General features: G+C 37.0%; 1 protein-coding gene and 1 long non-coding RNA gene across 3 annotated transcripts; one reads left to right on the forward strand and one right to left on the reverse strand.

Moving 5' to 3' along the window:
• Positions 1–2974: 2974 nt before the first annotated feature.
• Positions 2975–5417, reverse strand: LOC127865315 (uncharacterized). Its single transcript, XR_008042583.1, has 3 exons — positions 5374–5417; positions 3859–4019; positions 2975–3210 (listed from the first exon to the last, which is right to left on the reverse strand). It is a non-coding gene; the product is annotated as an uncharacterized LOC127865315 (long non-coding RNA).
• A 2346-nt stretch (positions 5418–7763) lies between these two features.
• Positions 7764–121194, forward strand: LOC127870946 (cytoskeleton-associated protein 5-like). 2 transcript variants are annotated; one of them, XM_052413546.1, is made up of 42 exons: positions 7764–7906; positions 16237–16311; positions 16577–16770; positions 18399–18605; positions 19517–19688; positions 24317–24464; positions 25253–25338; positions 25595–25708; positions 31771–31875; positions 34188–34277; positions 34792–34956; positions 35916–36044; positions 36343–36492; positions 37594–37638; positions 38253–38375; positions 40190–40393; positions 41451–41728; positions 46196–46253; positions 46725–46850; positions 48033–48178; positions 49135–49309; positions 49823–50065; positions 50431–50628; positions 52196–52462; positions 53048–53152; positions 55747–55896; positions 59643–59846; positions 60458–60593; positions 61297–61490; positions 68331–68485; positions 78813–78992; positions 79326–79449; positions 83309–83488; positions 90165–90352; positions 91637–91712; positions 92278–92466; positions 95036–95173; positions 95977–96205; positions 97982–98097; positions 98999–99106; positions 114204–114275; positions 119937–121194. In XM_052413546.1, the coding sequence occupies exons 2-42, from the start codon at positions 16255–16257 to the stop codon at positions 120084–120086; spliced, it is 6174 nt and encodes a 2057-aa protein (XP_052269506.1). In that variant the 5' UTR covers positions 7764–7906; positions 16237–16254; the 3' UTR covers positions 120087–121194. The 2 variants fall into 2 exon arrangements, with proteins under 2 accessions (XP_052269506.1, XP_052269513.1); XM_052413553.1 differs by having other exon boundaries at positions 7786–7893.
• Positions 121195–125746: the final 4552 nt, after the last annotated feature.

Raw genomic sequence — 125746 nt, forward strand, 5'->3', positions numbered from 1 at the left:
CTTCCCTGGTTCAATAAAAGATCTACACAGGATGACAAAGCGCAAAGCAAGACTTCACAAGAAAGCCAAGATAACCAACAATTGGGACACCTACAAGCGCTACCAAAAACACTGCAAGAAGGATTTTAAAAAGGCTGAAATTGATTACATAAACAACACCATACAAAGCGGACTAGACGAAAACAACACAAAGCCATTCTGGAGATATGTTAAGTCACGCCGCAAAGACAACACAGGCGTAGCACCGCTTAAAAAAATTGGGTCAACTTATGAATGATAGCAAAACAAAGGCACAGATACTATTAGACCAATTCAGCTCGTTTTCAACAAAGAAGATAAAGATGGGGTGTTACCCAACCTTAACAAGAAGACAAGATCAATACCCCCACTACACATAACAGAGGAAGGCGTAAAGAAATTACTTGCTGATTTGAACATTTCCAAAGCTAGAGGCCCAGACAGTATCCCAACCATTGTTCTCAAGAACTGTGCAGCTGAACTAGCCCCAGCCATGCAATATATCTTCCAGAAATCACTGGACCAAGGGACGCTACCAAGTGACTGGCGGAATGCAAACATCGCCCCTGTCTTCAAAAAAGGAGATGTTCACTTGGCAGAGAATTATCGACCTGTATCTCTAACTTCAATATCATGCAAACTTCTCGAACACATAATCTGCAAACATATACTTAACCATCTAGAACAGAACAAAATACTTACTTCACTCAACCACGGCTTTAGATCTGGCTATTCCTGCGAAACGCAACTTATTACAACCATCCATGACCTCCTACCCAGCAAACATTTTAAATCGGTCCGATGTCGGCCCGATATTTATTTCAATATCGGCCCGACATCGGTAATTACATCGGCCCGACAACGGGAGTGCAACACGGCGCAATGTTGGCCCGACATCGGTATGTATATCGGCCCGACATCGGTAATTACATCGGCCCGAGATCGGGAGTGCAACACGGCTCGATGTTGGCCCGACATTGGTATGTATATCGGCCCGAGATCGGGAGTGCAACACGGCTCGATGTTGGCCCGACATTGGTATGTATATCGGCGATACCTTCTTGAGCCAGCATGGTGCCGACATACTTTTAACCATTCCTCAGTCCCTGTCTAGCCTCAATTGTTTTTAATTGTTGTTGGTAGTGTTAAGGGCCTAAAACAGTTTCTTAAATAAATGAAAGAACATTTTCTTCAGACAACATTTTATTTTTACATTCTTTTCAACCAAACTGGAATACAGTATTTGCTAATTATACTACTGTCTTGAAACTGAAAATATTAAACTGATTTATTACTAATTCCAACATTTTTATTCTAATGGGGTAAAATTAATTAATATATACATTGACTAACAACAAATGTAAAAGAAATTATTTAAACAGACTCTATAATTCTACAGGTACAGAAACTGAAAAAGTAACACATTGAAACAAAATGTTAAATGACCAAATGACTTGAGTTTTGTATTTTGGTAATAGAATATTCAGCAAATGAAAATAAAATAAGAGAATTATGAAGAAAACCAACGTATCCAACATGCATATTGTATACATGGAAAATTACCAAACATGCATGTATAAATGGTTCATATCACCCATATTATCAAAACTGGTCTATATACCCTGGCAATTAATAAAATAACCCTTTCTTTAAAATGGATAGCGTATGATACCCATAAAATAGTAACAATTAAGACTAGTTAGCAAAATACAACATAGTAGTCATAAGATACACACAAAATAAGAACAAATAAGACTAGTCAGCAAAATACAACAAAGTAGTCATACCTTACACAAAAAATAGTAACAAGTAAGACTAGTCAGCAAAGTACAACATAGTAGTCATACGATACACAAAACATAGTAACAAATAAGACTAGTCATCAAAATACAACATAGTAGTCATACGATACACAATAAATAGTAACAAGTAAGACTAGTCAGCAAAATACAACAATGTAGTCATATGATACACAAAAAATAGTAACAAGACTAGTCAGCAAAATACAACATAGCAGTCATACGATACACAAAAATTGTAACAAGTAAATTCAGGAAATTGCTATCCAGCAAAAAAAAACAAAACATAGTAATGGCACAAAATGTAAATGTACAAGTGACTAGAAATCTCACTTTAAGGTAATGGGCCATGTTGTCAATGGCAGAACACATTTTTTCCCCCTAAATCAAGTCAAGCAATTCCTCATTGTTGAATAGTCTTAAATGGTAAATACTAGCTGTGAAATGTGGAATAAGACTTGTAGTTAATCAGTTGTACTTTTTCTGAACTGCAGGTAAATATATATATTGACACAACATTTCCCAATTTCATGGAATGGGATCACATCCCCAAAATACTGAAAAAAAAGCCATTAAGTCAGACCATTCCTTTAAAGAGAACTAATAATGATATGCAGTATAAAGCAGCCAGTATTTGTTAACGAATACATTGCAGTAGGACAGAGCAATATATTGCTGAATGATATATAATTGAGTAGTTTACTGGGACTTATTTACATATGGTTATAAATACCTTAAACTAACATATATTAAAATTATTTGTTGTTTTCACCAGGAAATGATCACTTGAAAATAAAAATAATTGAGTTCTGTCACTTATCAAATTCAAAATGAATTGAGGTAATTGATTTTTATAATTGAGTATTTTCAGAAATAAACACCTTGTATGTCCCCTGAACTTAGACATAAATTATGGGCATTTCTAGAAAGTTTTGAATAAAAAATATTACAAGAAAATTGTCTTCAATATTAATACAAACTACATGAAACTTGTTTTCTTCAAAAATGACAAATGAAAACAATTAGAACAAGAATATATTGAAAAGTTACGTTTACCTAAGTAACACACAGAGTTACAGCTATTTAGGTAATAAAGGCAAAAAAAAAAACAACAAAATATACACTGCTTCCATCAGTATACATATTAAAAAAAAAGTTGTGTAAAATCATTAATTTCAAGTTCAAAGAGACCTTTACATCATAACAAATTGCAGCAGGAGACTAAATTAAAAGTTAAAACACACACGAGTTAAAATTCATTGGGACTGTTCATCACTTATTTTGGCTGTCCTCTTTTTTCTTCCACCGTCACGGTCAGAGGCTGTTCTAAACCATTCCCTGCACTCATGTTCAACTTCTGCAGCTGTGCATTTCAAGGACCGCATGACAGCTTCTGAAAATGGTAATGACATGTAGGCTCATATTATTCTATATCCATTATATGTTCAAACAGTGTTGCAAGAATTAACGATACTGGGCAGTTTATAAACCAATATTATTTCTTAACCCTTTTTAAATTACAATATGAAGACTACTTTTGAAAAAGGAAAACAGCCGGATGTAATTCTGTATGTATATATATATTCACACATATGGCCAGTTACGGGGTCTCTGATTAAGAAATAGGTCATGGGGTTCCCACTTTAAATACATGTATCTCCATACCCTTTTTTACCCGATATTAACACGAATTAAGGTGTATAGGGGTACCTTATATAGTATTATATATAAATACGTCATTTATTTTACGTCTCATACAAGGAAATATATAGCGACATTAATTGCTAGGTTCATGAAATTTCAATTTCAGACGTGATTGTGGTTTTCGATATAAGACCTTATTGCGACATTTGATTGCATTACCTCCCCTACACCCCCCTCATAGTAATTAAAGGTGCCTAGAACGCGTGGTTGTATACAGACCCGGTTTTTTATATTGACCCCTTAGGTATAGTCTGAAAACTACCAAGACCGCGTAACTGGCACTATGAATTAGTTCTAACTGTGACCTTATCTTTTTACACATTCTATGACAACTTACTCTGCACAGCATCAGCCAATAGAAAGTTTTCCAAATACTGCCTTTTTCTTCCTCCCATGCCAGCTGTACTGGTTGGCCACCTCATTTGACATGCAATGCTTCAGAATGCGCCGGCACACATCAGCGCGGTTTCGGCCACCCAATACAGACAAATGGCTCACCTGAAAAGAAACACAAAGCATCTGTACACAGTTCTCAGTTCATTAATTTATGTTGTATACTAAAAGAACAATAAGTAATTACCTAAGAAATAGCTGCCAAATGGCCTGTTGCATTGGGTGTACTGGAACATGATTCCCTTAGCATTGTAAACATGATTTAAGTGAAACATTTTTTTTTACCTGTCTGTACGAGTGCCAGTATGTTTTATCCCTTGATTTTGACATTGCTAATATAATACACTGAGTGTTCTCAGTTTCACCAAAATTTATTAGAAAGAATTTTATGAAACAACCAGGGCTCCAGATAAGGTTTTGTGAAATTCTTAAATTACTACCAGATTTTCAAAAAGAATTCTGAACTCTGAAATTTTATTCTTAACGTTACTACTAAGTTTTGGAAAATAATTCTTATTTTTTATAAATGACCTAGAAATAAATAATAATGGTTATTTTTATGCAAAAAAAATTCAAAATAAACATACTAGCAACTTTATTTATACAAGTTCAACTGTGTTTTTCAGTATTATACAATTTTATTTTTCAAATACCTTCATATGCCCAAACTGTGCTAAGATTGCATGCCTTAGATGAATTTTTACATATTTCACAATTAAAACAGGTCTCCCCTTCAATCTTTTCAACGATTAGCCACGGGACTTGTCCCTTCCACTCGTTCAATGTTTTTTTTGTGTTTAAATTTGGACCCGTCGTGTCGCGTTTTTGTTTAGCTTTTCCGACTGTGTCGGAAACTGAACATACAACATCGTATAAGATCATTTCTATAATGTCGTTCTAAACATTTAACTTTGGCTCACTTTGCGTACAATATGTTAAAAGCGTGTTTTTGGACGCTTTGCAGTTTTTTAAGACGCTCTCTGGGTGCCGCCATTGTTTTTTGACAGATAGACTGTATACGCCGCTTTTATTGCAAAAAATGCGCTTTGTTAAACAAACCCGATAACCGTTGTACATAAGCACCGCAAAGATCTTTAATACGCGAAAAGAACCCAATAAAAATCGATACGAACAGATGTAAAAATAATATTCGTATCTTGATTTTGTAATTCTTAATGGTACGACAAGATTTTCAAATAAATACGTAACGGACTTGAAAATAATTCGTAATTACGAAAATACGACCCTTATCTGGAGCTCTGAAACAACTTATAGCTGACTAGCTATTCATTCATGAAATTAAACAAACATTGAACAGTCGCGAAAACATGTGACATTTGATGACAGATAGCAATTTCAGAAAAAAAGCACTCTAAAAATGGTCTGATCTTGTGAATAAAGAAATAAAATTGTTTCCGAACAAAAATAAATAAAAAAGTCCAGGACAGAATAGTTCTACCTTGATAATTTCGAAATTGAGTCAATGCAGCTTTGTCGCGCGCCGTATGATCATACAGGACTGAATATATTTTAAAGTCAAATATTTCAAACGCATATTTACATAAAAAGTAATATGACAAATATATTTATTAAATGAAAGGTATTTTATAACATTATGTGATATAAATTTAGTTGACATACTTTATTTTGTTTACTTCCAAAGCCTGGGCAGATTCACTGCACAAGAGCCAAGGGAAGCAACCTGTGTATTTCCTTTTAACAACGGTTACTCTTCCTGGACATGATAATGTTGATTTTATATCAAGTATCTTACACGGTTTTTAAAAGAGACATAATAATTAAATTTAATAACAAGAAATTAAAAAGAAAATAATCAAAGTTACCTTTTCTCTTGAGTGTTAATTATGATATCGGGCCTATGTTGGGCCGATATCATACTTTGAACTGTTGAGTTATAAGTATTTTTATAACAACGGGCCGACATCGGGCCGACATTGTCCTATAAATATAAGTTGTATAATATGCGACCTATCTTTCACGGTTTTTAAAAGAGACATAGACAATTAAATTTAACGCAACAAGAAATTAAAAAGAAAATAATCAAAGTTACCTTTTCTCTTGAGTGTTAATTATGATATCGGGCCTATGTTGGGCCGATATCATACTTTGAACTGTGGAGTTATAAGTATTTTATATAACAACGGGCCGACATCGGGCCGACATTGTCCTATAAATATAAATTGAATAATATGCGACCTAATTAAACGTTATTAAACAAGATGGATTCACTAAAATGGAAAATTGCAAAAAGTTCTCATCTCTTAACAAAATATTTTTTGTTTAACATAAATGTCGGTCCGATGTCGGCCCAACATCGGCAAATCTCTGCCGATATTCCATCATTTAGCCGATATCGGGCCGATATGGGCATGTTTGCTGGGTAATTAACTACGACAAAGGAAGCCAAATAGACATGGCCATACTCGATTTCTCGAAAGCGTTTGACACCGTCCCACACGAGAAGCTCCTGAATAAACTTTCCGGTTATGGCATCGATGGCCCACTGAATACATGGCTAAGAGATTTCCTCACCAATCGCAACATGCAAGTTGTCCTAGAAGGGGAGAAATCCACAACCGCCCATGTTGACTCAGGAGTACCCCAAGGAACCGTCCTCGGCCCCCTCTTGTTTTTGTGCCACATAAATGACCTCCCTGACACAGTTAAGTCACAAGTACGACTGTTCGCAGACGGTTGCCTCTTGTACAGGCCCATACGATCCATACAAGACCACATAGCCCTCCAAGACGACCTGAAAGCGTTGGAAATCTGGGCATCTTCATGGGGAATGCATTTCAATGCCAAAAAATGTTACATCCTGAGCATTAACAACAGATCATCTCACTTCTATGAATTAAATAAACACATCCTCCAACAGGTCGAAGAAAATCCATACCTAGGCGTCACAATATCCTCCAACTTAAACTGGGACACCCACATCAATAAAATAATCAAGAAAGCTAACTGTACCCTAGGATTCATACGTAGAAACCTCAAACACTGTCCGATCACCTGTAGAAAAACAGCTTACTTAGCGTTAGTCAGATCAACACTTGAGTACAGCTCTGTGGTATGGGACCCACATCTAGCAAAGCATATTGACAAGATCGAGCGCATCCAAAGACAAGCGGCTAGATTCATCACAGGGGATTACCGCTCGCGGGACGAAGGCTGTGTTTCTTCAATGTTGAAAACACTGGAACTTCAAAGCCTACAGGACAGACGAAAGACCAATCGACTCACCCTCCTGTACAAAGTTGTCGGGGGGGGGGGGGGAAGGTGCCAGCCTTACCTTGTCATGACATACTAACACCAGCAAGAAATAAAAGAAACGTTAAACCTAAATTATTTAATGACTATCAAGCTACAAACATTCTAGAAAACCAAGTGACAAATAATACAAAGTGCTTTAAAACTTTTGTGTGCAAAACCGAACAATTTAAAAACTCCTTCTTTCCCAGAACTGTATTAGACTGGAACAAACTTAGTGACAGTGTTGTGTACGCGGCTTCCGTCAATAGTTTCAGGACTGCGCTGCTTAATCCACAATTGGACTAGTCTCTCTCCCGTTGCGACCTACGCCCTACAAGGCCCTGCAACGTATCGATTCAGATTCAGAGAGTTATCGTTCGTGCCTCAACATACATGTGAATGTAATGAACCGCAGTGTCATTCTCCTAGCAGAGTTGTCGTTCGTTCCTCACCATACACGCAATGAACCGCAGTGTAAGTGTGCCGCAGTGTAAGAGAGTGGTTCTGTGCATAAATACCCCAATGTCCCTGTTATTGTTAGTGCAAGTTAGCCTGGATCACGTGATGAGGCGCTAAATCAAATCTGCCCAATAAAATACTTCGTTACAAAATTGTTTCAAAACTTGTAATGATTAATTCCGAAACGTTAAAATCGGTTCAATAATTGTTTGTTTTGATGTTACTTATGAAGACAACGATACATCTTGTTAGTGATAATTGTATGTAATTACTGAGTTGTCAAATTAATTGATTTGCAATGCTTTATACGAAGTTGGCTGTTGCATTTATGCTAGAAACAGTGGATGGGGAAAGAATAAATACACTCCAAAACATGTTCACATTTATTATTTTTCATTATTGTCATCAGGATACATGATTTTTTTTTAACCGCAGTGTGTTGACCTTTTATTGTAAACGATGCATTATAATTCACAAAGTTCTTCATTTGTTTTAAATAACTGATGTAAACACTGTTGTACAGATAGTAGGGTAGGTTTTTGTTTAGTTGTGGGTTCTTGTTTAGTGGTGGTTAAAGATATCGCATGAAATTGAATAATAGAACGTTGGCATGGGCTGCAGTTTGTCATGTTAAAAGTTTGAAATAGTAAACACTGTTGTACAGATAGTTAGGGTAGGTTTTTGTTTAGTTGTGGGTTCTTGTTTAGTGGTGGTTAAAGATATCGCATGAAATTGAAGAATAGACCAGTTCACGCGTGACGTCACACTCACCTGCGTGTTTACATCCGGGCTATATTGGTAGTCAAAAGAAAGATACAATCAATGGGGAGAAATAGAGCGTGATCGGTTATATTTAAACGATTATATTTAGATTTTATTTTTCAACATGCCAACAAGTTGTTCTACGTTACTGAAACAAATAAGATTGAACACAATGAATAAATAGATCAATTCCAAATAAAAAACATTAACAAATTAACCATAATGGTATTTTTCTGGGCAGGGACCTATACCCTGGTCCGGGAAAACTAACGTGTTGACACATTAAATAAACATTTAATTAAATAAAATGCAATAGTTTTCATTTGATTGTTTGCATCAATCTTAAAATCATTTAAGCCATTGTATTCCGGTGTTTAATTGCCCCTTTGTTCTGCCTAATCCGATTATCTCGTTTTGATTAGATATTGTCCAGACCTAACTAACAACATGGTGTCATAAATCACACTAGGTGGCAGATGACAGTCTGGTCATTAAACGCAATTGATGATGCCACCATGTCGTTCTGGTAGTATTAAGTAACTAGGCATTTGGTTGAATAAATTTACCGCCGACATACTTAACAGTTGCTTAAATTAGATATGTTACGGTACCTATTGTACAAATTTGAAGTCTATAGATTATCGGAAATTGAACAAGATACAAGCCCGTTTCATTTATAAAAAAATAAAGTATTTATGAATTAAACAATGTAAATAAAAAATATTTAACGTATTTAGCGGGCATCGGTTAATTATAAATACGTCATTCCGTATGAAGATGTAATGTTACGGCAATGCACGAAATACATCATAAAAACAAGAAATTACGTTTTACATCAATGGGGGTAATTAATAATGAAACAATATGTATATATTATATTATATATGTATATATATTATGTTGTGTGTGTTTGTGTGTGTTAAATGTTAGATAGTTGTCACTCATACTCGATCACTAGTAACGAGTTTACAAAATACATGAATACACAGTTCAAGTTGCATCATGTGAGGTTGTGTTTTTCAGTTGAATGTTAATATTCCTCACGTCTTTCTCTAACAACACCCATCCAAATTAAAATTACATGTAAATACCGTCATGAACTTCGCTTTTAATAGGGCTTTGTAGTACGTTTATTTCAATGAAACACTGACACATTCTAGCTATCACTATTTTTTTATTACTCTAGTTTACGCATGCAATTGATAATTATAATTTTACAATTAGATGTATCATTATTTTTATTGAAGCTTTTCTGCAAATAATTATACGGCTAATGCATAGAGCTCTTTGTTGTGTCGAATTGTCTGTCGTTCAGTCTTCAGACAATCTTAATTACTTTGATGCTAATGACGCGTTCTTTTAAAATGCAAATAAATGTGTTAATGCATTCTTTTGGCACTAAATATTATATTTGTTAAATATTATTTAGGTGTTGCTTTTTTAGTTTCTTTCCGATTTATTGACTAAACAAGTCTCGTTATCCATATGCTTTGCGCACGGACTCTAGTCAATATACACTCCATGGCTTTGCGTTAGGTGTAAGCAATGCTTTTGACTACCAGTGCATTGCGCATGCGCGAAAATCAGGAATCAAAACAATAACAATGAACTGGCCTTTAGAACGTTGGCATGGGCTGCAGTTTGTCATGTTCAAAGTTTGAAATAATTTTACAAATAGAAAATGCGACAAAAACAGGTAAATATTGCAATTTGCCATAACCCGATGTATCCTTTAATATCAAACACAAAAACAATTTCTACCCATATATTGTCTCTTAGTATTCGTAACGGCATTATCCCCTCTTTTGGTCGGCAGACCAAAATATCTTTGATGCTTCTTTGGTAACTAGTTTTGATTTTTCTCTAGTGTAAGAATATAATATTTTCTCTGTCCTATTTGTTTGCGTATGAATACAGTATTATAATTATTACGATAGTATAGTCTGTTTCATTATTTTCTTCAGAAATGCAGTTTATTCCATAAGTGAACATATTTTGAGAAAAAAGTTGTATTCTTAAATACTCCGTCCTTTTGTCCGGGCAAAATGAAACTATTAGCATTTCATTGTATATTTAATAATCAGATCAAATAATCTGATTATATTATAGAAGTGCAGAACTTTTTGTTCAGGACCAAAAAAAATAACGGGAGTATATATATATAGCGAGCGCGATGCTTTTACATCCAACATTTATTCATCATGCAAGGAGAGGATCTTTCCAGAAAGAGGGTTTCTTTGGGGGGTCATATTTTTAAAACTGGGGCTTGTTTTTTTTGGGGTGTTACTGTGTAAAAGATTTTAAAATAAAATTATTAACATGTTTAAGTATTTTGAATGAGCGGACCAAATAACGTGAGTATATATAGAGGCGCAGAACTCTTTTGGTCCAGACCAAATAACAGGAGTATATATATAGCGAGCGCGATGCTTTTACATACAACATTTATTCATCATGCAAGGAGAGGATCTTTCCAGAAAGAGGGTTTCTTTGGGGGGTCATATTTTTAAAACTGGGGCTTGTTTTTTTGGGGGGGTTAGTGTGTAAAAGATTTTAAAATAAAATTATTAACATGTTTAAGTATTTTGAATGAGCGGACCAAATAACGTGAGTATATATAGAGGCGCAGAACTCTTTTGGTCCAGACCAAATAACAGGAGTATATATATAGCGAGCGCGATGCTTTTACATACAACATTTATTCATCATGCAAGGAGAGGATCTTTCCGGAAAGAGGGTTTCTTTGGGGGGTGGGGGTCATATTTTTAAATTTGGGGCTTGGTATTTTTGGGGGTTAGTGTGTTAAAGATTTTAAAATAAAAATATTAACATTTTCAAGTATTTTGAAGGAGCAGACCAAAAACGGGAGTATATATAGAGGCGCAAAACTCTTTTGGTCCGGACCAAACAACGGGAGTATATAAATAGTGAGCGCGATGCTTTTACATCCAACATTTATTCATCATGCAAGGAGAGAAACTTTCCAGAAAGAGGGTTTCTTTGGGGGGTCATATTTAAAAAAATGGGGCTTGGTATTTTTGGGGGCAGTGTCTTAAAGATTTTAAAATGAAATTATGAACATTTTCAAGTATTATGAATGGGCAGACCAATTAACGGGAGTATATATAGAGGCACAGAACTCTTTTGGTCCGCTTGCTGCAGAATTACCATAGCACAAGGCCTTTTTCTGTCTATTTTGGGAAAAAGTATGTAGCAAAATTGGGATTTTGCGAGTCGCAAATCTTCCAAAATGGGAAGAATTTTCATCGACAAAAGCATTATTTGGGCAGGGGGTTTTCCAGTCATTTACGATAAAAATCATATAAATTATGGTTATATATTTTGTAAGTTGTTTAAAAAATTAAATTGAGATATAGAGTCTAATAATCATATAATCATAAGTAATAAGACACTTCTTTCTAAATAAAAAAAAAAGTTAAATTGGGATTTTTTTGTGAGAATTGGGAAAAAATATGCATATTTGGCATCGGGAATGGGTCCGACTATCACACCCGTGAGATAGGCAGAAAAAGGCCTGAGCGCGGACCAAATAATCTCAGGCTTTCATGGCTAATGAGCTTCGACGGAGCATGCAGTAAATACACCACACTGCGCAATGGGTGTAAACCGCAGTTCACAGTTTAAATGTTTTCGGTCAAGGTTAAATGGGGTTTCATGTGTAGATAAGATCATATTATTTTCACTGACATGCAGTTGTATTTGAGATTGACACACGACAACATCGGCGGCAGGTTTATAGACAATGGATGCTTTTATAGGAATTAATTGGAAAGGCAAATAAAGTAACTTTATTTCAAATAATGACGGAATAAACTGTAGTATTTTTAGAAACAGACTATAGATCATGTCTACTTTTCCTAGTTGCAGAAACAGACGGAATAAGCCGAAGTTGATATTTATTTACATCCGGACTACTTTCTGCAATTATTTTTTTTGGGCTGCGAAGGACCGGGCCTAATGCAAATAATAATATAATTATATATATATATATAATTTCAATACTATATACATGTAGCTCTGTTCCTATACAAAATTATACATGTCTGTGGACTAAAAGAGGGGATAATGCCTTCGTAACCCAAAATCCCTTATTCATGAGCATTTTCCATGTTACAGGGTCTGTTAACATTTTTCACAAATGACAGTGTGCTGGTACAGCATTTGCTGTAAATACGCTAACATTTTCCACGGAGTGTATATTGACAGGAGTTGAATCGAGTATTTGACCCTTGCTGTAGTAAATTCAATTTTATGCAGAAACTAATCATCCGATTTTATTGGTTTATACGTTATCTCGTTGCTTATTAATTCCTCTTTCAAAAGAATATAACTTTTAGTATATTTCCGTTTTTCTTAATGAATTTATAGCGAGTTAAACACGAGAAATAAACATTTTATATTTAACCCCTATATACGATAGGGATCACCACAGCAGGTTGCTTATACATAGTTCTGGCTACCATAACTTTAAATGTCGCTTTTTATGATTTTTGACTGGCGCGACTTTATAGTTATGGACCAACCCCAATAGGAAAGTCAACCAGAAATTCCCGAAAAGTTGACAGTTAACAAAGACCTGCCCAAAACAGCTTTTAAATGCAGTTATTGGCCCATATCAACAACTTGATCGGAAAGATTAACATTTTACACATTTAACTGATATATTCTTTCACTAAACATTTAAAATTTCTATTTTCTGCTCTAACATATCGAGAAAAACAGCGATGTGACAGACTTTCTTGAAATGCGAATCTCCCGAGATTTCACGGTCATATGACATTATTCATATTTTAAGTAACATACCATGTGCTCAAGTGTTTTCAAATTCAGAATGACATTTCCTGGTATTTTAGATTATTCTGGCTCGTTTAGTAAACAAATTGTAGTGTAAATACAAATGCAAAGTAAATATTATTTAAAACTACCTGGTTCACACTGAAATCAGTCTTATAATCCACCAGACGTAAGATGTTAATCACTAATAATAGATTTCAGAAAACGAAAGTAATGTTTACAATTTTAGCATAAAATGTCAAGGTCGATCCGAAAGTATCCAAATAAAAACTCGTCACGTGACAAAGCAACAATGGCGTCAAATTTGTGAATTTCAGACTGATGATAGTTATTTTCATCTATTGTAAGATGCATTTGAAACATTTAAGGTAGTTATTTTCATCTATTGTAAGATGCATTTGAAACATTTGAACCTTAAAATATTCCCCGATGCAGTAATTTATATTCATTCACCAATATATGTAGAAATGTATCCAAGAAAATGAGCTTTCTTTGATTTATAACGTGACATAAATATGTTACGACTCTGGTTGACTTTTGATACGGGGTTGGCTTCAGCATACAGGTCTGTCAAAACTATATAAACTGTACGCTAAAGTTTCTTTAGCTAGCTAATACACAGTGTATTCATTCGGGTCTGCTGGCATTATAGATGTCATTTTTATCAGTTTATAATTATGTGTAATTTAGTTCGCATCTCTTCGCTTAACTCAATGTTCAATGGCACGCGCACTTAACAAAATTATAAAACATAACGCGTATCATTATATTTCTTTTTATAAATTACGTAGATGAAGAGGGGGTATTTTGCTTTGCACATGTCTATCGGTCGGTCCGTCCACCAAGTGGTTTCTGGATGATAACTCAAGAACGCTTGGGCCTAGGATCATGAAACTTCATAGGTACATTGATCATGACTCGCAGATGACCCCTATTGATTTTGAGGTCACTATGTCAAAGGTCAAGGTCACGGTGACCCGAAATAGTAAAATGGTTTCCGGATGATAACTCAAGAATGCTTAGGCCTAGGATCATGAAACTTGATAGGTAGATTGATCCTGACTAGCAGATGACCCCTATTGACTTTCAGGTCACTAGGTCAAAGGTCGAGGTCACAGTGACCCGAAATAGTAAAATGGTTTCCGGATGATAACTCAAGAACGCTTAGGCCTAGGATCATGAAACTTGATAGGAAGATTGATCATGACTCGCAGATGACCCCTATTGATTTTCAGGTCACTAGGTCAAAGGTCAAGGTCACAGTGACCCAAAATAGTAAAATGGTTTCCGGATGATAACTCAAGAACGCTTATGCCTAGGATCATGAAACTTCGTAGGTAGATTGATAATTGCTGGCAGATGACCCCTATTGATTTTCAGGTCACTAGGTAAAAGGTCAAGGTCACGGGGACCTGAAATAGTAAAATGGTTTCCGGATGATAACTCAAGAACGCTTATGCCTAGGATCATGAAACTTCATAGGTACATTGATCATGACTCGCAGATGACCCCTATTGATTTTTAGGTCACTAGGTCAAAGGTCAAGGTCATGGTGACCCGAAATAGTAAAATGGTTTCCGGATGATAACTCAAGAGCGCTTATGCCTAGGATCATGAAACTTGATAGGTAGATTGATCATGACTTGCAGTTGAACCCTATTGATTTTCAGGTCACTATATCAAAGGTCAAGGTCACGGTGACCTGAAATAGTAAAATGGTTTCGGATGATAACTCAAGAACGCTAATGGCTACGATCATGAAACTTCATAGGTACATTGATCATGACTTGCAGATGACCCCTATTGATTTTGAGGTCACTAGGTCAAAGGTCAAGGTCATGGTGACCGAAATAGTAAAATGGTTTCCGAATGATAACTCAAGAACGCTTATGCTGAGGATCATGAAACTTCAAAGGTACATTGATCATGACTCGCAGATGACCGCTATCGATTTTGAGGTCACTAGGTCAAAGGTCAAGTTCACGGTGACCTGAAATAGTAAAATGGTTTCCGGATGATGACTGAAGAACGCTTATTCCTAGGATCATGAAACTTGATAGGTACATTGATCATGACTGGCAGATGACCCCTATTTATTTTCAGGTCACTAGGTCAAAGGTCAAGGTCATGGTGACCCGAAATAGTAAAATTGTTTCCGGATGATAACTCAAGAACGCTTATGCCTAGGATCATGAAACTTGATAGGTAGATTAATCATGACTTGCAGTTGAACCCTATTGATTTTCAGGTCACTATATCAAAGGTCAAGGTCACGGTGACCTGAAATAGTAAAATGGTTTCCGGATGATAACTCAAGAACGCTAATGGCTACGATCATGAAACTTCATAGGTACATTGATCATGACTTGCAGATGACCCCTATTGATTTTGAGGTCACTAGGTCAAAGGTCAAGGTCATGGTGACCGAAATAGTAAAATGGTTTCCGAATGATAACTCAAGAACGCTTATGCTGAGGATCATGAAACTTCAAAGGTACATTGATCATGACTCGCAGATGACCCCTATCGATTTTGAGGTCACTAGGTCAAAGGTCAAGTTCACGGTGACCTGAAATAGTAAAATGGTTTCCGTGGTGCTAAAACCTTAACATTGGCTGTAAAGTCAAAGTGCTTCCACCTACACTTTGAAACTTAATATGTAGATGCACCTTGATGAGTTCTACATGCCACACTCATTTTTGGGTCTCTAGGTCAAAGGTCAAGGTCACTGACCTCTAGAAAAAAATTATTTTGACAAGCTTTCATTTACTCTCAAAACATTTCATTTACTATTAAATGCTTTTCTGACTAGATTCAAGTTTTAAAGGCTTCATTTGGCGACCCTTAGATACTGATGAGCAGCAAAAAGCATAAAACCTGAACAGACTGAGTTACTCGCAGGCTGTTCTGGTTTTATGCTGTTTTCACATTGCCATTTACACTTTGCTACTGAATTGCAAAAGGATAATTTAGCGGCTAAATGCTTGATGGTCTTTTCTTCTATATGTTTCAGGCATACAACTGAATAGGTATGGGTGATGACAGTGAATGGAATAAGCTGCCAACAGATGAAAAAGTACAGCACAAGGTTTGTGACTTAGTTTCAGATACAAATATTCTTTCAAAATTGTCCATTTATTGCTTTGAAGGTTATGTTAAAAAATTTATGTTAATAAATTACATCAGGGTTTCCCCTAGGTCAATATTGCGTATCACGGCCATCAATCTTTCTCAATCAGGGATTGTCTTACCTTTTATTGCTGCAACTTTTCTAAATAAGTATGTCATAGGACAAGCTCATCATTTGTAATAAGTTAGGGATAACACAGCATAAAAATATGCTCCAATTTCAGGTGTGGAAAGCCAGGTTAGCTGGCTACGAAGAGTCACTCAAGCTCTTCCAGACGATTGACGATGATAAAAGCCCAGAATTCTCAAAATTTGCACCTTTAATCAGAAAATACGTGGTAGACAGCAATGCCGTTGCACAGGAGAAAGCGTTGGAAGCTGTCATCGCGTTTGTAGAGAATGCAGCTGTTGCAGCCAAGTAAGAGCACAATTTTACTTAGATGTTATAAAATTTTAGTTGTTTTGAGAGAAATTAGAGACTTATAGATAAGTAATAACTGATTCGTTTAGGCCCACTTTATTAGGGGCCATAAATATTTGTACTTGTCAATCCGTCTGATTGTCCATCAGTCCTATTTTTGCATCTTGAAGAAAGTATCAGTGCTATGTAGTTAAAACTTTGCAAACATATTTACCAGCTTTGGAACATGGATACTTCCATATTTTGGTTCAGGTATGCTTGCAGTGTTTTTATGCTCCCCCCCAAAAAATTTGGGGGGAGCATATAGTCGCCGCTTCGTCTGTCCGTGCACAATTTTTGTCTGGGCTATTTCTCATCAACTAATGACCGGAATTCAATTAAACTTTATGGGAAGCTTCACTACCAAGTGCAATTCTTGTCCGGGCTATTTCTCAGCAACTAATGACCGGAATTCAATGAAACTTTATGGGAAGCTTCACTACCAAGAGGAGATGTGCATATTATCAGCCAGTTCTGGTCGGATGATTTTTCACAGAGTTATGGCCCTTTGAAATTTTCTATAAACTGTACATATAGTGCAATTCTTGTCCCCCCAACTACTAGTCTTTTCCTCTTATCTGAATATAGAGTGCAATATTGTGACAATATATGGCCCCATTTTCAATTGGAAAAAGTATGCATTTTTCCCAATTGGGAACTACACATTTCCAATATGAGGTATAAAAAAAAGTACTTTTTTAATCTCAGCATTTTGTTCATCTCCCATACAGCTCTATAAGTTGAAATATAATCTTGTTAAGAGGTTTATTCTCAATTTTGAAGCATTTATCAGCAAAATGGTGAAAAAAATACCGGCTAGCTTACTAATAAGAATTAATTGTAACTTAACAGGGCTCAACATTAACCTAAAAACCAACTTGCTCTGCCAGGCAAGTACTTAGAAAATCTACTTGCCCTGAACGTAAAGCCATTTGCCCAAACATGAAATATCACATTAACTGTTAACCTCATATTTTTAATATAAAGATCAAAATGATACACCACAAAACCTTTTTTATTTTTGCACATTAAACAAAATGATTACAGCAATTAAAGTCTAATAAAAGTCTAAATTAAATGCTTTGTTCGTTTTTGCACTTGCCCGGGCTGACAACTAGATTATAAAGTAACTTGCCCCGACCCAACTTTTACTTGCCAGGGGCAATAGGACAACCGTTAATGTTGAGCCCTGCTTAACCCATCCATAAATTTGCATGGCTTTTTAATGCAAATATTTATCTTTCCATCACACTTTTCAACATTATATTCTCGAAAGTAATGATTTTAGAACTTGATGGTTTGCTAGGCCAATTTTAGACCTGGTTAAGAAAACTGCTTCTTACTTAAAGGTTTTCCTTTTTCAGATTTGTAATCAATATCTTGCTCAAAAGTGATGTTAAATGAATTCAGACTTGCTGGGGAATACTGGCCAAACAATATTATTGTCTTGAAAGTGATTCCATATAATTTCAGAAACATGTGCTAGGCCTAACTGGCAAACAATATAATCTCTGCATTAACAATGATACATGAATAATGGCTAGAGTTTTGTGACTGCACTGCACATTTTGTTTTCCACCACCCAGAATTGCCCATGAGGTGATCACTGGCGTGGTTCAGAAGTGCCTGAGCTCACCGAAGACAAAGACACGTGACTATGGGAAAGAGATCATCATGCTGTACATAGAGGCAGAAAAACAGGACGTAGTGTCGGAGGATGTGATAGAGGGTTGGGCAAACAAGAACCCCAAGGTCGTGTCAGCCTGCGTACAGGTGATGAGGGAGGCTCTCAGGTGAGCAAGTGTTAAGTTTGACTCCCATTTCAGGGCCATTTTAAACCCTGGGGATTGGACCCTTTGCCCTCATTGAGGGTACTGTTATGGTATAATCATTGTAAAGCAAAGGTTTTTCTTTTCTTATTGCATTGCTTTCCACTGGATTTTTTTTAGAAGCCCCACGGCCCTTAAGGGTGGGTTTGGGATGGCAATTCAGTTATTCATAACAACATTGTTATGCCCCCGGATTGAATGATCTGGGGTATATTGTTTTTGGCCTGTCTGTCCCAAAACTTTAATCTTGGTCATAACTTTTGCAATGTTGAAGATATATTGATATTTGGCATGCATGTGTATCTCATCGAGCTGCACATTTTGAGTGGTGAAAGGTCAAGGTAATCCTTCATGGTCATAGGTCAAATATATGGCGTCAAAACTTAAACTTTGGTTAAACTTATGCAATAACTTTTGCAATAACTTTTGCAATATTGAAGATTGCAACTTGATATTTTGCATGCATGTGTATCTCATGGAGCTGCACATTTTGAGTGGTGAAAGGTCAAGGTCATCCTTCAAGGTCAAATATAAGGAGTCGAATAAATGTGAACATATTATGCATGAAATTCACCATTTCCACCAGGATTACACCTGTTTACATCAGTCTCTTAAATAACTTGCTAAGATTTCATGTTTGAGGTATACACTGTAGGTGCCGATGAGTGTGGTAGAAAACAAAGACAACACATTTTTTGTCACAAAATCAAACACTTTTGGCAATTACATCACTCGTCATCTGCACGATTTTTATTAAAAACATGCGCTCTCATTGGCCAATATCGATTTTCCATTACATGGACGCTCCGCCTTTAGTTAGCTGAATTTATAACTAAGAAGCATAACTGCCTCAACAAGCTGTTATATGCTTGCAGGGACTTTGGAAACAAAATTATAGGCATCAAACCCATGGTGAAATTCCTACCCAAGCTTCTGGAAGACCGTGATAAGGCAGTGCGTGATGAAGCCAAGCTTCTGGTGATAGAGATGTACAGATGGGTGGGGGCAGCAATCAAGCCAAAACTGGTGGATTTCAAACCTGTCCAGGTGTGTTATCAATGATTGTATGTGACAAAGCTATAACAAAATCCGTCTGTATGCTTTACAATCATGCATACCTAAATGAATATAGAGATTACAGAAACTACAGATTCAATGATGCATTTAGATTGTGATCAAACTCATATTTTCACAGTATTCTGTATAGAAGTTAAGTTTTTGTTGTCGCTGTTTTTAAATGAATACATTTTCAGTCAGAATTTGTAGAAGTGGAGGCTAAATAATCTTTCCCTGATTAGACTTTAAGTATAAATTCTTTCATTTTCTCATGAAGTTTATTTTCATTGGCTTTGACAAAAAAGAAAAATATTCATCTCCTTTAAAAATTACTTGTTTTCCTTTTCCATTTTGTTTTAAATTTTTCAGTTGCATTGCTAATGAACATTTCTTTTCTTTCTTTTTTTCCTTTCATCATTGCATTTACTCATTATACCCACATTACCATTGGTAATGGGGGCTATATAGGAGTCACTTTGTCGGTCGGTTGGTCTGTCTGTCCCGAAAATTTAATCCGATCTTCACCAAACTTGGTCAGAAGTTGTATCTAGATGATGTCTAGGTCAAGTTTGAAAATGGGTTATGCTGGGTCAAAATCTAGGTCATGGGATCACTAAGTGCGTTTCAAACCCAATGTTTGTCTGGTCCATAACTATGTCATTTATAGTTAGATTTTAAAATGACTTGGTACATTTTTAGCTCGACTATTATATATGAAATATATATAGTGGAGCTATCCTACTCACCCCGGCGTTTGCGTTGGCGTGCAAATGTTAAAGTTTGCGTACTACCCCAAATATTTTCAATGTCCCTTGACATATTACTTTCATATTTTGCATACCTGTTAACCAACATGACCCCAACCTATACACAAGAGCAGACAACTCTATCAAGCATTTTGTAATAATTATGGCCCCCTTTCCACTTAGAATGTGCAGCAAATGTTAAAGTTTGCGTACTACCCCAAATATTTCCTATGTCCCTTGACATATTGCTTTCATATTTTGCATACTTGTTTACCAACATGACCCCAACCTATAAACAAGAGCAGACAACTGTATCAAGCATTTTGACAGAATTATTGCCCCTTTTATACTTAGAATATGCATAGTATTGATAATTCTATGTTAAAGTTTGTGTACTACCCCAAATATTTCCTATGTCCTTTGACATATTGCTTTTATATTTTGCATTCTTCTTTACCAACATCACCCCAATCTATAAAGAAGAGCAGACAACTATATCAAGTATTTTGACAGAATTATGGCCCCTTTTATAAGATAATTGAACATTTTGCTTAAATTGCCATAACTTCTTTATTTATGATCAGATTTTATTAATACTTTGACAAAACAACACTGACCTGAATACCACAATGGATTCCACCCAAACAATACCCCACGCCCCACCCAAGATTCCCTGCCCCCCACCTCCCACCCACCCCTCAATTTTTTTTCCCTTTTTTTATTATACCCTCATTACCATTGGTAATGGGGGCTATATAGCAGTCACTTTGTCGGTCTGTCTGTCTGTCCCGAAATTTCATCCGATCTTCACCAAACTTGGTCACAAGTTGTATCTAGATGATGTATAGGTCAAGTTTAATTATGGGTCATGCCGTGTTAAAAACTAGGTCACAGGGTCACTTAGTGTGTTTTAAACCAAAAGTTTGTCCGGACCATAACTATGTCATTTATCTTTAGATTTTAACATAACTTGGTACATTTGTTCACCATCATGGGACGGTGAATCATGTGAAAAAAGTACATCAACATCTCAAAGGTCAAGGTCATACTTGGAGTTCAAAGGTCAAATGCATGTCCGGGCCATAACTTTATCATTTATTGTAAAATTTAAAAATCATTTTGGCAAATTTGTTCACCATCATTGAACGGTGTGTTCCGCGAAAGAATTTCGTCGATATCTTTAAGGTCAAGGTCACACTTTGAGTTCAAAGAAAGGTCAAATGCATGTCCGGGCATAACTTTATCATTTATTGTGAGATTTTAAAATCATTTGGAAAATTTGTTCACCATCATTGGACAGTATGTCACGCGAAAGAATTATGTTAATATCTCCAAGGTCACACTTTGAGTTCAAAGATCAAAAATGGTCATAAATGAGCTTGTCCGGGCAATAACTATGTCATTCATTGTGAGATTTTAAAATCATTTGGCACATTTGCTCACCATCATTGGACAGTGTGTCGCGCGAAAGAATTACGTTGATATCTCCAAGGTCACACTTTAAGTTCAAAGGTCAAAAATGGCCATGAATGAGCTTGTCCGGGCCATAACTATGTTGTTCATTGTGAGATTTTAAATTCATTTGGCACATTTGTTCAGCATCATTGGCCGGTGTGTCGCGCTAAAGAATTACGTTGATATCTCCAAGGTTATGGTCAAACTTTGAGTTCAAAGGTCAAAAATGGCCATTAATGAGCTTGTCCGGGCCATAACTATGTCATTCATTGTGAGATTTTAAAATCATTTGGCACATTTGTTTATCATTATTGGATGGTGTGTCGCGCGAAAGAATTACGTCGATATCTCCAAGGTCAAGGTCACACTGTGAGTTCAAAGTCAAAAATGGCCGTAAATGATCTTTTCCGGGCCATAACTATGTCATTCATTGTGAGATTTTAAAATTACTTGGTTCATTTGTTCACAATCATTGGACAAAGTGTCATGCGAAAGAATTACATCGATATCTTCAAGGTCAAGGTCGCACTTGGAGTTCAAAAGTGAAAAATGGCCATAAATGAGCTTGTCCGGGCCATAACTATGTCATTCATTGTGAGATTTTAAAATGACTCTGTACATTAATTTTGTTCACAGTCATTGGACAGCGTTTCATGCGAGAGAATTCAAAAGTTCAAAGGTCAAAATGGCATAATAGTTATTAAAAAATCACCATTTAGATTCTCTTGTTTTGTGAAGACAGCTTGCAAAATAGTCTGTGTCAATACGGCATGTGGGGGTATACGTCACTTCTGTGACAAAGCTCTAGTTTTTGAGAGATCATCTAATAAATGACCACACCCCACATTGGTACCCCCCTGTCAACCCAAATATTTTTTTTTAATTTTTTTTATTTTTGAAACATCATCTAATAAATGACCACACCCCACATTATACCCCCCTCTCAACCCCCCCCCCCCCCCCCCGCAATTTTTTTTGTATATTTTTTCATTTATGAAAGATCGTCTAATAAATTATTGAATATGATCAATTTCCCCATGATGGCTTACGTTATACTGTCAAGCACTCGAATAGTCGAGCGCGCTGTCCTCTGACAGCTCTTGTTTCACCAACATGCGAAAGAAGTAAGTTGATTTCTCCAAGGTCAGGGTCCCACTTGGAGTTGCCCATAAATGATCTTGTACAGGCCATTACTTTGTCATTAATTGTGAGACTTAAAATTATTTGGCACATTTGTTCACCATCATTGGACGGTGTTTCATGCAAAAGAATTACGTTAATATCTCCAAGGTCAAGGTCACTTTTTTGAGTTCAAGGTCAAAAATAGCCATAAATGAGCTTGTCGAGGCCATAACTAGGTCTTTCATTGTGATATTTGAAAATCATTTGGCACATTAGTTCACCATCATTGGGCGGTGTGTCATACTAAAGAATTATGTCGATATCTGCAACGTCAAGGTCACACTTTGAGTTCAAAGGTCTGAAATGGCCTTAAATGATCTTTTCAGGGCCATAACTATATAATTTATTGTGATTTACATTACTCTGTACATTTGTTCACAATCATTGGACGGTGTGTAATGCTAAAGAAGTACGTTGATATCTCCAAGGTCAAGGTAACACTTTGATTTCAAAGGCCAAAAATGGCCATAAATGATCTTGTCGGGGCCATTACGATGTCATTTATTATGAGATTTTAAAATTACTCAGTACATTTGTTCATAATCATTGGAGGGTATGTCAAAGGAAAGAATTACGTCAATATCTCCAAGGTCACACTTGGAGTTTAAAAGTAAAAAATGGTCACAAATGAGCTTGTCCGGGCCATAACTATGTCATTCATTGTGAGCTTTTCAAAAGACTCTGTACATTAATTTTGTTCACAGTCATGCGAAAGAATTCAAGAGTTCAAAGGTCAAATTGGCCATAAATGATAATGGCATAATAATTCTTAAAAATCGCCATAAATTGACTTCTCTTGTTTTGTGAAGACAGCATGCAAAATAATCTGTGTCAATGCAGCATGAGGTGGTATTTGTCACGTCTGTGACAAAGCTCTAGTTATCCCCCGCCATAGGCGGAGGGATATTGTTTTGGCGTTGTCCGTCCGTCTTTCTGTCCGTCTGGAGCCATATCTTGGAAGTGCTTTGGCAGATTTCATTGAAACTTGGTATGAGTATATATATGGATCAGGGGATGATGCATGCCAACTGGCATTGTACACCATCTGTTAATAACAGAGTTATGTCCCTTTGTATCTTGAAAAAATGCTTTTTTGAGTGTCAAATATAACACTTTTGTGTCCAGAAGCATATGGGGGGGGGGGGGATATCAATTCAACGGTTTTGCTTGTTCCCTGTTGCATTTACTTGTTTTTACCTTGAACGGTTGCATAAACGTCGCACCCCTGTGTGACAGGTTGCTGAGCTGGAGGCAGAGTTTGAGAAGCTGCAGGGTGAGAAGGCCCAGCAGGTACGCTTCCTGCGCTCACAGCAGGACCTCAAGGCCAAAATGGAGGAGAAGGCTGCCATGGCTGAGGCTGGGGAGGAACCCGAGGAGGAGCAAGGTAGACTATTATGGAAATCAAATTTTCGATGAACACCTGAGACCAAATTTTCAATAACTTTTTTATGTCCAATGTCTTAGATTAGGCATCAATTGAAAATCCTCTGAATATTGCCATTTTAAACTTATCACCAAAATTTATATCACAAAATTTATTTCAGTGGATTTAAAAACATTTTATTATTTGCAAAATTTGCTTGTCATTTAGATTTTTGCCTTTTGGAAATTTGTTGGTCAGAATTGGGAAATATAAGCATATTGAGCATTGAAGACTGGTCTGAATATAGGACTTGTGAAAGCTGTATTGTATTTATTAACTAATTTTGACCTTGATTAGATATAATGAGTGTTTATAAGACCTTCACAGAATGTTTTTGAATGATTAAATGGGTACAATTCTTTAGACACTGTTTTACCATGCCCTGGTTTTTCAACATTTTGTTTGATGCTTGTCAAACTAATCCCTAAATGTTGAAAGCTCACACTAATTATCCACCGCCATAGGCGGAGGGATATTGTTTTGGCGTTGTCCATCCGGAGCCATATTTTGGAAGTGCTTAGGCGGATTTCATTGAAACTTGGTATGAGTATATATAGTTATATATATAGAGAGATAAAGAGGATAATGCACGCCAAATGGTATTGTACACCATCTGTTTAAAACGGAGTTATGGCCCTTTGTATCTTGAAAAAATGCTTTTTTGAGTGTCAAATTTAACACTTTTGTGTCCAGAAGCATAATGGCGGGGATTTCAATTCAATGAATTTGCTTGTTCATTTTATGAACAGAAGCGGGTGAAGACGTAGACCCATATGACCTTCTGGAACCTGTCAACGTTCTGGCTGCTCTGCCAAAGGATTACTATGACAAAATTGTAAGTCAGCAGTACTATTCAATATTAAAAGCAACATTATGTGGTCATTTTTTCGTATGATGTGATTTTTTTTGTCTGTGGAGATTTTTTGTCTTTTGTTTTCAAAACTGATGCAGAGTAGATAGTTTAGAGTTTAGCATGAAATCAGCCATGCAAAGACTTGAAAAATTAGATTAGTTGGACAAGTAAGCATAAGTCAGGGGGCAAATTAAGTCACATGTGCACACATTGTACCCATTCTGTCTACATGTTACAGGAGGCTAAGAAATGGCAGGAGAGAAAGGAGGTGTTGGAGGCAGTCAACAAGCTCTGTGAGAGCCCCAAAATAGAGCCAGGAGACCACGGTGCCCTGGTCAAGACCCTTATGAAGGTCTGCTCATTTTTATTAGCTGGGCGTTTTCGCAGAAAACCTGAGGTACAGTACGCGGCCCGCAATTTTTGCCTAAATCACCGATCACCGCGTTTGGGCCAACGTGGCAAATCGGGGTGATTCGCCGCAAATCGCAGTGATTCACCGTGATAACACTCTACGGGTGATTCGCGGTGATTCCGCAGTGATTTCACTGCGACCATCTCGCGATAAAGATCAGCTGTTGAATCATCGCAAAACACCGCGAATCGCCGTGATTGGCGTTGACTACTATATTTAAATTTCAACTTATTTACTAATGTCATTATTATTGACGATTACAATATAACGCGGATGACGGGGTCCATGCCACACAACAGCGTTATAAACGGACAGCGTTATAAGTTTTGAGCTTATTTATTTAAGGGGCTATAAAAACAAGTAAAGTATAGCCTATAATATAGGTGTGTGTATCGTCATGCTGTGTTGTCATCCGCAAATACATGCATGTAAACCCGAATCGAACGATAACAGTATAACTACCGTTTTCTAATGTGCACATTTATCCGATAATCCAATATGATTACATCACTTACGAAAAAATAATGTTTAACATTTATGACAAGAAATATGTTTACGAACTTCGTAAACAAATTCATATGCCTACGCCATTTTTCAGAAAAAATAGTACAGTGCATTATGGGACACAGCTTTCATTGGACAAGCGAATTTAAATTTAGATTGAATGCAATACAATACATGTACAAAGAAATGTTTATTTAAGTGCATCTCTGTTTCGTACTGAAACATTAAACACACGCAAAGATATTTTTATTTATCAAGCATGTGTAGCATATAATAAACGATAACACACTTGCACAGCCATAGTTTATACAATGAAATACAATACACGATAAATACAAAACATAAACAGGTAATCGTTTCAAATAACTTTAATTTGATAATTATTCTGCTTGCACTTGCCTTATTGAAATTAGCGCATCGAACCGCTCTGATAGGGAATACAGGTAATAAACACCGACTTGCGAGTTTTCACACCTTTATTGACATTACACAACAGATTAACACCAATTAGCTGTCGATTGTTGTTTAATCTCTAATCGATTAAAATCAGTTTAACGGACAAATAAAGCAATCAAGCTGTGATCGCCGGCTTCTATGAATTTATGAAATTACATGAAGTTGCATAACATGGATTTGATTCAGAAATGGAAGGTTGGAGAAAAAACGGGATCCAAGGACCCCCCGCGTTATATTGGACACAGCGTTATAACGGACTGCACTATATTGGAGTTACAGTGTATATCGCGAAAATGTATTCCAATATGAAAGTAAACACCGTACTTGCTGAATGTCGAATCCTGATTTCCAAACAATATCTTTATTTGTTGAAATAACAATTGTACAGTACGGCTCACGCAAAACCAACAAAGTTCGCGGCTACAAATTGAAGACTTTGTTCTCGAAGTTTCTCCGCAGCCACAACGAGTATTCACTCCGAATCATGCCGAGGCACTCGGCGATAATTCACGGATATAAGAAACAGGTACAGATAATAACCTGATATTTTTACTTCTACGCGATTGTTTTAACATTTCGTCAGCTTCTCTGCATACTTCATACAATTACCATCGATGTCATCTGTCAATGATTTTGTAGGTCAGTAACCATATCGAAGAAATTTACATAGTTTAATCTCGGAAACGAGACTTGCTTTAAACGTTGAAATAAACGATATATATTTGCATAAAACTTGCTAAAATACACAGACGACACAAATATAAAAAATGTCGACCATTTGAATAAAATCAAATGGTTTATTTGTAAAATGAATACATTCACTTTGTCCCGATTTTCAGAAAATGACTTTTACATGTGCATCTAAATTTAAATTAACACATTGCTTCAGATGATGTACGCGTCTCCAATCCTGATTGGGCTGCTAGATCTATTTAATAAAATAGTAGCGTGTAAAATTCATTTGATGGAACAATCGTAAACGTTTGTCTTTACTATTTCTCGAGCAATGTTGAACGGCATATACTTTTGAAAATGGAAGCCGTGATCATTCGGAATTATCATTATTTTAAATGTTTCAAACATAGTTTGTTACACTTAAAATTATGCGGTGAATTGTTTGATTTGGTGGCTTTCTGTTCCATTTCGGACCTCGTGCAATTTTTCAGATCATAATCTCTGTGCTTTATTACTGGAACTTGTTAGTTTCTGACCACCCGTGCTACTGAAAGTAATCATCGGGCTGTTTATGGTCCGTGAAAGTTGCTAGGATCCGTGTTGATGATCCCTTAATGTTAGATAAGCATGTGCACTATCGATTAAGTTGGTAAGTACAAAAGTTCTACTGAAAACCGCCGACTGCGTCTTTGTTTTATTATCTAATCAAGCCCCGAACATCCAATATCCTGTGTATTACCAGAAACAAACTTTAGATAAGCACATGTTGTCTGTCAAAACAATGATTGTATAGCTGTTAACATATTGAAGTAGCTCACACAGTTAATTCCCATATATGCTCTCGGAAACAGACATGCATAAAACATTTAAAATAAAGATAGTTATTTCCATAAGAATTGCTTATATATATTAGTTTGACAATTTCAATAAACAGATATTGGTTTATTTTCACAATATTAACTCCCTTTCTTGATTCCCAGAAAATGACGTGTACATGTTGCATTCAATCTAAACTTAAATTAATTTGTTTATTGGTCGTTGAAGAATATTATGAACTGTACACGACATTTGTGTGTAGTCAGAATACAATGCAATAATTGTTTCAATAACGAAGGAACTGAAACAGCGTAACGGTTACAATGCAGCGTGTTTTAATTATATTTTATTTAGAGGAAATGTCAATTCCAAGTATTTCGCGGGGTACCCCGGTAATTTGGTTGAAATTCACAACGAAACTTTTAATGGAAATTAAAATTAATGATATCAATGTTTTACCCACTATGAAATGTTTATTTACAAATAAATACACACACGCCAATTTTCGCGCGCTTTTTATCAGAACAATGAAATTAATTTTATTAATTTGCACTATATATTAATGGCTTGAATTTGTAACCGAAAATAGATGTACACGACGCGTGCAAACCGTGTCAGGAGATTTACGCATGTACAATACAACTGATCTGATTGGGCGCTTCTTTCATCAAATCTTTAAATAGAAACATATGCCGAAATTCATTTAATAATTTCGAACGTTTGTGTATGACATTCTTTGGGACTCTTATTGTCAATATTAACCAGAATTCGCTTTAAAAATGGAAATCGGGCATATGCGGGATTATCGAGTAATGAATAAAGACGGAAAAAGTTGCATGTATGTGATTGAGACAGTTGAAACGTATGTATCGGGGAATCGAGAGACTCGGAAAAATACGACAATTACATTACAATCAGTTATGAGTTCTCCATGGCTTCCAACTGTTAATTGCATAATCAAAAACGCAATTATCACTCCTTCAGGTGCGGTTATCATACAGCTAGGTGCGAACACTGTTTTGTTTTATACGCAGCATTTAAAAAGACAAAAAAAAACCTGTCAGGGACATGGGTGTGAAATACATGTTGACATTTTTAAAGGATACTCAATAATATCTGCCACCAATGCTAATAATCCGATATTGCTATAATCTCTGTGAAGATTATATATGTACATGTAACGTAGGAAAATTGTTCTTCACCACGTTGACCGGGAACACGGTGAATCGCGGTGAATCACCGCTGAGATTATTTTTATCGCATTCGCGGTGGATCATGCTCAACCTAGCTGATGAAATGCGCGAGATTGCAGTGATTTTTCACCCAAAATAAATAATGACCACCGGGTGTCGGTGATTAAGACAAAAATCGCGGGCCGCGTAGTGTATTGTCATAGCCTGCTCGCCGTCCGCTGCGTGCTTAAACCTTTACAATGGCTCTAAAATCAAAGTGCTTCCACCTACAACTTTGAAACTCCATATTTAGATGCACCTTGATGAGTTCTACACGCCACACCCATTTTGGGGTCACTAGGTCAAGGTCACTGTGACCTCTTAAAAAAAGAAAAAGAAATTCTGACGAGCTTTCATTTATTCAAAACTGCACCCGTAGCCGAGCGTGGCACCTGTTATGCGGTGCTCTTGTTGTATGAGTGCTGCGTTCTGTGACAACTTGGCTAAATGCACATGCATGAAGTGTTGTCTCATATTTGCAGTCAGGGAGGTCACGTTCCGCTTTAATGGTATTTTTGTTTTTAAAGGGAATCTTTTCTTAGCAAAAATTAATTGTAGGCGAAAAGTGTCGACCCTGGTTAGCCTATGCGGACTATTCAGTCTAATCTTGGACAACTCTTTAAGCACATGCATTAAGCCCAGTTTTCACAGAACAAGGCTATGGCATTTCATGAGTTTTATAATTGGGTACATTCTTTATTAATCGTAAGGACCTTCTGTTTATGATGGGGAAGGTGTTCTGTTAGGTATAAACACTTCGGTAAGGAAATCCGAAATCATAGAAGGCATTTGCCATATCAGAAGGGGTAATCATGTTGTAGTCAAGATGGTAACAATCATGCAGAAGCAGGTATTTTTCAGTGTTTAATACTTGGTTTAGTTTTATGCTCCCCAAAATTTATTTTGGGGGGAGCATATAGTCGCCGCTTCGTCTGTCCGTCCGTGCACAATTTTTGTCCGGGCTATTTCTCAGCAACTAATGACCGGAATTCAATGAAACTTTATGGGAAGCTTCACTACCAAGAGGAGATGTGCATATTATCAGTGGGTTCTGGTCGGATGATTTTTCACAGAGTTATGGCCCTTTATAATTTTCTATAAAAAAATGCTTGTCCCCCCCAACTACTGTGGCCTCAAGATGTTTCCTTTTATCTGAATATATATAGTGCAATATTGTGACCAAAAAACCTTTGGGGAGCATCACCCATCTCCGACGGTTTCTTGTTTGTATAAATTTGTCAAATGCTGCTCACTTTCCAGCCATATCAGGCCATCAGCAAGAAAGTTACTGGCATTTATTTTGTGTGATGTTTGCTCTATATTTTCACTTTTTACTAACCGGAAAATTTCTTAGTGGGATGACCTAACTACACCTTCACTAAGAAAATTTGCAGGGAGTAAAGTCCAGATATATTAAATACGAAATAAACTCTAATCACCTTTTTTACTGGTATGGCTGGACAGTTGTTGCTTTTAATATTAAACACAAGTAATCAAGTGTTTTACATGACGAAAAATAACTGTCTCAGCATGGACATCACCATCTTTACTATCACATGGAACTCCCTTTGAATATGCATACCTAAAAAAACTTGTTATTGAATTTACTAATGAAATAAATTGATTTCCTAAAAGAGTTCGGGCATTTTCTTGTATTTGAAGAATAAGAGAATCAGATGAAAGAGTCTCCTCTGTCATTGTTCCTTACCGGTTTCACCGGAGGGGACTTATGGTTTGCGCTCTGTCCGTCTGTCAGTCAGTCACACTTTTCTGGATCCTGCGATAACTTTTAAAGTTCTTCATATTTTTTCATGAAACTTGAAACATGGATAGATGGCAATATGGACATTATGCACGTCATTTCATTTTGTTCCTACGTCAAAAAATCTGGTTGCTATGGAAACAAATAGACTAGAAATACTGCTGAAAATGGTGGTTTTCTGGATCCTGCGATAACTTTAAAAGTTCTGAATATTTTTTCATGAAACTTGAAACATGGATAGATGGCAATATGGACATTATGCACATCATTTCATTTTGTTCCTAAGTCTAAAAATTCTGGTTGCTATGGAAACAAATATATATATAAAAAATCGGACAATGGTGGAAATTTCTGACAATGGTGGAGCCGGTAGGGGACAATATTGCTTGGCAATAGTCTTGCTATCTTCTATTTTCTGAATTCTGATAAAAAGGAATACAGAGAAAGTAAGAAAACAAGGACCCTGTTTGTGAAGTGTTTTTAGCCAATTTTGTTGGTACAATCCTGTGTATGTTTATGTCATAGGTATATATACATTCATGCTCTGGCATCTTTAGGTGGTTGCAAAGGATACAAATGTGATGCTGGTAGCCCTGGGGGCAAAGTGTCTGGCAGGATTGGCCATGGGACTGAGGAACAAGTTCAACACATACGCTGCACAGGTACGTAAAATAGACTTTAGCCATTATTTATAGTAGGAAAGTTTATTGACAAAAATGACTTCCAAGCTTCTTTTGATCCCACGCCAAAGGTGAAGGCATATAGAATAGGGCTTGCCCGTCCGTCTGTCACAAAAAATTTTAGGGCTATATCTCAGAAACTATATAAGTAATCAATATAAAACTTCATAGATGTATAGCTATCAATGAGAATGAAACCAACAATCATTGTATGTATTATTTTATATTCTTTCTTTATTTAAATGAATCTTTGCTGGAAATTGAAGACATGTGCAATATTCATTGGGACTATTTTTAACCAGGTTTTCCGAAGGAAAAAACTGGTTATTAGATTGGCGAATGCGGGCGGGCTGGCTGGCGGGCTGGCTGGCTGGCGGGCTGGCGGAATAAGCTTGTCCGGGCCATAACTATGTCGTTCATTGTCAGATTTTAAAATCATTTGGCACATTTGTTCACCATCATTGGACGGTGTGTCGCGCGAAATAATTACGTCGATATCTCCAAGGTCAAGGTCACACTTTGAGTTCAAAGGTCAAAAATGGCCATAAATGAGCTTGTCCGAGCCATAACTATGTCGTTCATCGTCAGATTTTAAAATCATTTGGCACATTTGTTCACCATCATTGGACGGTGTTTCGCGTGAAATAATTACGTCGATATCTCCAAGGTCAAGGTCACACTTTGAGTTCAAAGGTCAAAAATGGCCATAAATGAGCTTGTCCTGGCCATAACTATGTCATTCATTGTGAGATTTTAAAATCATTTGGCACATTTGTTCACCATCATGGGACGGTGTGTCCCACGAAAGAATCACGTCAATATCTCCAATGTCAAGGTCGCCACGACTAAAAATAGATTTAAAAAAAAAAAAACTTACAAAGGGGGTTAATTTTTTTTGGTCATTTCAAAAGTTCAGTTTGAGTTTTCTCCCTTTATCAGATTTTTTTTTCACAATGAAAACCTGGTTTTGTGACAATTTTGTCCCTTGTTATCCTTTTGGACTCCTACTTTTTCCAAGTTAGGAGTCCAACCCTCACTTAATGATTATACTGTTACGTGTATATCAAGGGATTTGCACCAATCCATAAACAAAGTTTATTTGGCTGGGTATATCAATTCAACAAATTCGCTTGTTTCTTAAGTATGGACAATTAAAAGCTGAAATTTTATTAATAGCAGTGTTCTGCTGAGATGTCAACAGGGGTGGTTAAATGTCTCACAGGTCATGAAAACTTGGGGACATTTTCCATATTTTTGAGACACAAACTAATTAACTTAAATGTATATTTATCAACCCCAAGAAATGTTACTCTTTTTATTTAAAAGAAATAAGAAACGGCAAACCTCTCTTATATTTAACAATCATAATCGAGCCAAATGAACTCCTCTGGCTAAAAATTGGAATAAGAATTTTGGATATTCTTGTTCGGTTTTGTTTTTCGTGATTTTTTGTGACACTGTCATTTTTAAAATTTCTGTGTAGCAACTTACTCAAACTTCACCTATCTTATTGATATGGCTTCAGACAGCATTTTAAGGATTCATTTTTATCATAACCAAGGCGCTTTTAAGTTTTGTTCTCAGGAGTGTGATTTTCTCCTCCTTTCACCTGATTTCCTCCTTGTATTGTCATACTTAATTTACAAATGGTAATGAACTTTACTGGAAATGTACAAAAAATAGCTTTGCTGAACCCTGTAATGGGTTTTTAAACGTTTTCTCCCCTGAGGTGGTTCTCAAATCAAAGCGCTGGTTCTTTTGCATGATTGATTACCGTATATTTGCAATCCAATTTGAACATTTGCTTGTTGAAGAAAACGCTATCTTCAAATACTTTTCAATACAGAAAAATATCTTCGATGCTCTATTTTATCTATTGGCTTATATTGAATTGTCATATTTTATTCAACGAATTGGAAAACAGATGTACAACAAAAGTTTGATTCATACTCTGTGAACTTGAGAGAGCATTTTGATATTTGTCCTCAATATTTTTTTTGCATTAATGATGATGCATCTTGCCCGTTTTGTGCAGGGTATCAATCATCACCACCAGATTGTTTGCGACCTTTGTGAGAATTTTGCAATTAAACCACACTTTTGCGGCTTCTGCAAAACACTGATATGCATAGTAGATGAACAAAAAATGTTTGAGATTGTGATTTTACACAATTCCAAGGATTTTATTTGAAGTGTAGTCAGGACTTAATATTTATGAACACTAGTTGTCGTACAATATTTAATTTCAGAGTATCATTCATTCTGAAGCATTTAAGTTTTGTCTTGTGTTTTAGTGTATACAAGTGTACATCGAAAAGTTCAAAGAGAAGAAACCAATGGTTGTGACAGCTCTAAGGGAGGCTATTGATGCTGCTTACCTCTCAGTGAGTTATGCCCCTTGATTTCACACATTGTCATATATTTAATCATTATTTTTGGGGAGCATTGAAGCAGAATTCAATATCATTGGCTTCATGTTTACATCTTTTCTGTCAGTAAATATTATATTCCAATATTGGCTTATATGTTTATTGAATGTGAGTATTTGATACAGTATTATTGAAACCAAAAAGCAGGCAAGGCCTGGTATTTTACAAAATATACATTTTGTTTAACAATTATATGATATCTTGTTGTTTTTAAAGCAATCATGTTCATGTATGAAATCAGCAAATTCTATATGCTTTTGTTATTCCATATACCAAATTGTTAAACATTTTTCAAAATATGCAGAAAAACCTCAATGATGACATCTAATTGCAAAGAATTACACAAATTAACTAAGAATTCTTGTACTTTTTTATTCCACATTATTGTTAAATTTCAGTATTTCTAGCCAACTTCAACAAACATAACCAACTTAAGCTTTGAACTTTCACATATATACTGTACATGTAGATAAGTTTGGAACCACTAATAGAAGACATCACGGCTGCACTCGATAACAAGAACCCCCAGATCAAGGCAGAGACTGCGCTATTCCTGGCGCGGGCGTTTGCCAGGCTCACAATAACAACCCTGCCCAAGAAGCAGCTGAAGGTGTTCTGTGGAGGGCTGCTCAAGGTATCCTCCCAGGGTTTTACATTCATGTCAAATTTTAGGTGTCCCTAGGACTGTAGTTAATAATGGTCCCAATAAATATGCTGGCTGTGTCAAAGTCAATTAATTAAAAGTGTAGTAATCGATTATTTACGTTAACAATAGCCGAGATTTAACGCACACCTATACAATTAAAGATTGTATTTATTTTCATAGTTTAATCTTGCTTGCCAGATAATTAGCTATTGTAACCTCAGTAAGCTTTTCTTTCATAGCGACATACATAGCTCACATTTACGCAATGTAATCACAATTAGGGACTTTGCACCTAGCAACATCGGATGCGCGATAACACGCTTAGTTGATGCGAGACAACTCGTACATCCTTCTAGAAAATGACGAACTAAAGTTGTCTTTCAGAGTTTCCTGTTGATATTACGAGTACCAATATGTCAAAATGTGACGCAAATTAACAAATATTACGGGTCCTGACTGGCATTTTATGTTTATTTAACGCAGAATATCATGTCATGTAAAATCCTGTTTCCTCCCATGGAACTGGGTACATGACAGAAAATGAAACCGCACAGTTATGGATCGCATTCAATGCATTACAGCTGTGGCAAAACAGATGCTTCTTATACAACATTCCAACATGCATGTATTATTATTGTTTATATAAAAAGTACATATCCAGTTATTATGGTCCATAAAAAACTGTAATCGGCAGCCCCTTTTTCTACGAAGAATATTGAAGGATTATTTCATCCTGCTGCACAATGAGACATTCAAAACATTGGTTTTTGTCACTTTAGAAAACTCTGGTGAATGACTAAAGACTGAAGTACCATAACTGAAGCTTTTATCTAAAGATTTGATAACTAAAGGGGTCTTAGAACGCAGAGACCATTTGAAAACTCTTTAGTTAACTTTGATTCAAAGTCATTACCAGTTTATCATCATGATGTATGCCCATGTTTCAGACTGTGAATGACACAGTCTTAGAAGTGCGTGAGGCGTCCTTCGAGGCTCTAGGTATGGCCATGAAAGTGGTCACAGAGAAAAATATTATGGCCTACATGGTTGATGTGGATGCCATAAAAATGGCAAAGGTAAGTAACAAAATAGTTTAACAACAGGACCAAGCACCGAAAACTGTAGTCCTCCATCCACGATGTCTTGAAATAATAACTTTGAATTACCTTTACACTCTGTTAATCATTGGAGCCAAAACTAGGTTTTTGCAATTAAACAATTTGAATTACTTTTTCCCCTGAACAACTATGTGGTATTTGATAAAATTTTGAGAAGCTGACTGATGACTAATAGATTTTTTATGTGAATGTACTACTTTGCACATCGTCCAAATAAACATTTCTAATAGAAATGTTTTCCACTTTATTCTTTTAGATCAAGGAGTGTTGTGAGAAAGCTGTGTTGCTGAATGCCAAAGGTGAGCCTCGTTCAGGTGGGGGTGGCGCCACCAAAACTGCTGCCCCCGCTGCCAAGGGCGGCTCTAACGAACCAAAACCTGTCAAGCGACCTGGTGCACCTCCCTCCGTAAGTTGGTTCCAGTTCCTGTTGTCGATCTTGCAACAAGTTTTGAGTTATTATGGTGACGTATTATTAATTTAAATCAGTGTGATCTCCTTATGATCAAATTTTATGTTTGATTTCAATCAGTTTCATTCCTTATTGCTGAACAGGAGAAATCTACTAAGGAAAATTAAATTTAAAAAAAAATCATAGCTTATAGGGACTCTTCCTTCATCATGCATTGAACCATTGATTATAACTTGCTACAAATGTTCACCCTTTTGTCACTACCAGCTGCATGTGACTGTAGGGTAATGTTGAAAGAAAAAGATCATTCTCTGAGTGCTGCTGCATAATTAAGTAAGGCTCTAGTCTGTTTTTCTGCATGATATGTACTTTTATAGGACACAAGCATGGAAAAAGTACATTTGAATCAAAGAGTAATAACTGCAAAATCAACAGTATTCATGGGACATAAATTTTCTTTGAAATTGTGGGTCGTGCGATCCACCAGTGTAAGACATCAACAAAAGCATTCCTTATCATTTCTCTCTTTTAAAACAAGTGACCATAAAAAGGAAGACATCATACCGAACTTTATCTACACACACATGTGTACATTGCCAGGGTTTTTTTTCCTTTTTTGTGACCCGCCAATCATCGGCCCTTTCCCCTCCGATTTTTGTTCCCCTCAGCTGGTAAATTTTCCCCTAGATTTCATTTTCCCCTCCAAAAAAAAAAAAAAAAATTTTTTTTTTTTTTTTTTTAAACCTTTAAATATATAAGTTAACCTGATCCAGTGTAGAAAAAAGAAAAATATTGCATGATTAAATTTTCTGTTTCCTTGAATTTGTTTTAAAAACAGTAAAATATGCTTAATTGATTATTTAAGACTTTTCTTATTTTCCCCAAAATCCGGCGTTTCGAGTGATTTTTTTCCCCCAAAATCTGGCGTTTTGCTCGATTTTTTTCCCCTCAAAAAGGCCAGGCCCTTTCCCCAAAATCAGATAAAAACCCCTGTTTGCTGACACTTTATTTTTCTTGTAAAATGCAAATACAGTAAAGTACAATTGTTATTTAAAAAACAACAACATGAAATTTCATTCTTAGGAATTTTTTTTTCAGGGATCTGACCGACCAAAGACTGCTCCTGCAAAATCAAGTGATGGAGTAAGAAAAATGTTTGGATGTTTATAAGCTTTCCTGCAAAACTATTCTTCACCTTTTGTCTTCTCTCTGTTGTAGTATGATTGTAATTTATTTCCAGGGAATTGTGTCTACAATTTTGTATTTCTTTTATTAAAACCAAACCTATGTTCTGTGTTGTAAAATGCAAATGTTAAATCCTTTCTGTGTTTAACTGTATAACAATTTAAAGTTCAAGTGTACTCTGGCTGACGTTGTAAGTGTTTAAATCGCTTGTTATGCCCCCGATGTGCTGCATATAGTTTTTTAACTGTCCGTCAGTCTCTCCGTCCCTCCGGAAACTTTAACATCGCCCATAACTTTTGTTATATTGAAAATAGCAACTTTATATTTGCCATGCATGTGTAGCTCGTGGAGCTGCACATTTTTAGTGGTGAAAGGTCAAGGTCATCCTTCAAGGTCAAAGGTCAAATATATGGCTTCAAAGCGCGCAGTAGGGGGCATTTTGTTTCTGACAAACACATCTCTTGTTTTTTATACAACTCCATTTATGAACCTCTTGATATCTCTAGTCTACTTTGTATCACTTTTTGAAGTGTTGTTGTTTTCTGTTGTACTCGTGGCTTTATCTGTTGTAGCCCCCCAAAACTTCCCGCCCAGCCACAGCAAAAGCTGGTGGCCCCCCTAAAACAGCCAAGAAAGGGGCAGCCAAAAAGGGTTCAGCCCCTCAGGCAGAGGAAAGGACTGAAAAGGTTTTGTCGGTGAGTTGGTTCCCTGGATATTGTTGTTTCCATGTCTTAGTGTTTTCATTTTAACTCTGTCTCTAATCCCATAAATGAAGAACACCACTAGCTTATCCTGGTTGACAACACATTCTAAAGTAGCTGAAGTATAACTATTTAACTCGACCATCAGTTATTGAAAACCTGTATTCACTCAATCAAAGCTTCTTGTCCTTGCAAAATCATTAATGTTTCAATAGCTTATTTATTTAATCACAAGAATCAATAACTTAAAGACCTTCGCGGGCTCTTATTCGGTGCAATATTGAAAATTGCATTTACATGTGGGTGCACAGGGCAACAGATAAGATTGATTGTCACTTAGTTTTCACTACAATCTGTTAGCATCAATTTGTTTTTTTTTCGCTCAAAACTATTTGTCAAATAGTTTTTATACGCCCGTCTATGACGGGACGTATTATGGTATACCCCGCGTCCGTCTGTCCGTCCGTCCGTCCGTCTGTTAATGTCGTACGCTACGTCAAATATCCTTTGACAGATTTTCTTCAAATTTTAACACAATCTTAATATTGATAAACCCTGATCCCCTTTCGTTTTTGACGGAATTCTGAATTGTCGTTCCAGAGTTATGGGACTTTGTTCGTCAAAATTTCGTGATTTCATTGAATGTCCTACTGTAGCTCAAATATCCTTCGATGGATTTTTTTCAAATTTCAACACAATCTTAATATTGATAAACCCTGATCCCCTTTCGTTTTTGACGGAATTCTGAATTGTCGTTCCAGAGTTATGGGACTTTGTTCGTCAAAATTTCGTGATTTCATTGAATGTCCTACTGTAGCTCAAATATCCTTCGATGGATTTTTTTCAAATTTCAACACAATCTTAATATTGATAAACCCTGATCCCCTTTCGTTTTTGACGGAATTCTGAATTGTCGTTCCAGAGTTATGGGACTTTGTTCGTCAAAATTTCGTGATTTCATTGAATGTCCTACTGTAGCTCAAATATCCTTCGATGGATTTTTTTTTTTTTTTTTTTAGTATCCCTGAAAAATTGAACAAGGTGAGCTTTTTTCTATTCCGATTGTACACTACCACTTACCCATCTACATTTCTCTTTTATTATTGGTCAAAATATCTATAACAGGTTTACTTCAACTCCATATCCTCTAAAGAAATGCATACATATACTCAAAAAAAGATATGGTATGAATGTCAAGGAGACGGCGCTCCATGCTCATGTACTTATAAAATAAACCATGTATTCAAATACAAATAAACTGAAGTAAAAAAATGATTCAAAGGGTTATTTATTACCTTACTACTTCATTGGCGAACGACGGGCGTATCATGCGCTCATGGCGCAGCTGTTTATTGACAATGTCATAAAAAAAATTACCTATATTTATTGAAAAGATTAGCATTTCAGGCATAACTTATTCTCAGAATTCTTATTCCAATTAATGAAGTCTTTAAAAATTCACATTGTCAATGATTGTTTGTAACTTTAGTAAATTGTCTAATGACTTATCATGGAAGAGTTATTTTGTTTCCAACCAAATTCATCAACTGCAAGCCAGTGGAAATAATTTTTCCACGATTTTTGGTTTTTAAGACACAGATTAGCTGGGTTGTTTTCAGTCGAATATTTTCAGAAGCTGTTCCCAGTACGCTTTTTAATCCAAGAATTTACTCCTCACAACGTCTTTTCAACGTCTACAGTATCTATCATCAAATTAAGTCCTTCAAAAACTTGTTAAAGAGTAAGTGCTGCAATTTTGCCATCTCATTTGTCAAATTTTTATGTTGCGGTTATGATTGTTTCCTCAGGACGAGATCGTCAAAGAGAAAGCCACAGAGTTGCTGGGTGCTGACATCTTGGCCCAACTAGAAAATGCCAATTGGAAGGAGCGCTTGGCAGGCATTGAAACCATGACGACCAACATCAAACGCATGACAAAAGACATGATCCCGTGTCAAGTGTGTGTGAGGATTCTTATGCAGAAGCCTGGTCTTAAGGACAACAACTTCCAGGTACTCTATAATATTCTGATAAGCTTTTTTGCTGAGAAAACGTTTTGTATTTCAGACAATTTTTCTTTGTCTGTACCATTCATGTCATCTGTTATATTAATTATTGTCTGGATATTTTTTATACCCCCACAAACGAAGTTTAGGGGGGGTATATAGGAGTGAGCTTGTCTGTCCGTCGGTCAGTCTGCCGTTCTGTCGGTCCGTATTAAGTGTCGGCTCTCTAATTAAATTTTTTATCCCCCGCCATAGGCGAAGGGATATTGTTTTGGCATTGTCCGTCTGTCCGGAGCAATATCTTGGAAGTGCTTTGGCGGATTTCATTGAAACTTGGTATGAGTATATACATGGATAATAGGATGATGCACGCCAAATGACATTGTACACCATTTGATAATAACGGAGTTATGGCCCTTTGTATCTTGAAAAAATGCTTTTTGTGTGTCCAGAGCCATATCTTGGAAGTGCTTTGGCGGATTTCATTGAAACTTGGTATGAGTGTCCAGAAGCATATTGGCGGGGGATATCAATTAAACGAATTTGCTTCTTTTTATCCAATCTTCACCAAACTTGGTCAGATGTTGTATCTAGATGATGTCTAGATGTTGGATCTAGATGATGTCTAGGTCAAGTTCGAATATGGGTCATGCCGGGTCAAAAACTAGGGCATGGGGGTCACTTAGTGCGTTTAAACATTTAGCATGATGTCAGCTCTGTAATTCAAGTAGTTTTCATCATAACTTCACCAAACTTGGTCAGAAGTTGTATCTAGATGATGTGTAGGTCAAGTTCAAACATGGGCCATGCCGGGTCAAAAAACTAGATCACGGGGACACTTAGTGCGTTTTAAACATTGAGCATGGTGTCAGCTGTTTTTTGTGAAGACAACATGCAAAATATTCTGTGTCAATACGGCATGTGGGGATTCGTCTCGTCTGTGGCAAAGCTGTAGTTTTGTACTGTAGTGGCATGTTATTTCAGAGTGGTAGTTTTGGAGACTGATTCCTTTAATTATTTTGAAGTGTCAGCTTAAGCCCCTCATCATTCCCAATGGTTTCAGGTATTGAAAGTAAAACTGGATCTTCTTGCGCACCTTGCCCTGAACGCAGACTTCACTAAAACCTCCGCTGAGTATTGCCTCCCTGACCTTGTTGAGAAAGTTGGTGACGTAAAGAACGGCGCAGGCGCCCAAGAGGCCCTCAGCGCCATAGCAGAGGCCACGTCACTTGACTTTGTGGCAGGAACTGTGATGAACCTTGCCTTTGCGCAGAAGAATCCCAAGAACCAATCAGAGGCTTTGAACTGGCTGACAAAGGGTGTCACAGAATTCGGGCTGAAGTGAGTGAAGACTAGGCAACATTTTAAAAAACTCTGATTTTCGTGTTTCTGAGTTTCATTTTTTTTATGCTTAGTGTTTCTAAATAAATTATTTGGAGCTTGATTAAATCAATTAAAGTTTAAATCCTCATAAAATTAATTTATTTTCGCTCGTGACTCTCTTTAGTTATTCATCTTAAAATCATGACAATAAAGTATTTAAAGCCCATAAACACTCAAAATCAACAAAAATTTCGTACAATATTTCGAAAAATAAAGTTAATACAAAAAAAATCAATTTTCTTTATAGCAATGGCAAAAATGCTGTTTTGTTATTTGTGGGACAATATGTTCAACACATGTTCATTTACCATTTTAGTGTTTGTGTGTCGTATGAATAAATATATTTTTGCAGGAAATTGAAATGGAATATTTTGTGCCACATGAAATTAATACAAGCATTTTGTTTCTCGTTAAATCTATGTTATCATACCACATCTGGCGTGGCTATTGCAACAAGGAAGATTTATTTTTTATGGGTTTAACTTATTTAAAGAATTATTTTCGAAATACTCGTTGAATTTGAGTATTTATGTTACTTTAAATGCTAGATTTCATCATGCTAACTGGTCAGCACATCAGAAACCACTTTTTGTCTCCTACTGGTTTCACTCTAGGGGACTTATGGTTTGCGCTCTGTGTCTGTCTGTCAGTCCATCACACTTTTCTGGATCCTGCAATAACTTTAAAAGTTCTTCATATTTTTTCATGAAACTTGAAACATGGATAGATTGCAATATGGACATTATGCACATCATTTCATTTTGTTCCTACGTCAAAAATTCTGGTTGCTATGGCAACAAATATATATATTAAAACAAGATGCGTTTGTGAAACACAATGTCCCCCTATACGACGTTTGACCTTGAAGGACGACCTTGACCTTGACCCTTCACCACTCAAAATGTGCAGCTCCATGAGATACACATGCATTTCAAATATAAAATTGCTAGCTTCAATATTGCAGAAGTGACATTACATGAGCAATTTTGACCCATATATTTGACCTTGAAGGATGACCTTGACCTTGAATTTCACCGCTCAAAATGTGCAGCTCCATGAGATACACATGCATGCCAAATATCAAGTTGCAATCTTCAATATTGCAAAAGTATTCATAAAATAAGCGATTTGGGCCACATATATTTTACCTCTGACCTTGCAGAATGACCTTGAGCTTTCACCACTCAAAATGTGCAGCTCCATGAGATACACATGCATGCCAAATATCAAGTTGCTATCTTCAATATTGCTAAAGTACTCATAAAATGAGCGATTTTGGCCACATATATTTGACCTCTGACCTTGAAGGATGACCTTGACCTTTCACCACTCAAAATGTGCAGCTCCATGAGATACACATGGATGCCAAATATCAAGGTGCTATCTTGAATATTGAAATACTGCAAAAGTGTACATTAAATTAGCGATTTTGACCCATATATTTGACCTTTGACCTTGAAGGATGACCTTGACCTTGAGCTTTCACCACTCAAAATGTGCAGCTCCTGAGATACATATGCATGCCAAATATCAAGTTGCTATCTTCAATATTGCAAAAGTTATTGCAAATGTTAAAGTTGGCGCAAACAGACCAACAGACAGATCAACCAACCAACCAACCAACAGACAGGGCAAAAACAGTATGTCCCCCACTACTATAGTGGGGGACATAAAAAAAATAAAAAATCTGACAATGGTGGAGCCAGTAGGGGACATATATTGCTTGGCAATATTTTTGTTCAAATAAAATTTTATAATCAGGGCCCTCTCTTGCCGCTAGGGGAAGCCACCCACTGCCCTCATGAGGGGGAATTTCGCGTCGTTTTGGGCGAAAAGGGGAATTTTAGAAGATTTTTTCACCAACCATTCAACACCTAAAATTGCTATATTTTAATGTGTTTTAGGCGAAAAGGGGAATTTTAGAAGATTTTTTCACCAACCATTCAACACCTAAAATTGCTATATTTTAATGTGATTTACATAAATCTACATTTAATCAAAGGTTAGTAGCCCCATACCAGCTGGCAATAAAAGTAAAAAAAAAGAAAAAGAAAAAAAAAAAATTGGGAGGGGGAATTTTTTGCTGAAAAAGGGGGAAAAGTATACTTTTTTCATGGGGGAAGCTGCTGATAATTGGCGGTAAAAACGGCCAAAACGAGGGCCCTGCATAATTAACAATAAAATCAATTTATCAGATGAATAAGATGCTTATGTAAAAAGCATTTGATTATTTTGCGTCTGGATATTTGTTCACTTTGCATGCAACACAAATGAACAAAATGTGCTCATTACAAACCCAAATCATTTCAATCTAAATAATTTGTTATTCTTGCATAGAGATAGATCTGAGGCATTTGTAAAGATCAGTTTAAATGTCTAAAAACTTTTGCCATGTCATGTAAAGCTATTGCCTGTTGAATAATTCATCTGCTTTTACTGGAGTCTACTGATGTGAACTAACATATATAGGCCGTGCCCTGTGAAAACGGGGTTTAAAAGCATGAGTGTAAAGTGTCATCTCAGATTAGCCTGTGCAGACAGGAAGGAGACTCTCCGCCTAAACTAAATTTTTGCTAAGGAGAGACTTTCTTTAAACAGAAAATACCTTAAAAGTGGAAAGTGTCGTCCCTGATGAGCCTGTGCAGACTGCACTGGCTAATCTGGGACAACATTTTACACATGTTCATTCAGCCCTTTTTGTCCCCTACCGGTGAAACCGGAGGGGACTTATGGTTTGCGCTCCGTGTGTCAGTCAGTCTGTCAGTCCGTCACTCTTTTCTGGATCCTGCGATAACTTTAAAAGTTCTTCATATTTTTTCATGAAACTTGAAACATGGATAGATGGCAATATGGAGAGTATGCACGTTATTTCATTTCGTTCCTATGTCAATAATTCTGGTTGCTATGGCAACAAATATTTAAAAAAATAATTTTTTACTGACAATGGTGGAGTTTCACCGGTAGGGGACATATATTGCTTGGCAATCTCTTGTTATACCAAACGAAGTTTAGGGGTGTATATAGGAGTGAGCTTGTCTGTCGGTCTGTCGGTCAGTCCGTATTAAGTGTTCGCTCTCTAATTCAAGTAGTTTTCATCCGATCTTCACCAAACTTGGTCAGAAGTTGTATCTACATGATGTCTAGGCCAAGTTCGAACATGAGTCTTGTCGGGTCAAAAACTAGATCACGGGGTCACTTCGTGCGTTTTAAACATTCATCATGTTGTCTGCTCTCTAATTCAAGTAGTTTTCATCCGATCTTTACCAAACTTGGTCAGAAGTTGTATCTACATGATCTTAAGGCCAAGTTCGAACATAGGCCTTGCCGGGTCAAAAACTAGGTCACGGGTCACTTAGTGCGTTTTTTAACATTCAGCATTTTGTCCGCTCTCTAATTCAAGTAGTTTTCATCCGATCTTCACCAAACTTGGTCAGAAGTTGTATCTATCTAAGGCCAAGTTCGAACATGGGCCTTGCCGGGTCAAAAACTAGGTCACCGGGTCACTTAGTACGTTTTACACATTGAGCATGGTGTCTGCTCTCTATTTCAAGTAGTTTAAATCCGATCTTCGCCACACTTGGTCAGAAGTTGTAACTAGATAATATGTAGGTCAAGTTCGAACATGGGCTATGCCGGGTTAAAAACTAGGTCACGGGGTCACTTAGTGTGTTTTAAACCTCGCCATGTTGTCCGCTCTCTGATTCAAGTAGTTTTTATCCAATCTTCACCAAACTTGGTCAGAAGTTGTATCTAGATGATGTCTAGTTCAAGTTTGAATATGGGTCATGCCGGGTCAAAAACTAGGTCACGGGGTCACTTAGGGCCTTTTAAGCATCACAATGTTGTCCGCTCTCTAATTCAAGTAGTTTTCATCCAATCTTCACCAAACTTGGTCAGAAGTTGTATCTAGATGATGTCTAGATCAAGTTTGAATATGGGTCATGCCGGGTCAAAAACTAGGTCACAGGGTATCTTAGTGCATTTTAAACCTCACCATGTTGTCCGCTCTCTAATTCAAGTAGTTTTCATCCAATCCTCACCAATCTTGGTCACAAGTTTTATCTAAATGATCTCTAGGACAAGTTTGAACATGGGCCATTCCGGGCCTAAAACTAGGTCACGGGGTCACTTAGTGCGTTTTTTAACATTCATCATAGTGTCAGCTCTCTAATTCAAGTAGTTTACATCCGATCTTCATGAAACTTGGTCAGAAGTTTCATGGAGATGATCTTAAGGCCAAGTTAGAACATGGGGTCAAAAACTAGGTCAAGGGGTCACTTAGTGCGTTTTAAAAATTGAGCATGGTGTCCGCTGTTTTTTGTGAAGACGACATGCAAAATATTATGTGTCAATGTGGTAGTGAGGGTATTCGTCACGTCTGTGACAAAGCTGTAGTTTCACTTGTTTTAACATTTGTCTTTGCAGGATTCAGATCAAGCCTCATCTGGAAAACATCAAAAAAGCGTTTGCAGCAACCAATCCTGTTAGTTGTTCTTTATAGGAGGTTATAGGATTAGGAGATACTATCTTAGTGCCAAGATTTTTAAAGGCCAGCCAGTCGTGCTTTGCACTCGTGATTCAGTTTATTATCAATATACTTGTGATTGGATTATTCCACATATAATTACAAACTTTGATTAAAGCTTGTATTTCTTATAGGGAGTTAATGCATTTTGTATGTCAGCACTTTATGATTTCAATTGTAAGCTAGTGCATGAACACTTTCAAGGAATTTTGAGTAAAGTAAATGAAAGTTTCATATTCTGGTACCATTATTCAAATATAAAGCAGTCGCCAAGGCAATTTTAAAATTATTAAGTTTAAAAATTGTACAAATGATTAAGCTATTGAATTGTTGTGATAATTTCATTGAAAATGGTAAAGCTTAGCCATTTTTTTAATAATGAAAATATTGCTGTTTAAAGTTTATTATTTTTGTTGTGACTGGTTTCAGGCAGTGCGCCAGTCTGCCCTAAGCCTTCTACCTGTATTGTACATGTACATGGGGCCCCAGCTACGCATGTTCTTTGAGGACGAAAAACCTGCCTTGCTGCAGCAGATTGATGCAGAGTTTGAAAAGGTATGTGGGGTTTGGGCTTAATATAATTGAGCAACGATCTACGAAAACATGTTTAAATGCATGGGCTTTATGTGTCGTCACAGCTTTTGTTTAAAAGATTCTTCTCTTTAACAAAAAAATCCATAAAAGGAAAGTGTTGTCCCTGATTAGCCAGAGCAGACTGCACAGGCCAAATAGGCCGACACTTTACACACATGATTTAATGCTATAATGCTTAGCACCAGCTTGTTACATCATTTCATATACATTGTACCTTTGTGATGTCATATTGCTTGTTTTAGTTTTACTCGCTTGAACTGTCATTTTGCACACAACCCATACTATTTTATTTACTTTTCTAACCACTAACAGTGTTTTAGCATGGGTTTGGACTGTTTGGGGCAGCAGCCCTTTGTTCTTAGAAGTAGAGACAAAGTATAATGATATAGGGGATACAGAATTAAGACAGAATTAAAAGTGTTCAAATGTGAAATGTTTACTTATGGTGTTTAACTGTTTATGCCATTTGGTATGTTTGGTAATTTTGCGAAGTCTGATTGAATGCAGTGATATCATCCTACCTACAAAATTGTGTCTTATTCAGGTAAACATTCATATAAGACAATCTGACATCACAGCCAAATAATTCAATTGTTCAAAGTTTCACTTACAAACAAATTTAATTGTTCAAAGTTACGCTTGCAAACGATTCAAATATCTATTTGAATTTATCATAAGAGATTTCAAAGGGATAAGTTTGCCTGTGGACCTACTCACAAAATAAAATCATTTTTGTACAATGTAGATTAGCCGCATCCACAACTAAACAATGCATTATGATCTGTATTATTATCCCCCCCCCATAGGCAGAGGGATATTGTTTTGGCGCTGTCTTTCCGTCCGTCCGGAGCCATATCTTGGAAGTGCTTTGGCAGATTTCATTGAAACTTGGTATGAGTATGTATATGGATAAGAGGGTGATGCATGCCACATGGCATTGTACACCATCTGTTGATAACGGAGTTCTGGCCCTTTGTATCTTGAAAAATGCTTTTTCGAGTGTAAAATACAATGCTTTTGTGTCCAGAAGCATATTGGCAGGGGATATCAATTCAACGAATTTGCTTGTTGGTACCTTGTTTTTAAACATTGACACAACTTAAAAGGGGTACTGTTGCATATTTGTGTGTTGTAATTCAAAAGGTGAAAGGTCAGAAGCCCCCTGCTCCTATACGGGGACTCAAGGCTGCCGATGGTGGCGAGGAGGCTGAAGATGATGATGGCAATGAAGGTGGTGGCGGTGAGGATGAGGACGGTGTTGCTGACTTGGTGCCAAGAAATGATGTAGGGTGAGTGTGGGCAAGATGCTGTGCTAGTGTAATTTTGTAATCCATGCTGTCTACTCCAAGAAAAAATGTATTGTAATATGATGGTCACCTAACTCAGTAGAGCGTTGGACTGTCAATTTGAGATTTGAAATCTCGGCTTGCAAACCCTGATTCAAATAGCATATGTCTGTTTCTTGCTTAAGTAGGTCAACTTAATACTGTTAAACAACTTGGATTGGCTCAACTTGCTCAGAAAAACTGTTGACCTGTTACCTTACAGGGCTTTTTTCCTGCTTTTGTAAATCTGCCTTTTTGTCCCTGACTTTGCGATAAAAAAGAGTAGCCATCTGTTAAAAAATGAGTCGCCAGCTTGTTGAAATTGTGAAAATCTGTTGGTAGTGCCTTTCCCAGGCCCTTATCTTGCTAAGCGTATCTTGTGACAGTTTGGCACTCTTGTTTGAAATGTCTCTGTCCAAAATGTGAAATGGACATCCACGGCCATTCACTAAGAAGGGAAAAAAGCCCTGTACAGTATGAATCTTAACATGACTGATACAAATGATTGGCCGTACTGTGAAAAAGGGGTTTAATATTTGTGCGTCAAGTGTTGTCCCAGATTTGCCTTATCAGGGACGACACTTTCCGCCTTTATGATATTTTTCTTTTCAAGAAAGTCTCTTTAGCAAAATTTCAAGTTTTGGGCAAAAGTTGCGTCGCTGCTTAGCCTGTTTGGACTGCACAAGATAACCTGGGAGGACTCTTTACGCACATGGATTAAACCCCCTTTTCACAGAACATGGCTCATTTCCATATGAGATACAAGAGTTTACACTTAAACATTGGAAAAAAACATACTCATATTTATGTTCAATAAAATGTTCCTCTATACTTTTGTATAAAATATTTGTACAAATATTTAAAATATTTATTTAACATTTCCTGGTTAGTTTATGTTTCCTTTTTTTGTTGATTTTAAGTGAGAAGTTTTCCCAGGATTTGATTGAGTCATTGTCCGATAAGAACTGGAAGGTGCGAGGTGAGGGCCTTCAGAAGATAACGTCCATCTTGAATGAGGCCAAGTTCATCACTGGAAACCTTGGGCCCCTTCCTGAGGCCATCAAAGCAAGGCTGGGGGACAATAACAAAATTCTTGTAAGTTACATCTTGTACATCTTAGGGTTTTACGGGCTTGATTTATAGAAATCAGTAAACAAAAGAATTAGGTTTGTGCTAAATACATTGTGTTTTACTGAGCTATGGTCTTGATGTTTTATAAATACAAGCTATTGTGGCAAACTTGACCATTACAACTGCGTGCTGAATCTGTCACTTTTCAGTTATATGTTTAAATATCTTGTTACAAAAAAAATATTGGCACTGTTTTATATTCTACAAGTATCCAAAAATCCCTTCTTGAAATATTGATATGTTTAAAATAAAAGCGCCCCCCCCCCCCAAAAAAAAAAAATATGCAGGAAAAGAGCTGTGTTTTTATTTGGTTTTCTGTATTATATTGAGACATCACTTTAAATAACATTTAAGACATGTGTTGTGAACTTCATCATGAAAATAGAGCAACAGGCCTTTAATGATGGTGCATAAAATGCCACTAAGTAACAATATCAGAAATTGAAATCCAGCTTATGTCAATGCATATTTATCCAGGTGACGACAACTATCACCATTTGTGCTACTCTGGCCACGAACATGGGCCCGCACTGCAAGGCCCACATAAAGACCATCGGTCCAGCCCTCGTAAGTTGCCTAGGCGACAGTAAGCCTGCACTACGCTCAGCCGCGTTGGGGGCACTTAACGCATGGGTTGACAACACAACCCTGACCCCACTGGTTGAATGCGAGGCATTCAGTGACGCGCTCAAGTTGGATAATCCAAATCTGAGGCAAGAGGTATCAAACATTCTTGATATATTAAATAAATTGGGTGTGCTGGCATTTGCTATTTTGATTTAAAAAATAGTCATAAAATTATTAGCCAATGTTAAAGTAAAATTACTGCAATTAAAAATGAAGCGTCGGATTGCAGTTTGTTTGCTATGAGTTTAGTATTTGGCAGAAGAACGCCAATGCCCTAAGGTCAGAGAAATTCACTCTATCAGTCTATGGTTCAAGGAAACGTATGGAATTTTTCATAAGAATTTCTTTCAACACCCTTAAATTAAAAAAAATAAAATAAAACGACCATTAGCATATGCTTATGTAATACCTATCGGCCCATGTAAAACTAAGAAGGTGCATTATGTTGCCTCGGTCAGCTGCTGGGTTGGCTGATAGAGCGCCTGCCGGCTCACAAGCCCCTGCCCCGGGACGAGATACGTCTGTGCATCCCGCATGTGCTCACATGCCTCGAGGACCGCAATGGCGATGTGAGGAAGAAGGCGCAGGAGGCCCTTGTTCCCTTCATGATCCACACTGGATATGAGGCTGTCTATAAGGCTACCAGCAAACTTAAGGTAAGGAAAGCATATGAGTATTGCTTCTGTAAAATGGGGATTAATGCAATTGTGTAGTGTTGTCCCAGATGAGCATGTGCTTTTGCAAAACCTGATGGCTCGAATTCCGGATGGCTCGAACTTTTGTTGACGGTCCCAACAAGTTCAGGCCATCAGGTTTTTACTGTATGTCATTTTTGAGAAACCTATATTACTTAGGCATATTTAGAGAATCTTGTACCTACTTATATATATATATATATATTGTTTTATAAGATAGTCATCTGCAAAAACAACTTGGGCCTTTATCTGAAACAATTCCCTTAAGTTTAAGTGTTAATTTCAGGAGAATAAGAATGTTACAAGACTTCTGCTATTTCATTTTTCGAAAGCTTATCATGGAGTCCTTTTTAGAAATACCTTACTTTGCAATCTGGTAAGGTTATGATCACCAGAAAACTGTATGATCACTAGCAAAATAAATATATTGATATTATGCACATGTCTTATTATCCCCCGCCATCGGCGGAGGGATATTGTTTTGGCGTTGTCCGTCTTTCCGTCCGTCCGGAGCCATATCTTGGAAGTGCTTTGACGGATTTCATTGAAACTTGGTATGAGTATATATATGGATTCTAGGATGATGGACACCAAATGGCATTGTAAACCATCTGTTAATAACGGAGTTATGGCCCTTTGTAACTTGAAAAAATGCTTTTTTGAGTGTCAAATATAACACTTTTGTGCCCTGAAGCATATTGGTTGGGGATATCAATTCAACGAATTTGCTTGTTTATTTAAAAAGTCAACTGTTCTACACTGTAGAGTTTATATAAGCAGCAGGAAATATTAGAAACAAAGGATTAATAATTTCAGTTTATTTTGTATTTCAGTATTAATATATAAATATAATTATATACCAAATAGGACATGATTTATGAATTTATGTTTTGTTTACCATTTAAAATGTGATTTTCCAAAAGGATTTAATTCTCAAGGAATATAAAAAATCTACATGAGAAACACAATTTGGATGATTCAGATGGTTGGAAGTAGCGTCATCAGGGACCAAAAACAATCTGCAATCAACATCTAGTCATCTTGCAGTAATTATTGCATGATTTGTTAATAGTGTAACACCCCATTGCACACAGGCATGAATTCCATTGAAATACATGATCAAAGTGTCACAAGACAAGTGAAAACAGGGACAAAGTCTGTAGAAAAGCATGGTAAAATATACTGTCCGAAAATTATGAGACATTAATTATGGACGAAAACACGTATGTCCGAAAATTTAGAGTCACGAAAAATAATGATTTTTGCTAAAAAGGAGGGTGTTAGAAAACTTAGAGTTTAGAAAACTTAGATTAATTACCGTATTTATAAATTTATTGGTTCTTATGCTGAATAGTCAATAATAAAAATGCATACATGTGCATTTGACCTGCTACATAACAGCTTACAATATCCCTATGAGCTCGATTGTGCAGAATAATATAATATTTGTCAATATGTCTGTTATGAAACGAGCAATCTTTCATGATGATACATGTTTTCAAGTTTATAATAATGTCTTTTTTTCCAGCCAGCCTCTAAAGACCAAATAATGCAGATCATAGAGAAAGCCAAAGAGAACCTCCCAGCCAAGCAGCCTGCAAAGAAAGCTGCCCCGCCCCCGTCTACTAAGTCTGCCCCGCCCCCGTCTACCAAGTCTGCCCCACCCCCTGTGGCAGACGACGATGATGATGAGCCTCCACCCAAGCCAAAGGCAGCTCCCAAGGAAAAATCTCCAACTGCAGGGGCACCAGAAAAAGCAGCAACCAAGGGCCCTGGGAAAACAAAGGCTACACCTGTAAGTTGTTTTGCAGCACCTTTTGTAGGGGAGACTGAAACAATAGTTTATTGTTTACTGGTGTTACGTAAAGGGGATTTTAAAACTTTTGTTAAGTCAATATTTGGGTTTAAAAAATGGGGGAAAAAATACAAATTTTGCTTGGGAATGAAGTGTTGTTTCAGTCCTTTGCAAAATTCCCAATTTGAACATCGGTTTTTGGCAGTGCTTCAGGGCTCTCGCTGAGTTAAAATTTTGGCTAGATTGCACTTTACCGGTTCGCAGTTGTTTACCACTATCGACAAAGCAGGGGTTTAGGGGCGGTAGCCCCCGATACTAAGGAAATATATAGGATAAAAAGGATTATTAGGCGTGTTGTGTTAGGTTTTAGGTTTTACGTACCGGTAAAGTGCAATTGCCCCAAAATTTCTTTCGATGGGAATGGTAGCGGAAGCCTTGGTGCTTGTTGGTGAAGACATTTTACTTAGAATGAAAGCTTTCGATCCCTGTGACGTAGGTACAAACATGGGTGTCATGATGGTAGCAGTCTGTCAGGGGGTTCCAATGTATGCTATCTCTTGTTAATGTGCCACTTGTGTATTGCAGCTGGCTGCCCCGAGCAAAAAGAAGAAAGTAGAGGAGGACCTAGGACCACCCATCACCCTCACAGAGAGCAAGGAAAAGAGGTTCAAAGATGAGAAAAACATGAAGGTATTGAACCATAATATTCTCTTGTCCTTAAGATCTTGAACAGGTTTGTATAAACGTGCTTAAAGCCACTCGCAAGGGGCTACCTGTTGTCAAATTGAGATTGCCTTTACCTACTTTGTGATCCTCCAAAGATTTAGCTGCTGTAATAATCCTCGATAGTTATATTGCTACAAGACATATTTTATATCAATAAAGTTTAAAATCAAACTGTTCTGACTTTGTGGAAAAGTAAGCAGTAAATACTTCCCTCTGTTTGGAATAGTTTAAAAAATAAAAAAAAATAAGATATTGCTGGGAAACAAATTTTATGTTACAATTCTGTGGTTCTTACCTTTGCCTACGGTGGAACTTTATTAACCTAAATATTCAAGTTTACACAAAATTGTGTAATATGTTTTTATACCCCCATAGCACATGGGATCATTATTTTCCTCATCTTTTGTGATGGAATTTTGTCTGTTGTGTGACATCAACATTTGCCCTGTTTACACACTAGAGACCATATTTCTTGTCCCTTCTTCATGAAACTTGGCCAAAAGATTTATCCCAATGATATCTTGGACGAGTTCAAAATGGTTCTGGTTGGTTATGGCCACCAGGGGGCGGGTCGTTTTTTCAAGTATGGCTATAGTTAAACCATGTTAACACTAGAGCCCCATTTATGGTCCAATATTTATGAATCTTGGTCAGTGAATTAGTTCTTATGATATCTTGGATGAGTTTGAAAATGGTTCTGGTTGGTTGAAAAACATGGCTGCTTGGGGGTGCGGGCCTTTTTTCTTTACATGGCTTTTGTTATGTCCCCAACTATAGTAGTGGGGGACATATTGTTTTTGCCCTGTCTGTTGGTTAGTCTGTTGGTTGGTTGGTTTGCGCCAACTTTAAAATTTTGCAATAACTTTGCTATATTGAATATAGCAACTTCATATTTGGCATGCATGTGTATCTCATAGAGCTGCACATTTTGAGTGGTGAAAGGTCAAGGTCATCCTTCAAGGTCAGAGGTCAACTACATGTGGCCAAAATTGCTCATTTTATGAATACTTTTGCAATATTGAAGATAGCAACTTGATATTTGGCATGCATGTGTACCTCATAGAGCTTCACATTTTGAGTGGTGAAAGGTCAAGGTCATCCTTCAATGCAGAGGTCAAATATATGTGGCCCGAATCGCTGATTTTATGAATACTTTTGCAATCTTGAAGATAGCAACTTGATATTGGGCATGCATGTGTATCTCATGGAGCTGCACATTTTGAGTGGTGAAAGGTCAAGGTCATCCTTCAAGGTCAGAGGTCAAATATATGTGGCCCAAATCGCTTATTTTATGAATACTTTTGCAATATTGAAGATAGCAACTTGATATTTGGCAAGCATGTGTATCTCATGGAGCTGCACATTTTGAGTGGTGAAAAAGGTCAAGGTCGAGGTCATCCTTCAAGGTCAAATATATGGGTCAAAATTGCTCATGTAATGTCACTTCTGCAATATTGAAGCTAGCAATTTTATATTTGAAATGCATGTGTATCTCATGGAGCTGCACATTTTGAGTGGTGAAGGGTCAAGGTCAAAGTCATCCTTCAAGGTCAAACATCATATAGGGGGACATTGTGTTTCACAAACGCATCTTGTTAAACATTGTTAACACTCTAAAAGTCTCATTTATATTCAAGTCTTTGTTGAACTTGGTAAGACCTTTTTTTATGAAATAACTGATTAGTTTGAAAATGGTTCCGGTTGAAAAGCATGGCTGCCAAGGGGCGGGGCATTTTTCCTTATATTGCTAAAGTTAAACTTTGTTAAACCTCGAAAAGTCACATGTTTAGTTCAATCTTAAAGAAACTTTCTTTTTATAGTTCAATCTTTAAGAATCTTGGTTAGAACAATTGTTTGAATGATATCTTTGGCTGCACAGAGAACAGGCCAGTGCCTTTGTATCTCAGGTGAGTGACTTTGGGCCTTTCAGGCCCTCTTGTTTGTTTGTCTGTCCATCTGCAAATTAAAACCTTTGTGGAGCAAGCTTCATGTACCTTCACACAGGCTTTAAATGGAAATGTTGAATATGTCCATACTGTGAAGTTAAGCTTTTCAAGAGACTTTTCGTCCCAATGGACCCTCACCTTCCCGAGCTATTTGAACATAGCTGATTACCAGTGGAGGATTATCACATGGCCTTTGTTCACAATTCTAGAAGTATGATTTATACCCTTAATATTGGCAATTATATCGCCCATTTACTTGTCATTTCTGTATTTTAATATTTCATAAGTAAACATAAAAAAGAGAAAAACTTGTCTTAAGATATCAGTTCAATTAATATTACAGCTTCAAACTTTAATTTCTATACTTAAACAAGTATTACCACACATCAGAAAGTCACACCATCAATTGGGAATTTTAAGACTTGATTTTAGAGAGAAAAAATACCATATATTTTTTGCGTTTGGTAATACATACGAATAATGGCTATAAAATCAGCCCAAAAATGCTCAGTAGTGCCAAAAAAAAACTTCCTATACCTCAATAGTAGACAAACAAATTTTATTATTTATCTAAGACTTTGTTGATTGCTTATGTTACTGTACATTTTCCAGTGCCTTAAGTGGAACTTTATGGACCCAAAGCCGGAGTATGTAGAGCAGCTGCGGACACAGATGGAGAGAAACTTCAGCAAGACCATGATGGACCTGCTCTTCAGTACAGACTTCAAGGCCCACACCAAGGCCATTGAAATACTAATTGGGGTAAGCCTATTTGTCTGGGGAAGGGGGTTCAATGCCATTGAAATACTCATTGGGGTAAGTATATTTGTGGGAGGGGGGGGGGGGGGGGGTTCAAAGGCCCACACCAAAGCCATTGAAATACTCATTGGGGGTAAGTCTATTTGTGGGAGGGGGGGGTTCAAAGGCCCACACCAAAGCCATTGAAATACTCATTGGGGTAAGCCTATTTGTGGGGGTGGTGGGTTCAAGGCCATTGAAATACTCATTGGGGTAAGTCTATGTGTGGGGGGTTCAAGGCCTACACCAAGACCATTGAAATACTCATTGGGGTAAGCCTATTTGTGGGGGTGGGGGGTTCAAGGCCCACACCAAGACCATTGAAATACTCATTGAGGTAAGCCTATATGTGTGGGGAGGGGGTTCAAGGCCTACGTCAAGACCATTGAAATACTCATTGGGGTAAGTCTATTTGTGGGAGGGGGGGGGGGGGGGGTTCAAGGCCCACACCAAAGCAATTGAAATACTCATTGGGGTAAGCCTATTTGTGGGGGGGGGGGTTCAAGGCCATTGAAATACTCATAGGGGTAAGCCTATTTGGGGGGGGGGGGGTCAAGGCCATTGAAATACTCATTGGGGTAAGTATTTGTAGGGGAGGGGGGGTTCAAGGCCCACACCAAGACCATTTAAATACTCATTAGGGTAAGCCTATTTGTGGGGGGTTCAAGGCCTACACCAAGGCCATTGAAATACTCATTGGGGTAAGCCTATTTGTGGGGGGTGGGGGGTTCAAGGCCTACACCAAAGCCATTGAAATACTCATTGGGGTAAGCCTATTTGTGAGGGGTGGGGGGTTCAAGGCCTACACCAAAGCCATTGAAATACTCATTGGGGTAAGCCTATTTGTGGGGGGGGGTTCAAGGCCTACACCAAGACCATTGAAATACTCATTGGGGTAAGCCTATTTGTGGGGGGTGGGGGGTTCAAGGCCTACACCAAAGCCATTGAAATACTCATTGGGGTAAGCCTATTTGTGGGGGGTGGGGGTTCAAGGCCTACACCAAGGCCATTGAAATACTCATTGGGGTAAGCCTATTTGTGTGGGGGGGGGGGGGTTCAAGGCCTACACCAAGGCCATTGAAATACTCATTGGGGTAAGCCTATTTGTGGGGGGTGGGGGTTCAAAGCCTACACCAAAGCCATTGAAATACTCATTGGGGTAAGCCTATTTGTGGGGGGTTGGGGGTTCAAGGCCTACACCAAAGCCATTGAAATACTCATTGGGGTAAGCCTATTTGTGGGGGGTGGGGGGTTCAAGGTCTACACCAAAGCCATTGAAATACTCATTGGGGTAAGCCTTTTTGTGGGGTGGGGGTTCAAGGCCTACACCAAAGCCATTGAAATACTCATTGGGGTAAGCCTATTTGTGGGGGGTAGGGGGTTCAAGGCCTACACTAAGGCTATTGAAATACTCATTGGGGTCCAGTGCCTTCCCCAGGCCATTTAAGCGCCCCTTGCCGGGGCGCTTGAATTTCGAAATCAGAGTCCCCGGGGCGCTTGAAATTTTCCGATCAGTGTATTTTTCAGTAAAAGAAAGTGGAGATTGTCCAAAAAAATCAAGGTTTCCCTATCAGTGTATCAATATTCCCTGTTTTAAAAGAGCACTCGGTACCTACTTTCACAAGTAATCGCTATAAACACCACATGGGGTAATGGATAATCCACTGATAAGAGAATAGCATGACGCGCGTATCGATTATTCTAACATTAAACGGTCATTTAAATGCTGACAAGGATGTATCTGGTAACTTTCCAGTCGTCAAACTGTGAAGTTCATCGTCCAATCGGTTACGCGAATGCTTATGGGGGCGGGGTTAACTATCGACCATTATTTTTGATTGACGTCGGGCATGAAATAAGAGTTTATCGCAGCTTGATTAGCAAATAGTTGTACCATTTGAGTAATATAAAACCGGTAATTAGTACAGTGCACAACATTAAAGACGGTTTCGGGCATCATCATCACACCTTTTTACTGTAAACAAGTGTTACCTATGACTCATAATTAATACGAGAAATTAATTGCAAGTGGTAAACAATTAATTATTATAGCGGTTACAATTATGTGATAACAATTTATTTAATTCCAGAACATGTATATTTCAACATGTCCATTTATAGAACTGATTCACCTCGTTTTTTTGACATTTATTCGACACGTTATGCGCTTTAACAAATTTTCGTTGAATTAATTACGCACACTTGTAAATGTTTCGTCCGATAATCGATAGTTAGAAGACTGATGATGGCAACCGGCCGTGATCCTCGTGGACAACGTGAATTTCATGCATAATTCCGTCAAAACATTTATTCGACTCGTAAAGTGTGTAAACAAATTATCGTTGAATTTATTACGCAACGGTTAATATTTGTTGAAATCTCAAATGGGAATAATTAAATTTGTAATCCGAAACCCATTACCGTAAGTCGATGTTAACGCGTTTTTAATCCGAAACACACTTCCGAATGTAAATGTTACCGCAACGTTAAATATTTTTGCTTCAAATAAGCAGTGCAAATTTATTTTGTGTCGAATCTTTTTCTCAATTAAAAAGAGCGCGAAAATTATGCAGCATGTACAACGTCGCGTCTATTGCATACAAATGACGTGTATTGAGCGTTTTAACAAGCACACAACAGGTCAGGGGATTGACGCATATTCAGAGGCAATATTTCATCAAATCTATAAATAGTCACTTAAAAAATGGCAAGGTTTGTGTTAAAGAAATAACTGAAAGCTTTTATCGTAAATATTTACCAGAAAGAGATTGATAAAAACGGAATAAACGGGATTATCGGGTAATAAATAGAAACTTGAAAAATAGTAAGTATACAGTTATAGAGTCGGGTTGAAACGGATGTATTGGGGAATCGTTCGAGTCGGGATTTTACTATTTGTGCGGAAAAGTTTTAAAACAATTAAACAATAAAAAAAAATATTTTTAAATGACTGGGGGATTTTTTTGAAGAGTCATAGTGCACCAAATGACGTCTTTTGACGCTGTTTTTCTTTGAGTTATAACGCACCACAGAACGTGAATTGACACGTTAAATTAAAAAAAAATCAACGTCGGGAGGGGACACCCCTCCCGAACCCACCCCCGGGGCGCCTGAACAAATTCCTGGGGAAGGCACTGAAATTTGGGGTAAGCCTATTTGTGGGTGTGGTGGGTTCAAGGCCATTGAAATACTCATTGGGGTATGTCTATTTGTGGGAGGGGGGTTCAAGGCCATTGAAATACTCATTGGGGTAAGCCTATTTGTGGGAGGGGGGGGGGTTCAAGGCCAACACCAAAGCCATTGAAATACTCATTGGGGTAAGCCTATTTGTGGGGGGTTCAAGGCCCACACCAAAGCCATTCAAATACTCATCGGGTGGGAGGGGTGGGGTTCAAGGCCATTGAAATACTCATTGGGGTAAGTCTTTTTGTGGGAGGGGGGGGGGGGGGGTTCAAGGCCATAGGAATACTCATTGGGGTAAGTCTATTTGTGGGGGATGGGGGGATAATCTTAAAGCTGCATGTGTCATGAACCAGTCCTTTGTGTTTGGATGTTTAAATGTCCTAATCTGAAATCAATGTGTTTATTAAAATAAAGTTAAACAACTGATAAATGTTACACATGCAATTATGCACCAGTAGCTGAGCATGTGTTTCATAATTTTAAATAGGAAATTGAGAGCTCTAGAAACCCTGTTGTTTTTCTTTCAGTGCATGGAAAGTATCCAAGCGGAACAACTTGGCAATCTAGATCTGATATTGAAGTGGTTCACTCTTCGCTTCTTTGACACAAACCCAAGCATGTTGAACAAAGGACTGGAGTATCTGCAGAAGCTGTTCACAACGCTGATAGAGATTGACTACTCCCTACACGAGTTTGAGGCAACCTCGTTTGTGCCCTACCTGGTGATAAAGGTATGGTTTGTTTTTTTGCCCCCAGATCGAATGATCGGGGGTATATTGTTTTGGGCCTGTCTGTCATTCCGTCACTCTGTCATTCTGTCCCAAAACTTTAACCTTGGTTAAAGTTTTGCGATAACTTTTGCAATATTGAAGATAGCAACTTGATATCTGGCCTGCATGTGAATCTCATGGAGCTGCACATTTTGAGTGGTTAAAGGTCAAGGTAATTCCTTCAATGTCAATGGTCAAATACATAGCTTCAAAGCGGCACAGAAGGGGACATAGTGTATCTGACAAACACATATCTTGTTATTTCTGTCAACTAATTTGCTGAAAATCCTTAGTGGATTACACAAACCCTTCTGTCTGTTTGCTAATGAGTGTAAAAAAATTTGTAGGAGATCTTTGGGTAGCTTTTTGTTAACAAACATCAAAATGATCAGTGGTTAAACAATTCAGTAGGATACAATTCAATTTGGGTGATATTGATTTCAGTGATTTTGATCTGTGTCTGACACATATATCTCTGCGCAGTTTGCAGACATTCCCTTCTAACATTAAATTAAACGTTAACAACCACAAAATAATGCAAGAAAAATGATAAATTGTGTTTGTGTTTACAGGTAGGTGAGAACAAGGACAATGTACGTCGAGATGTGCGCAGTTTATTCAAGCTCCTGTACAAGATCTACCCAGCCAGCAAGATGTTTGAGTTCATTTCAAATGGAATCAAGTCCAAAAACTCCAAGCAACGAACGGGTGGGCTAATTTTTTCATGCATAAAAAATATTACATGCTGTTTCTTGCTTATCTAGTTAGTTCAGCCATGTTATAATAGCTTTTAATTCAAAAGGTCAATAATATCCTTTTTGCCTTCAAAATTATACTTTGTATACACTTGAGCTAGAGCTTTAGTTCTGATGTTTAAATATACCAAAGCAGTTAACGATACCTTCAAAAACAACATAATTTTCAAACAAGTTTCTTAAATCAGCATTTAAACAAAAAATGTATGCTAATATAACTGTCCTATTTTTAGATAATCATGTAGCATTTAAGGTTAATTTGGATAATGTCTATTATAAACTTACTGAGATTAGCATGCTTTTAAAGCATTGATTAACCAGGCCTATGTGTTTTTATGCCCATGGTAGGGTGGCATATAGCAGTCGCACTGTCCGTCCGTCTGTCTGTCTGTCCGTCACACTTTGCGTTTAGGTTTCCAAAAATGCTCATAACTTCTATGTCACTTCAGATGTAACATTCATATTTGGTATGAATGTGTATATGGACAAGGCCTTTCCATACGCACATAAATTTTGACCCCCTTGACCTTGAACTTAGGGTCCGCGTTTAGGTTTTGAATAATGCGTTGAGGTTTCGAAAAATGCTCATAACTTCTATCAAAGCGTTTATTGGGGGCATATGTCATCCTATGGAGACAACTCTTGTTCCCCTTCAGAGTGCCTTGAGGAGCTAGGGTACCTGATAGAGACTTACGGCATCTCCATCTGCCAGCCTGCGCCGGCAGTGGCACTCAAACAGATAGCAGGGCAGATCAGTGACCAGGACAACAAGGTGCGGAACGCAGCGCTCAACTCCACTGTCATCGCATTCAACATCCTGGGAGAGGGCCTCTACAAGTACATCGGCGTTGTGAGTACAGAGTAGTTGTCACAGCAGTCTGCACAGGCTAATCAGGGACGACACTTTCTGCCTAAATTGGAATTTTGCTAAGAAGAGACTTCATATTAACGAAAAATGTCATAAAAGCAGAAAGTGTTGTCCCTGATTAGCCTGTGCGGACTGCACAGGCTTATCTGGGACGACACTTTACGCACATTCATTATGCCCAGTTTTCTCAGAAGTTAACTCATATTTAAATTGACTTCAGTAGTAGCCAGTCATCCAATGTGGATTTGATGTGTTTGGCAGTGAAAATATTAAATGCATATAGCACATGAGTTTTGTTGGTGATTTTAATGTCATAAATACATACCTGCTATCCCTAGCTATACCTTTCTAGGTGGGTTAGCTTCTCCAGAAATCTTTAAGTGCCAGAATTCGGCCACCTCTCCTACTGAAAACAGATTCAGGTTAAACATAGTACAATGTAACCTAACCGGAAATCAAGAACCGTAACTCATGTTACTTTTCTGGACAACACACCGTGCAGATCGCCATTTTCTATCGGCTTTAAACTTGGACTTTTAGTTCAATTCTGCGTGGTGGAATTGGGTTTGAAATTGATGAATTGTATAATTTATCGTTTCTGCTTCATTCAGAAATCTTTTCTTGTATTATTTTGTTGATAATTCATTGTTTCTCACTTTTTGCCGTTTTTTTCCATGTGCTCATGATTTGAGCACGAGGATTTCATGATTTTTGTCAACAAGTTATTGACAATTTTGTACATTGTAAATACTTTGTTTAACTGATTATTTCAGTTTTTTTGTTCTTTTTACATTGTTTTCTTACGCGGATTCTCTTCTTCTTCTACTTTCAGAATAAGAATGAGTTTACTAACTAGCGATTTGTGTGGGCACATTAAGGCTTCGTGGGATTCCCACAAGACTTGTTTGTCATGCACTAATTGTTCCTTTAAACATAAATGCTCTGTTTGTAGTGCGTGAGACGATGCGATGTGGCAGAAAGCAATCCGTCGCAGAACGTTTTCTAAGCAGAAAACGTGCAGATGAACCTTCATCAGATGAGAAATTCCTGGTGACTTTACAGGAGACGTCAGACGATCAATTGAAGCATCAGTCACCGCTTATAACTTTTATTGTTTTCAGCTTGCTGGGTGTTTTGTACCTGCTCATGTACATGAGCACGTACTTATCGTGATCTTCATCAATAGGTAATTGAGAAGATTTGTACTGTGTAAATTTTCTTCACATGTGTTCAAGATCGTGCATAGCGTGTTCTTCTAAACTTTGTTTAATTTACTATCTTTGGAAGTCGTATTATAGGTTAAAGGTACTATTGACTTTCTTTTTTATAATAATAATAAGAGAATGTTAATTATTTTCATTGTGGGCAAATAATGATTTTATGTACCGTATGATAATCTGGTCTGTGACCAGTTTATCATACGGTACATAAAATCATTATTTTAAATCGTTGAATATATTTTGCTCTTGTCTTTCATATAATCGACTACATGATGGTCGCAGATACAAGAGTGGATTAATACCTGGTGACTTTGAAGACCACAGATGACATATTGCAGCATCAGCCACCGGGTTTCAGGCAAGATGGCGATCATACTTTACCATCGGAAAGTCGATCAACATCAGACTATATGGCGACAACCGTCAGCCGGTCTTTGCCTGATGGCATTGGTCAAGGACATCGACCAATGCCAGACCAATTGGCACCTGCCATACGGTCAGTATCCGGTGACAACGCTGTTCATGTCATGACCGGTACGTCACCGGGGACCGGTCCAGGCAACGACCGGTCATCAGGGACCGGTCCGGTCAACGGAGACCGGTCCGGTCACCGGTCTGACCCACCGGTCTCAATTGACCGGTCCGACCCAACGATCAACGGAGACCGGTCCGGTCACTGGTCCGCCCCACCGGTCATCTGTTACTGATGACCAGTCCGACCCACCGGCCACCGGTCATCTGTTATTGATGACCGTTTCGACTCACCGGTCATCTGTTACTGATGGCTGGTCCGGTCACCGGTCAGTACTACCGGTCACCGGTCAATACTACCGACCGGACACCGGTCAACATGCACCGATCATTAACCGGTCAACAGTTGCTAGTCACCGGTCAACGATCAGAAACAGACGTTCTTCTTCATAGGATTATTCCACTTCTTCGTCGTCGAATGCACCTTCGTCGTCGACTAGTTCCGATTATAGAGGTAGACGTCGGACACGCTCTTATTCATCGAGCAGTCCTCATTCCCGTCATCGTTATGTTCAATATCGATCATCTCGATCATCACGGAAACGATACTCGAGAATACGTTATTCAGTCGTAGCCGTTCTAGCTCTCGGCGTCATAGCCATTCTAGATCTCGGCATCACAGGAATATAAGTCGTACACAAGCTTCACTGAAGCATTGTCGTTCCAACTTTTATGACCGGTCACATAACTATCCTATTTCTGATTGTAATGTCTCCTTACCCTATGCACCAGTTCCCAGTGTGATGTCAACACATGTTGCATTGACTGATTCGATTTCACAGCCCTTCAATTCTGGTGTTCATCTCACCACAACGGCTGTTTTGTCTGCACCAAGGGTATCTACTACTATTCCTAGTCGGAAAACTCTGGCTGCTACTCCGTCTTTGCGTGACACATGGGGTCAAGATTCCTTTTGACAATATGTACCTGTCACTTCTGATAATTCACCGTCTATTTCCGGTTTTAATTATCAGTGTGTCGACTTTGCGGATAGTCATTCTTCGTTACCAGAGAATCATCATTTGGTGCAGGATAATCCTCCTATCATTTCTACCACTGACTACGGTCGATAATTGGCAACATCAGTCATCGGGTATAGGGCAAGATGGAGATCGTACTATGCTAACTTCTTTAGAAAGTCGATCAACATCAGACCATATGGTGACAACCGTCAGCCGGTCTATGCCCTATGGCATTGGTCAAGGACTATGAACAATGCCCAACCATTTGGCAGCCGCCATACGGTCATTGCCTGGTGACAACACTGGTCATAGCATGAACGGTACGTCACCGGGTAACGGACCGGTCACTGGGTAGCCCTCATTCACGGCGTCAATATGATCGATACCGATCATCTCGAGACTCTAGGAGACGTTACTCTACGAGACGTCGTTCCCATCGCAGCTGATCTGTTTCTCGGCATTGCAGGGATAAAGCTCGTCATCATGCTTCACGTAGACAGTCTCGCTCTGACTACTCGTATCCTACACATTACTATCCTGCCTCGGATTGTAATGTTGCGGTACCCTATGTACCAGATCAAGTTTCCAGTTTAACATTTACAAATGTTGCTTTGACTGGTACTACTTCGCAGACTTTGCCGTCTGGTGTTTGTCTCACCACTACAGATACTTACTCTGCACCACGGGTATCGGCTACGCTACCTATTCGGGTACCTCGTGCTCCGGCACCGTCGAATCCGGACACGTTATGGCTTCAAGATTCGTCTGGGCAATTCGTACCAGTCAATCCTGATAATTTACCGTCTTTTTACGGTTTTAATTATCAGGGGGTTGATTCAGTGGATGGTCATTCATCATTACCAGATAATCGCAATCTGGTGCATGATACTAGGCCTAGTATTTCCAATTCTGTTTCCGCTGATTCTTTGCACACTGCTGGTGTTGTAGACAATGAGGCCGATTCAGAGACAGATTCCAATGATGACACGGATCAAATATTATCATCAATTAATCGGATCTATGAAATGATATTTCAAAATCTTGGTGAATATTATTGCCCAAGACCTGCGGAGATGTCTACTAATTTGACGATCTGTATCACGAAAAAATAGTCCCAACAGGCTTTCTAAGGATTCTTCTTGTATTGATACACGCCTTCCTTTTGGTTCTACTGTTTTATCAGAATTTCAATCGTTGGAATCAGCTAATAAGACCATTCCAAACGAGGAGAACTGTGGAAAGTGCCTAAGGATTTATCTAATCCTAAGCATAATGAACGGACTAGAAGCTACAAACCTCTCAGCTTGTTGGAAATGGTCTCCGGACAATCTGTTATCGCAGATTCCAATTCTTCCGGAGTTAATACCAAGACTCTTGTGTGATGGTGTCAACAGACAACACATCAGTTGTGACTTACATTCAGGCACAGGGGGGGAACACATTCTCATTCCCTGTATCTGGAAACTAAGGAATTACTTGTTCTTGCAAGACGCTCAACATTTTTCTTCTAGCATAATATATTCCAGGTTGTTTCAACACCCTGGCGGATTGTTGTCTCGCAAACACCAATTACTTCCATCGGAGTGGACACTTCATCAGGAAGGACCAATCAGATTTTTCTCATGTTTGGTTATTCTATGGTCGACCTATTTGCAACCAGACACAATCACAGACTCCCTCTGTTTGTGAGTCCAGTTTACGATCCAGCAGGGTGTTCAGTAGACGCGTTTTTGTTCGATTGGGACCAACTGGACGCTTACGCTTATCTCCAATTCTGATTCCCCAAATATTGGCGAAAATCAGGGTGAGTTTGTGTAGCATACTCCTGATCGCCCCTTGGTGGCCCAGGAGATGGTGGTTAACGATCTTCTCAGTCTCCTGTACGATTATCCCAGGACACTTCCTCACAGGTCAGATCTTCTGTCTCAAGAGGCAGACTTAATGCGGATCCAGCAATGTTCCACTTACACGTCTGGCCGTTATCAGGCAACCTCTGCAGAAGAAACACTTTTCTGTCAGGGCTTCAACCCTCGTTGCTTCTGCAAGGAGAAAGTCCACTAGAGCAGTCTATGATGCTCGATGGAAACTCTTCTCTAATTGGTATATTCGAGGGAAAATTGATCCCCTCAATCCCTCTGCTAGATGCATAGCGGATTTTCTCATCTATCTTTTTGATGATAAGATACCTTCTCTTAGCTCCATCAAAGGATATACATCTATGATTTTGCATACATTGGCATTTACTTAATCATCACAAGTCTGCTGATCCAGTGATTTCAGAACTTATTCGATCTATGGATCTTAAATGTCCTGTTTCTCGTACACTTGCGCCTAAATGGGATTTGGCTTGTGTTCTTGATTCTCTAGATCAAGCTTCTTTACAGTTTCTATCTTGGAAGACAGTTTTCCTTCTTACTATGACTTCAGCCAAAAGGAGAAGTGAAATTCATGCTCTATTGAGGATGTTCATCTTCGTTTTCATTCCTCAGATGGATCTGTAACCTTGTTATGTCAGCCAGGATTCCTTGCTAAAAATCAACTCCCCTCTATGGCTTCTAACCCTTTAAAGTTCCAAGTCTTTCTAATACTTGTGGACATGAAGATGATGATAGACTTCTTTGCCCAGTCAGGGCGTTAAATTCTATTTTAAAAGAGTAAAGTCTATTTGAGGTTCTCGTAAGAGACTTTTCATTCTGTTAAAAGGGGATGGAATGTGTCTGCGGCTTTGATTTCTCGTTGGGTAGCCTCGACTATTAACAAGGCGTATTCATCTCTCTCATGTAGGGATTTATCCATTTTTAAGATCAGACCGCATGAATAAAGAGCTCTTTCGGCTTCGTGGGCGTATATTAATAATATTCCACTTTCTGAAGTGCTTCAAGCTGCTTTTTTCCAACCACCTTTTCCTCATTCTATCTTTGTTCTCTTGAGTGTCAACAGGACAATTTATATATGTTGGGTACTCTTGTGGTTGCTCAAACGGTAGTTTCTTCCATGGCGTAAATGTACTGGTCCTGTTCAGAAACTAAGTACAATACTGTACTAACGAAGATTGTATGAGGACACATTTCTACTATCTCTGGCTGAAAAACCTGATTATGGGTTTTTGCTGTGATGGGAAAATATAACGAGAACCTCCCGCCACAGCTACAAAATCAGCTAGGGATAGCAGGTATGTATTTATGACATTAAAACAAATTTTCTTAAAAAAAAATCATTTTAATTATGAAATACTTACCTGCTATTGGTAAGTCCCACCTCCCAACCCCGCTCATCGTTTTATATTTTCATAATTGTATGAAAAGTAAGATGACTTACGGTTCTTGATTTCTGGTTAGGTTACATTGTACTATGTTTAACCTGAATCTGTTTTCAGTAGGAGAGGTGGCCGAATTCCGGCACTTGAAGATTTCTGGAGAAGCTTACCCACCTAGAAAGGTATAGCTAGGGATAGCAGGTAAGTATTTAATAATTAAAATGAATTTTATTTTAAGAAAATGTGTTTCAAAACTAGATTGTGGTAATGTTTGGGATATTTGAAATTAATCCTTTATAACTGGGTAGTAGTTGAAATCTCTAATTTTAAATTGTTGATTTGTCTATTAAATCAGGATAAAGATCCCGGGACTGTCATGCTAATTAATCTTCATATGAAAAATTTAAGTTGACAGTGTTTCAAAGAAGCATAATGAGAAGTTGAATTCAGTTATGCTATTCATTCTATTCATGTTTACACTTATGGCTAGAATTCAGCACGCAATTTATGTTGTCATGGGGTCTGATCCCTCAAATTAGATTTTTGTACACTTTGTTCGTTTTTTTTCATCTATGCCACTCCTGGCTCTATATTCATAAAAGTGATATTGTCTGGGAAAACCAAAATATAGATCGGGACAAGTCAAAAAAGAATCTGCTAGTCTGATGTGACAAATAAAACAGGTCCAGGTTTTCTTCTTTAATAAACTATAAAGAAAATTAGAGGAAAAAATCCAGTAATATGGCTCGAATCTCCTTCCAAAACTTAATGCTGACATTTAAACAACAAAGGGCGTATTATGAAATAGAACACAAAAAAGGAGGATAGTAAATACTGGCATGGCTGTTTTCAGCTTCGAGAGAAAGACCAGAGCTACCTGGATGAGCGTATCAAGCGGTCAAAGAGCAAGCCTGCTACTTCAGCCCCTCCCCCTGCCAAGCAGGAGAGACCCAAGTCTGCACCACAGCCCCCCTCTGCCACCCAGCAGGCACAGAGATCCAATACTCAGTAAGCACAATGCTGTCTGCCACCATCGGCTGACTGATGATGTAATAAAACCCCTAGCAACCTCTGTCCAACATCTTTTATATATAGGCCAATTAAACTTTCATTTATCCTTTTTATGTGAGGTTATACAAGTTTTATTTAAGCCACACACCTTGAAATGAAATACATGTTAATCAATACATATAGATGCAATTTGAAAGTGTGCAAAATTATCATTAAATCTATAGCCTAGTTAGCAAGTAATTAATTTTTTTTTCAAACGGTAGGTACGCTTTTAATGTCATAAATACTGACCTGTTATCGTATGCTTATACTTTCCAAGGGGAAATAACTCATCCGGAATTTTAACTGGGAATCCGCCACCTCAATACCGTAATACAGGCCAGGTTAAACATAGTGCAATGCAACCTAGCCAAAAATCGGTAACCAACCCTCAATATTCTTTCCGGATCAACCAGGTGTATACGTGTCTTTTACGGCTCTGAATTAAAATATTGTTTTTCACTTGGTTGATTGGGGTTTTGAATAGATAAATTGTGTTATTTATCTTTTTATTTCTCATTCGGATTAATTTGTGTGGATTTAATGGATTTTGTTTCATTTGTAAAAGGTAAGCCATGCTTGTTTTTATCGAACAATGGTTTATTTCTACCATGCTGGGTGTTTTCAGGCGCGAACGACCACGTGCAAAACGTGCTCTTCTAATACATTGCTAGAACGTGCAAAGCATGTTCTTCTAATGTGTTACGAGATCGTGCAAAGCGTGTTCTTCTATTGACAGATTGTTTATCATTTGCCATTGTGTGCAATAATGATTTTAACGTTCCGTATGACAATCTAATTGATCGTCATTTTATTTTTCATCTGTTTTGAATTAAACTTTTGTTTAATTTATGATCTACGGCAGTATTATTATAATTTTCATTATGGTCAAATAATGATTTTATGTGCCGTATGATAATCTGGTCTGTGACCAGTTTATGGTTGAATATGCTTTGCTCTTGTTTTTCATATATTCGACTACATGATGGTCGCAGAAACAAGAGTGGATAAATACCCGGTGACTTCGCAGATCATGGATGATAGTTGCAGTATCAGTCACCGGGTATCGGGCACGATCGCGACCGTACTATGCTAAGTCTCTTAGACAGTCGGTCAACATCAGACCATATGGCGACACCCGTCAGCCGGTCTTTGCCCGATGGCATTGGTCAAGGACATCGACCAATGCCGGACCATTTGGCATCCGCCATACGGTCATTATCCGGTGACAACACTGGTCATGATATGACCGGTACGTCACCGGGGACGTTGATCACGGACCATTGATCGACGTCTGACCGGCCGGTCCGGTCACCGGTCATGTCACCGGTCCGGTCCGGTCATTGATCACCGGTCCGGTCACCGGTCATGTCACCGGTCCGGTCACCGGTCCGGTCCGGTCACCGGTCATGTCACCGGTCCGGTCCGGTCACCGGTCCGGTCACCGGTCCGGTCCGGTCCGGTCACCGGTCCGGTCATTGATCACCGGTCCGGTCCGGTCACCGGTCCGGTCACCGGTCATGTCACCGGTCCGGTCACCGGTCCGGTCACCGGTCATGTCACCGGTCCGGTCACCGGTCCGGTCCGGTCACCGGTCCGGTCATTGATCACCGGTCCGGTCCGGTCACCGGTCCGGTCACCGGTCATGTCACCGGTCCGGTCACCGTACATGTCACCGGTCCGGTCCGGTCACCGGTCATGTCACCGGTCCGGTCATGTCACCGGTCCGGTCATGTCAACGGTCCGGTCCGGTCACCGGTCCGGTCATTGATCACCGCTCCGGTCACCGGTCAACAGTCATCAGTTAGGCCTGCCACCGATAACACCAGTCACCGGTCAAGAAGAAGAACTCGGTCTTCTTCATTGAATTATTCTCCTATTCTTCGTTGAATACATCGTCTTCATCAAGGATTAGACATCGGACACGCTCTTCTTCGTCGAGCAGTTCTCATCGTCGCGGCTCTCGTAAGCGATCACGTCGTCACTCACGGAGACGTTATTCTAGAAGATCTCGGCCTCATCGCAGCCGATCCACATCTCGGCCGATCCAGATCTCGACATCGCAGGAAACGAGGACGCCGTCAACCTTCACGTAGACATCAGCGGACTGCATTGAGCACCACTGGATAGTTATCGAACATACCTCTCCTTCATTGAGCAGTTCTCGGCGTTGATACGCTCGTAAGCGATCATGTCAATGCTCACGGAGACAATATTGTAGAAGACAATATTTCCAGCGTAGCCGAACAATATTTCGGCATCGAAGTTATATGGATGTCGCCACTTCTCACGTAGGCGTTAATGAACCTACTGGTCATATCGACGTTCTCCATTTTATTCCTTTAGGAATATCATGTCTCCATTCCACGTGTGATGGTTCTTCTTATGGCATCCACACATGTTGCAGTCACCGAGCCGTAGTTGTATACGAACACTAGTTCGTTTAACATTCAGGCTTCGGGATAAGCTGTTCTTTTCTCCACTTCGACTACAAGGACACTTATGCCTATTAATACTGATAATCTACCGTTGTTTTCCGGTTAACATTATCAGATGACTTCGTGGATGGTCATTCTTCTGCACCAGATATTTCCATTCTGACGCAGTTATATTATACCGGTCCCGATCACCGGACATCGGTCACCATTCATCGGTCATATCACCGATCACTGATCACCGGTCAGAATAAGTGATGTCTCATCGCCATCGGATTGGATTTTTTTGGCATGATCTTCTTTTCCGAGCAGTGCTTGACATTGATAACAGACCATATGGATTCCACCATTTTTCGGTCTTTAACTGGTAACGTCACCGGTCATATTATGACTGGTCCGTTCACCGGGCTACAGTTACCGGTCATTGACCTGTCCGGTTCGGTCACCACTTACCAATTACCGGTATTCCACTGTGTTTTCATCGGTCAATTTTTAGTATCACGGGTATCGTCTACATTACATAGTTGTATACCCCTGGCTATGATTGTATTGAATACTATATTTTATGGATTCAACAATCTACATGACTTTTTGTGTTTTTCAATACTGATGTTCTACTGGCGACGGTTACCAAATCATGCTATATCTGTTATTTGTACTTCTATCTCAACCGGCTACATGCAGACTACTGGTCTTGCAGATAGATCGGCTGAAGTGGGCTCGGAGACTAGCATTGAGGTCGAACATTACTATTTGACCTATATTAATTTATGTTCGAGACCCGAAGGATGAATTGTTTTAACCGCCTTTACCTGTCGGCTACAGACTTTGCAGTCAGTGTCACGGAACAGTTGGGACACATTAATGACGCTAGCAGGATTAGCAAGACGACATTTGTATCGACTTCTGCTTTTCTATTGCTCCTACGGCAGTGCATATTTTCAAGCTACTGGAATCAACAAGAGTTCTGATACATAGGATTGCCTATCAGATTGACGGCTACAGTCTTGTAGATGGCTTAGGACCTATTGAACTCAGATCTTAGATCCTAGGATCTGGAGGGACCTCATCTTAAAGTTATTCTTCTATTACACTTCTGGCCATAACAGGCCGTCTTCCTATAACTGGTCGTATTCCTTTCGGAATTCGTCCAGGTTAGAAGTCTTGAAGTAAATGGATTAATCAAGTCAGAATTTAAGACTTCCATGCATTCTACCGGCAAGCGTGGACCCGCTTAAGGTTATCCCTAGGGTTTTCACCTTTTTCTGCCATCACACCTCCGATTCCGGAGGTACCACTATCAATCATATTTCCGTACTTCGCAAATCGATGACTTCGCGACCTGTATTATCCAGGATTTTAAAGGCGCCTGTTATTGGTTCAAGAAGAGGCTATATTCTGTAGATAGGTCATAAACTTATAAGTGTTAAACACTGTCCTATTCTACCAATTTTCAAGTGTGTTTGGAGTGGGAAAGTTCGGCTTGCCGTGGTTTCTTTGCCCACCCATCCTTGACAAATGGTTCCGGTCACCGGTCGGTATTTACCGGTCCGGTCACCGGTCCTTCTGCTGAGACGTCTTTTCTTACGTCCGTTTCAGCTTTATTTTTAAGATAATTGTATTAATCTCGGGATTATTTAATGACACAGATTTCCATCCTTTTGTCATTATTTACCACTATTCAGTGGTGTCTATACTAGAAGATTATCTTGGCAAGAATATAGTTTATTCTACCACAACCTTCCTTACATCTTATACAGATGTGAGCAGATAAGGTTATGGACGATCACATAGAACAACGTATCTTGATTTTCTCAATTATGTGGTATCCTAACGAATATCACCTGCACATCTACATCTTGAAAAGCGAAAATTCTTTATAGCTGTTTTTCATTTACAACACATTTTCACGATTCCTTTGTGATGGTTTCAACTATCACACATCGGTCGTGGTTTACTTACAGACACGGAGGTGATCATATTATCACTCCTTGTAACTGGAAATCAGGAACTTATTCGTTCTTTGCAAGAACAACAAATTTTCTCTATCGTCTTTCTCATACCAGTTCGTCTCGCCCTGTTGGACCTTTTGTCCTGCAGTTCTTTCTTTCGAATTATTTTTTTCCGTTGGGTTCAATAATGTAATTGCGCATGCGCGGCAGTGAAGTTGCAGACGAGTTGCATGGTGTACATAGTATATCAAAGAATGTTGTTTATCATCAAACGCTAGTTATTAGCGTTATGCGATCGTATATCGCAGTGTATACCGGTATGCTGAACAACGTCAACAATGCAGTTCACAGAAATCGATCCAGCAGGGTGTGCGATTGTTATACATTCGTCCATTGACATAAACTGGAATATCTTGCCTTCTTGGTGAGTTTTTGCAATAACTGAGTTTTTGCCATAATTTCATGAAATATACTTAATGAACCATGGGATTATGGTTCTACGACCTTTTAAGTCTCCTGTACAATTATTTTCAGGAAACTTCTTCACAGGTCAAATATCATATCTCACTGAGACATATTTTTACTGATCCAAACATGTGCCACTTCATGTCTGGCCATTAATAACTTTTAGTTATCTCTACAGAAGAACGTTTTTCTGTTAGAGTTTCAATCCTTGTTACTTGTGCAAGGATAATTCCATCAGAACTGTATAAAGGTTCTATGGAAATTCATTTTTTTACTGGGTAATTGAGAGCATAGTTATTACCTTAATCACTCTGCTAGATACATAGAGGTTTTTCTCATCTTTTTCTTGATGATAAGAAATTTGTTCTTTTCTTCATCAAAGGATAGAGATTATGCTTTCGTATACCTTGTTTTGTGTAAGTCATCGCAACTCTGTGCTGTCTTACCTATTTTGGAACTGATCCAAACTATGGAACGTCAACACTATGTTTTTCGTTCCTTTACCTTCTTAAGCGGTTTTGACTTGTGTAACATGTTGGGATGCTTAATGAGCTCCTTATGAACCTTTTTCATCAGGCTTATTAACAGTTCCAATATAATTTTAAGACCGTTTTCCTTCTTATTATGGCTTTTACGATACAGAGAAGTGAAATTCATGCTTTTTCTGTTGAATACGACCAATTCCAGTTGGATCTATTGTCGTTTTCACTTTGTTGTGTCAGCCAGGATTCCTTGCTTAATATCAAGTCCTCTATATGGCTTCTACCTTCAAGTTTCCAAGTTTTCTTAAACTGGTAGTCATGAAGATGAGGATAAACTTCTTTGGGCAATCAGGGCTTTGAAGTTCTATCTCAGCAGTGTTAGTCAGAAGTCCATTCGAGGTTCTCAAAGACACTCTTCATTTCCCCAAAAAAGGGGGGGGGGGGAGATGTGTCTGCGGCTTCTATTTTTCGGGGTTAGACCTCGACTAAGGAAAGTTAATCTTATCCTATCTAAGGATTCATTCCTTTTTAGGATCTGACCGCATGAATTAAGAGCTCTGTCTGTTTTGTGGGCATATATTAATCACACCCCACTTTTTGACGTGCTCTAAGCTGTTTACTGGAGGAATCCGACCACCTTGTCATCTTTTTATCTTCGTTTTCTGAAGTGCCAACAATACAATTTGTATACGTTTGGGCTTGTTGTGGTTTCACTAACGGTAGTGTCTTCTTTACGACATAGACATATTACTCTGTCCGAGAAGTCATAATTTATACCGTTTTAACGAAGATTACTTGATATCATTAGCTGATAACCCTGTTTATGGGTTCTACTGTGTTGGGAAAATATATACGAACCTTCCCACCGCAGCTGCAAAATCAGCATACGATAACAGGTCAGTATTTATGACATTAAAACAAATTTTTTAAATAAAATTCATTTTAATTATTAAATACTTACCTGTTATCGGTAAGTCCCAACTCCCACCCCGCTATTCGATTAATATTTTTGTATATATATTGAAAGAATATTGAGGGTTGGTTACCGATTTTTGGCTAGGTTGCATTGCACTATGTTTAACCTGGCCTGTATTACGGTATTGAGGTGGCGGATTCCCAGTTAAAATTCCGGATGAGTTATTTCCCCTTAGTAAGGATAAGCATACGATAACAGGTACGTATTTAATAATTAAAATGAATTTTATTTAAAAAATTTGTTTTAAAACCGAAAGTTGGATTTCTTTACGTATACTTTCATTTCGACAGACGCGATTATTTTTATCCCCCGCCAGAGGCGGAGGGATATTGTTTTGGCGTTGTCCGTCCGGCTGTCCGTCCGTCCGGCACTTTTGTGTCCGGAGCCATATCTTGGAATAGCTTTGGCGGATTTCATTGAAACTTCGTATGAGTATAAATATGCATAAGAGGATGATGCACGCCAAATGGCATTGTACACCATCTGTTAAAAACAGAGTTATGGCCCTTTGTATCTTGAAAAAATGCTTTTTACTATAGGCACTTTTGTGTCCAGAGCCATATCTTGGAAGTGCTTTGGCGGATTTCATTGAAACTTGGTATGAGTATATATATGCATAAGAGGATGATGCACGCCAAATGGCATTGTACACCATCTGTTAAAAACAGAGTTATCGCCCTTTGTATCTTGAAAAAATGCTTTTTACTATAGGCACTTTTGTGTCCGGAGCCATATCTTGGAAGTGCTTTGGCGGATTTCATTGAAACTTGGTATGAGTATATATATATGCATAAGAGGATAATGCACGCCAAATGGCATTGTATACAATCTGTTAAAAACAGAGTTATGGCCCTTTGTATCTTGAAAAAATGCTTTTTACTATAGGCACTTTTGTGTCCGGAGCCATATCTTGGAAGTGCTTTGGCGGATTTCATTGAAACTTGGTATGAGTATATATCCCGCGCCAGAGGCGGAGGGATATTGTTTTGGCGTTGTCAGGCTGTCCGTCCGTCTGTCACTTTTGTATCCAGAGCCATATCTTGGAAGTGCTTTGGCGTATTTCATTGAAACTTCGTATGAGTATATATATATGGATAAGAGGATAATGCACGCCAAATGGCATTGTACACCATCTGTTAATAACGGAGTTATGGCCCTTTGTATCTTGAAAAAATGCTTGTTTGAGTGTCAAATATAATACTCTTGTGTCCAGAAGCATATAGGCGGGGGATATCAATTCAAGGAATTTGCTTGTTAAGTTTTAAAGCTCAAAGAAGACGGATTTCAACCTTGTTACCACCAGACATATTCTTATTTCATAGATAAAATTAAATCTATAGCCTAGTTAGCCAGTTATTTGTTATTTTTTAAACGGAACCGCTTTAAAAACCGAAAGTAGGATTTCTAGACGTATACGTCCATTCGACAAACCCGATTATTTGTAAGTTTTAAAGTGCAAAAAAGACGGATTTCTATCTTGTACCCACCAGATATATTCTAATTGGCATAGATAAAATATGTTTCTTTTTTATACTTACATTTACTATGCCAAATAAGGTGTGTGGCTTTAATCCTACTTAAACATTGCATACCAATACCCTTCAGTTATGCAACATTTCTATATATTGATAATTGGAATAATAGAATATTCCACTTTTTAGCTCACCTGAGCTGTGCTCATGGTGAGCTTTTGTGATCGCCTTTTGTCCGTCGTGCGGCGTCAACATTTGCCTTGTGAACACTTCAGAGGCCACACTTATTGTCCAATCTTCATGAAACTTGGTCAGAACATTTGTCCCATTGATACCTGGACTGAGTTCGAAACTGGGGCATGCTGGGTCAAAAACTAGGTCACTAGGTCAAAAAAACAAAACAACTCTTGTGAACACTGTAGAAGTCACATTTGATGCCCAATCTTCATGTAACTGTGTCAAAATGTTTGTCTTAATGATATGTTGGTTGAGTTGAAAAATGGTTCCGGTCCGTTGAAAAATATGGCCACCAGGGGGCGGGCAGTATTCCTTATATGGCTATATAGAAACTTTGTGAACACTCTAGAAGTCACAATTTTATCCAATCATCATGAGACTTGGTCAGAACATTGGTTTCATTAATATCTCGGACGAGTTCGAAAATGGTCCAGATCATTGAAAAAAACATGGCCGCCAGGGGGCGGGGCAGTTTTCCTTATATGGCTATAGTAAAACCTTGTTAACACTCTAGAGGCCACATTTATTGTCCAATCTTCAGGAAATTTGGTCAGAAGATTGGTCTGTATGATATCTTGAATGCGTTTGAAAATGGTTACGTTTGCTTGAAAAACATGGCTGCCAAGGGGCGGGGCATTTTTCCTTATATGGCTATAGTAAAACCTTGTGAACACTCTAGAGGCCACATTTATTGTCCAATCTTCATGAAATTTGGTCAGAAGATTGGTCTCAATGATATTTTGAATGAGTTTGAAAATGGTTACGTTTGCTTGAAAAACATGGCTTCCAAGGGGCGGGGCATTTTTCCTTATATGGCTATATATGGCTATAGTAAAATCTTGTTAACACGATAGAGGCCACATTTATTGTCCGATCTTCATGAAACTTGGTCAGAAGATTCATTCCAAATAACATCTTGGACAAGTTAAAAAATGATGCCGGTTGGTTGAAAAACATGGCCGCCAGGGGGCGGGGCATTTTTCCTTATAAGGCTATAGTAAAACCTTGTTAACAATCTAGAGGTCACATTTATTTTCCAATCTTCATGAAACTTGGTCAGAAGATTTGTCCTAATGATATCTTGGATGAGTGAAAATGGTTTCTGTTGCTGAAAAAACATGGCCACCAGGGGGCGGGGCATTTTTCCGAATATGGCTATATATCATGCTTTTGTTAAACCTTGTTAACACTCTAGAGGCCACATTTATTGTCTGATCATCATGAAACTTGGTCAGATGATTTGTCCCAATGATATCTTGGATGAGTTCAAAAATGGTTCCAGTTGGTCGAAAAACATGGCCGCCAAGGGGGCGTGGCATTTTTCCTTATATAGCTATAGTTAAACCTTGTTAACACTCTAGAAGCTGTATTTATTGTACGATCATCATGAAACTTTGTCAGAAGATTTGTCCCAATGATATCTTGGACAAGTTCGAAAATGGTTCCAGTTGCTTGAAAAACATGGCCACCAGTGGGTGGGGCATTTTTCCTTATACGGACTTATGAATCTTCATGAAACTTTGTCATTATATTTGTTTAAATGATATCTTGGATGTGTATGAAAATGATTCTGGTTTGTTGAAAAACGTTGCTGCCAGGGTGTTCACTAGTCATGAAAGTTGGTTAGAACATTTTATTCTAATGACATCTTGGGCTTCACAGAACAGGTCAGTTCCTTTGAATCTCAGGTGAGCGACTTCGGGCCTTTTAGGCCCTCTTGTTTTGTATAGTTGCCATATTCTGCTCGATCAGTTCTTTAACTACTTCAAATGTGTAACATCAGATATTTGCTACTGTATTTAGACAGCATAACTTAACAATCAACAAAACAATTTTGGGTAACAGGGTTGGCTTTGTTGCTTATAATAACATTATCATGGTACAGTTTTCTCCTCTTTTAACCTCATTTCCATTGTTTGAGTGTCTAGATTTCTTCCAAAACCGTTTCATCAACCTGTAAAGTAATGCAGATGTTTATAAACCAGTAAGTTAACAACAGTGATTTTTTTTGTCCAAAATTACAACCTCTTAAAGGCTGTCTCCCAATAGCAAAAAGAAACATTTTCTCTCAAAAATATGTCTAAATATTCCGAAAAAAAGCCAATTTTTCATACTAATTGCAAGTTTAACACGCATATGAACGGATATAAAAAAATTATATCTAAGAAGAAGTTTAATGAGAACTTTATAAAATAAATATACAAATTAAGTTAAACATGAACTTGTATATGCACACTTGTATGATTGTTCTTCGCTTATTCTGTAGGCCTCAGATCCAGAGGCCTGGCACAGGCATGCCCAAGTCCCAGTCGAGCAATGCTGTGAGAAAGGAGTACCAACTGGAGATCAGTGATGACTCCAACAAGGAAAACTTCCAGATCCCGCAGCTCTATCAGTTTGAAAGCCTTGATGAATGGCTACAGCCAGTCTCTCTGCCTAAAGTCAAGTGAGTCAAGGGCGATCCTGGTAGTCGGTACTGAGTTGTATGTGTTTGTCCTTAAGGTTTCTGAATAGAGACTATTGAATTTGTTTTATGTTGTGTATGCGTGTTGCAAATTGAGAATTAAGAGACAATATATTCATATTGAATATTACATAAAAAAAGTTTGAGTAAGCCATTGTTAACTTATATTCTACAAATATCAGTGTAATTGAACATAAATGTTAAAAAGTGTTGCATAATAGTACAACTTCAAGTTAAAATGCTTCAATTTAAGGTTGAGTGCATGTTAAAACATTATAACTGATGTGTTTGTCCAATCCAAGAGTTTAATTTCAGGGCCCGACCCCCATCTCCAAGCCCGAAATTCCGTAATGACCCGGACACCTCAAGCACAATCAGTTTTGTCATCTCACAAATCACTACAAGGGAAATAACCAAGTGTGTTCAGGCACTGGCACAGGTAAGGCAGCTGTCCAAGGGAAATACCCAAGTGTGTTCAGGCACTGGCTCAGGTAAGGCAGCTGTCCATTGGAAATAACCAAGTATGTTCAGGAATTGGCACAGGTAAGGCAGCTGTCCATTGGAAATAACCAAGTGTGTTCAGGAACTGGCACAGGTAAGGCAGCTGTCCAAGGGAAATAAGCAAGTGTGTTCAGGCATCGGCACAGGTAAGACAGCTGTCCAAGGGAAATAATCAAGTGTGTTCAGGCACAGGTAAGGAAGCTGTCCAAGGGAAATAACCAAGTGTGTTCAGGAACTGGCACAGTTAAGACAGCTGTCCAAGGGAAACAACCAAGTGTGCTCAGGCACTGGAACATGTATGACAGATGTCCAAGGGAAATAATCAAGTGTGTTCAGGCACTGGCACAGGTAAGGCAGCTGTCCAAGGGAAATAACCAAGTGTGTTCAGGCACTGGCACAGGTAAGGCAGCTGTCCAAGGGAAATAACCAAGTGTGTTATGGCACTGGTAAGGCAGCTGTCCAAGGGAAATAACCAAGCAGGAACTGGCACAGGTAAGACAGCTTTCCAAGGGAAATAACCAAGTGTGTTCTGGCACAGGTAAGACAGCTTTCCAAGGGAAATAACCAAGTGTGTTCAGGCACTGGCACAGGTAAGAGAGCTGTCCAAGGGAAATAACCAAGTGTGTTCAGGTACTGGTATTGGTAAGACAGCCGTCAACTTTGTCCCTTTACCACTTAAATATGTATTTTCAAGTGTGTTCTGGCACAGGTAAGACAGCTTTCCAAGGAAAATAACCAAGTGTGTTCAGGCACTGGCACAGGTAAGAGAGCTGTCCAAGGGAAATAACCAAGTGTGTTCAGGTACTGGTATTGGTAAGACAGCCGTCAACTTTGTCCCTTTACCACTTAAATATGTATTTTCACACGTTTGTAGTCCCCTAGAAAGGTAAATTACATTAAAGACCCTTTTTTACTAGATTCAAGTCTAGGATGTTTCATTTCCAAACCTTAGATACTGATGAGCAGCAAACAGCATAAAACCTGAATAGACTGCGAGTTACTCGCGGGCTGTTCTGGTTGTATGCTGTTTACATATATCCATTTTCATTTTGCTGCTGAGCTGGAAAAGCTTAAGAATATTGTCAATACTTATAGTTACAGTCAAGTTATCTTTTTGTTTAGAACTTTGAATTGTTAAATTAACCATGTTTACAAATCTTATTTTTAGCTGATCTATTAAGAGGTTATGATAACATTACTTTTATATTGATAAGATTATTTAAGAAATAATATTTTTCTATCATGGTTTGTTGTCGAATAACCCACAGTTAGGAGTATAGATGCATAGGAATTAAATCACGAGTGTGAAACACGAGTGATTTGATAACAGGCATCTATACAACTTACTGTGAGTTATTCGACAACAAACCATCATAGAAAAATATTATTTCGATTCTAACACGATTCTAATTGATTTGGTTCAAGTTTTAGGACTGAACTATATTTTTCAATACTCCGCCCTTCTCAGTACAAAGTTCACTATTTAGTAAGGTCATTGAATTGTACAAACATATGACGTCGTTTTCATTTACAAATATTTTGCAAATGACGTCCATTTCATTGAAAACAACAATCATAGAAACTTAATGACGTCACGTTTATTGATGCTACTGAAAAGCTGACATGCTATAAATGTTTTCTGACTTAGTTTCCTAACAAATAACATTCTTTGTAGGCGTGGTTATGCCAGTAATCACCAAATATACAATTAGTTATTTCATTACACTTATATACATGCTACATTTATTACATTTCTTTTAGAGCGGGTTTTAGCACGTGTATTTTACTGCAATATTTTCTTTATTTATTCAGAACTATTTTCAAAACATTAAGCTCCGCCCATAAGTTATTGCAGAATAACCCACGCTTGATTTCCTTATTTGTCTATAGAAAACAAGTCACGTGCCGTGTTAGAATATTGCATTATATTTGAGCCGTGCTCTGTGAAAAGGGGGATTAATGCATGTGCTATAAGTGTTGTCCCAGATTAGCTTTTATCATACCACCACATTGATATCTGCTTGATATCCTGTTGCCTGATTTCTTTTTTTATATCACATTCAACAGGAAGTTCATATATCAGTCATGTGTGGAGGCTACTAAGATTTAATTACAATGTTTTGTTTTATTGTAAAACTGAATCACATTTATCAAAACAAACTATTTGATACCAAGAGGTATTACATTTAATCCTCAAACACCAACAAAAACAGAAAAAACGTATTTTCCAAATATTAAGAATGAATAAGTGCATGCTGATGACGTCATGTAACAAACGGACTACTTTTTTTTGACACGCCTTCATATGCAAACATCAAAGGGTAAAGGTTTTGTCAAAAGTTCAGCACTTATTATAAACAGACCAAACAAATAAAACAAACAATAAAAAAGTAGTAAAAATAGTAAAAATAAAATAGTAACACACTTCACAATAAAACCAAATATAATATGCATTATTAAGGTTTCCACATTATCTGACAAAGAAATACAAAAACTCTACACAGACAACATTTTGGGTGCAACCACGCCAAAATCACTCCTGAATACCATTTGGTTAAACAACTCCCTGCATTTCGGCCTACGAGGAACCCATGAGCAGTACAATTTAAGGTTAGCTTAATTACTAAATGACAGACTTTCAGTGCTAAAATTGAGAGTCTAAAATTTGATAATTTTTTGGGAATGCATATCTTTAATCCCGTATTTAACCAAATGAATCATTTGTTTAACCTCAAACATCTTGAATTTTACATGAACCGTCCTGAATACTAACTAAAATATAATGAAACAACTTCTGATTATTATATACATTTTTATACGCCTGTTTAAAAAAAACGGGATGTATTAAAGTTTCACCATGGCAGCGCGCGGGCAACGTCCACAGCAGTTTCCGCTCTCTAATTCAAATAGTTTTTATCCGATCTTCACCAAACTTGGTCAGAAGTTGTATCTAGACAATATCTAGGTCAAGTTCGAATATGGGTCATGCAGGGTCAAAAACTAGGTCACAGGGTCACTTAGTGCATTTCAAGCATTTAGCATGGTGTCCGCTCTCTAATTGAAGTAGTTTTCATCTGATCTTCACCAAACTTGGTCAGAAGTTGTATCTAGACAATGTTTAGGTCAAGTTCGAATATGGGTCATGCCGGGTCAAAAACTAGGTGACAGGGTCACTTAAACCATTTCAAGCATTTAGCATGGTGTCCGCTCTCTAATTGAAGTAGTTATCATCCGATCTTCACCAAATTTGGTCAGAAGTTGTGTCTAGACAATATCTACATGTAGGTCAAGTTCAAATATGGGTCATGCCAGGTTAAAAGCTAGGTCACGAGGTCACTTAGTGCATTTCAAGCATTTAGAATGGTGTCCGCTCTCTAATTGAAGTAGTTTTCATCAGATCTTCATCAACTTTGGTCAGAAGTTGTGTCTAGATGATATGTAGGTCAAGTTCAAGTATGGTCATGGTAAAGTTATCAAGTTGTCCAAAGTAACCTGTTATTCTCTATGTACCGTCCAAACAGGCTAATCAGGGATGACACTTGCCGCATAAACTATATTTTTGCTAAGAAAAGACTTTCTTTAAACTGTCATATAGTGGAAAGTGTCATTCCTGATGAGCCTGTGTGGAATGCTCAGGCTACTCTGGGGCAACACTTTGCGCACATGCATTAAATCCTCTTTTCACAGAGCACAGCTTATTTAGATTGATTAGGTTGAGGTTGGAAATCAATTGCATTAGGATTGAGTAGGTTTGGATTGCATTGCACTATGATTGATGAAGTTCTGATTGCATTTAGATTGATGAGGTACTGAAGGATGCTGACAAGGTTGCCTTGATGGGTAACCATGTAGAACAGCTCCTGGTAGCAATCTCCATGCAGTTCAAGATGGCTTATTCTACGCACATGGGGGACATTGAGACAGCCAAGGACGAAGTCATGCGTCTCTATAGGTGTTTACTTGCAACACTGGTAACGGTAGGTTTACCTGATATTTCTTTTTTAGTATCATAATACCGGAGACTTGGTTAAAAATCTTGTATTAATTTGCCAATGACCCCTTTCAAGCCTTCAGCCATTTTTGGAAAAAAATGCAATTTTGGGATGGGATTTTTTGGGGGCAAATAGTCCACTGATTTTGGAAAAACTATTTTGATATAACTCTTCATAATAATTCAAATGAGAAGAACAAAATCATATACATTATAGTTGTATACTTTAATGTAATTGAAATAAATTAAGATATAATAATCATTAGACACTTGTTATGCCCCCGTATCGAATGATTGGCTGTATATTGTTTTTGGCCTGTCTGTCATTGTGTCTGTCATTCTGTCCCAAAACTTTAACCTTGGTCATAACTTTTGCAATTTTGAAGATAGCAACTTGATATTTGGCATGCATATGTATCTCATAGTGCTGCTCATTTTGAGTGGTGAAAGGTCAAGGTCAAAGCATTGTGTTTCTGACAAACATATCTCTTGTTTAATTTTTATTTTTAGCTCGGCTGTTTTCGGAGAAAACCTGAGGTATTATCATAGCCAGCTTGTCATCCTGGGTCTGCCATGCTAAAACCTTAACATTGGCTCTAAAATCAAAGTGCTTCCACCTACAACTTTGAAACTTCATATGTACATGCACCTTGATGAGTTCTACACGCCACACCCTTTTTTGGGTCACTAGGTCAAAGGTCAAGGTCACTGTGACCTGTAAAAAAAAATTAATCTGACAAGATTTCATTTGTAAGCTCATCCATTTAAAAAAAAAAAATTATTAGCTATTGTCGTCACCTTGGCGTCGGCGTCCGGTTAAGTTTTGCGTTTAGGTCCACTTTTCTCAGAAAGTATCAATGCTATTGCATTCAAACTTGGTACACTTACTTACTATCATGATGGGACTGGGCAGGCAAAGTTAGATAACTCTGGTGTGCATTTTGACTGAATTATGTGCCCTTTTTATACTTGAAAAATTGAAAATTTTGGTTAAGTTTTGCGTTTAGGTTTTTTTTTTTTCAGAAAGTATCAATGCTATTGCATTCAAACTTGGTTCACTTACTTACTATCATGAGGGGACTATGCAGGCAAAGTTAGATAACTCTGGCGTGCATTTTGACAGAATTATGTGCCCTTTTTATAATTAGAAAATTGAAAATTTTGGTTAAGTTTTGTGTTTAGGTCCATTTTATTCCTTAAGTATCAAAGCTATTGCTTTCATACTTGCAACACTTACTATCATAAGGGGACTGTGCAGGCAAAGTAATGTAACTCTGACTGGCATTTTGACAGAATTATGTGCCCTTTTTATACTAAGAAAATTTAAAATTTGGTTAAGTTTTGTGTTTAGGTTACTTTATTCCTACAGTATTAAAGCTATTGCTTTCATACTTGCAACACTTATTAACTATCATAAGGGGACTGTGCAGGCAAAGTTATGTAACTCTGACTGGCATTTGGACGGAATTATGGGCCCTTTATACTTAGGAAATTTGGTTAAGTTTTGTGTTTTGGTCCACTTTACCCCTAAATTATCATAGATATTGCTTTCATACTTGGAACACTCACAAACTGTCATAAGGGTACAGTAAAAGGAGAAGTTGCATAACTCTGGATGTCAATTTTATGGAATTATGGCCCTTTTTTGACTTAGTAACTTTGAATATATGGTTAAATTTTGTGTTTCGATCCACTTTACTTCTTAAGTATCAAGGCTATTGCTTTCAAACTTTAAATACTTTCATGCTATCATGAGGTTACTGTACCTGGCAAGTTGAATTTTACCTTGACCTTTGAATGACCTTGACTCTCAAGGTCAAATTATTAAATTTTGCTGAAATTGCCATAACTTCTTTATTTATGATTAGATTTGATTGATACTTTGAGACAGAAACGTACTCTTACCGGTGACATAACCACAATAGACTCCACCAAACCCCACCCAAGCCATCCCCCGGCCCCCCCCCGCCACCCCCCCCACCCTCACCTCCCACACCCCACACTCGCCCCCCCCCCCCCCCACAAATCACCACCACAACAACTACACCCCCCTACACAAAACAACCCCCCCCCCCCCCCCCCCCCCCCCCCCCCCACAATTTTTTTTTAAACGGTTAAAAAACACAACTATTTTTTTTATATTTATGTTTGAAATACCATCCAACAATAGCACCCAAGAATACCCCCCCCACCCTCTATTTTTTTTTCATCTCACAAATTACACCACACCTCCACAATATACCCCCTCACCGACCAATCATACCCCCCCCTCCAATTTTTTTTTTTTAAGATCATCTCACAAATTACCACCACACCCTCACACTATACCCCCCCACCTCACACCCCCCAATTTTTTTTTTTGAAATGGGTTAAACAACACACAATATTTATTTATATTTTGATGTTTGAAATACCGTCCAACCATTGCACCAAAGAATCCCCCCACCCCCCCCCCCCCCCCACCCCCCACCCCCCCAGCTCCCCCCGGAATATTTTTTTGTGCATTTTTTTCACATTTTTGGAAGATAATGTAATAAATGTCCACACCCCCACACTATACACCCCTCTTCACTCCACCCCTCCCTCCTTTGTGATTGAAAATGAGAGTCCCTTCACCTTTAAAAAGAAAATAGATGGGCGGTCTGCACCCGCAAGGCGGTGCTCTTGTTAAAAAATGCACCCACTGCCGAGCGTTGGCATTCATTATGCGGTGCTCTTGTTTACAATTTTGGTTTGGTGATGGGTCCGTTTAACAGACCATTAGATACGCCAGGAAAAGGCCAGGGGTGGCGAAATCTCAAAAAACCATACTTGTCCACGGACAACCATTAAGGAAATTTAACTTGTCCGTTGCTGAACTACACTTGTCCGTTAATGTTTATATAAATTATAAACGCATTTATTGATTAATGTTAAAAAGTGTGGAATATATCAAAATGAGTATGATTTGCTTGTTTTGTTTATAATTGTATTTCAATGGTACATTCATTATAGCAGTATTTATAAACAATATAAAGACTTTCTCAAACTTTAAATCTTGCAAAGCTAGTGTTATTAAAACATGTGCTGAACATAAGTACATTGTAATCTTAACAAATTAAACTAGTCCAATATGTGGACCTCTTCAGACTGAGGCTCGGCTACTGGTAGCAATTTGATTATAAAAACTGGTAACCATTGAAAATCTGTTAGCCAAGTTTCTTGAAAAGTTCTGGTGCGTTTACTTAGATCATATTTTTTATCATAATCTTTCTTAGTTTTTTGGGAGGTGGGCTGAGCTGCTCAAAGCTTCGGGTTTCTGCTCCGTTGTTGAAGATTGAAAAAATAAAGAAACCAATCTGTACACTGTCTAACAGTCGGGCCGAATGTTGAAAATGCGGCATGCTCCCGGTCTCTTATAGAATAAGGGAGATCACTGCGCAGGAAAGTGCACGTATTTTAGCTTGATTGCTCCGCAAATAGCACTGACAATGTAATCGCGTGTCAACATCCGGTTTTTTAAAACTTAATTACGGCTTTAATAAAATGTAATCAGGGCTCCAGATAAGGTTTTGTGAAATTCTTAAATTACTACCAGATTTTCAAAAAGAATTCTGAACTCTGAAATTTTATTCTTAACGTTACTACTAAGTTTTGGAAAATAATTCTTATTTTTTATAAATGACCTAAAAATAAATAATAATAGTTATTTTTATGCAAAAAAAATCAAAATAAACATACCAGCAACTTTATTTATACGAGTTCAACAGTGTCTTTTCAGTATTATACAATTTTATTTTTCAAATACCTTCATATGCCCAAACTGTGCTAAGATTGCATGCCTTAGATGAATTTTTACATATTTCACAATTAAAACGGGTCTCCCCTTCAATCTTTTCAACGTTTAGCCACGGGACTTGTCCCTTCCACTCGTTCAATGTTTTTTGTGTGTTTAAATTTGGACCCGTCGTGTCGCGGTTTTGTTAGCCGGATTTTTTTCGAAAAAATCTCGGCTTATAGATTGATGTTGTCGGGCGGGCGGGGGGGGGCGGGCGGGCGGCGTGCTCGAAAATGTTAAAGTTCTTATTTCATGGTATAACTTTGGTATGCTTGGACCTAGAGTCTTCAAACTTGACATGAAGGTTGGCCAGGATTAACAGATGACCACTGGTCATTTCAAGGTCATTCATTTGAAGGTCAAGGTCACTGTGACCTTCAATATAAAAAATGTTAAAGTTGTTATAACTTTGGTATGCTTGGACCTAGAGTCTTGAAACTTGACATGAAGGTTGGCCATAACTAGTTAGTAACCACTGGTCATTTCAAGGTCATTCATTTGAAGGTCAAGGTCACTGTGACCTTGAATGTAAAAATGTTAAAGTTCTTATTTCATGGTATAACTTTGGTATGCTTGGACCTAGAGTCTTCAAACTTGACATGAAGGTTGGCCAGGATTAACAGATGACCACTGGTCATTTCAAGGTCATTCATTTGAAGGTGAAGGTCACTGTGACCTTCAATATAAAAATGTTAAAGTTGTTATAACTTTGGTATGCTTGGACCTAGAGTCTTGAAACTTGACATGAAGGTTGGCCAGAACTAGTAAGTAACCACTGGACATTTCAAGGTCATTCATTTGAAGGTCAAGGTCACTGTGACCTTGAATGTAAAAATGTTAAAGTTGTTATAACTTTGGTATGCTTGGACCTAGAGTCTTGAAACTTGACATGAAGGTTGGCCAGAACTAGTAAGTAACCACTGGACATTTCAAGGTCATTCATTTGAAGGTCAAGGTCAAGGTTATTTTCTTACATTTGATAATGAAATTGATGGAAACTTCAAACAATATGTTACTAATTTGCTAATAAAAAAATTGAGATCAAACTTTCCTAATTGTCAATTCAAGTTCATATTTGTGACCTTAAATGTTATTGTTGTTCATGTATATGCATGCATTCAAAACATAACACAAGGTTTGCTCATGCCTTGAAAAGTACTTACATTTCATTTTGACCTTTGAACAATATTTCAGTAATTTAAGTATTGCATTGACAAAAACACGAAAGGTACTTTCCTGTCATTTAAATCAAAAATCCGGCTTCAATGCGGTCATCTCCGACCGCGGAACTCTTGTTTAGCTTTTCCGACTGTGTCGGAAACTGAACATACAACATCGTATAAGATCATTTCTATAATGTCTTTCTAAACATTTAACTTCCGCTCACTTTGCGTACAATATGTTAAAAGAGTGTTTTTGGACGCTTTGCAGTTTTTTAAGACGCTCTCTGGGCGCCGCCATTGTTTTTTGACAGATAGACTGTATACGCCGCTTTTATTGCAAAAAATGCACTTTGTTAAACAAACCCGATAACCGTTGTATATAAGAAATGCAAAGATCTTTAATACGCGAAAAAATCTAAATAAAAATCGATACAAACCGATGTAAAAATAATATTCGTAACTTGATTTTGTAATTCTTAATGGTACGACAAGATTTTAAAATAAATACGTAACGGACTTGAAAATAATTCGTAATTACGAAAATACGACCCTTATCTGGAGCTCTGGTAATTTTGTATACCTGGACGCGACTTTTAAAAAACTTGTTGTCCACGGACAACTTAATTGAAAAAAATCAGTTGCCCAGACAAGCAAATGTACGACTCGGGCAACTCGGACATTTGATTTCGCCACCCCTGAAGGCCTGTCTTAAGTTCTTATGGTTTAAACTGTGGACAAGTTAAAACTTTATTGGTTCTTCCAGGTTTTCTGTTGTATATTCGGGGCTCTATTTACTTTTTAAGTGGGGGGTCCACTAAAGGCCCCTGCCCTGAATGGAATTTTTTTAAATTTCCCAAATGTTTCCCAACTTACCAGTTTACTATTAAAGAAATACCCTTACTCAGTTTTGTATTTTGATTATTTTCCAAAATAGATTGCCGTATGAGAATTGAAGTAAACTGTTTGGAGTCTGTATAATGGGACCACAATCCATGAAAAGCTGTGATGCTTAAAAATGAATCGAGTACTTTAGAAAGTATGTTTTTATGTCCCCCACTATAGTAGTGGGGGACATATTGTTTTTGCCCTGTCTGTCTGTTGGTCTGTTTGGCCCGACTTTAACATTTTGCAATAACTTTTGCTATATTGAAGATAGCAACTTCATATTTGGCATGCATTTGTATCTCATGAAGCTGCACATTTTGAGTGGTGAAAGGTCAAGGTCATCCTTTATGCATACTTCAAGGTCAGAGGTCAAATATATGTGGCCCAAATCGCTTATTTTATGAATACTTTTGCAATTTTGAAGATAGCAACTTGATATTTGGCTTGCATGTGTATCTCATGAAGCTGCACATTTTGAGTGGTAAAAGGTCAAGGTCAAGGTCATCCTTCACAAGGTCAAGGTCATCCTCCAAGGTCAAACGTCATATAGGGGGACATTGTGTTTCACAAACGCATCTTGTTTTATTGTCTATTTGGAATGTGTATTCCAACACTTAACTAGACAAACATTGTGTGCATCACTTAAGAATATTTAAATAAGTTGGAAATAGCTACCATGCAGAGACTGTGTCCTAGTCCAGATGTATTTTTCATGAACACTTATTGTATGAAATAGTATAATCAATCTAACTCAGATAAAACTGTATTTCCATCAAATGTCCTTGCGTCCCTTTCAGTTGTTCCAGAACAGCCAGCTGGCCGGCCAGGCTTCCCGGGACACACTGAAGGAGTTGCTGTACAACCTGGTCACCCTACTGCTGGACAGCCGCCTCAACGACCTGGAGGAGGGGCCGCAGATCGTGCGCTCGGTTAATGTGCTGGTGGTCAAAATTGTGGAGAAGTCACATCAGACCAATGTGCTGTGGTGAGCAACTTACTAATTTTTTTATCTCACAAATTAAAACCCTTATCAGGGCTACCAACTGGTAGATAAATCAGTGTGATTTATTACTTGCTTTTTGTGAGAAAGGTGATTGTATTTTTATGCCCCCGGTAGGGTTGCATATAGCATTTGAACTGTCTGTCCGTCAATCTGTCTGTCCAAAACTTTAACATTGGCGATAACTTTTGCAATATTGAAGATAGCAACTTGATATTTGGCATGCATGTGTATCTCATGGAGCTGCACATTTTGAGTGGTGAAAGGTCAATGTCAAAGGTAAAAAAAACAAATCCAAGGGAAGTAACAAGCTTTAAAAGGAGATAATTTCTATTTATCATTTGGCAGGTACAGATCATTTTTACAAGGGAAGTAATATTATTTATTATATCCCTTTAAAAAATATAACTTCCCTTGTGAAAATTATATGTACCTGCCAAATGATAAAAATAAATAAATCAATCAAAGCGGTGCAGTAGGGGGCATTGTGTTTCTGACGAATACATCTCTTGTTTTTTTTAGATGATGTTTGAATTTGTTTTCTAACAATACAATTCAGAATACAATTGCATTGCAAAATAGGTAATTTTCTGAATCAGTTCAGTTGAGCATAAAGTGGAGTATTATCTGTATTTGATCTTGGAGTTAATTCTTTGTGAACAATTCATATATCATGTTGAAACGTGTGTGCATATACAGGGTGCAGAATAAACAGTGTTTTCAGGGGTTTACGCAGGGGCTGGACAGAATGTGAACACACAGTTAAGAACTATATATTTGCAATGTCTCAAGTTTTTGAAATACATTTGCAAAAATCTTTAGTGCATAAAATACTTTTTTCTTGCAGTTTGTGTATCTTAAGGTATAACAAAAAATCCTTGAAAACATCTGAAATCGGTGTCAAAATTTCAAGCTGCATGAAGCATAACTGTGTAGTACAAATCGAATTTTGAACAAGGACACAGGCTTATTAAATGAAGTAATTCTGATGTATTTAACATGGCCATTAGCAGCATAAAAATCTGTCCTTTATGCACTAGATGAAATTCTTATAAAAAAATTTTTTTTTAAGTTATTTGTAATAAAGCACCACTAACCGTTTTGTTTATGTCCATTAAAGTTAAATGGGGGATCCCCACAAAGTCACTTGATTCTGTACCCTGTATATCAATGTAGAAATGTGTGTGAACCCAAGCTTGTGAATGTTCATACTTCTGCCTATTGAGGTCAGATCTGACATGTATAATTTAACTGACTGTTTCATTGCAGTGCATTGATCCGGCTTTTCCAAGAGTGCGTTGATAGCCAGACTTGCAGCAACAAGTTTATCGAGATTATCATGAAGGTATGCCAGCTTTGAGTCTTCAATATACAAACTGTAGGCATGTCTTTTAGAAGCTTAGTGTAAGCCTTTCGTATTTGAGTTTTCAGAATTTAAGTTGTTTTTGTTTCGTTCAAACAAAATATCAAAAACAAAATGTCAGTACAATTTATTATTGTAGTTTTAAAAGGGGCTGAGAGCTGCCCTTATTAACTCGGCGTTTTTGGAGAAAACCCGAGGTATTGTGATAGCCAGCTTGTCGTGCCGTCCGCGTCGTGCTAAAACCTTAACATTGGCTCTAAAGTCAAAGTGCTTCCACCTACAACTTTGAAATTTCATATGTAGATCCACCTTGATGAGTTCTACACGCCACACCCATTTTGGGGTCACTAGGTCAAAGGTCAAGGTCACTGTGACCTATAAAAAAAAAGATCTGGCAAGCTTTCATTTATTCAAAACTGCACCCGTAGCCGAGCGTGGCATTCGTTATGCAGTGCTCTTGTTTTAAGAACTAATGTTGGTGAACCTGAGAAAAAAAAAGAAATAGTTTAATGGTCTCATGTCTTTTGCTTGTGTGCATATTCTACAGTGTCTATGGAAGATGGTGAAGATGTTGCCAGACATAATCAACGATCTGAATCTTGACCGGGTGCTCTATGACATCCATATGTTCCTCAAGGCATTCCCCTCACACTCTTGGAAGGACCGGCCCAACGACCTCCCACTCCGGACCATCAAGACTGTGCTGCACTCACTTGTCAAACTGAAAGGATCAAAAGTACATTGAACATTTGTCTAGGCCTTTTATTGTGTGACGAATTAATAGTGTTGGGTGTTACTTTTTGGTTTTATTCCATAAATAGCAAATATAACCCTTAGTTTTGTACAATCTTCTTTAAATTCTCAAAGGTAAATGAAAAACAGACAGGTCTTTTATGAACGATTCAAGTATGTTGATTTTAAAGAAGTGATGGGTAGGAGGGGGGGGGGGTAAAATATCTATTTATATAGACATTTTCTTTATAAAAAAAATAGGAATGGTAATTGAATGTTATGGCCATTTGAAACCCCATGTACGATGATATTGTTCACTTGGAAATGCAATTTGTTAAATACTTTTTTATGCCACCAGTAGGGTGGCATATAGCAGTTGAACTGTCCGTCAGTCAGTCAGTCTGTCCGTCCGTCCGAAAACTTTAACATTGGCCTTAACTTTTGCAATATTGAAGATAGCAACTTGATATTTGGCATGCATGTGTATGCCATGAAGCTGCACATTTTGAGTGGTGAAAAGTCAAGGTCATCCTTCAAGGTCAAAAGTCAAAAAATACAATCCAAGAGAAGTAATAAGCTTTGAAAGGGAGATAATTTCTATACCTGCCAAATGATATATTGAAATTTTATTTCAAAGCGGCGCAATAGGGAGCATTGTGTTTCTGACGAACACATCTCTTGTTATTCCAAGTCTTCGTTAACCTGTTATTAATTAAAAATAAAAGTTTCATATTAATTGAAGCATTAACAAATTGTTTTGCAAGTCCATTATGACCAGTAGCAACATGTTTGCTTCCAGTATGCCATTTACAGTGTATCCCTGTGTTTGTTTCCAGTCTGCCATGTACATTGTATCCCTATGTTTGTTTTCAAACTGTCATGTACAGTGTATCCCTGTGTTTGTTTCCAGTCTGCCATGTAAAGTGTATCTCTGTGTTTATTTTCAGTTTGCCATTTACAGTGTATCCCTGTGTTTGTTTCCAGTATGTCATGTATATTGTATCCCTGTGTTTGTTTCCAGACAGCAATGTGCAGTGTATACCTGTGTTTGTTTCCAATCTGCCATGAACAGGGTATCTCTATGTTTGTTTCAAGTCTGCCATGTACAGTGTATCTCTGTTTTTGTTTCCAGTCTGCCATGTACAGTGTATCCCTGTGTTTGTTTCCAGTCTGCCATGTACAGTGTATCCCTGTGTTTGTTTCCAGTCTGCCATGTACAGTGTATACCTGTGTTTGTTTCCAGTCTGCCATGTACAGTGTATCCCTGTGTTTGTTTCCAGTCTGCCATGTACAGAGTATCTCTGTATTTGTTTCCAGTCTGCCATGTACAGTGTTTCCCTGTGTTTGTTTGCTGTCTGCCATGTACAGTGTTTCTCTGTGTTTGTTTCCAGTCGGCCATGTACAGTGTATCTCTGTATTTGTTTCCGGTCTGCCATGTACAGTGTATCCCTGTGTTTGTTTGCTGTCTGCCATGTGCAGTGTATCCCTGTTTGTTTGCTGTCTGCCATGTACAGTGTTTCTCTGTGTTTGTTTCCAGTCTGCCATGTACAGTGTATCTCTGTGTTTGTTTGCTGTCTGCCTTGTACAGTGTTTCTCTGTGTTTGTTTCCAGTCTGCCATTTACAGTGTATCCCTGTGTTTGTTTCCAGTCTGCCATGTACAGTGTATCTCTGTGTTTGTTTGCTGTCTGCCATGTACATTGTATCCCTGTGTTTGTTTCCAGACTGTCATGTACAGTGCATCCCTGTGTTTGTTTCCAGTCTGCCATGTAAAGTGTATATCTGTGTTTGTTTCCAGTCTGCCATGTACAATGTATCCCTGTGTTTGTTTCCAGTCTGCCATGTACAGTGTATCCCTGTGTTTGTTTCCAGTCTGCCATGTAAAGCGTATCTCTGTGTTTGTTTCCAGTTTGCCATTTACAGTGTATCCCTGTGTTTGTTTCCAGTATGTCATGTATATTGTATCCCTGTGTTTGTTTCCAGACTATCATGTACAGTGTATCCCTGTGTTTGTTTTCAGTTTACCATGTACAGTGTATCTCTGTGTTTGTTTCCAGATTGTCATGTACATTGTATCCCTGTGTTTGTGTCTAGTCTGCCATGTACAGTGTATCTCTGTGTTTGTTTGCTGTCTGCCATGTACAGTGTTTCCCTGTGTTTGTTTCCAGTCTGCCATGTACAGTGCATCCCTGTGTTTGTTTCCAGTCTGCCATGTGCAGTGTATCCCTGTGTTTGTTTTCAGTCTGCCATATATAGTGTATCCCTGTGTTTGTTTCCAGTCTGCAATGCACAGTGTATCCCTGTGTTTGTTTCCAGACTACCATGTACAGTGTATCCCTGTGTTTGTGTCCAGACTGTCATGTACAGTGTATCCCTGTGTTTGTTTCCAGTCTGCCATGTACAGTGTATCCCTGTGGTTGTTTCCAGTCTGCCATGTACAGTTTATCCCTGTGTTTGTTTCCAGTCTGCCATTTAAAGTGTATCCCTGTGTTTGTTTCCAGACTGCCATGTACATTGTATTCCTGTGTTTGATTCCATACTACCATGTACAGTGTATCCCTGTGTTTGTTTTCAGATCTTGCAACACCTGGGTCAGATAGACGCCAGTGAGAAGTCGGAGATGAAGCTGTACATACAGATGGTGCTACAGAAGGATGGACTCAGTACGGAGGTGGAGGTAAATGGAACCAACGCAGAGAACAGGACACCAAGGGTAGGATATCAGTCTCAATCATTCCTGTGTTGGTTTTGTTCAAAATTAATAGGAAGCTGGTTGGACTCAACCTTTTTATGCTCTGTCAAATCATGATAATGTAAGAAGGCTGATAATAAATGTATGTCATTAAATGTGGTTGGTTTGGGTCCAAAGCAAACAAAGCATCAACAAAGTGGACTTAAATGTTTTTTTATGCCCCCGAAGGAGGGCATATAGTGATCGGACCGTCCGTCCGTCTGTCCTTCCGTCACTTTGCGTTTAGGTTTCGCGTTTAGGTTTCGAAAAATGATCATAGCTTCTATGTCGCTTCAGATAGCAACTTGATATTTGGCATGCATGTGTATCTCATGGAGCTGCACATTTTGAGTGGTGAAAGGTCGAGGTCAAGGTCTTTCTTTAAGGTCAAAGGTCAAATATATGGTTTCAAAGCGGCGCAGGGGGCATTGTGTTTCTGACAAACACATCTCTTGTTTTGTTCCAAAATAACATTTTTTGTACTGAACCAATCTTTTCTAAAAACGTTAAAAATCTGAGAAAGCTGTCCAACTGTTAAAATTATGCTAGGGAAATGCATGTCTGTGTGATACAATGGCGCCATAATTGTACATGCTGTCCACAGTTTGCTGATAAAATATATCATAATATTAAAGAAAAAAATCTCATTTTTTTGATTGAATAAATAATAAATTTTTCAGGATACAATACTTTTAAAAGATTTTTTTTTGTTTAACTGAGAAACTTCTACCAACTGCACTACTTTTTAAATGTTCAGTTTTGAGCAGGTTAATATCCTCTTCCAGAATACCACCAAGTCAAGGCGTCTGTCCAACGTGACTCACGACACGCTGACCAAGATATTTCAGAAGGTGGGCTCTAAAGAGAGCTCCAAAGAAGGCTTGCGGGAACTGTACGAGTTCAAAAAGAACTGCCCTGAGGAAAATATTGAACCGTTCCTAAAGAAGACCAGCCACTATTTTCAGAATTACGTTGAACGCGGACTCAAAGCCCTGGAGCAGGAAGAGACACAAGGTATAGCTTGAGACTTGTAAGGCAAAGATGGGTCTAACTCAATATCAGGTCAGCATATCTCCAGACCAGTTGTGCATCCACAGCTCAGCAGCTTCCCTGTCTGTAATAATAGCATGATAATCATATGTGTCTTGTTCTGAGAAAATTGGGCTTAATGCATGTGCGTAAAGTGCCGTCCCAGATTAGCCTGTTCAGTCCGCACAGGCAAATCAGGGACGACACTTTGCGCTTTAACTAGATTTTCAGTAAAAAGGGACTTCTTTTAAACGAAAAATACCATTAAAGCGGAAAGTGTTGTCCCTGATTAGCCTGTGCGGACTGCACAGGCTTATCTGGGACGGCACTTTACGCACATGCATTAAGCCCAATTTTCTCAGAACAAGACACATATTATCCTTATTCAACAGGGTAGCTCCTATCATACATTTCGGTAAAAGCCACCACACCAGGGCCAATATTAACTTGCTGTTATTAGATTTATGACCCAAGAATAAAGTGAACAAGTAAAGGAACCTATGCAGTCTTAGATATGTGTCCTTGTGAGTGTTGTATGTATCCTTGTGAGTGTTGTATGTATCCTTGTGAGTGTTGTATGTATCCTTGTGAGTGTTGGTATGTATCCTTGTGAGTGTTGTATGTATCCTTGTGAGTGTTGGTATGTATCCGTGTGGTTGTTGTATGTATCCTTGTGAGTGTTGTATGAATCCTTGTAAGTGTTGTTTGTATCCTTGTGAGTGGTGTATGTATCCTTGTTAGTGTTGTATGTATCCTTGTGAATGTTGGTATGTATCCTGGTGAGTGTTGTATGTATCCTTGTAAGTGTTGTATGTATCCTTGTGAGTGTTGTATGTATCCTTGTGAGTGTTGGTATGTATCCTTGTGAGTGTTGTATGTATACTTGTGAGTGTTGTATTGTGAGAGTTGAATGTATCATTGTGAGAGTTGAATGTATCCTTGTTATTTGTTATGTTTCCTTGTTAGTATTGTAGTGTGTGTATGGTGTATTAAAAAATTTGTGTGAGCTTTACCAGTAGTAACTTTTTTATGTCCCTCAGTCTATACTGGGGGACATATTGTTTCTGCCCTGTCTGTTGGTTTGTTGGTTTGTTTGCGTCAAACTTTAACATTGGCCAAACATTTTGCAATATTGAAGATAGCAACTTGATATTTGGCATGCATGTGTATCTCATGGATCTGCACATTTTGAGTGATAAATGTCAAGGTCATCCTTCAAGGTCAAAGGTCAAATATATTGGGGGGGGACATAGGGTTTCACAAACACATCTTGTTAGCTCTGCTGTTTTTTGAGAAAACCGGAAGTATTGTCATAGCCAGCTGGGCGTCTGCCGTCCGGCATCCGCGTCGTGCTAAAACCTTAACATAGGCTCTAAAATCAAAGTGCTTCCACATACAACTTTGAAACTTCATATTTAGATGCATCTTGATGAGTTCTACATGCCGCACACATTTTAGGTCACTAGGTCAAAGGTTAAGGTCACTTCTGACAAGCTTTCATTTATTCAAAACTGCATGCACAGCCGAGTGTTGGCACCCGCTATGCGTTGCTCTTGTTTTAAATGTAGTCATGGCAGCTTAAGAAAGCCTTGGTCATACTATTCCTTATATAATCATGCCTACCTTAGATATACATTGTTGGCAGTGGGATAATTATTTTGCAAGACATCAAACAATTATATTTTTTTATATAGACATTATATGTCAAATCTTGTTATCTGGTTATTAAATCAAGTAAAGCCTGAAAACTTTTTTTACCAGGTGACACCAAGGGTACAAGTGATGCAGAGATTGGCAGTTCAGACCAGTTTTCGCAGAGGACGGCTCAGCCTAAGAAAGTGATGGGGGTTTCCAGTGGTATGGATGGCTTGACAGAGGTAAATAACGAGGCTCAGTCCATTTACCTCAGTTAAGTAATGATGAAGGAACTAAGAGATTTAAGAATGTTATTTTTGCAATGTAAAGAATTAAGGGATACTGAAGTTTCTTGTGTCTGTCTGCATTATAAAATTGTATCTATATTGATGTATCTTAGAGCAGCTCTCCACTTATAGGATAAGACATTGAGATTGTCAGGTCTCTAATTTGAATCTTGTCAAGTCAACTGGAATTTGTCTGAGCCAAAAGTATATGGGCCGTGCTCTGTGAAAAGGGGGTTTAATGCATGTGGATTAAGTATTGTCCCAGATTAGCCTGTGAAGTTCACACAAGCTTATCAAGGACAACGCTTTCCGATTAAACTGGATTTTTGCTAAGAAGAGACTTTCATTAAAATAAATATCATAAAAGCGGAAAGTGTTGTCCCTGATTAGCCTATGCGGATTGCACAGGCTAATCTTGGATGACACTTTAGGCACATGCATTAAAGCCTCTTAACAGAGCATTGCCCATATCCTATATTAGAATTTCTCTACCTAGGTGAATTTTGTAGCTTCAAAAAAGTTTTATGATCAAACTCTTGCAAATAACTATATTAGTTATCATAGATTGAAGGATATGTGAATAATTTAACAAATAAATATAAACTTCTAAAATCAATTTTTCATATATATTGGAACAAATAATTCATGCTTAAAAAAATGTATTACTTTATGAATTTGTTTTCAAATGTTTACTATGACTGTCCCTGGCTGTGACAGAATCAATCAAATGTTCGTGGCTGCATATTACGGCAAGTGTTAATAATATTGCATTAAAGATGTCCCGGTATAGCAGCAGTATATAAGTATCAGACTATATATAGCCCTACATGATCATGTGGTCTCCTTGTGATCACAGGTTGGAGCCGGCCAGACCAGCGAGGCCAACCCTGCGCCATACTTCCGGGAGAAACTACGCATGCTTAGGGCCCAGTGTGGTCTGGATCCTAATGCAACAGTCAGCGAGGTAGGGCATACATCATCAACATAGTCGCAGAGAAAAGCTTGGGTTATTTTAGGCTGTGCTCTGTGAAAAGTGCACAGGCTAATCTGGGACGACACTTTACGCACATGCATTAAACCTCCATTTTACAGAGCACGGCTTATTTTTGTTTCTGTATGCGGGTAACCAAAGTTGATTAAGTGCACATACCATTGTTACAACCTGAAGTGTAATAACGACCTGAATTGTAATAAACTTTATTACATTATTACAATTGCGTGACAACCTGAATTGTAATAACGCCCGAAAGTGTAATAAACTTTTTTCTTGCTTTAAAATTGCATCTGATCACATTTCCAAACACAGATTATTGCAAAATATAATGCATACATGGATATAATATATATATTAATAGGGTAATACGAATTATGAATAACAAAAAGGTGTTCTCATACAAACTCAATTGTAATAAAGTTATTACATTATTACAATCGCGTGTCGACCTGAATTGTAATAACGCCCGAAAGTGTAATAAACTTATTTCTTGGTTTAAAATTGCATCTTATCGCATTTTTAAGCACATATGTTTGCAAAATATAGTGTATATATGTATATAAAAATGTATCTTAATAAGGTAATACGACCTATGAATGACAAAAAATGTGTTCTCATACAAAAACAATTGTAATAAAGTTATTACATTATTACAACTGCTTGTCGACCTGAATTGTATTAACGCCCGAAAGTGTAATAAACTTATCTTTTGGTTTAAAATCGCATCTTATCGCATTTTCAAACACAGAATATATCAAAATATAATGCATATATGTATATAAAATATTTATTAATAGGGCAAAACGACCTATGAATGACAAAAAGGTGTTCTCATACAACCTCAATTGTAATAAAGTTATTACATTATTACAATCGCTTGACATCCTGAATTGTAATAACGCCCGAAAGCGAAAAAATAATAATCTTGGTTTAAAATTGCATCTTGTCGCATTTTAAAACACAGATTATTTCCAAATATAATGCATACATGGATATAAAATATATATTAATAGGGCAATACGACCTATGAAGGACAAAAAGGTGTTCTCATACAAACTCAATTGTAATAAAGTTATTACATTATTACAATCGCGCGTCGACCTGAATTGTAATAACGCTTGAAAGAGTAATAAACTTATTTCTTGGTTTAAAAGTGCATCTTATCGCATTTTCAAGCACATATTTTTGCACAATATAGTGTATACATGTATATGAACATGTATCTTTATAAGGTAATTCGACCTATGAATGACAAAAAGGTGTTCTCATACAAACTCAATTGTAATAAAGTTATTACATTATTACAATCGCTTGTCGACCTGAATTGTAATAACGCCCGAAAGTGTAATAAACTTATTTCTTGGTTTAAAAGTGCATCTTATCGCATTTTCAAACACATTTTTTTGCACAAAAAGTGTATACATGTATATGAACATGTATCTTTATAAGGTAATTCGACCTATGAATGACAAAACATGTGTTCTCATGCAAACTCAATTGTAATAAAGTGATTACATTATTACAATCGCTTGTCGACCTGAATTGTAATAACGCCTGAAAGTGAAATAGACTTATTTCTTGGTTTAAAATTGCATCTTGTCGCATTTTAAAACACAGATAATTTCCAAATATAATGCATACATGGATATAAAATATATATTAATAGGGCAATACGACCTATGAATGACAAAAAGGTGTTCTCATGCAACCTCAATTGTAATAAAGTTATTACATTATTATAATCGCGTGTCGACCTGAATTGTAATAACGCCCGAAAGTGTAATCAACTTATTTCTTGGTTTAAAAGTGCATCTTATCGCATTTTCAAGCACATATATTTGCAAAATATAGTGAATACATGTATATAAAAATGTATCTTTATAAGGTAATTCGACCTATGAATGACAAAGCATGTGTTCTCATACAAACTCAATTGTAATAAAGTTATTACATTATTACAATTGCGTGACAACCTGAATTGTAATAACGCCCGAAAGTGTAATAAACTTTTTTCTTGGTTTAAAATTGCATCTGATCGCATTTCCAAACACAGAGTTTTGCAAAATATAATGCATACGTGGATATAATATATATATTAATAGGGCAATACGACCTACGAATGACAAAAAGGTGTTCTCATGCAAACTCAATTGTAATAAAGTTATTACATTATTACAATCGCGCGTCGAACTGAATTGTAATAAAGCCCGAAAGTGTAATACACTTATTTCTTGGTTTAAAAAGTGCATCTTATCGCATTTTCAAGCACATATTTTTGCAAAATATACTGTATACATGTATATGAAAATGTATCTTTATAAGGTAATACTACCTATGAATGACAAAAAATGTGTTCTCGTGCAAACTCAATTGTAATAACGTTATAACATTATTACAATTGATTGTCGACCTGAATTGTAATAACGACCGAAAGTGTAATAAACTTATTTCTTGGTTTAAAATTGCATATTATCGCATTTTCAAACACAGATTATTGTAAAATATAATGCATACATGTATATAAAATATATATTAATAGGGCAATACGACCTATGCATGACAACAAAGGTGTTCTCATACAAACTCAATTGTAATAAAGTTATTACATTATTACAATCGCGTGTCGCCCTGAATTGTAATAACGCCCGAAAGTGTAATAAACTTATTTCTTGGTTTAAAGTGATATCAGATGCATTTTTATACGCCCGTCTATGACGGGACGTATTATGGTATACCCCGCGTCCGTCTGTCCGTCCGTCTGTCCGTCCGTCTGTCCGTCCGTCTGTCCGTCCGTCTGTCCGTCCGTCCGTCCGTCCGTCCGTCTGTTAATGTCGTACGCTACGTCAAATATCCTTTGACAGATTTTCTTCAAATTTTAACACAATCTTAATATTGATAAACCCTGATCCCCTTTCGTTTTTGACGGAATTCTGAATTGTCGTTCCAGAGTTATGGGACTTTGTTCGTCAAAATTTCGTGATTTCATTGAATGTCCTACTGTAGCTCAAATATCCTTCGATGGATTTTTTTCAAATTTCAACACAATCTTAATATTGATAAACCCTGATCCCCTTTCGTTTTTGACGGAATTCTGAATTGTCGTTCCAGAGTTATGGGACTTTGTTCGTCAAAATTTCGTGATTTCATTGAATGTCCTACCGTAGCTCAAATATCCTTCGATGGATTTTTTTCAAATTTTAACACAATCTTAATATTCATAAACCCTGATCCCCTTTCATTTTTGACGGAATTCTGAATTGTCGTTCCAGAGTTATGCGACTTTGTTCGTCAAAATTTCGTGATTTCATTAAATAAACTGAAGTAAAAAAATGATTCAAAGGGTTATTTATTACCTTACTACTTCATTGGCGAACGACGGGCGTATCATGCGCTCATGGCGCAGCAGTTTATTCACTGTTGAATTGAGCTGAAAAGAATTACTGGTCAAAAGAGTTATTTAAAATGTTGTAACTCACCCGATACGACTCGAGTTGTTCTGTTCAACAGGCCTTAGGTTAACGGAATTACGTTGTACGGACAGGCAATGGTATTACCAACATACCATTTGGAATGGGGTAAGAGGCTAACGCCATAACATTTCGATAGATAACCTTGCTGAAAGTTCTATAACTAAACAGAAGGAAAACGGAATAGGCTACGGTATCGCGATCTTCTCGATTATTTATTAAAATAATAATGCAAGAAAATGCATATTTAGGTCTTGAACTCAATAAAGAATTTAAATATTGATTATAAATATTTATTTTATTTAAGGAATTCGGAACATTTTGAGATTGAATATAATAAATACTGAATTGAATCTTGTTGCCGCGTGGTTTATTTGTCATTCATGACAAATGTACGATAGATTAATAATTTTGAAAACACTAGGGATTCGTTTGTTTTCATTTATTCATTTATCTATTTATCTACTTATTCATTTATTCATCCATTCGTCCGTCCGTTTGTTCGCTCGTTCGTTCGTGCGTTCGTTTGTGAGTTCGTGCGTTTGTTCATTGATTTGTTTGTTCGCTCTTCGGTTTGTTCTTTTCGTTCACTCGTTCGTTCTTTCGCTCATTCGTTCTTTTGTTAGTTTGTTCGTTCGTTCGTTTGTTCGTTTGTTTGTGTGTTCGTTCGTTCATTCATTTATTTATTCATTTATTCAGTCCGTCTGTCCTTTCGTTTTTTCGTTCGTTCGTGCGTTTTTGTGCGTTCGTGCATTTGTTCATTGGTTCGTTCGTTCGTTCGCACGTTCTTTCTTTCTTTCTTTCTTTCATTCATTAATTCATTTATTCATTTATTCATTTATTCATTTACTCATTTATTCATTGATTTTTTTTATTCATTTTTTGCATTTATTAATTTATTCATTTATTCACTAACCCATTCACTCATTCATTCATTCACTCATTCATTTTTATTTATTTAATGATTTATGTTTTTAATTATTTATTATTTGTTTGTTCGTTCGCCCGTCCGTCCGTCCGTTTTTTGTCCTTTGGTTTGTTCGTTGGTTCATTCGTTGGTTGGTTCGTTACTTCGTTCGTTCGTTCGTTATTTAATAATTTTCTTTGATTCTAAGGCCTTTAGACTATCATCATCATCATCATGATCATCGTCCTCATGATCTTCATCATCATCATCATCATCATCATCATCATGTTCATCATCATAACAATCATCATCATTATGATCATGATGATGATGATGATGATGATCATCATAATCATTATCATCATCATCATCACCATCATCATCTTCATCATCAGCAGCATCATCATCATTATGATCATAATCATCATCATCATCATCATCATCATTTTTATTTTTTTATTTTAATTTCTTATTTTATGTTTGATATATTTTTTATGATTATTTGTACTTTATATTATATAATATGCATATTATGTTAATGCTGCCACGCTAAAACAATGATTAAATAAATGACGGATGAAGGTTAAAAAATGATCGTTTCGTAGCAGCAGGAGGGGGGTCTTGGGTACTTTATGACATCTCGTGTTAACAGGGTTTTTGATGTGGGTGTGTCATGCTACAATTTCCTGTTAATCGGACCCGAAATATGATTAGGCCGCTTTTAATAGTGGTGATAACCGTTATTTCTATTGTTACGCAATACGAAAATTCGAAAACAAATGTCACGGCTTATTTTTCTGACCCTTTCTATGTTGCAATTTATATAAAAAAGTATATAAATTAACTCAGATGTGGCTGTCTTTATTTTTAAGATATGAAATTACATTAATTGTTAAAATAGTTGTTAACATACCTTAACTACGATAATGGAAGCGATAAATATTTTGTTGTAAAGACGCAGTTGTCTTTCCACACATTTTAATCATACATTTATGACTTCTTGCGTTTTCTTAATGAAAAATATAACCACAATACTTTACGACAGAAAATTTAAGTCAGACTAAGTTATGAGGGGAACCGACCGATCTCTGATCTGTGTGTGATAACCTGACGCTCAAAAGGATAAGAAAGGGATAACCGCAGCGGGTTGCTAATACACAGTGCAGACTTCCGCTGTTTTATTGGGGGTATTGTTTATACAGCATATGCAAAATAGCATGGATTCCAATTTTGAAATAAACATCTGAAAATAGCGCCGTTGACTTTTAAATTGAAGAGTATAGACGACATCAAAGTCGAAGAATTGATTTTCTGGAAGAAACAAAGAGCACCGCGAGTTTAATGAGGACGACAAATACAATTAAATAAATAATAAAAAATTAATTCGCATAGCATGGAGGCAGTTTATGTCTTACTTAAAGGTGAACAGATAAGTTCAGACTAAAAACCGTATACAGGAATATAATATAATTGCGTCTCTGTCCCATTAGATATTTCGCTAGCGAATATTTATTTCACATGCAGTATGTGCTGTAAATTAGAAACCGAATTTGCGCATAAATTACTTAGTTCTTTCATAACGTGCCTTGAAATATGTTCTCGTCTTTGACAGTTTAAACTTGTATTTAACTGTGAAAAGCACCAATATTACTTCACAAATGATATTTTCCTGAAGACTTCTACATAAGAACAAGTTTTGAATGTACACACATGAACATAGACATACATTATGGCAAATAATTGTATCAATTTAATACTTTTAAGCATCTTAATGAATGACCGGGATGGTTTTATCGCGCTTCTATTAAATATATAATTTTTAGTTATTGACGGTATTTCAAATTGGAACGTTTTTTATACAAACATTTTCTTGTGTAGTATTTTTTTACACACAGATATTTATAAAGAAAAGAATTGCATAAAGTTCAAAACAAAATTAATTACTAAATTAATAAATAAAGGAATGAACGAACCAATGAACAAACGCATGAACGCACAAGCGCACAAACGAACGAACTAACAAACGTACGGTGGACTGAATGAATAAATAAATAAATGAATGAATGAGTGAGTGAGTGAGTGAGTGAGTGAGTGAGTGAGTAAGTAAGTGAGTGAGTCAGTGTGTGAGTGAGTTAGTGAGTGAGTGAATGAATTAATTACCTATTACAAATAAATAAATTAATTAATACATAAATAAATAAATAAATAAATATATAGATAAATAAATAAGCAAGCAAGCAAGCAAACAACCAAACAAACAAAAAAAAAAAAAAACTAACTAACTAACTAACTAACAAACAAACAAACAAACAAACAAACAAACAAACAAACAAATAAATAAATAAATAAATAGATAAATGAATGAATGAATGAATGAATGAATGAATGCATGAATGTATGAATGAATGAAGGAAGGAATGAATGAATCAATCAATCAATCAATGACATAACGAACGAACGAACACACGATCGCACGAACGAACGAACATACGGACGGACAGAGAAATGAATGAATGAATGAATAAAACAATGAATGAATCATAATGAATTAATAAATAAATGAACGAACGAAATAACGAACGAACGAACGAACTAATGAACGAACGAACGATCGGACGAATTGACGAATGAATGAATGAATAAATATATAAAACCCTGTTCTGTTCACAATTGTTTTTGTTGTTTTTGGTGTTGCACACTTAAATATAATTTAACTACAAACAAATCCCTAGTGTTTTCAAAATTATGAATCCATCGTACATTTCTCAGGTATGACAAATAAACCGCGCGGTATCAATACTCACTTCAGTATGTATTATATTAAACCTTGAATAAAATAAATATGTATAACCAATATTTCAATTCGTTATTGAGTTCAAGACCTAAAAAGGCATTTTCTTTCATTTTTTTTAAAAATAAATAATCGAGACGATCGTGATACCGTAACCTAATCCGTTTTCCTTCTTAATCTATAAACAAGAAATATCTTTAAAAAAAAGATATACGGCGTTGATTGTGGTTGGAGTTGGTGGAAGTTAAAGAGTTTAATGAATGAAATCGAAGATAGCATATGTCTTTTTCTGTGCAGTTCTTAGCTGCATTTCACGCAGTACGTGATGTTACGCGTAGTTTTCGAAGTTTATTTTACATTATTACATATTGCTGATCATATATCTATAGACACACAAAAAAGACTGGAAGTGAAATTAAAACATGTTAGTCAACCGGCCACACGCGAAGTATCCGTACATATTTTTAATATTTATTCGCGCGTTCTTCGGACAACCCTGTTTAGTGGTTTGTCGGGCATTGCTATTTGATTCCATTATTAACAGTACCGGGAATCATCTCGCTTATTCTTAAGACATTGGTCAATATGGTGGGATAATTCTTGTTAAATTAATAAAAAATAATATTTATCATGGTTATGTTGAAAGCACATTAAGAATCTATTATTAAGATACCATAATTATATCGGCAAATATCTTCATTTAACATCTGGTCTAAATAAAATTCCAGTTCACCTAGTTCACGCGATACCGTCTATATTATATAACTATCCCTGTACTGACCAAGAACTGGAGTACAGGTCAGCACATACGGCAGTCGTGAAGACGCAGCGATGACCTGTAAATAAACTCTGACATACATACACACTGACCGCGAACTGACCATGATAAACTTTAAAGTGAGGTAGCGATTCCACTGCTGGAACGACCACAGGCGCTCGATGGCAATGACTCAATCATTCGACTATACGTCATGACTTTTTTTTTAATGCAGCTGCAGCCGTGATTTTTATTAACCTGTTTATTATAATGCATACACATACTAAATCAATAAAAATCTTCCAACAAAACGTCCTCTTAAAAAAAGATAGTTCGACTATGTATATAATTATTAACAAGGTAAGCCACTCGCCATTTTAAAATGCAACGGAAGTGCGTTGTTTCCCCGCTCGCTTATTGAAATGATCGCGCAAGCCGGGAACCTCGCTCGGGAACAGTTAACTGTTAAACTATCATATTTCTCGGTCATTGTCTCTATAATACACGTTTTCATGTCCGATCTTAATAAATAATTTATTTGAAATAATTTATTAAGATCGGACATGGAACCGTGTATTATTATTACCTATTAATATATATTTTATATCAATGTATGCATTATATTTGGAAATAAACTGTGTTTTAAAATGCGACAAGATGCAATTTTAAACCAAGATTTTTTTTTATTTCGCTTTCGGGCGTTATTACAATTCAGGTTGTCAAGCGATTGTAATAATGTAATAACTTTATTATAATTGAGGTTGTATGAGAACACCTTTTTGTCATTCATAGGTCGTATTGTCCTATTAATATATATTTTATATCCATGTATGCATTATATTTTGCAACAATCTGTGTTTGGAAATGCGATCAGATGCAGTTTTAAACCAAGAAAAAAGTTTATTTCACTTTCGGGCTGTTATAACAATTCAGGTCGACACGAGATTGTAATAATGTTATAACTTTATTGCAATTGAGGTTGTATGAGAACACCTTTTTGTCATTCATAGGTCGTATTGCCCTATTAATATGTATATTATATCCACGTATGCATTATATTTGGAAATAATCTGTGTTTGGAAATGCGATCAGATGCAATTTTAAACCAAGAAAAAAGTTTATTACACTTTCGGTTGTTATTACAATTCAGGCTGTCACGCAATTGTAATAATTTAATAACTTTATTACAATTGAGGTTGTATGAGAACACCTTTTTTGTCATTCATAGGTGGTATTGCCCTATTAATATATATTTTATATACATGTATGCATGATATTTGACAATAATCTGTGTTTGAAAATGCGACCAGATGCAATTTTAAACCAAGAAATAAGTTGATTACACTTTCGGGCGTTTTTACAATTCAGGTCGACAAGCAATTGTAATAAAGTTATAACTTTATTACAATTGAGTTTGCATGAGAACACATTTTTTTGTCATTCATAGGTCGTATAACCTTATAAAGATACATTTTCATATACATGTATACACTATATTTTGCAAACATAGGTGCTTGAAAATGCGATAAGATGCACTTTTAACCCAAGAAATAAGTTTATTACACTTTCGGGCTGTTATAACAATTCAGGTCGACACGCGATTGTAATAATGTTATAACTTTGTTACAATTGAGGTTGTATGAGAACACCTTTTTGTCATTCATAGGTCGTATTGTCCTATTAATATATATATATTATATCCACGTATGCATTATATGTTGAAATAATATGTGTTTGGAAATGCGAACAGATGCAATTTTAAACCAAGAAAAAAGTTCATTACACTTTCGGGCGTTATTACAATTCAGGTTGTCACGCAATTGTAATAATGTAATAACTTTATTACAATTGAGGTTGTATGAGAACACCTTTTTTGTCATTCATAGGTCGTATTGCCCTATTAATATATATCTTTTATATACATGTATGCATGATATTTGACAATAATCTGTGTTTGAAAATGCGACCAGATGCAATTTTAAACCAAGAAATAAGTTGATTACACTTTCGGGCGTTTTTTCAATTCAGGTCGACAAGCAATTGTAATAAAGTTATAACTTTATTACAATTGAGTTTGCATGAGAACACATTTTTTGTCATTCATAGGTCGTATAACCTTATTAAGATACATTTTATACATAATAATGTAATAACTTTATTACAATTGAGGTTGTATAAGAACACCTTTTTTGTCATTCATAGGTCGTATTGCCCTATTAATAAATATTTTATATACATATATGCATTATATTTTGCAATAATCTGTGTTTGAAAATGCGGTAAGATGCGATTTTAAACCAAAAGAGACTTTAATACTGTCTTGAACACAAATATAGATAAGAAGAATGGAAGTAATAAAACACACTCAAAATGCAGAAATATTCTTCTAAATATAATATCGACATGCGAACTAACAGATATTTGGAGAACTAAACACCCAGAAAAATTACAATATACCTGGCATTCAAATACAAAACCACCAATACATTGTAGACTTGATTATTTCCTGATATCTGAAAACTTATGTAACTTAATCAATATATGTAGCATAAAACCTGGATATAAAACCGACCATTCTCTAGTATATTTATCAATCAACGAATCTCTTTTAGGAAAAGGCCCAGGTTATTTCAAATTAAATAACTCTATTTTATTAGATATTGAATATCAAGAAAAGATTAAGATAAGTATAAACGATGTGGTAAATGCTAACCCAGACTCAAATCCGAATACAATTTGGGAAATTATAAAAGGTACTGTACGAAATGAAACTATTAAATATACGTCCTACAAAAAGAAACAAACCCAAATAGAAGAAAACACATTGGAAGAGGAGATTCGCCTGATCGAAAAACAAATGGTTTGCAATAATAATAATAATAATAATAATAATAATAATATAAATAACAATAACGACGAGCTTTCAGAATTAATCAAACAAAAACAACTGAAACTAGAACAAATTTATGAAACAAAAATAAATGGTTCAATACTTAGAGCTAAAGCTATCAAAATAGAAAACAATGAACATAATACAGCCTATTTTGCAAACCTAGAGAAGAGAAATGCCGAAAGAAAAGCAATTAATACACTTCTCGAAAATGGTAAAACACTTAAAACAAAGGATGAAATCATGGAAGCCGAAGTAAGATACTATAAAAACCTGTTTAAAAATGATTTACCAGAAGAAAAAGATGATAACAACATTTTTTTCAGCACTGAAATTAAAACATTAACCAACGAAAGCAAACAATTGTGTGAAGGAAAACTTAACGAATATGAATGCGGAATCGCACTGTTAGAAATGAGTAACAACAAAAGCCCAGGTTCAGATGGCCTAACAGTCGAGTTTTATAAAATGTTTTGGAACACGCTGAAGCCCTATTTTATAAATTCAATAAATTATTCGTTTGGTAAAGGCGAACTTACTGAGTTGCAAAAACAAAGTATTATCACACTTCTACCTAAAGCAGGAAAAAATTTAGATTATCTCGCAAACTGGAGACCTATAAGTTTATTAAATACAGACTATAAAATTGCTACAAAAACCATCGCGAACCGAATTAAAAAATGCCTACCTGAAATTATATCCTTTGACCAAACCGGATTTATGAAAAATCGATACATTGGAGAAAATGTCCGTTTGATATTTGATGTAATAGAACACTTAAATGTAAAACAAAAACCTGGACTGTTATTTTTTGCAGATTTTGAAAAAGCTTTTGATAGCCTTAACCATTCATTTATACTAAAATGTCTTAAGAAATTGAATTTTGGGTCAAGCCTGATTAAATGGGTCGAAGTATTTTACACTAACATAAAAAGTCTAATCATAAACAATGGGCATCTTTCAGATAGTTTTGAAATAAAAAAAGGAGTCAGACAAGGCTGTCCATTATCATCCACATTATTTATTATATGCTTGCAACTATTGTCAAACTACATTGAGCAAAATAGCAAAATTAAAGGAATAAATGTATTGGGAAAAGAAATAAAACAAACCTTCTTCGCCGATGACGCAACTTTTTTCATCAATGGATGCGAGCAATCATTTAGAGCATTGGTGGAAACCCTAAATGAATTCAAAAAGATATCAGGACTAAACCTTAATACCGCGAAATCAACGATATTACGAATTGGATCCTTGAACAAAACCAACATCAAATTCTGCAATGAAAGACCTTTTATTTGGACATCTCAAGAAGCAAAAACTTTAGGAACTACTTTTTGTAACCAAAGTGAGTTGAATTTACAAAATAATCTAATCCCAAAGCTAAATGAGTTTAACACATGTTTAAAACAATGGCAACACAGGAAACTTACCTTAATGGGCAAAATTACTGTCATTAAAACTTTTGCGTTGCCAAAATTAATCTACCCATTTTCAGTTTTACCAAACCCATCGAGCTCAATACTGAATAGTATAACAAACAGTATATTTAACTTTATATGGGACAACAAGCCGGACAAAATTAAAAGAAAAACTTTATATAAAAAGTATGAAAGTGGTGGTTTAAACCTTACAAACATTAATAAATTCTTAACTTCAATAAAAAGTAGCTGGATAAAAAGATATTTAGACTCAGAAAACTGTGGTAAATGGAAACTTTTATGGGACTTGATATTAAATAAATATGGAAACGAACTAATTTTTGAAAGCGAACTTAGTGAAAAAACTATAACAGAAATAAGCGGAGGTAACACTTTTTTCCACGACGTCATTACATCGTGGTCTGCAGCAAATACAATATACAAGTCACGACATTCACAAAAACGCATCAAAAAGGAAATAATATGGAATAACAAGTCAATAACAGCAAACGGAAAAACATTATTTTATCGCGATTGGTATGACAGAGGGATAAAATACGTATATCAACTTTTTGACTTTAGAAATAAAACCATGTATAATTTTGAAAACATTAAATACCTCTACAACATCAATAACAATGATTTTATGAAATTCAATACCCTAATCACATCAATCCCAAAAGAATATAAAACTGAAGAAAGCATTCATGACCTCGATATCAATCAACCAGACGAAACGTTGTCAAAAGCAATAATCAAAACAAAATATCCTAATAAATTCATATACAATATTCAGTTACAAAACGAGGACAATGACATTCTTGAAAACAAATGGAACACGAATTTTACCGATATAGACTCAACCACTTGGAAAAAAATCCATATTGTTCCCCACATTTCAACCATCGACATGTCTTTACGCAGCTTTCAATATAAATTTATCATGCGAATCGTCCCCACAAACACATATCTTTTTAAATGCAAACTAAGCAATAGCACATTATGTGATTTCTGTCAATCACATATCGAAACAATAGACCACTTATTTTGGGAGTGTCAACACATTCAAATAATATGGAAAAAGATGGAAACGTTTCTTGCCAGTCAAAACATATTAATTGAAATAAATAAAACTCATGCTTTCTTTGGATGCACTGAGAAAAAACTACACTCTGATGTTTTTAACTTTATTGTGATACTATTAAAATCTTTTATATTTAAAATGAAATACAAAAAATGCATACCAACCTTTCCTCACTTTATTGAATACCTAAATACGAGAATAAAAATTGAATCTGAGATTGCCCTTGTAAAAAATAAATATGAACAACACCAAAAAAAAATGGATTCAATTTAGGTGAATCATACATTCTACAAACCACAAATAATGCTACCCAGACAAATTTTATGGCAAAACAATTTAATAAAAAAAAAAATCCTTCTAAAAACAATAACAAATACTTACAACAATTCCATTGAAACAAATCTTGTTGTAAAATATTTTCTTTACTTTTTCTAGATATAAAATCTCTATGTTTAGTAAACATAGTTATTAGTTTTATGTTTTTGCTATAAATCACAAAGCTCTTTATCTAACATTGGCAATGTAAACAATTTTTAAAATATAATCACGCATACGCTAAATATTTGATATGTTATAGTTCAAAATGTACATTATTATCATACACTTTCTTATGTTTTTCCGTATTCTAGTAATTATGGATGTAAACTACAATGTAAAGAAATGTGAAAAATAAATGAAAAAAAAAAAAAAAAGGTCGTATTACCTAATTAAGATACATTTTTATATACATATATACACTATATTTTGCAAACATATGTGCTTAAAAATGTGATAAGATGCAATTTTTAACCAAGAAATAAGTTTATTACACTTTCGGGCGTTATTACAATTCAGGTCGACACGCGAATGTAATAATGTAATAACTTGATTACAATTGAGGTTGTATGAGAACACCTTTTTTGTCATTCATAGGTCGTTTTGCCCGATTAATAAATATTTTATATACATATATGCATTATATTTTGCTATATTCTGTGTTTGAAAATGCGATAAGATGCGATTTTAAACCAAAAGATAAGTTTATTACACTTTCGGGCGTTATTACAATTCAGGTCGACAAGCAGTTGTAATAATGTAATAACTTTATTACAATTGTTTTTGTATGAGAACACATTTTTTGTCATTCATAGGTCGTATTACCTAATTAAGATACATTTTTATATACATATATACACTATATTTTGCAAACATATGTGCTTAAAAATGCGATAAGATGCAATTTTAAACCAAGAAATAAGTTTATTACACTTTCGGGCGTTATTACAATTCAGGTCGACACGCGATTGTAATAATGTAATAACTTTATTACATTTGAGTTTGTATGAGAACACCTTTTTGTTATTCATAATTCGTATTACCCTATTAATATATATATTATATCCATGTATGCATTATATTTTGCAATAATCTGTGTTTGGAAATGTGACCAGATGCAATTTTAAAGCAAGAAAAAAGTTTATTACACTTTCGGGCGTTATTACAATTCAGGTTGTCACGCAATTGTAATAATGTAATAAAGTTTATTACAATTCAGGTCGTTATTACACTTCAGGTTGTAACATACCATAATAAGTTTCATATGAAGTTAATAGTTGTTGAGACTTTTTCTGACATGTTAAATGTATTTAAGTTTATAACCATGTTATTGACCAGCAGTTCTGACTCACTTCAGATAAGATGAGTTTGAGACTGGTCACAATCAAAATGTAATATGAAAGTTACCCATACGCTTTGTCACTGTGTTTTTAAGGTGGAAGCAAAAGACAGTTTGCCCTCATTACGACAAGACCCTGATAGAAACATTATGGATTCCAAAGCAGAGGTAGGGATAATCTTATAGTCTCATTTGTTGTTGTTCAGCATGTAGATCCTGGTTGTTCTTGCTGTTTACCTTGTTTATTATGCCCCCAAAAAGCAGGAGGCGTGAAGCACAGCTTTTGTCAGTGCATTCATATGTCCCTAAGCTTGTATTTCAACTATATGTAGATTATCATTGGGAAAGGAATATTGGCTGGGATAAAGTGTGGCAGGATTTTGTACTTTTGTCTATTTTTATGCCCCCCTTCGAAGAAGATGCGGTATATTGTTTTGCTCATTTCTGTCCGTATGTCCGTCTGTCCGTCGACCAGATGGTTTCCGGATGATAACTCAAGAACGCTCATGCCTAGGATCATGAAACTTCATAGGTACATTGATCATGACTCGCAGATGACCCCTATTGATTTTCAGGTCACTAGGTCAAAGGTCAAGGTCACGGTGACCCGAAATAGTAAAATGGTTTCCGGATGATAACTCAAGAACGCTTATGCCTAGGATCATGAAACTTCATAGATACATTGATCATGACTCGCAGATGACCCCTATTGATTTTCAGGTCAAAGGTCACAGTGACCCAAAATAGTAAAATGGTTTCCGGATGATAACTCAAGAACGCTTATGCCTAGGATCATGAAACTTCATAGGTACATTGATCATGACTTGCAGATGACCCCTTTTGATTTTCAGGTCACTAGGTCAAAGGTCAAGGTCATGGTGACCCGAAATAGTAAATTGGTTTCTGGATGATTACTCGAGAACGCTTATGCCTAGGATCATGAAACTTCATAGATACATTGATCATGACTCGCAGATGACCCCTATTGATTTTTGAGGTCACTAGGTCAAAGGTCAAGGTCACGGTGACCTGAAAAAGTAAAATGGTTTCCGGATGATAACTCAAGAACGCTTATGCCTAGGATCATGAAACTTCATAGATACATTGATCATGACTCGCAGATGACCCCTATTGATTTTCAGGTCAAAGGTCACGGTGACTAGAGCTGCAACGATTCACCAACATCTCGATTCGATTCGATTTCGATTTCAGACACTCCGATACCGATTTTTTCGATTCGATTCATCTTCAAACCTAGTTTTGTCATATATTCACTCTTATGCCTCAAAATTAACATTTCTGTTCAAATGTGACTTCAATAAAACACATAAAAAGAATAGCAAATTAGGACTCAATTTTAATATAAAAACTTCTGACTAGAAGATTGTGTTGATTACACAATAATATAAAAAATAAATAAATAAGCATAAGAACGTATCTGGAATCAGTTGAATGTTAGTATGATCACTATTATACTTTTACCCTAACCCGCTATAAGCATATCTACCATTGTGTCATGACAGCATCACCTGTTTCCTGTAGGACAAATCACATTCTCTAATAAACTTAACAAAAATCCAACAGAAATAGAACTACTTTTCTGGCTGGCGACTTGAGTAGTTGCACTTGTGCGACCTCTTAGTCTTGCTAAATCAACGTTATGTTTGCGTTTGACATATTGCATTAGATTAGTGGTTAAGCCGGACTTAGCGTACGCCACATCCGTGAAGCACAGTTTACACTTTGCTTTATCGGTAGGGCTACCATCCCGAAACCCAAAATACTGCCACACGTTTGATTTTAGCTTCTTAGGCGCATCTGATATTTTCAATTTGTCGGCAACAACTTGTTCAGCCATTTTGACGCTCTTTCCGAAAGTAGACCTTAACGGGCTTATTGACTGGATGACTAAAGTAATAAGCAGCCAATCGCGCGCGTCGTAATAACATGTAAAGATAAAACCTACACCTTCCTGTATCAATAGACAGAATACAGCGCGCTTTACGTATCTATGTATATATATGTATATATGTTAAAGAATCGAATCGAATTTGGTAGGTTTGGTATCGTAATCGAATCGAAGCATTTCGAATCGATTTTCGATGAATCGGATCAAATCGTTGCAGCTCTAACGGTGACCCGAAATAGTAAAATGGTTTCCGGATGATAACTTAAGAACGCTTTTGCCTAGGATCATGAAACTTCATAGATACATTGAGCATGACTCGCAGATGACCCCTATTGATTTTCAGGTCACTTGGTCAACGGTCAAGGTCACAGTGACCCGAAATACTAAAATGGTTTCCGGATGATAACTCAAGAACGCTTATGCCTAGGATCATGAAACTTAATAGGTACTTTGATCATGACTCGCAGATGACCCCTATTGATTTTCAGGTCACTAAGTCAAAGGTCAAAGTCATGGTGACCAAAAATAGTAAAATGGTCTCGGGATGATAACTCAAGAACGCTTATGCCTAGGATCATGAAACTTCATAGGTATCTTGATCATGACTCGCAGATGGCCCCCTTATGATTTTCAGGTCACTTGGTCAAAGGTCAAGGTCACGGTGACTCAACTTAGAAAAATGGTTCCCGGATGATAACTCAAGAACGCTTACGCCTAGGATCATGAAACTTCATAGGTACATTGATCATGACTCGCAGATGACCCCTATTGACTTTCAGGTCACTAGGTAAAAGGTCAAGGTCACGATGACTTGACACAGTAAAATGGTTTCAGGATGATAATACAAGAAAGCTTATGCCTAGGATCATGAAACTTCATAGGTACATTGATCATGACTCGCAGATGACCCCTATTGATTTTCAGGTCACTAGGTCAAAGGTCAAGGTCACAGTGCCAAAAAACGTATTCACACAATGGCTGCCACTACAACTGACAGCCCATATGGGGGGCATGCATGTTTTACAAACAGCCCTTGTTAATCAAAGATTTTGTTTTCAACTTTTGAATTACTGGGTGGATACGGCTCACTCTTTAACAGTGAAATAACCTGTGTAGATAATCACAAAGCAACACAACTTTGTTGCGGCTTATTTTTGCAGAATTATGGCCAGTTGACTGTTGTTAAACATTAGAATGTACAGTTCCGAAGTTAATTATTTTCATCTTCTCTTTAATTTAGTGTTGGATCTCTCTCTAACTTTCACAATTGAATAACCTTACAGTAAACATGAATTTAAAGAAAGGAATTTCGGCTGGGACAAGAATTAAGATCCTTTGTCTATGTTTGTTTTCCAAAATAAAATTTATAGTCCGAAAATGGTGTGTTACAATTCGTTGGATATCACAAATGTTTACAGGTGAATGTGTACATGATTACAAAGTAAGAAGCTTGACTGCAAGAGGTTTGGCTGAATAATGGCCCTTTATTTTTAACCCACTGTAGGCTATGAAATGGCTATGCCTGTGTCCAAACATGTGATGTTTGGGTATCAGAGTCTTTGACACGTTTCTTGTTATGGTTTTCAATAGCACAAAATATGCAAAGTTTTGGAAACTTTTTCAAACATTTTTTTCATATGTACCCCAAGAATGTCGAAACCTTTCTCATGTTGAGCAATTTGGATACCACCGTGTCTGTTGTCCATGTGATAGTCTGTTAGTTTTTTTCTGTTTACTGTTGTGTCAAATTTTTCTTCAAACGACAACTCCTGAATTATTGGGGAGAAATTCACAAAACTTTAAAAGAAGATTTGTTATCTATGAAAACATTTCTGGTCCATTAATGATTAAAGCCTTGGGGTTTAAAATATGAAAACTTCAATCTTCTTTGGAACCTCAACCCCCCGAGGTTTTATATCAAATATTAGCCGTGCTCTTTGAAAGAGAGTTTAATGCATTTGCGTAAAGTGTTGTCCCAGATAAGCCTGTGCAGTCGGCCAGTCGTGCAGTCGGCACAGGCTTATTAGGGACGACACTTTCCGCTCAAATGATATTTTTTGTTTAAAGAAAGTCTCTTCTTCTTTTTTCTTATCACAAATCTAGGTTAGGTTCAGAGTGTCATCACTGATTAGCCTGTGCAGATTGCACAGGCTAATGTGTGATGACACTTTAAGCACATGCATTAAACCCTCTTTTCACAGAGCACGGCTTAAATATAGTATATGCTTGTGTAGTCAAAAGTAGTCTCAAACCAAGTATTATATCCCTGAGCTACAATTTCTCAGGTAAATGTTAAAGGATTCTGAATTTCCTCTTCATTATTATGATCATATTATTTGCAAACATTAAAATAATTTATGTTATTTTCAAAATTATATGGAGTATCTTAAGTATTCTTTTTACAAACACAGTTTGTCGGGCTTCTCATGTGCGCTTTGTGTCCTAAACAATTATCTCTGTTTTCTGCATGTAAACTGTATCAATATGAAACATCTATATGTTTTTATGCCCCCAGTAGGGTGGCATATAGCAGTTGAACTGTCCGTCAGTCAGTGTGTCTGTCTGTCCGTCCGAAAAAAACTTAAACATTGGCCATAACTTTTTAAATATTGAAGATAGCAACTTGATATTTGGCATGCATATGTATCTCATGGAGCTGCACATTTGGAGTGGTAAAATTTTAAGGTGAACATCATCCTTCAAGGTCTAGGGTCGAAAAAACAAATTCAAGGGAAGTAATAAGCTTTAAATGGACATAGTTTTCTGACCTGCCAACGTATATATTTTTGTTAAATAAATCAAAGCGGTGCAGTAGGTGGCATTGTGTTTCTGACAAACACATCGTGGTAAAAGGTCAAGGTCATCCTTCAAGGTCTACTGTCAAAAATACAAATCCAAGGGAAGTAATAAGCTTTAAAAGGGAGATAATTATTCAATATTGAACATAGCAACTTGATATATTTGGCATGCATGTGTATCTCATGGAGCTGCACATTTTGAGTGGTGAATCTACAGTCACGGTAGTGGCTTTTAATTATTTGCTACTAAAAATAGAGAGTGGCTTTTAATTATTTGCTACTAAAAATAGACATTTGTTAGAGACAATTATTTTCAAGGGAAGTAATTTATATAATTATAAATGTCATTATATATTTCCTTACCAAGAATTGAAGTTCTTTCTTCAGTTACTGTACAGATTTATTATTTTGATTATTTATAACTCAAATGATTGATTTGTCAAAGGTTTTTTTTAAATGCTATAATTATCATTTCTTTATTGTATTAATTTGTGAATGGTAGGGTTCATTACATACCTCTGGACTTATGTCTATTGGTACATGATGAACTCTGGCTATGATCTCTTTGATAAACCACAGACCTTGGTTGTCAGTGATGTCCCCCCCCCCCCCCTTCCCCTGGTTGGATTGGACAAAATCCAAGGGAAGTAATGAGCTTTAAAGGGAGATGATTTCTATACCTGCCAAATGATAAATAGAAATTTTATTTCAAAGCGGCGCAGTAGGGGGCATTGTGTTTCTGACGAACACATCTCTTGTTTTGTTATATGATATTCTTTGCAGAGTAATGTACAATTAAGTATAGGCAAATTTTGAGTGTGTCACAAACTCGTCCCTCAGTTTTCTCGTTATCAAAATAAAATTATTGTTTATACCACGTTTAAGTGCTAGAAACTATTTGTATGCATGTCTCACTTCTTGTTGCAGAGTTAAGAGCCTTTGAACAATTGATACATTAAATCTAAAGTCATCCAGCAATTGTAATAACCAATTGGTATAAAGTAGTATATAAGAACCATGCTGGTATCTTATATGACAGTTGTGTCCTTGTAAACAACAGTGTCAGTTTAGGATTAATATGCAAACTTTGCCAGAGCCATATTGTCTATTGTCCATTTTCAGGATGAGATTTCACACCCTATGCCCAGAGGCCATTCAGTAGAACGCAATGAAGACTCAGAGGAAAACCAGCTGCCGTCCCAGCAAAAATTATCTGACGTTTCATCACTCAAGGCCCGGTTAGAAAAAATTAAGAAAATGGCCAACAGTTGAAACTTCAATTCAGCTTCTTTCCTAGGCTAAGTGTTTCACACATAATGCAACTCTGACCAGCGATTACAAGCGTTTAAACAGTGCCAAGAAGTGGATTGTGGCAATTTTCTTGTGCGACTTAGTGCCCCATTGTTGTTTAAGGTATTAAACACAGTTTCGGTTATGGCCTCTAGTTCCTTTTGTGGGTGATTGGCCATATCATCAACCATTTGCTGAGGTTGCTTTTGGGATTGAGTTTTATTTGCTTTCATGGTGGACTATTATTTATGGTGTCAGTGCGTGAACAAAAATGAACGCTAACACTGGAGGATTCATGATCAAGCATTGGTGTTCAAGAACAATTCTCTGTGTAAAATCTGTATCTATAAAGTCATATCTGTATTATATTAAGTCCATCTTAATGTTACATTGTATTTACACTGTTCTTTTCATTTTTTTAGACTTTATTCCAAGAAACTTATAATAATTTAAAGTAATCCTAAATGCTGAGTATTCATCCATTGAAAATGTATGTTATAAAAGAGTCTGTGAAGGCAACATATTCATAGCAAATTATGAGTTTTCTTTATCAACTAAAAACAAAGCAATTGCACACACATTCATACTTAAAACTTGCTCATTCATTGGACAGAATAATGTAGCAGTAACCGACTAAATGGGAACAGAAATTTGCATTCTCTTTTGTTATTTGTGTGATTTTTTTACCACATTTAATTTATTATGAGGAACTTATTGATTCCCAACTTATTTCAAGTGCTCCTTAGAAACCAAGGGTACAAATGAGTCTTTCTCTGTGAAAAGAGAGTTTATTGCTTGTGCTTAAAGTGTCCTCCCAGATTAGCCTGTGTAGTCCGCACAGACTAATCAGGGAAGACACTTTCCGCCCAAACAGGAGTTTTTGCTAAGAAGAGAATCTCTGTCAACAAAAAACATCATTAAAGCAAAAAGTGTCGAAACCCCGTTTTCACAGAGCACTGTCCAAATGTAAACCTTAATTCTTCACTGGATTAATGTGTTGTATATGTCTGACAGTTTTATTTCTGTAGATTGTGTTTGCAATCATACAAGTACTGGAACTACATACATATATATAAACCATTGTGAGACATTTGTTGTTTGTTTTGTTTTTATACACAACCATATCTTTCAACCGTAATCTGTATTAATGAGATATTTATTATAATTCACTGTGTAACATTATATATGCAATAATTTGTATGATAACTTTCCAATATTGGATATTATCCAAAAATGTTGTTCATAAATGTATTCCTTGTGTAAAAACCTTGTATTACACAACATTTTGAAATTGAAATAGGAATCTGTTTATTTTGCCTACTTTATTGATCCAGTACTTACCTTCATCTCTCTGTTGATCTTTAGTTACTTCTGTTTTATCTTGATGACCCTTTTGGTTTGACCATGTTTACGTTTCTATTGCATCCTTTTGTTCTTCTCTCTTTTCAAATATTTCATGGTCTGATTACTTTTTTATGTCCCCAAAGGAGGGCATATAGTGATCACACTGTCCGTCTGTCTTTCCATCACACTTAGAGTTTATGTTCCGAAAAATGCTCATTACTTCTATGTCGCTTCAGATGTAACCTTCATATTTGGTATGCATGTGTATATGGACAAGGCCTTTCCATAGGATCACAAATTTTGACCCTTTTTGTTTTTGACCTTGATTTTGTACTTAGGATCTGCGTTTAGGTTTCGAAAAATGCTCATAACTTCTATCAAAGTGTTTTTCAGGGGCATATGTCATCCTATGGAGACAGCTTTTGTTTCTTTCTGCTATTTATGATTTGTATAATTTGAACAAATGTTTGAAGTTAAATGATGATCTGTTTTGGCAACTGCACATTATGACCAAGTTTGTGATATGTTTTTGTTACAAAAGTAAGCAATGAATCTTAAGAAATGAATGCCTCTATAATTTATTAAAAGCAAGTCTAGAAAGAAAAATGTGCAAAACAATATATCTGTATGATAAAATTGAATAAACTTTGATGGATTTAGACAACATAAGATAATTTGTTTAATCTACTCCCTAATTAAAGAGAAAGTAAAGTACTTTTGAAAATACTTTGTACATCTTGAAACCAACTATTTGTTTGCCCTACAAAAAATGTATACATTTGTGAGTAGTTTGCTTTATTCAATGAATGCTTTAGAGAGAATACTATAATTTTCTCATTTAAAAGGTAGTATTTTGGAAACAGTATTACATATTGCATACAGAATATATGAATGATGTGTCTTCTTTCCAACAAATGCAAGCCTGTCTCCACTGAGGCTTGTACCACTAGACGTCTTGTACCAGGCATTAACAAATGAATTGGTATAGAAAGAACTGCATCTTAGTATTATTTCTTGTATCAGGTTACGTATCAGGTTACTAAATTCATGACTTGGTATTAAAGGGCTCTTTTTTGTTATCTCTTTGAACTATTAATGATATTTTTGAGGGAATGACTTTGTCAAGTAGTAAGCTCAGAATTTTTTTAATGACTTGTTTGTTTTTCTGCAGAAAGTGTTCTTACCGTATTGTATTATGACTTTCCTCTGCGTAGCATAATTACTTTTTGGTAAATCACCATAAATTGCGTTTTGCAACTAGCTTATTTAGTCCTCAAAGGTATCGGCAAAATAATTAAAGTTGTGTGTTCCATATATGTAGTATTTTTTTAGCTCACCTGAGCACAATGTGCTCATGGTGAGCTTTTGTGATCGCTTTTTGTCTGTTGTGCGGTGTCAACATTTGCCTTGTTAACTCTCTAGAGTCCACATTTATTGTCCAATCTTCATGAAATTTGGTCAGAAGATTGGTTTCAATGATATCTTGGATGAGTTCGAAAATGGTAACGTTTGCTTGAAAAACATGGCTGCCAAGGGGCGGGGCATTTTTCCTTATATGGCTATATATGGCTATTGTAAAATCTTGTTAACACTCTAGAAGCCACAGTTATTGTCTGATCTTCATAAAACTTGGTCAGAAGATTCATCCCAATACACTGTAACTCCAATATAACGCGGATGATGGGGTCCAAGCCACGCAACAGCGTTATAAACGGACAGCGTTATAAGTTTTGAGCTAATTTATTTATATTGTCATGCTGTGTTGTCATCCGCAAATACATGCATATAAATGGAATCGAACGATAACAGTATATATACCGCTTTTCTAATGTGCACATTTGTCCCATAATCCAATATAATTACAACATCACTTACGAAAAAATAATGTTAAACATTTATAACAAGAAATATGTTTACGAATTTCGTAAACAAATTCATATGCCTACGCAATTTTTTAGAAAAATAGTACAGTGCATTATGGGACAGCTTTCATTGGACGAGCGAATTTAAATTTAGATTGAATGCAATACGATACATGTACAAAGTAATGTTTTATTGCGTCATACGCAGCATGTAAAAACGTGCTTTCCGTGGACTTTCTGATAACGGGCAAAAATTTAAGTGAATCTCTGTTAACAATTACACTGCGTTAGCATGTAAATAAATCGTCAGGATTTTTTAATTTACTTTTCGTATACGTACTGAAACATTAAAAATACACAAAGATCTTTTTATGTATCAAGCTTGTATAGCATATAATAAACGATAATACACTTACACAGCCATAGTTTATACAATGAAATACAATACACGATAAATATAAAACATAAACAGGTAATCGTTTTAAATAACTTTAATTTGATAATTGTAATGCTTGCACTTACCTTATTGAAATTAGCGCACCAAACAACTGATAGGAATACATGTAATAAACACGGACTCGCCAGTTTTCACACCTTTATTGACATTACACAACAGATTAACACCAATTAGCTGTAGAGTGTCGTTTAACCTCTAATCGATTAAAATCAGTTAAATGAGCGGATAAAGCAATCAAGCTGTGATCGCCTGCTTCTTTGACTTTTCTGAAAATACAAGTAGTTGCATAACATGGATTTGAATCAGAAATGGAAGGTTGGAGAAAAAAACGGGATCCAAGCACCCCCCGCGTTATATTGGACACAGCGTTATAACGGACCGCACTATATCTGAGTTACAGTGTAATATCTTGGAAGAGTTCGAAAATGATGCCGGTTGGTTGAAAAACATGGCCACCAGGGGCGTGGCATTTTTCCTTATATGGCTATAGTAAAACCTTGTTAACACTCTAGAGGCCACATTTATTGTCCAATCTTCATGACATTTGGTCAGAAGATTGGTCTCAATGATATCTTGGATGAGTTCAAAATAATTATATTTGCCTGAAAAAAATGGCTTCCAAGGGGCGGTAGTAAAATCTTGTTAACACTCTAGAGGCCACATTTACTGTCCGATCTTCATGAAACTTGGTCAGAAGATTCATCCCGATAATATCTTGGAAGAGTTCGAAAAATGATGCTGGTTGGTTGAAAAACATGGCTGCCAGGGGGCAGGGCATTTTTAACCAGGTTTTCCGAAGGAAAAAACTGGTTATTAGATTGGCGAATGCGGGCGGGCTGGCTGGCTGGCGGGCTGGCTGGCTGGCTGGCGGGCTGGCGGAATAAGCTTGTCCGGGCCATAACTATGTCGTTCATTGTCAGATTTTAAAATCATTTGGCACATTTGTTCACCATCATTGGACGGTGTGTCGCGCGAAATAATTACGTCGATATCTCCAAGGTCAAGGTCACACTTTGAGTTCAAAGGTCAAAAATGGCCATAAATGAGCTTGTCCGAGCCATAACTATGTCGTTCATCGTCAGATTTTAAAATCATTTGGCACATTTGTTCACCATCATTGGACGGTGTGTCGCGCGAAATAATTACGTCGATATCTCCAAGGTCAAGGTCACACTTTGAGTTCAAAGGTCAAAAATGGCCATAAATGAGCTTGTCCTGGCCATAACTATGTCATTCATTGTGAGATTTTAAAATCATTTGGCACATTTGTTCACCATCATGGGACGGTGTGTCCCACGAAAGAATCACGTCAATATCTCCAATGTCAAGGTCGCCACGACTAAAAATAGATTTAAAAAAAAAAAAAAAAACTTACAAAGGGGGTTAATTTTTTTTGGTCATTTCAAAAGTTCAGTTTGAGTTTTCTCCCTTTATCAGATTTTTTTTTCACAATGAAAACCTGGTTTTGTGACAATTTTGTCCCTTGTTCCTTATATGGCTACAGTAAAACCTTGTTAACACTCTAGAGGCCCAATTTATTTTCCGATGTTCGTGAAACTTGGTCAGAATATTTGTCCCAATAATATCTTGTTATCTCAGGTGAGCGACTTTGGGCCTTTCAGGCCCTCTTGTTTATTGTTTGCACATCATGTGGTTTTGCTGTGATGTGTTAAAGGTGAATATCTGAAAGCATGATTAGTCTGTAGATCTCTGGGAAAGTAGGGCTTAATGCATCTCTATCATCCCAGGTTAGCCTGTGCAGTCCGCAGTTGTCTACAGCAATTCTCATTTAAACAAAAATTAAAGCTTAGGCAGAGAAAGTCTTCCTGATACTGATTTAAAAAGGTAGGGGTGTTAATTTGTCAAAAGCGCATGTAAGCAAGCAAGGTTATATTATTCTTAAGGCATATTTTTAATAAAGCATGTGTTATAATTTATATATTTAATATGACCTATATTTTTTAAAACATTGTTTCAAT

Source organism: Dreissena polymorpha, chromosome 1 (genome assembly GCF_020536995.1).
Source record: "Dreissena polymorpha isolate Duluth1 chromosome 1, UMN_Dpol_1.0, whole genome shotgun sequence".
Lineage (NCBI taxonomy): Eukaryota > Metazoa > Mollusca > Bivalvia > Myida > Dreissenidae > Dreissena > Dreissena polymorpha.

Excerpts from the sequence above, each read along its gene's own strand:
- LOC127870946 (XM_052413546.1), top strand. The coding sequence starts at position 16,255 with ATGGGTGATGACAGTGAATGGAATAAGCTGCCAACAGATGAAAAAGTA. Across the intron at positions 36,493-37,593 it reads GACCTGGTGCACCTCCCTCC|GGATCTGACCGACCAAAGAC; the intron begins GTAAGTTGGTTC and ends TTTTTTTTTCAG. Across the intron at positions 55,897-59,642 it reads CCATTGAAATACTAATTGGG|TGCATGGAAAGTATCCAAGC; the intron begins GTAAGCCTATTT and ends TTTTTCTTTCAG.